Consider the following 137625-nt stretch of genomic DNA (forward strand, 5'->3'; position numbering starts at 1 on the left):
TGAGTTCTGCTGGCCCGGGTACAGGACTTGCACTTCCCCTATATATATGTCCATAAACGACACAAACCCACCGAGCCTGCAACATTTTTTTTTATGTGTGTTTGGGACTTGTAGTTTTCCACTTTTTAATTTTTTGATAATAACAGATCCCGCGTTTTGTGATAAAAAACAGACCCGTTTTTCAGAAATTGTACTCCGTACTCATTAAAATTTCCATGTCACCCGTATGAATCATTGCTTTTTCTCAAAATTCAATCTGGTTTTAACATTTTAAAAGTTGGTTTGCTCGCCCGGGAAAGGCTAAAACGGTTGTTGAATTTATATCCCCATGAACAGGTCTTTTTTTTTTTTTTTACCCCCCGAGTCTGAAACATTTTCGTTTAGCGTGTTGGGGCCCTGTGGTTTTCCATTTTTAATTTATAAAAGACGCCGTGTTTTTTGATAATAACAGCCCCTTTTTTCATGTATGTTTTACATTTTTAAAGGTTCCTGTGCACCGTCGATAAATACATTGTGATTTCTAGTACTTGTAAATGGAAATGTTGAGTTCTGCTCGACCGGGTCAGGGTTAAAATTTCCCACACCGTCCATAAACAGCTCAATCACACAGAGCCGCAACTTTTCAAAAAAAAATTTTCACTATGAAAAGCTATATGTTTCTATCCAGAGTTTTTAATTCGAATCCCACGTCTTTTCTCCCTGTTTCTCTGTGGATTAATGGAAGGGTTTATGGGCAGGGTTTAACGCCGTGCTTGTCCCAGAGTTAGCTTTTTTGTGATACTGTGTTGACCAATTTTTGTGTCTTTGCGGCCATTTTTGCGAAATGGGGATTCGTATTTAAGCCTTTCCCTAAATCTCGTTGTTGACAAAAGAGTTTCGAAAAGGTCCCGAATTCAAAAAACCCGGGGTTTTATGGAATTCCCCCTTAACATGAATATGAAAAAGGATAAAAATCTGAAAAAGAGGAATTCAGGTCATTCTGGTTTTTCTGTCATCGGGTTTTTTTTTTCAAAAAAATTTTTGGAAAGTTTTTTTTGTTTTTCCCAAAAATTAAAAAAAAGTAAAAAAATGTTTCAAAGTTTTCAATCTCTCTCTGATACATTGATAGGGGTTGTTATTACAAAAAAATTAATTTTTGTTTTTCAGGGGTTTTTTCCAGCAAAACAGAGAGAAAAAGTTTCCCGGGTTTTGGAGCGTATCTGATAACTTTTCATGGGAACAGCATGTCTTTGTCCACACTTAAAATGCAAAAATGATTTTCATTTTCAAAGTGGAGTCAAACCATGTGTCTCGGAAGCTTTCTAGAAGGGAAAAACCCATTTGGGAAATTTAAATTAAAAAAAATTTCTTCCCCCCCCCCCAATGCTCCAGAGATGGAATACCGTTTAAAACAATTTTTCTTCACCCTTTTGAACTGTTATCAGAAGGTAGACTCCGGTTTTTTCTGATTTTTTTTAAGCAGATGTTTTACATCTTGAATGGCGCTATGGGTTTTCATGAAAGAAAACACAGGAAAAATGTTGTTTTCTCTCGGAGAGGATGGATATTTAAAAAAAGCTCTTTTTGTGGATTGCACAAAAAGCATTCATGTAAACGCAAACCCCCAAATATCAAGTTTGTCGAAATTTCCAAAAAGGTTAAATAAATTATGGGCAGTTGCTGTGATGATCCAAAATATACCAGGCCCTGAAATGTAATAAGTTTAGACTTAAAAAGAAGTTCAATTTAAAGGGAGCCGAAATATTTCCATAAGTCATTGACCCCCCCCCCCCCCAAAAACAAAACTATGTACAAACGTTTATATAGGGAATCGAAGATATTTTGTGTTTTATATTTTAATTTATTTCGTTACAAAACGTTCGTATACAAATGTATTTTAGATATTTTTACTTTTCTTTAAAATACGCAGTTTTCTGTTTCTAATTTTTTAAAATTTTTAAATAAAACTGGTGATTACAAAAATTTTTTGGGGGGGGGGGGGGGGGGGGGGGGGGTACTGTATACAAAAAATATTCCTGCATCCCGGAAGGATTTTCGGTCCCCTAAAAAAAACACGTGCTATAATTATAAAGGGATGCAAAAATTTCATACGCTACCCCAAAAAAAAGCGATAAAAAAAAAAAAAACAAATATATTTTCAAAAATAAAAGAAAAAGGCAGAAAGAAATGAATAGTCACTAGCGCGGGAAAGATGGGAATTTCGGCACCGGGTAAAACGTTTAGGGGGAACTCGACAGGAATCGTTCCCCCTAAACCGTTCCCCTTTTGCGGTATTTCCCATCTTTACTAAAAACCAGTAAAAATTTTATAAGCTTGGCTTTTGTAGGAAAAACTTACAAACATTGGAGAATTTTATCCCCCTTGGCTCGCCTCGGTTGGATTTAAACAATTTTTAACAGTCTATTGAAAACAAAATGTTTTATATGCTTTTGACGGTCAAGTTCGTACAAGTTTTGGTTTTTAAGTAAAACGAAAAGAAAAAACTTAAAAAAAATGTTTGTAAGTCATGCAAAAACAACTATTGTTAATGGATTGCGGTTTTATCAAAATATTACCCCGAGTATAGGCCATTTAAAGGGTATACTTTATAATTTTTTGAACTAAGTACTGCTTTGCAGTTATGTAAAGTTATAATCGGTATACTTCTCTATTTCCAATTTTGTAGGGCCCTAAAATCGGTTTTTAGTCTTTAAAAAAAAAAAACAAAAATGCATTTCGGACGAAATTATAGGGCCTAACAGCTCGAATAAGTTTAAAGTGACAAATACTAATAAATGAGCGCGTAGGGAAAAACAACTGAGTGTTTGCGCCAGAGGGGTTCCCAGTTTTTCCTTTAAAAGCTAGCAATAAGAAACCTTTAGAACAGCGGGGACCCTGCCCAGACTGCGCGGATTGTCCATGCGGGTCGCGAATGCACTATTTTGGTTTCCCATGGCGCGGTATATAGTATTGGCCCACATGTAAAAAGAGTGTCATCTGGGGGATTTAATAGTTTGGGGAAAAACTTGAAAAAACTTTTGAAAAGGACCAAAGTTTGTAAAAGAGTTTCAGTTTTTTTGAAAATTTGCTAAATTTATGAGAGGAGGTATTTCGTGAACATTTTTTTCAGTGAAAAGGGTAGTAAATTTTTGTTGCCCCTTTTTTTTTCTTGTAACATTTTTGTTTTTTTTTTTGGTTAAACTAACTTTTTTTCTGTAATAAAATTTTGGGGAAATTTTAAATAACATTTAAGAATCCCGAGGGATGGTAGAGCACAAGTATCCAAGGGATTCAAATTTTAGGAGTGTAACGATACACTAGCCCCCCCCGATAAAACACTATCGCGTACAGTGCAAGATATGGTAATAGGGCGTACAAAAGGTACCGAAAAGTTGGTTTGTGTGAAAAAGCCAAAAAAGTGAATGAAATCTACATTTGGAAAAAGTACCAAAAATTTGTTTTTAAAAGTTAAAGGAAGTGTTATATTAAAATACATTTTTTTAGTTTCTTTTTTAACACTTTTTGTATGAAGCTTTCAATTTTTTTCCTTTTCCTGTATCATTTTGTTATGAGAGGGGGCCCCAAGATATGATTTCGCCAACTAATGTATGTGATAAGGAAATTTCGATTATGTTTACCCTTAGCGCGTTAAATCTGAACCTATTACCAAATCCGGGAAATCCGTGAAAGACATACGTAAGGTTGAGTTGAATTTTACTTTCTTTTTACCGCGGTAAAAACCCGTATTTTGTTTTTGTTGGCCCCATATAACCATCCCAACTATTTTCCCAAGTACCTGTTTAGAAAATGCCCAGGTCTTTTTTATGTCATTTGTCTATAAGAATCCACCAAAAAAACCAAACGTGATATTTTTTTTAAAAGGTTTGTTTTTTCATCAATTAAGATTATCAGATTGAACCAGGCTTTGTTTGGACAACTTTTTTAAATATGAAATGCCTTTCTTGACGGAAAATAAAGAAATTAGAATCTTGCAATGTTTTGTACGCCTCGGTTTGGGCGGGAGTAGTTTTCCGAGAAAAAAATCTTAAATTTTTGGGTCCCACCGTTTTTAATGGACACAAGTGATTTTTGACCATTTCTCAATTTTGACTCAAAAGTAATTTAAAATTGTCCAGCGCTGCCACTTTCACAATATCTTTAAAGATGTGTTCCATTCTGAGGGATTCGGCAAACCAATTTAATAAAATGATCGGGCTGATCAACTTTTTGCTGACGATTGTCTGATCGAAGGAGTCTTTTTTTTAAATTTAACTTTTAGATGTGTTTTCATTAAGGTTTCGATGGGGGTTTTTGAGAAACAAAAATCAAAAAACCCCAAATCGTAGAAAGAAAGAGTTTTTTGACATGAAAATTGAACAGCATGAAAAACATGATATATTTAAAAAACAAGTTCAGAAAATGAATAAACTTTAAATTTCCGGGAAAAGGGCCCCCAAAAGGGGGCTCCATTTTTTTTTCCAAACATTTAAACGCTTTAAAAAACTCCCCCTTTTAAAAGAACAGTTAAATGTTTTTTGATGCAATTGCAGTGCGTGAAGTGGGAAATTCGCATAAAAAAGGTGGAACACAGTTTTCAGCAATGTTTATCTTTTTTTTTTCTTTAAAAATGGCTTTCATTTACAAAGGGAGAAAACTTTTCCAGATTTTTTTAAATAAAATGGCATTCTTTTAAAAAGGGAAAAAAAATTTTTCGGATTATTTTAAGTAATTTTGAGAAAAATTTGTCTCCCTTTGAAAATGAATGCCATTGAAAAGAAAAAAATGATAAAAAATTCTTGAAAACTATTTTTCCACTTGTTACGTGAATTTCCCCATCGACGCTATTAAAAATGATCAAAACAAAAGGTAATGTTTTTTTGAAAAGGTGAGTTTTTAAAGCGTTAACTGTCCGGAAGTGGAGCCCCCTTTAGGCAGCCTTTTCCATATTAAATGTTTATATCGTTACTGACATTTTTGTTTCGTAAAGAATATATTTTTTCATGCTGTTCAATTTTTCATGTCAAAAAAATTTTTCCTTGTTTTTGGTGTTGTTTGTTTTTGTTTTCAAGGCCCCCATCGAACCTTAAGGTTGTTTTTGTGGTGGCTCGTAAATCCCCGGTTATTGTACTTATAAATGTTTAGTCTTTTGATTTCAGAACGTCTTCGAGCCGGTTGTAGAGATACAAGTCTTAAAAATTTTTCCGTTTTGCCGGAAGGGGAAAGGGGATTTTTTTGAAAGTTTTGGAAACGGCCTATCTCACGCACAAAATTGCGTTCTGAAAAATAAGAACATTTTCGTATTAAAAGTTTTAGGCAATTTTTCCATTGTTGCAGCCTTTACACAATCTGATGGTTTTAGTTGATATGTGCTTTTTGATACTTTTGTTTTACAGGAGCGAAAATGGTAAAATTTGTCCGCTATGTGGAAAAAAGTGTTGTGCCCGGAAGAATATGTTAATTAACCTGTTTTCCGTTTAAAATATACATTAGTGGACATTCAAACTAAAATTTGGAAGTCTGCCTAGACTCTGCGTGGTGGCATACTACTTCCTCCGAGTGATCGTGTGACGACAAGGTTTTTTGAAAATAAAATTTTTTTCCCTTTTTAAGACTATCATGGTTTCATTAAATATTTTTATCATTTGGCAATCAAACCTTTGTTGGCTGAGGTTTTAAAGACTTGCAATTCATGCAGTCATCAAAGGGGTTTGAAGACCCTACACACTGTTGAGTTTTTACTGAAAACCTGCACAAAAAAGAACACACATAAATATTTTTTTGTTCCAGTTTTAAAAATTAAAAGAGCACCCGAACATTATAATTATTACATCTCTTTTAAAAAAAAACTTGTTAGGTTTCAAAGGCGCAAAAAAAACGTCAAATTTTTTCCCATTTTGCTTTCAAATTTTTTTCTGGGGCGTCTTTTGGGTGTCGTCGTATTGTAGCCGTCTCATTTAAGTCTGTGACTAAAAAAAGGTTTGGTGCACCTGGGGTATATACAGACTCCGGTATATCCGGTTTAAAAAATTTGGAAAAAGAAACATTTAAGATCTTTTTTGAAAAATGGTGATACTAACCCAAACCCCTTAGTCAGAAATTTATGCTTTTGATACACTAATGCGTGCGGACATGCAAAAAAAAAATGAAAAATTTTTGCCGGCGCCCCAAGGGATAATAATTCCGCGCCTGCGCAAACGGCGCCCCCAACTTTGCAATGGAAACATTTCTTTTTAAAAGTTCTTAACGAGAAAAATTTTTCAACTTCACTCAAGTTTTGAATTATTTTAGCAAAGAAAAACCTTTTTTTGTAATGAAATTAATTAAAAATACTAGTGCCGCTATTGTCGGTTAATAACCCGGAACAAAATTACTTCCGGTAACATATCGTGCCGTAAACGGATACCGGGTTTTATAGCTTCGTAAAAAACTTTTAACCGTCACTTTTGTTAGAAAAAACGTGTAAAAACCCCTTAAATTCCCCCAAAGCAGATGTAGCCCAATCCCATCAGCAAATAGGGCGTTCTTCTAATGTAAAAGTATCCGAACCCTTAAGTTATTGTGCAATGGAATAACAGTGTAGGTTATGCTTATATTGATTTTTTTGCATTTTCAGACATATTTTTTAAAACCTTTCCGAATCAAAATTGTAGCTGTCACGCAAAAAGGGATGGCCATTTTTGCATTTGGGTATGCACGGGGTCCGTTGCCCCTTTGGGCGGGTCGGCGACGGGCCGTCAAGTTGGAAAAAGTGGCAAAAATGTTGTAATGAGAAAAATTTTCGCTTCCCCCAAACAGAGAATTTTTCTCAGGGTTTGTTTTGATGAAATTAGCATGCTATCACAGAGGACTTTTGAAATGGGGGAATTTGTATTCGTCAGTGAAAGGGAAATAATCTTGCTTGGGGGGTGGGGTTTTATTTCAAAATATTTATCACTCAATCAAAAAAGAGCTGTCTATGTTGTTGTTTATAAAACCCCGACATTTAGGTATTTCATTTTCGAGGCATTTTCTTCCCACATAAGTGACATTCCAAACATTTTTTATTAAGCGATAATTATGGGAAAGGCCGGTGTACAAGGTTTAAGGAAATGCGCAAAACTTGCCGCCTGCCCTTTTTTTGAATAAATAAAAAGCGAACAATTTTTCTTCGATTTTTCATTTTACAAATTTGACAGAAATGCGCATTTCGTTCAGTTTGCAGTCCGTTTGCGACCAGACTGGTCTGGTAATAGCTGGTCACAAAGCCACTATTTGGGTTTTTTCATGGTGGGTCATATTAAAAAAAAAAGTATAGCAAAAAATCAAACCAAAAAAAGACTGTATAAGGCCTATTAAAATTTAAAACGGGATATAGGGGAAAAATTAAATATGAAATTCTGTTAAAAATTTGATTATGGGGTAAATAAGCCTAACATAAAAAGACAATACCCCAACAGCGTTATAAAGCTTTTTTTGCGGCGTGTTTTAGTAAAGGGGAGTTGGAAAAAAATTGCTTTTTTAACTGTGATAAAAGAATATTACTTTTTTGATTTCCACATTTAGTTTTTTAAACTCGTTGAATCAGATGATGAATTTAGTATGAAAAGACACTCGTGTAATATCCTCTATTAGCAGTGCAAACAATGATAGTTATGAAACACGGTTTATATTTTTGTAAAAAAATTTAGGTCATTGGATGTGGGGACTTTAAGCAATTTTCCCCGTTCCCAAAAAATTTTGAATGAGGGGGGAGAAACAGTTTCGCAGTCCGTTTTGATGTTTCATTTTCCCCCCCATGTAAGCATGAAGGTACAATATAGAACGTTTTATCTGCTGCGTAACTTTGTGTAAAAGTAGGCTGTCAAAAAACACATACACAAAAAAAAAAAAAAAACAACAAAAAACATGTGTTTGCGGTAATGCGACCCACCATTAAAATTACCATACCCAAATTTTTTGGGGGGCCAGTCAAATGAAAGTACTTTTTTTCTCTTTTTTATAGGTTTTGCTTTATATCGGGAAGATGACGGTTCTCGCGAAAATTGCGCGACTTTAGGAAAATTCTTCCCCTGAAGAACGGGCATTTTCCGAGCAAAAAAAATAACCTTTTTATTTTATATGTTCTAGCGTTTTATTATAATGTAAAATCTAAATATGTTTAAAATCCTGAAAAAGATTGACAATACTGAACTAATAGAAAAAAATGTGCCCAAAAGCACACACGAATTACGTCACGCACCCGATATGAAATTCGGCGTCAGGTATGGAAAAAATATGACGTTTCCCCGGGACCAGTGAACTTAACGGGGAATAGAAAAGAGTATGTAATAAAATTTTATCTACCACTCACACACAAAAAAAAAAAATTTTGGTGCGTTTCAATATTTATTACGGGCCTTCATAATTACTTTTTATGAAACTTACACTTACTGAATTTTTACCTATTTTGCACGAGGTCTGAAGTGTTTTTCTTCCCTTTTCAAGATTTACCAAGTAGTGAAAAATAAAGCAGACATTGATGCTGGATTTGTTCAATCTTTAAGGGGTACTTGGGGGGACGGAAATCCGTTAAATTTAAAATTATAATTTTATATACAACAAAATCAAGCAATGTTTTAATTAAAAATTTTGTTTTATCGTTATAAGTATGTAGGGGGTGCTGTGAAATTAAAGTCTTGAGCTTTTCCACAGGTAATAAGCAGAAGAAAAAAGCTTGGGAGTAGCGTTCGGAATTATGTGACGGATCGCCATCACCGAAACAATAAGTTTCTGCGGGGGGTTTGAATGAAAGGTTGGAAGACCGGCGATAAAAAAAGGACTATTGGAACAAAATTTTAGGGTTTGTTTGTAAATGGCAGAGTTGACGCTTGGGGGGGAAAAAATTATGTCTTTGAGCAAATGAGAAGGGGATTTTTTATTTTTTGTCTTTTAGAAAATCAGTTTGAATTTATAACTTAAAGGAAATTTTCAGTTAAGGTAGTTTTATACGTTGTTTTTTGGAAAACAGCGTATTTTGTGGCGACAAGTGCGTGGGCCGTCCGTAGATTTCCCTGTCAGCGAATAAACAATAACTATTGAAGTTTGGCATATAGGGGTTTGGCAACGAGACAATGTGCGAAGCGCCGATTTTGGGCAAGTTTAAAGAATTAAAGTCAAATGGTCCTTAATTTTGTGTCTGCAGCACAACTTTAAAACTTTTAAAGTTTGGCTTAAAAAAAAATTGGGGAGGCCGAAAAAGATTTTAGGTGGGCATCGTCACATTTTTCCCCACCACTCACCGCGCTCCCCCCAGAACTGAATTTCACCTTTTTTAGTGCCTTAGTTTCCCCCATGCCGCAAAAGAAAACTGCGCAAACTTTTTTTACCGCCCCCTTTCAGCCGCGCAAAACAATCGAAAAATAGTTTTTAAATTTTTTTCCTTTCAATCAAGAAAATTTAGACGTACAATTTTGCTCGTTTTGGGCGCCTTTATAAATAGCTCGCTGAAGAAAAAATTTTTTGTAAAAAAGGGTTTTTAAAACAGTGTTTTAATCTTTTGAACTAAAAAACATCAAGTTTCACCCGAATAATGTGGTATTTAAGTTCAACACCCAGTTTAGACAAGAATTATATCCGATTTTTTGAGGGTATTTTGTTTTGTTTTTTTTTGTTGTAGCTGTTTTTTTGAGGTAAGCAAATTTGCAGCAACGAAAAAACGGCAGTGTTTTTCCTCAAACGACCCAAAATTGAATTTGAATGTGCCAAAAATGATCTGCATGCTGTGACTTTAGTTATTATGAAATTTTTACTTTTTCAGGAAAATAAAAATTTCCTTTGGCGCTGGCCCGTCCCCAAAAAAATTGTTATGAAAGAAGGTGCTCTGTCTCTTAGTTAAAAAAAATTGGTGGTCGGCTATTTTTTGGACAGCGAGGGGTTTTGCAAAACTTGAAGATGGTTCCCGCCTGTGATTAACTTCGATGGAGAATTCACGAAAAAAACCCGAAAAATTTGAAATTTTTTACGCAAAACCTAAAAAAAAGCATTTGCATCGGATCAGATACCGGGGGTTTAAATTTTTCGAGGGGCAGTTCACCGTGCACGGGAAAACTATAGAAAATGTTGAAATGGAAATTTTCTCAACATTTTTCGCACCAGGGCAAATGGGGTTTTGGCAGTTGAAGAGTGTTAGTAAAAAAAGGGTTTGGGGTTTAAATTTAAAATTAGTGCTGCCACTTTGAAACACCCCCGATTCTGGTATTCCTTTTATAAAAATGTTTAAAGCATTAACTGACGATTTTTCTTTTCTGTAAAAAAAAACTGATAGATGAAAGTGTTTCAACTGTGTGCCTGAATCAAGTGGAAAATCGCATTCACCTATGGACAGTGACAAGATATAGAGACAGCCCAGGAAATTTCCACTTCGAATTTCCCTTTTATATAAACGAATTTATGACTTTAAACCCAAACAAAAGGTTTTTTATTTTGAACCCGAATGATTTCATCTGAAAGTTTAAATATATTTTGGGGTATTTTTAAGTTTAAAGGGTACTTCTTTTCCCGGGTGGTCAAAAAACAAAAAAGAGCGGGGTCCAAAAGTATAAAACTTTTAAAAAGGGTTTTTAGTCGCAAACAAAAACTTAAAAGCTATCAAGGGGGGTTTTTAATGAAAAAAATATAACAAAAGGTCGAACAAGTGTTCCTCAAAACTTTCATTTGGTTATTTTTATGAAAAGTACAAAAAAAAAAGGAATCTGTTCTGTCAAAAAAAAACAGAGTCATTACCGTCAAAAAATAATACTGAACAAAATAGATGCGGCTAGCGCGAAAATCCGCAAAAAATCTGGGTTTGTGCCAAGATAAACCAGATTAAGGGCCTCTGTTTTTCGAAATCTCGAATACAAGTAAAAACTAGTAAATAACGCGCGTTAAGCTTTTGAAGGAAAAAATGCTGAAACAACTTCAAACAAAAGAAGACATGTTGACCGAACGATCCCTCAATGATAGAAATCGCATCGAAAAAAAAAAATCACATGGACTTACCATTTTGAATGATGAAGTATTCGTATTTTTCAAGTAGAAAAAATTTTTCAGTCTCTTTTTAAACGGAAAATATATTTACATCTAGAAGCCTTAAACTATGCAGAGCAGCCGTGGACGAACAATAATTTTTTTTCACAATGGTTGGCCTGTTTAATGCTGACGATGAAAACAGGTAGAGGTGAAAAATTTTTTGATTAGCGCTGAGCTCTTTAATCATTTTCTGAACATTTTGTTAGGTTTCAATTTTGGGTGCACTGCAACAGTTTAAAGACAAAATTTCCAAAAAGGGAAAAAAAAAGGCAACGAAAGAAAAAATTTAAGCTTTTGGGGAACGTCAGAGAAAAAAAAAAAAAAGGATACTGTTTTCGAAGGTGTTTTATTTTTTCTGTATGTGAACAGTTTTTGAGGGAAAAGCCGTTGATCAGAAAAAAGTCGGTTCGGCGTGATAAATGAACAAATGGTTTTTTTATGTGTGGTAGGTTTAAAGGAAATGAGGCTTTTTAAGAAAAAATGTAGACATGGTTTTGTTCCAAGTAGTAAGAAGGGTAAGGCAAGGAAAAAAAAAAAAAAATAAGTAATTCAGCGCGGATTTAGAGCACATATAACCTAATGAAAGGTGCAAATTTTTATATAAAAAAATCTTGCCTCTTAGTAACATCTTTTTATTGTGACAGTAGTATTTTCACAAAAAATATTCGCAAAAGGAAGCTATTTTTCTATGAAATCTTTTTAGCTCCGTGGAAAAACCTCCGTGAGTTTTGAAAAGTTACAGTGTTATTGTTAGTACATTCTTTTTCTAAAAAAATCTTAGCAAACCCTTTAACCCTCATATAAATAAGCCATTTTTTTCAGTATCTGCACAACGATGCGTTAGAATGTTTTTGAAAACAATTAAAAACATAAAAATATGAGTCAGTGTGTAGTTTTCTCTTTATAGGAACAAAGAGTCGTGTTTTACTTTCATAAATTTTTTTTCTTTTTTCTAAAACGTGACTGACAGGTAAAATGATGGTTGCACATCAGAAAGTTTGTGTAAATTTACTTCTTTAAATTATCGCGTTTCCCTTTGTATTTTATACCGTCTGTCTTGAAAGAAGAAACATGTTGCCTTCCATATGAAATTAAAAATCACGATGATTTTAAAAGCCTTAAGGGGCTTATGAAAAGGTAGGCCTTTCTGTGTATAGGGGGAGGGGGGGCCCCGAAATTTTTTTTCAGTCATCGTTTCCCAAAAAATTTTATTTTTTTTAGGTTTTTTTTCCCCCTTGCCCAAATAAGACCGGTTTTTTTTAAGTCCCGGGTGGCCCCCCCTGGAAAAAAAACCCGCAAATAATTAGAACATAACAAAATTTTTGAGTCCTTTTTTGATGTACTGTAATGAAAACTGTTCCCTTTTAAAAAAATGAGACAATGTGCTTTTTTGAAAATTTTTTTTCAGGGTGTAAAGTAGAAAAATGTATAAAAAATTTTATTTCACGACGCATTTTTCCCTTTTTTAGTAGTTACATTGCAATTTTTCCCCCTCTACGGACCCCCCCAAACATTGCCCGAAAATCTGAAAAAAAAACATTCGAAATGCACCAAGACCACCCTTTTTAAAATATATTTCAAAAAATTTCTAGGGTAAACTCCTGACTCCCTTACCGGGATGAGGATATACCCAAGTTCGGTGCTATGGTCTCGCGACGGGTCCTGAACTGGGCCCCTGTCAGTATTTCTAGATCCCGGGGTCTGATCAGTTAAAAAAAAACTAAAATTTAGGGGGAGGCAAACTTTTGTTGCCGAAAATGGGACATTTGGTACCTCACAAAATAGAAAAATCAGTTTAGAAAATTTTATTTGATGGAGGGCGCACGTGTGTTGCCGAAAATGGGGGATTGGCTCCTCACAAAAAGCCATGACGAAATTGGGCGTGGGAAAAAATAGCTCAAATTTTAAATGGCACCATGGTCCGGCAATTTTTAAAATTCGAGATGAACGGGGGGGACTTTGCGGCAGCAACGGGAGTCATTTTGGGGTTATATACTAAATTTCTAAACAAAAAAAACAAAACAATCATTTCCCTATTGCTGCATTAAACTGAAAAGACCTTTTCAACGATAACTGAAAGCTTGAATACAAATGGAATTCCAAAATTTCCCCCCCAAAGTTTAAAAGAAAACATGGGAGAGTAACGTCCCCTTGGGGTTTTCCAGTTTGATTTACCCGATTATTTTGTAAGCAAAAAAATTGAATTGCATTTTTTAAACGATAAAGCAGAAAAAAAGTCAAAACTAATGTTTGGAAATGTTTTTTTAAAACATAAAACAAAAATTTTAATTTACCCCGGCGAGTAATTTTTATTTTGTGACGTCAGCGAAGGCTTCGGGGACAGTGAAAAAGGTCAAAAAAATGCAGAAAAGTCTATTACTGCCGTTTGTGTGTTTAAACCAAAGACCCTCGAGGTGGTAGGTGTATTTTTTTGGGGTTTTTTCTTTTGACACTCGCATATTGCGGTCAACTGCGTTCCGTTCGTATTTTTGGGACCCCTGGTTTTTGCGTTTCATTCCTGGTGTTTTTTTAATAGGGGGGGGGGGGGTTTTTTTTTTTTATAAAAATAGACTTCTATGGTCTTATATAGAATTTCAGACTCCTGGAAAACCAACCACGGGTTAAAAATACATTACACCGTAAACCTAGTTTTCTAAAAAGAGTTTTTCAAAAACCCTTTCCGGAAACCAAAAAACACGGTATAATACTTCATACACAACTGACAGTGCACTTTTTACAAACTGATATATGCCTGACACGCCGAGGAATATTTAAAGGGCACGCCCAGAACAGAAACTTTCTCGGACACATTATTACTTACACGGACAAGTTTGCATTTAAATGGACAAACTGATGCTAGTATATACACAGGCACGGACACGCCCTGATTACTGACACAGACATACTGGCATTTGTATACCGCACAACTTACACATACCAACTGACATTTGTATACATTATTACTTACACGGACAAGCTTGCACTTTAACGGACCAACTGATGATAATATAAACACGGACACGGACACGCCCTGATTACTGACACGGACATGCTGGCATTTGTATACCGCACAACTTACACATACCAACAGACATTTGTATACATTATTACTTACACGGACAAGTTTGCACTTAAACAGACAAACTGATGCTAGTATAAACACGGACACTCCCTGATCACTGACACGGACAAGCTGGCATTTGTTTACCGCCCGACTTACACATACCAACAGATATTGTATACATTATTACTTACACGGACAAGTTTGCACACAAACAGACAAACTGATCATGTGGCTAATCAGACTGTAATGAAAGTGATTAATTGTAAAAATGTTGACATAACTTTTGGCCCAATCCATTTGTATAAATAATTAATTATCCTCCTTATGATTATCATGTTCATATTGTTGTTTGTATGCCTTGATAACAAATACAATAAATTATTATTAAACTAGATTCTATATTAATTACTAAAGGCATTTGGATATCGGAATATTAAGGGTACGAATCATCGCCTCACTGTCACGATTAAATTTTATCTAGATCTATTAGACCTATGAATTCATTAATCACTTCCTTTCCCAGAATACTTACAGTGCAGCAATTGAAATTTAAAGCATGACCTACAGCTCAATACAGCTTTATATATTCCACCCGCCATATTTGCGAGTTTGATGCTTTACAGTATTGGTCTATGTATAGGCATGTCATCTGAGGGCGATTTCATAGGTTCGATACCCGCTTGGCCGGTCAATAAAGCAGAATAGGCATCTGTTGCCACAGAAGGCAGACTATCACCACCACACCCTGACATTCTATTACTAAAACTATCTGTGAGTTTATTTAGCAAAGAATCACAATCTATAACGTTGCAATCAACATTACCTGTATGCACCGAATCTTGTGTAACCAACAATCTGACATGTTTAGCTAAAACTTCAGAATTTTCTGTCGGACTGGCCTCGTCCGTCTTCGATCGTTTGCTCTGAGAAGTACTAGGCACTTGTTTATCATTTGCCGTTCTTTTCTTAGCAAGTTTCTCCTTCATTTCAGCGATTAAATCGGATAAAGTTTTTTGTCAGAATTTTGCTAGTCAGGCATTGGCTTCCTCGTGAAAAGAGGGTGCTTATGACGTCATTATTGATAATGACGACAAATTCGGTAATCATCGGCAGTTTCCGCCGTATTCGCTAAAGCTGGAGTGCTATTCTTATAGTAAATTATATTTCATTTATTTATTTACTTATTCATTTATTTAACTTCTGTACGATTAATATCTAAATCAAAACGAATAACCGTCGCTAAAATAAACCTGGTTATTTTTTAGCAATAACCCTAATTATTTGTTTTTGTGTTCAAGATAATACAAGTATAAATCTTTGCAATGTGTACATGTGGTATGTATATAAACACACTGGCTGGGAAACTCTCTGTTTTCCTGTTTCGGATCACGTGATAAATTTTGTCGATATGGAGTATATGTATATCATTAAATTTCGTGTTTTATTTTTACTTTATTGTAAATTCAGTTTTCCGGCGATTTGATGCTCTGCATCAAAATTTTAGATCTACTTGTTCTAATTTTAAAGTCTTTAGTAGTTTATCATCGCAGGAGAAATAGAAAGTAAACTTTTTCCCCTGTTGTGTACCTCACTATCGGATGAATGTGTTGTGGCTGGATGTAAAACAATAACAACACCAATGGAGGCCAGTATCTTAAATTTCATAAAAATAATGACTATGCAAACAACAACAAAGTGCAAATCAAATTTAAAAATCACTATTTCATCATTAATATAAGTATTTACCTAGTATTACTTTACCAAAATAAAAAAGATTTCAACAGTTATTGAAGTTCTCCCAACCTGCAAATGTTCAACTGACTTCAACTTGATTTTTTACTGTAAGTTTTATTAAAATAGCTGAATTAAAATTGTGGGGTCAATAGTGATTCAAAAGCTTCTAGGGTTTTATTTTTATTTCAGGTATTCAACTGCTTTAGCCTTCTCTAGTCCAACTAACTGCATGCGGGTCGAGATCTTGTGCTAGTTGGTTATTTATGGGGGATTCTGAGCCAACCCAATGTCAGAATCAGCAGAGAACGTCAAATCATTTTGACCTTCTATCACTGAAAGGTTACGTATTGATCATTTGAGCCGTGCCATGAGAAAATCAACATAGTGGCTTTGCGACCAGCATGGATCCAGACCAGCCTGCGCATCCGCGCAGTCTGGTCAGGATCCATGCTGTTCGCTTTTAAAGCCTATTGGAATTGGAGAACCTGTTAGCGAACAGCATGGATCCATGCTGGTCGGATCCATGCTGGTCGCAAAGCCACTATGTTGATTTTCCCATGGCACGGCTCATTTAAATTTGCTGCTTAGAATGAAATATTTACAAATGAATCATATGTTCATATATGCATATCCAAACCTTTTCTGTCTGTACATCCACTTTAATTCTGATTTTTTCATGCGCCAAATATACCTCTACGCCGTTTGTCTTTTTAAATCATTTCTTGTTATCTTGTAATTTGAAGTTTGCGAAGCAATCGATATTCGACATTCGACATTAAGTTTTCGATGCGTTCAGCAATTCATTTTTCAGAACTACAATTTCCGAGAAAGTTCTGTTACCGAAATGCAGACGTTCTCTCTATCAAAAAAATTCTTGTGTTCGCCAATCACCTCATTGAAACAACGGTGCCAGTGTCAGTTGTCAAATATTTCCGCGTTTAGTGTGTGGTCCTCTGCATTTCATGGGACTAGCCATCTCCGCTTCAGTTTTCGCTTGTTTTATTTTTGTTGTTGTTGTTTTTAAATACCATCTCGTCTGTACGTCAAGGGACTTAACTCGTGATCACCTATCAAGTAACATAATTTGTTATTAATTTCCTTTTAAACTTTATACGTCAGTCAATGATCACAAAAGGGTGTTAAAAGATTCATCATTTTTATAATGAATATTTATTTCATTCATTATTTTCTATAATAATCAATATTCATTTTATGGTGAGTATTTGTCATTGTAATCAGTTTTGTAATTTTCCATCTGATTCCATTTCTCGTTGGATACTCGATTATCACCTAACTTAATATAATATACATGTAGCCAAAACCATCAGATTCATGAAAAGTGTTTGTCAAGTTTTGAAAAAAAAATTAAAAATGGCAAAATTAAACGTAACATTTTCCTATGAAAACATGTTTATTTGCGCTTCTCCGTGAAATACTGGAATGTATCAGTGAAATAGAATTGATAAGTTCACGTTTTCTAACAGTGAAAATATCGTCTTTATCTTTCACAGTTACAGAACAACACTGAAATGCGAATGAATTATAAATAATCGGAAATTCTTTGCAAAGTAACCTACAGTTAAAGGTCCATTACTAAGGGAAAGTGAGTTGGCATTTTTTTTTCATAGCCAGTGCATATACTTCTGCAAGACACTAAATAAAGAAGATTGGCAGGTCAAAATTTACAGAAGGTCTTTGGAACTCAAAGAAATGTATGTGTATTATGTTGAAATTTCAATGAATCGACAGAATGACCCCCCCACCCCCCAGGTCTTTTTAACTTTCTTCATACTTCATAGAAAAATAATTGTACATATACTGCGATTTATTTTGAATTTCTACATACCAACTTTCATTTTCCAATAAAATGAAATAGTTTCTGTGCTTTTTAAAAGAAATTAAAATGTTCACTTTCCTTAGTATTGGACCTTTAAGATATGAATGTATATAATTATCTGCACAAACATAAAGACGTACACTCCACAGAAGTGAAATGTAGATCAAAAAGACATCTACATCTCATAGAACTATTTGACAATATCGTGACGTCACAGTTTGTGGGAGGGGTGGTCTAGTGCTTAAGGTGTTCGCTGCTCAACCTGGTGTCGTGGGTTCGAGCCCCACTGTGGTCACGTCCTTGCCTTCCAATATAACACCAGCACTAGTTTTTTCAGGAAGCGGACTCGAGAGTGACTCGAATAAACTTGAAGCTTTCATCACAGTTGAGCTATAATAAATTAGTAGCACTCAGTAATAGCTAATAGAAATATTATGACTCAATCCTGATTCTCTGTAGCGTTGAACTGTAAATATAACGGCAATCAGCCGAGATAAAGCAGACAAACTTCTATAAGCAGCTCATGTAATATGCTTTTAAAAATACTCCTGGAAAATGTAAACAAAAGGCGCAGATATAATTTCTCTAAGCGGCACAGTCAGTCATTATCAATTAGGAACCAGTCTAACATGCTAACACAACTCAGTGTTTCTCAGAATTCATGTGACTTTGTAAGCACGAAAATGCGTGACAGCCAGTGGCCCAAGAATCAACAATTGTTTGAACATTGTTTTCTCGGAAAATGTTACCGTGATTTGTAAATTTGATATGAATCACGTCATTGTAAATTGTAATATCGTCAGCCCACAAAATTGAAACTGACGTGCCTGCCAACATTTTTATTAAGGAAATCGACAATTCAAGTTTTCCGTCTTATATACCACATGGAAAAACCAAACACGTTTCATAACGTGTTGTGTTCAGTTTGAAAAGTTACAGGTTGACCAAGAGAAAAACGTTTATTTAAAAGGCATATGATAAAATGTTTTAGGAAAACACAATATGTTGTATCCAGGACAAATTGCTTGGTCTCCGGGAGTATTTGGTACTGCTTCAGATTTAGTTCCGGTTTGTTTTTATCATTTGATGGTATTGTATGTCGTAAAGAAATCACGATTATACATGTATAGACACTACACTGTTGTGTTTTTGTGCTTAATATATTTCTCCGTTCATTGTTTTGTTTTTGTTTATGTAACATATCCATACGTTGTATCAATCAATTTCTCCTCAAAGCCTTCCATAAGCTTTGGCGCCAAAAAGGTTAAAATACACGACAAAAAGGGGAATCTTTGTCATATGGGTTATATTTCTTATAAATAGACAGGGTCCAAATTAAGTTTGGGCACTTTTATTAATGTTTCGATGTTTTATTCTAACTAGAAAAATTGGATTTAAATCTTTGATATCGTTTGGATTGTGTGATATTGCCGAAAATTAAAGTTCAGTTCTAAAAGTGTTAAGGAAATAGGTTACCTTGTTACCAGGGTAAATTCAAATTAGTTGTGTTCCTTACATAGACCAGTGTCAACGCTTTTGAATTTTACATTTAGATATATAGGTCCCGGGCTTCATTTCCATGATAACATCAATTTAATTCAAGATACCACACTTTTCTGCTGAAATTTGAACAATTTTAGAGCTCATATTTAGTATATAAGTAACAAATTATCAACGAAAACTGTGAAATAGTTATTACAAATCAAACTACCCAATTTTTATTTGAAAATTGCCGTAATAAATGACCTTTCACCCAACTATATTCCCAATAACATTGGTTTTCATCATCCATGTTCTTACATCTTTTATGCCTTTATATGCATTTTTTACTTAGTCAATGGCCATAACTCTGGTCCTGCTGAGTGATATCTATAACACAACCCCAGATGCATAACTTCACATGCTGAATAAAATTACTGTAATGTTTCATAATACTTGATTAAATGGTTTAAAATATTTGAACTCGCGGCTAAAATATCTAAACATGGTTTGAAAATCAACTATGCAAAATGTTCATTATCAAAGTACGTTCTGCCGTTACTGACAGAAAAAAGATTTACGCGGGATTTATCGAGAATCGACATTTTTATAGTCATAGTTTTAACGCTTATGATCTTCTCTTTTTTTAAACAGTTAAAAGTTTAATTATAGAGTTTTCATATTCTTATTATTTAGGGAACCACTTCTCATACCTTATCATATCTCGTCCTTTACAAAAATAGCAGAAAGATTGCGATTTCTTGATTTGCTTCATTAAAGTATCTAAAAGCTCGAACCTAAATCTACATTATTTGTGAACAGCTCTCCTTTGTATGTATCAGGACTATAAAAAGCCAGAATTTATATATTCTTAAGTGGGTCAAGGCTACTAAAACCAAAAAATAAATTTATGAAATTTTTCCTCAAATCTTAAAATAATTGTACAACAGTTTTTACTGACAAATTTGGCAGAATTAGCAATGAAAAGGAGGAATGAAATTTTCGACTGGTTAAACTTAAACTGCCGATTTGTTCTGTTATTGGCTTGAGATTTTTAAATGCTCATAAAGTGTTTCTGTTTCAAGTGCGGCTGCCACATTTTCCATTATGGATATAAAATATATTTATTTCTTGTAAAATCCTGTTTCCAATAATTGTTTTCTCTCATATTTGTCAAAGTTTTGAGTACTGATGGACATACCAGAATGTTTTTCTGAATGTTTTTCTGATTGTTTTTGATTACCTCCCTTTATGGTTCCAACTATTAAAGTTCATGTGAAGTATTACCATGTTAATGCGCATAACATGTATTTGGATAGGTTTCATCTGTTTTTAACGTTTAATTTCAAGCCATATGGACTCTTAATCGTCTTCGCATGGAAACATTAATAATACGCTGACCTTCACCTTTCTTATAAGGGCAAGAAGAAAAACAAGTTAATTTCGTTCCAGCAGATTCTTGGCTTCTTAAACTTGATCATTTAGCGGGAAATATATAGAAAAAGCTTGGCTAGCAATATTTTTATTCAAATCGGATACATTAACATGCAATAAAATATGCAAAAAATGAACGAGATAAGGTAATAATTCATGAAAAATAAATGAGCAAGAAAACTATGGTCGCCACAACTGTGATTCCGCCGGCGGCACAGTAAAGCGTCCCTCTGTCGGCAGCTTTCCGTCGGTAGTATGTCCGCGTGTCTTCCAATATCTGCAAGAAAAAAAAAGAGAAATATATCATCACACGGGACATTATAAACCTTTCTGACTTTTACTTTGGTACATTAATTGTATATTCTGGTGCTAGGGGCATGAAGGGTGTTGCACTTTTCATTACCTCTCATGAACATACTCGGGCAAAACAAGTCTGCTATTTTTTGGCTTGGTTGCGTTTACGCTTTCAAAGATTTTTCGAATAGATCTTTATAACTATCACAAAAGCAATCTCTAAGTGCCTTGTGGTTCCCGTAATTAACACCCCCACTAAGATTCAGAATTGTTATATTTTCTGGTCTTTTTGGGATTATGGAGCTCATTTTAAAATTTGTGTAACAAAGTTCCGTTTAAGCTTGTGATATGGGGCGTGACGGATATTGCAATTTTCCTTACCTCTCATGAACTAATTCAATGAAACTGAGTGTGTTATTATTTTGTTTAATTGCATTCTATGTTTCAGGAGGATTTCCAACAGATTTGGATGACACATATGGGATTTTGTTTTAAGTCATCCTAAGCTTATATCCGATGAAATATAAACATGATATCCTTCCAGACTAGGTATTAGTGATCACATGTGTAGGCACCAGTCAAATTCTTCACAGCAAGGTACTTGGGTATGATTTGATGTTTTACTTTATATTCATTGACATTACTTATGGTTCTAAACTCTGTATAATACATAAAGGTTTTATGAATAAATTCAAACAAATCTAAGGGGCGAATTTGCCATCGAATCTCTGTCCAACAAAATATTACTAGCATCACATATGCAATACAATCCATCAGGGCATCGAACCGAAAATGCTACAATCATCCCATAGGTCTTAGTATTGCTAATTTGACAATGGTATTACATACATAAACATATAACTTTTGATTATATCTTATCATGATTAACTTTATGAAGAAAGATATTTGGTACCCAGGGTTGTCTGACTGGACGATTTGTCACAAGTTTTCGTGATATATTATTTTACCATTAAACGTTTCTTAAAGTTTAAGTCCGATCAAACGACTTATTTTCAGTTTTTTTTTCAAACAAGTTAAATGACGCAAAACAATTCTTCATGATCACTCCACGTATATTGTGATACAAAGAACAAGTATCTCCAGGAAGGAATTCATTAACGCCTTCTGACTACATGTTCAATGCCTTGTCAATCTCGTAGCAAGAATTCATATATTTTACAATAGATAAAGAATAAGCTGTATACTATAAAATCTGTCTGTACAGACAACCATTCAGGCATATAATTTATGGTCTGTATCTACAGATGGTCTCTCAATACAGGTAAAATTACATTATTATACCTCTCTTTTGTCTACAATGATAAAATCCCATTACCCGAGAAAGAGATATTTTGACTATCAAAAACATTTTCAACCTTTTTGACACGTGACCAAGCGAAAGTGACTGTCAGGTCATGTGACCGCGCTGATATTTTGAATGTCATATAAGGGCAATTAACTGCTTCAATTTTTTAGCCAAATGATTGTCTCCCTTGTACACATATAGTAGTGACGTCACTATTCAATGTGTACACAGGCGATTACCGCGCTAAAGATGAAACTGTTAAATAAAATGAATTAAAAACATTTTTAAACATTTTATATACTAAATTTTGTTCGGTATAATAAAATAAATATCATATGACAGCGTGTTTACATTGATATTGTCAACCCTCGAAACAGAATGTCACCACTCGGCTTTCGCCTCGGGTGACATTCTGCCCTCGGGTTGACAATATCAATGTCAAACACGCTGCCATATGATATTTATATACTATTAAGGTAGAACGAGAGAGAAAACAGTGACCTTTTTAATCAAATGTGATAGGCCCTTACCACTTTTTTTCAGAAGTGATCTTTGGCACTGGTTTGACTGTACATAAGCATAAAAATCATATTTCAAGTAAAGGTTATAACATCTTGGGAATATTGCAGCGAATTTTGTTTAAAAGTGATATATCCCTTGAAATAATTTATACTAGCAACGGAAATTGACAAAAAATTTTCAGCAGCTCATTTATATTAGATAATTAGACAAACTAACTTCAGTATTCAGACAAATTAATGACTGAGCCGTGCCATAAGAAACCAACATAGTGGCTTTGTGACCACAGGAAAAACAGGCTGCGCATCGTGCAGTCTGGTCAGACAGCGTCACAATGTTGTCTATGCAATAGCTTTGAAAGCGAACAGCTGACGACAATGCGCGATGCGCAGGTGGTCTGGATCCGTGGTCGCAAAGCCACTATTGGTTTTCTTGGCGCGTCAATTGTTATTGCGTTCTTTAGTAATATCGGCGCAGAAGAAATGATATTAATCTAATGTTATCAAATTAGGGGAGCGTATAATTAGACACCCTTCCGTTTTCACGTCGTCATGGAAACCGTGTTGCGGGAGCTTTCAGCAGAACTGCTATTACAAATAATTTGACTAAACATTGGAGATTTTAGGCTAGAAATTTTGTTTTTTGAAGGTTGAACACATAGTAACAACGTCTGTCAGTTGCTTGAATTCCTTGTATCGAGACGTGGATGAATGCGTTCACTATTATTAATCTAACTGGTCCCAAAGCAACTGGAGAAACATGCTCTTCTGCTATAAAGATGTCAAATTAAATATAATTCAAATTAAAGTCCTTGTAACGCTTGAAAAGGTTTAACGATTATCTAAATTTCGAAGATACAGAAATAAGAAATAAGGAAACCTTAAAAAAATATTTTTATAATTTTTCACTCATGCTGACTATTTACATTTCAATATAACGTTTCCATTAATTAAGAATTTCCATGACATTTTCGTAAACATAAACTTAGAATGATGGTAAAATTAAGAAATAATAGATCTATATCTCATCGCTGAATAAATCACTGTTTGGAGTTCAGATGCGAAGGAATTATAAATCTACGCATCTGAACGACAAACAGTGATTTATTCAAGAGCAAATCACTAAATGAGATATATTATTTCGATTCTAACATGTTACCAAGGATTTTGAAGTACATCCTTGTCGGCATTCATTAAATATTTGCCCGTTTTCAGTCGGTTTCTTTTCCAGCGCGCTGCTACGCCGTTTGACGCTGTGACGTAATAACCGTGACGTCAGAACAGTGAACTGTTGTTTAATAATTCTGTTTCCAGCCTTCTTCGTTTAATAGGAAAATGAATCGGATCGTGTTAGAATTATATACTAATTTCTTTAGCCATAAGATAACCTTTAAAGGGACACTTGATAATGATTAGTAAAATGTAGTAACTAGCTTTAACTGCGAAAAATAAAGTTATTCTTTTATAGATTGTATTAGATCTACCAAAATACAAATGATAAGAAGAGAAAAATTCTTTGAGCAAACAATCTTCATACCGTTGGCACAAAACTTGTCAACCAAATACATCACACATTGTCCAAAATCGGATACTCCTGCTTCGGATAGGTATAAATAGTACTCAAGATATATCAACAGTGTACATTTAAAACTCTTAAAATATGTTGAGACCTAAGATTAGGGTTAACCTCCTAAAACTACAGTTTGACATTAACATTGAAAAGAAAGCATCCATCAATTCAAAATGATTTTTCTTCTTACCCTTTTCCACATATTTCACAGCTTACATGTATTTCCAACACACTTTTTGTAGAAACATCACAGTATGTTTACTGCATGCTCCATACGTTTAATTGTAATTTGTGATGAAATTGTCAATGTCAACTCTTCTTTTACCAAATCTCCATTTTATATCTTTCATATGTTAAAATGTACGAGTTGCTGAGTATATGAAACAACTCATCGGATGATCCTCAACATCCTTCCACTACATTTTTCATTTTGTGATGAACCTACTTTGCGATGTGTGTCTCAAGCTGTGTTTGCTTTGCTCATTGCTTCAAGGGAGACTACTCTTACATTTTATTTAAATTCTGGAGACTTTTATTTCCAAGAATGAAAATACATTTTATTATCGTTTTATCATTCTCAGGGTAAAATTCCAATTATTTATTTTTATATTTAATTGAATTTATATTAGTTTTAAAGAAATTGTTTGGACTTTTAGAATTATTTAAGAGACGTGCTTTTATTTGAAAACTGGTCAAAATGTCACAATCGTAAATATTTTAATTTTAGAACATTTCCAGGAAAGGAACTTAGCTTAGTGGTGGGCTGTTAAGGAAAAACCTTTTAATGGCAGCGGAGCTCCAAGTAACTTTCATTACTGATTGCGTAACTAGATCTTCATAATACAGGAAACATCTTGTACTTGAGTGTAGACTAATTTGGAAAGAACGTTTTCAGAAATGATGGCTTCATGAATTTTTTATCTCTAGGCCAAAGTTCCATCACTAAACGACCGAACCCGCGTTTGTGTAATTATTAGTAAGCATTCCCTCTGGACATATTTAATAAATTGTCTACTAAAAATGCCAACAATATTCGGTTACACATTGGTTCAGACAGAGGTTAGGCAACTTCTATCAGAATATTTGAATGACAATTAGGTCTAGTTTGTTCTGGAATGTCTCGAGAGCTGATGTATGAAAATTGAATCAACATCGCTTCATTTAAGATTGTAAGATAGTAGATTGTCTATGGTGTATTTATTGTTTGCATCAGGAGTTTTATAGATTATGTTGAAACGACCGAAGTATATATATGACGGCGCAACTGATGGCGTGCTATAACTTCGCCCTTCTGCGCATGTAAAAGCTAAAAGCTAAAAGCTAAAAGCTAGAACTAAGTAGTTTTGTCAACCTAAGATTTCCACAACATTCTCGCTGTCAGAGGTGATTAAAACGAGAAAAATATGTCTTACGTTAGTAGTTATTTTCATATCAATAATATTGTGTTATCTTATTATATTATTGCCGACTGGATGTATCAAATAGACTTTTGTGCATGCTTAATATTATTTTTTGCACATACATTTTACAATACATTCTTACTTTTAATTGGCTGGCCAGTACAATATTGTTTATAACCGTTTTTGCTTACCTCCGGAAAGCACTACACAAATTAGAAGAACACAAGAAATTAACTGTCAGAGACTACTAAATAATCGGGACGTTGAACTAGTATTTGCTACATTTGTAAATACGAAATAGGTATATGGTTAGTATACCTACATGCGAGTGTTCATATCCATTAAAGTGAAAAGAGGAATGGTGTTTATGTGACTGATGCCTCTAAGGGGCCGAGCTTATTCAATAAAACTTGAAAACTTGTTTCTTCATATACACGCTTTGAGAGAAAACGTGATTATGTGATGGCCCATGTGTCTGTCCGTCTGTCAGCAATATCTCGTGTCCAGACCATAACATTATAACCATTTAAAGATCAAACTTGGCAAATAGGTAGATTAAATCAGTCCATATTTCGCGTCAGTGGCTTAACTTAATAACCATTGTAGTATTGACTTTGAACTTTCCAAATAGGTACAAGGCAGTGACAAAATGTGCAGAGGTCATGAACCCGGTTTGGTAGGTCAAAGTTCAAGGTAAAAAACTAAGCTCAAATGTTACATTTGTCTGCCATATTTCCTACCCGGAGCATTACTTAACCTTTCAATGTATTGGCCTCTTGGCTTCTTCCTGTGTAGGTGACGATGGGAAAATATGCAGAACGCAAGAACCGAGGCGGTAGGTCAAAGGTTAAGGTCACACACAAAAACAAAACAAAAAAAATCTGATCTCAAACACCAAATCCTGTCAAGTATGTCATATCTTGTGTCTTGAGCACAACTAAGAAAATATCAATTGTGTTGATTTGATACTTGGTATAAATGGGTAGTGATGAGACAATGTGAATAGTTAAAAAACTCATTACCCCTTCCCCCGTCTTAATCCATGCCAAACTTTCCTTTTCACCTTCAATTTCTTGTGCCTTAGTATCCCATCACAGCCACCTCAAACCCCTTCGTCAACACAGAAGAACACACACACCATAAATATTGTCTTTAAATTTTACTTCCTCCTCCTTTAATAAAAAAAACCTCGCCTGCTTCGCGGAGTTTTTGATTTTTTTCTTGCCTACCTAGCGGGGAAAGTATACATTTGTCCGAGCACGTGCCGGGGATAGATAGTCCTGTTTTTCCCTAGGAAAATCTTGTCTAAAAGAGCGTGCACTAAGGTGACGTCACATAGTACTGGCACTATTGTGACTTCATAAACTATATAAACAATGCCAGGAAATACTCAGATCTATTTGTCCCCATGATCTATTTTGAACGAGATAGGCAAGAAAAATGACCTAATATGCCTGTCTGTGTAAGACAGCTGTTTTCCCAACCCAACGCTCGGTTTTCCATTCCACACTGTCCCTCGGGTAAGGAAAACCCCGTCTTACACAGACAGGCATGTAAGATCCTTATAATCTATAAACGTCATTTTTATGATACGCAAATGATAACACAAAGATAAAAGTTAAAGAATTCCAGAAGTTGGCAGTTTATGAAAGATAAATGAGAATGCTGATGCCATTGATATAAATTCAATGTCGGCATTAATAAGGAAATGACAATTTATCATGCGTCTCCAAATTAGCATCTGCATGATAACAAAGCTAATGAGTAACATCATTTAAATAAACACGGACTGTGTTGCTAATATGCGGCATTACTACTGAGCAATTTTAAATGAATAATAGTCTGCATATGAAAAAATCAAAATTATTCAGAATTTTCCTGAAAATAATCATGCTTATTACATCATATGATAAAACCAACCTAAAATAATATTGTCATTTTGTCTCTGGAAAACGTTAGAAACAAAGTCAGACTGTTTGGAACAATTGACAAATAGAATGATAATTTATAAAATACAGAATGTTATTGTAAAACAGTTAATCAAAGTCATAGAATGTTATGTTCTTGTTTGTCTTTCTTTTTTCAAGACGTAAATACGATTAACCTTTAGCCTGCTGGCGGCAAGTGATTCAGCCTTTGCAACCAGTGCAGACCAAGACCAGCCTGCACGTCTATGCTGGCTGATTATGGTCTGCACTGTCCGCTGTTCAGTCGAACACCTCTTCGAAAAACAAATAGTACTGCCCAAACTGAATGACAGACCAGTCCATTTTAGAAATTTAGCCGGGTAAAGGTTAGATAGCAAATTACAATGCCAAACAAAACAACGATCCTTATCTAGTTAAACGTTTGGATATATAAGGATCCTTGTTTTGTTTGGCATTGTAAACTTTTAAGAAGTGACATTCTCGTACTGTCGTGAAGTCGATATCTATTCAAGTGCTTTTACATGCATGCTTTTCATTAGAATAATCAAATAATTATATAGATAGATAATTTTATGATATCTGCTACTTTTTCAGGCACGGGTCCTATATTTAGTTAAGGTATTGACATCAAACCTAGCTGGATACAATGAAACACTGAGCAAAGCGCATTTATAATCGGGTTGATAGGTTAAAAGTCAACAAAGATCAAATCAGTCCGTTATATTTCGTGTCCGGAGGTTAACTTAATAATCGTTGAAGTATTGACTCTGAACTTGTCGAATAGGTACATGGCAATGAAAAGATGTGCAGAGGTCATGAACCCGGTTTGGTAGGTCAGAGATCAAGGTAAAAAAACTAAGCTAAATGTTAAATCTGTCTGCCATATTCATGTTCTGGACATTACTTAATAACCATTCAGTGTATTATCTTCTTCCTTAGTGTATATGTAGGTGACGGTGAGACAATGTACAGAACGCAAGAAACAGACCGGAAGGCAGAAGTTAAGGTCAAAATTAATATCAAAGTTCAATTCATATCAAGTATGTTATAGTTCGTGTCTGAAGCACAACTTGGAAACTATTAATGGTATTGAATAGATGCTTGGATTATAGATAGGTTGTGATAAGACAATGTGAAGAATTAAAAAAACCCACATTACCCCCTTCCCCCTCGCCCACCCAATCTTAACCTAGACCAAATTCCCTTTAATCTTCAATTTCTTGTGCCTAAGTATCCCTTCACCGTCATCGCAAATTCCTTCATCCACCACAAAAACACACACCATAAATATTGTCTTTAAATTTTACTTTCTCCTCCTTTGATCAAAAATTCGCATATAGTTCAGCTTTGCGGAGTATTTGCTCTATTTTTTTGTCTATAAACGTCTCTTTTTTGTACACAATTGATAACACAAAGGTCTTTTAGACTTCAGAGAAAAATTAAAGATTTCCTTGACAGTTTATGAAAGATAAATGAGAATGACAATGCCACTGATATAAACTCAATATCGGCATTAATAAGGAAATTACAATTTATCATGCGTTTCCAAATTAGCATCTGCATGATAACAAAGCTAATGAGTAACATAATTTAAATAAACACGGATTGTGTTGCTAATATGCGGCGCAACTACAGAGCAATTTCAAAATGATAATCAGTCTGCATATGAACATTATTCAGGATAGTCCTGAAAATAATCAGGCTGTTGACATCAAATGATAAAACCAACCTAAAATAATATTGTCATTTTGTCTCTGGAAAACATCAGAATCAAAGTCAGACTGTTTAGAACAATTGAAAATAGTATTATTTATAATTTAGAATTTGTAAAATATGAAATGGTTTTGTAAGTCATCTGACTGTGTTTGTCTTTCTTTTTCCAAGACCTAAATTATTACGAACGTAAACAACAATCCTTATCTAGTCCAAACTTTTGAATTTTAATGTCATATTGAGTAAAGTAAATCGGAATGGTGGGTGGTAATATTTTAGTATTTTCTTCTTCAGTTGCAACTGTATATTAAATTGTGGTTTAATAGTTAAAGATGTAAGAAATATCAATATTCAACTGTTATTTTCATTATTAAAAAGCGTTTCCATTTATACTACAGCCTATATAGTAATACAGTAAAAGAGTCAGAAGAAAGTATTTATATTCTCCTGCTATACTCTAATTATGCGCTTTTCAATTTGCTAGAGTATTGTCGTTTCTCTGCAGACTTTGTACACATATACAAATGTACATAAAATCAGGATGGGTAGACAGTGAAAACTGCATTATCGGCGATAGATACACGTACAGAAACACAAGATATTTACTCACCACTGAAATGTAATATAAATGCGTTGGCTAACTTAGTTTGGCGCAATAACTTTCACGTTATTTGACAATGGTAGCTACGAGTGTGCGTGTGTTTAATCATTTATCTAGACTAGTTTGACACAGCCCAGAGCCTAGACAGAAAAAACGTGCTTGTACCCGGTCTTGCACAAAGCAGTAAATTATATAGACTGATTGCTGTGGTTGACGCCTAAACAGCAACCATTCCTGTTTGTTAGACAATCGAAGTAGACCCTTATTAACGGATAAGTAAACTTTTAAGACATTCTCTTCCTAAAAATGGTCTAACAAAACCATTTAAACTTGAGCGATTCGACAGAAGAAGTCTTTTATAGACTTGTCTATTTTAAGCTCAGGTGACCCCTATAAGTGACCAAGCAGAACCATTTGAACAACATTTAGAGAGGTCGATGCAAGGATAAAATGGGACCAAGTTTGATGACTCATCAGAAGAATATGTTAATAAATTTCTTATCAAGGTTTTGTTCTGGTAGTTCCTAAAAAGGGGTCAAATGAAACCATTAGAACAATATGTGAAACTGGTGAAGATCCGTCAAACGTTGATACAGGAAAAAGTGGTATTGATGTTTTTCTTCTATTTGTTTCCCCGGCAGTTTCTAAAAGGGGACAAGCGAAACTATTTCACCAAATTTGAAAAAGGTCTAGACAACTATGCCCCAGAGTGAAGTCTAGTGAAGATCTATCTGCTGATCCATAAGAAGAAGTCGTTTAAAGATGAATAAAATTGACAGAGGTATACAAAAAACATATTACAGACAAAGTTTGGTGGAGATTTATCAACTGATTCAGGAGAAAAGTTGTTTAAACGCTGTTTTTTTTCTCAAACTGATTCCTAGTCATGGAAAATTACTCTATATTGAACACAAGTAGGACAAAAATTATTCAACTTTATCATTTTACACCAATCTTGTTGGTTATACTTGAAATTTATGTATAACTGCATAACTCTTTTATTCATTTCTCAACAGATTAATCTTTGTTTTATTGAATGGTTTATTTTCATGTTTTATTTCATTAACTTGTTACAAAATTTAAAATGGATTAGAGTCACTTCAATTTATTCGTTTTATACATGTTAACAGTTCAGAGTTTTGATATAAATGTTTTTAATGAAAATAGATGATTTTTTTATCTTCAGTCACATGTATGCCATTTTATTGTCACATCGATTTGCATCTTTTCAAACTGTGTTTCCGTAAATTTGTTTATGTACCCTTACTGTGCGACATGAAAACGTTTTTAGAGAATTAATTTTGTCGCTGTTCAGGTGTTTTTTTTTACCTGTGAATTTTCCTAGATGATTTATTTCAAATTTCGAGTAATACGATTTAGGTCGATTCACATAAAATATCTATCAAGTATTTGAATACTGACAGACTGCCTCTTGTGTATTGTGACATACAGACACTAAATAGGAAAATGGCGCGAAAACAAAAATGGCGGATTCAAATACTCCTGAGTTTTGTTTGCTCTAGAGAGCTATTTTCCTTATTTTCTTTGCATTTTTTTTGCTGAAATCGCATGAAAGATCTATGCTTGACATGTAGGTAGAGCTAGCATTTTCGTAATGAAATAACAACATGATAGAATCATACACCACCACTACAATTTTGGGTCTCATGTTTTATCTGATTTTGCAGTTTGTGAGTTTGACTGAAAATATTTTTCTGGTATCAAACATGACCCCAACTTTTCTTTTGATTTTTATTCAGCACTGCCAATATTTGTCAAGAAAATGTAAGTTACAGACATTTAAAATGGGATCTGATGCGTGCTACAGCCATATGTCAATTTTACATAGAAAAAAGAAGAACAGCTATTTAGTGTCAGAAAGAAATATGGTTATCATTTTCCTAGGTAAGTGTCAATTTGAAGTGCAAGAAATGTTGGTATATAAGCGTTAAACCTAACATTCTGGACACATGCAAAAGCTATAGGCTCATAAATACGTTGAAAACGAATCTAATTATGTACTCTAAACCCCAACCTAATTTTGTGTGTGAATAATTGAAACTTAAATCCGCACTACATTTTATCATGTGTTTATTTTCTGTAAAGACTTGGAGACTATCCAAAGGTTTGTGTCTATTCCAGTTCTGTGTTTTATTGACAGAGACACGTTCCAGCATTGTATTTACACTTAATCAATTAAATTTTCCCTCTCTTACAGACTTTGTCATGCTACAGACATGAAGTATGGCTGCCACATTTATTCACTTCTCTGTACATTCAATTTTAGCATCTACTTTCTGTTTTCTATTTCCTGAAAAAGAACTTAATTGAATAAAACAGCATAGATCAATTTCATGAAAATTCCATTCATGTTTATTAAATATGCAGATACCAAGATTGTAAAAGATTTATATTCTGGCTTTATTGGCACTTTCTTGAAAATATGGTTTTAGTTTATACTTGCATAAAAAATCCCGATTGTCATGGCTTATAGAAGTTCTATTCACACTTTATATGTTTATTTTCCATACAGACTTCCGTCAATCAAGAACAACCTTTCTTCTCCACTACTGATTTTATCGACCGAGACACGTTCAAGTAGTGTAGTACAGATAAATGTGTACATTTAATCAATTTAATTTTCTCTCCCTAACAAACTTTGTCATGCCACAGACGTGAAGTGAAACACGATTGCGACTTTTATTTTTTACATGAAGAGAATTGAGGTTCAATATTCACTTTACCTATTTATGAATTTTTAAGATTTGTCATGTCACTGACATGAAGTAAAACGTGGTTCCGTATTAATTTTGCCTATTTATGGTTTTAATATTTGTCTTCCACAGACAAGAAGTGAAATGTGGTTCCGTATTAATTTTGTCATGTCACAGACATCAAGTAAATATGGTTCCATATTAATTTTGCCTACTTATGGTCTTCCACTGACAAAAAGAGAAATGTGGTTCCGTATTAATTTTGCTTATTTATGTTTTTTTTTTTTTAAAAATATTTGTCTTCCGCAGACAAGAAGTGAAATGTGGTTCCATATCAATCTTGTCATGTCACAGACATGAAGTGAAATGTGGTTCCATATTAATTTTGTCATGTCACAGACATGAAGTGGATATGCCGTTCAAAATACATTATATCTGATAGTTGTCATGCTTCAGACATAAAGTGATAAGGGATTCCACATTAATCACATGAAGTGGAAATGTCGTTCAAAATGCTTGTCATGCTTCAGACATAAAGTGATAAGGGGTTCCATATTAATCACATGAAGTGGAAATGTCGTTCAAAATGCTTGTCATGCTTCAGACATAAAGTGATAAGTGGGTTCCATATTAATGACATGAAGTGGAAATGACTTTCAAAATACTTGTCATGCTTCAGACATAAAGTGATAAGTGGGTTCCATATTAATAACATGAAGTAGAAATGTCGTTCAAAATGCTGGTCATGCTTCAGACATAAAGTGATAAGTGGGTTCCATATAAATGTCATGAAGTGGAAATGTCGTTCAAAATACTTGTCATGCTTCAGACATAAAGTGATAAGTGGGTTCCGTATTAATGACATGAAGTGGAAATGTCGTTCAAAATACTTGTCGTGCTTCAGACATATAATGATAAGTGGGTTCCGTATTAATGACATGAAGTGGAAGTGGTGCAGCTCTAGTTTGATTAGCAGTAGCCGCTTGATCTGTAGGAAATAGACTGTAACTTCACTACATTTCACAACATATCAAATATGATAACAAACTTTTACATAATGTATTAAAGAAAGTACATTATATAATGATAATTCCATCTCATATAATGACAAATCTACATATTATGAAAGTAAATCTGCATCATATAATAATGAATCGCAGCATATAAAGATAAGTCGACGTAGTGCAATGAAGTAATGTACGTCATATAATGTACGTCACATAATGTACATCACATAATGTACATCATATAATGTACGTCACATGATGTACATCACAAAATGTACGTCATATAATGTACGTCACATACTAAAAAGAAGCACAGAAGACAGTACAGTTCCGGCTTTCCATATTCGTTCCATACTAATATATGTATACATTTCAACCTAAACGTCATATGTTTCTGTCTTTTGCTGCTTATTGGAGGTCGCACCAAATTGAAACTCTACAGAAGCAATAGAGCTCCGTACATTGTTTGCGGAAACAATATTTGCATCCTAATAAATTTTATCCTTCTTAACCGAAATATCAAATTAACGTAAAACATTCGGTTTTGTTTTAATATATGGGCCCCTAATACAATATAATGACAATTTCGCTGGCGTAACAAAATTAGAAGAAGGCTATTCATCAAACAATTTCCTAAAGAAATTATTTTGTGAGAGTAAGTTCCTAAATATCAGCTTGTCTCTGTGATATACTTTATGTGATTTTTGAACAGATAAATTGTTTAAATGTGTTCCATCGTTGATGGCTGTGGCGTGCTAGGGATGTTATATATGTCTTTATTGTTTTGCTGTCAGGCTTTGTTACATGATGGATCGTATTACAAAGCTTAATTATAACTTAGTATAGATCTTCTGCTTTCAAGAGAAGTTAATCTATTACCTTACATATTCCATAAAACGCTCGAGCAAGGAATCGCAATTTAAAACGAAATTTGTTTTGATACGAATTTGTGGGATACTTAAGTTGTTGTTTACTAAAAAATTCTCCATTCATTTAATGCAGTCACTTCTCGTAAATATATATTCGAAAACTGAAAGTCAACGCTTTACCGTCATCTTTTGTACAGTAAATAACTAATAAAATCTATGAGAAAATCCTTTGGAAGCGTACAATGCAATAAAATAGCAGACTTGTTCTAATAGAGTCCATTCATTGGTAGAAATGAAATGTGCAACAGTATGCGTGTCATAGTCTTATTTTGCTCAAAACCTGGCTTACTAGTAAAGTCACTACAGGTCTTGTTTTTCGCATATACTATGTTGAATCCATACATTCAACCTATTTACGAAGCGTATGGGACAGTGTTGCATAAAAGTGAGTATATTGGCATAGATACCTCAGGTCCTGTCGTCATACCCTGTTGTACACAAGCGTCAATGATACACATATACCTTGTGCATGTGTGTACTGCTAGAATTTTTTAAACTATGTTCTATTTTTGTTTTCTAAAACAGAGAGTTAGTATCAGAGAAAGCGAAATATCTACTACAATGTTTTGTTTGGAGTATGTGTTGCCTTAAATATAAATGGATGGCTTTGAGCCCGATGTTAAACAGCTTTGTCAAAGTAAACAAATATTCAAACCTAGCAACTTCATGTTGTTAAATGGAACTTGTTTTCATAAGTTACGTGCATATTTTTCTTTTATTGCTTTCTAGAAATGTGCATTAACTACATTGTATAACTGATATTTTTTTTATCTTTTATCGTTTTTGTGTTAAATGCGACCCTTGAGATGATTGTAGGAAGAATAATAAAGTGGTTTGAACTTGAGAATGCAATTTAGAGAGACGTTTTTTTTGTACGTGATTACTTTATGTAGACAATTCTTCTGATTACCAGCCGTTTATTTAATACATAATCAGTTATTCGCCTCAAAGGTTTACGTTGAAAATAGTAAAATGAATATTTACCAGTTGCGAAGGTAACGTTTCAGAGCTAGCTGTTTGTTTTGCATTTGGCGTAACTAATGGTTCTGCATCGGCTAACTCTACCGGATGCAAGTCTACTCTGCTGCTTGTGTTTTCATCATTGACCCCAGCAACCAATGGCTTTTTGAAAGAGACACTTGTGTCTCTGGTCAAAGGGTGTCGAGATCGCTGCACATCGGTTAGGCTTGAGGAACTTTGGCCGATTTTACAAATACCATCACCGCTTGCTAATGAATGTCTTTTTCCAACAGTCTGCATATTGTCGGCCGAACTGTAAAATGAATCTGAGGGACTTAATTCATAAACAGTATGGTCCGTTCCATTGGTGGTTCGTTTTAATGTTCTTTGATATTTGTCTAATGCATTATTTAGCGTGTCTCCTGTACACTTAATTGACATATCGGAGGAAGAATACTCAGGTTCAGAATAAATCACAGTATCTAAAACATGTTCCACAGAATGATCTGTCACGTGTTCTTTGAACTCGGCTCGATTAGAGTCTGAGTATCCGCTATCTGCATAATCATGGTCATTTTCACATTTCTTTTGTGATTTCAGCTCCGTGGAATCCTTTTTGGTTTCACTGTGAGCACATTGAGCACTTGGTTCTTGCAACAAGGGTGTTTGTTCACCGGACTGAACACATTTCTCGTCATTTTCTAATGCTTGGGTCAAATTTTCAAGGTCGCGATCAACTTGATCAATTTCAGGTGAATTTTCACGATCTTTATGTTCAGGTGAATGCGCCGGTGAGTCTCCAGGAGAATGTCTTACTTCATGGTTCCAGTTTTCACAACTAGAATCGTTTAATAAAGAATCAACAATCATTTTATCCGTAGGAATAATACCATTAATTGGCACTAGCACTGCTTTTCCATTGGTTTGAATCTCATGACACCTATTTAATACCCCTACCCCCTCACATCCATGAACTCCACTAACTCCACACATACTAGGACCTTGTTCGCTACCAGACTCAACCACCTCTAACTGCGCATATGTTTTTACTCCCATAGACCGCTTTGACGACGCCAGCGTTTCTGGTATAGCCTCTAGCACTATATGAGACTGACCCAGTGCACCTTTCTTAAACTTGTAGATATATTTCAACTTCCGGTATGAGTCAGCACTTACGTTGCTATAGAGATTACCCGGCTGATACAGATACACAATTTCACCCGGAAGTGTTTTGTATATATCATTGTTGCCGACATTTCTACCTAATTCAGGAAGTGTTTCATATAAATTTTCCCCTTGATTGTTTTCATTCAGAATTATGTCACTGTTTTCAAAATTCGCAGACGACTTGATATCGGCTGGATATTTTAAAGCTTCGGAGTACCTTGGAGGTGGCGGACGAATCACTGCAATAGAAAAAAACAAACTTAATACTGAATACAACAGGATTAACCCTTAGCCTGCTAAATTTCTAAAATGGACTAGCCCATCATTTAATTTGGGCTATACCATTTATTATTCAAAGGAGTTTTCACTGAAAAATTACAGACTGAATAGCGAACAGTGCAGACCATGATCAGCCTGCACAGATCTTGGTCTGCACTGGTCGCAAAGGCTAAATCACTTTAAGATCATTTTTCTTTCTGAAAATTTCAGATGATCAATATGCAATAAGTAGTGTACAATGTAGTCCACGCCCTTTAGCCCCGGGTTGTGCAGAACTCAACATTTACACACATTACAGTTACAAAAAGAATTTAGACATCCGAAGATGTGTTCATACGGCGTTGCACATGGAACCTTCAACGAATCACTAGTGTGTAAGTCCATGAAAAGCGCCGTATGGTCCCCAATTAAGTAGGTCTACACATTCAAAGAATGCAGCCATTCGTGCGACGAAGGCTGATATATGTTACACAGGGATCAGTTTTTGAGACTATGTTTTCACATAACTTTTTGTAATTGAAATGTTTAACACTATTTATCATAAATATTATTACTGTTTCATCGCCATTTCCAGACCAGCACTTAAAGAAACCGGCCAGAAATGTCAAAGATATATTTTTCTTTGCCAATTAAACGCTAAACTGTCATTTGAAGCATGAGTATCTACATCATTTACACATCTTAAATATACTGAAATCTTTATTCCATTTCAGATAAAGTTTATATCCCGGATGTAGGAAATCATGTTATTCCGTCGTTGAAAAAAAGATTTTCTTGAATTTGTAAATTCGTAGTGTTTATACGTCAGTGCTGACGTCATATGTTAGTGTTTTGCTCCAAGGAGAAAGACCTAGTAGTTACCTAATGACTTTATAATATGCCAAAGTTTACAACATGATTTATGTCATAATTCAAACATTTTGTGTGTGAAATAAATAACTGTGTCAATACCGCTACTTAATTATGTATTGATGACTTTTCTTAGGAAATATCCTAGAAGTTTCGTCTGTGTGTTATTTTTTTGTAGATCTATTTGTTTTGCAAATTTTTGAAGGTAGATTGTCTGTTGGGTTGTTAAAATGTAATGGTGTATATTTACATACATTCTTCAAACCATGATAAATATGCTTTTTTTCACTGCTTGTCAGACAAAGATAAATAAATACTAGTATTGCTAACTACATTTTATTGTGTTCTGAAACAATGTTATTTCATGTGAAAATTACATGCGGTATTAAATTCCCACAGTAAAGTTCATATTGCTACGTACTTCAACACTTTGAAACATGAGTATTTACGACAAAGAAATTCAAACATATCTATAAGCTAAAACCACTTTATTGTTGCGCAGTTTTGAGAAAGATTTCTTATTACCCAAAACCTATAAACAACTCACTTTAAAGAAAACCAACGACTTTACCTTTTTTCATGAAAATATGACAAAACATATTTTTTCCAAAGCAATACACACGTTATTTATACTTTGAATATAGATTATACAGAATCAGATACACGAGACAAATATGTAAATGCATATATATATGTACACATTATATTATAGCACACAACACATCAAAACTGCATACCGTAACTGCAAGAAGAAAATATGCTGAAATTTTCACTTCTACCGTAAACCGTTGTAAAATGTTCAACAATACACCAGATATTACACGAAATAGTTAAATAATTTCCTATACATTATGCATTATACCTTTTGTTAACAGACTAGAATTGTACAAGAAGTGCATGTTAGATAAGACAGTGGCTTCACATGTTTGCGACATGCTCGCGACACCATGGTAACTGGGAGATTTCTAATCTTAGTTTCTGTAAAGACGATATCATTAAACGACGTTTGCAAATAAAACCTGCCAAAGGAAATCAATTTGCAGAACGTGAAATATGAGAAATATTATCAGAGAAGATTCTGTCTTCAAGGTCATTTGTCTCTGTACCTAGGTATGCACTGCAAAGACATTTAATAAACAACCTCTGTAAATTTTACATGGACGTCTAGCCGCTTGGGGAAAGGCTATGGCCAGACGGAACACTTCCTCTATTTCCTAACTACAAGATGTAGATGGAAGAGGTATATTGTCACTTAAAGCTTTTACTCGTTTCATTGTTATGCATTATTCTTACACTATTAAATGACACGAAAATGAACAGATTCGAAATTTAGCTAAAAATTGGTCTATCAAATTTGGACATCAATGAAATTATACATGGAACATTTTCTTCGTTTAGAAACTAAAACCTGAGCTCTCCTGGTTTTCTTCTTGACAAAAAGACCATGAAAGTTTTTTGAACCACCGTTTAGATGATTGAATATTAAATCATCCATAGAAACCTTTATTTCTTTGGCAATAAGTTAAAAAAATACACATTTACCATGACCTTTGTTCATCCTACTCTTTCAGGTTATTATACATCAAGCTTTAGGTAGGCTGAGCAGTATCTCATAGCAATAGCATAACCTTTAATGTAGCCGTTTTGCAAAGTAACATTAGTATCATTTAACAAAAGTATACATTGACCCAGTTATTCGAAACTTTAACAGGCGATTAAGCTAACTTTACGAAATATAATCAACATTTTATAAGACTAAGAAAAGCAAATTTATGAGTTAAGGATTATGAGGGCTTAAATGTTCTTATAGTAAAATCAAAACATCATACTAGTGTTTCCCACAAAGACAAATATTTCAAATCAAATTTTTTCCAATGGTTATTTTAACAGTCTGTTAAAGTTTCGAACATCTGGGCCCTGAAATCATACAATCATATCATGCTGAAAAAGCTGACTGCAAATTTAAAATTAGCTGAAAACCTGTTACAACATTTTCTCCTCTAAACAAAATGAAAAGTATTGATGAGCAAACTAAACAGAGTTGCCTGTCTTGACGTTTCTTAACACCCTATAAACAAATTAAAGAAACATACATCATGTGGAGGCGTTCTCCCAGTAAAACAGTTTCTGTAATCGATGTGTCTTCCTTCATAATTGAATTCTGTATTCGTGGAAAGCATTTGCTGGCTCGTTTTGTCTCAACAGTGACTTAATAGGGTTTTCTATAACCTTTTTGACGTCTAAAAATTATGCCGACGGTGACATAGTCCCAACATTCATGCTAAGTCATCGTCTAGTGTAGAATTTCTACTAATGATATTTCGTAGGAATATGAAATCAAAGATTTCAAATTTTGAATATAAAATGAATAGGACATTTAATTGTATCGTTGAATTTAATTTCTTGGATCTAAGAAGTAACCACAATTCCACAAAAATTCTCCCGCAAATACGAATAATTCCGTAGTAATGCTTAAGGAGAAGCATTTTTTAGACAAAAGAAAGCAATAAGTCACAAAAAGTTTGTTGTATTAAACACCTATTCTCCAACCGCTGTAAATACAACACACAGAAATATGGCTTTACAACAAGCATGTCTAGGATAGAAGTAAACAATTTAAATTGTTTTTTCTTCCATGTTTAAGCCATTTCTATCTGTCAGAGACAAAGTAAGTTATTCAAGTTGTTTGTTATCAATGTCGTTTTTGCTTGAGGATTATTGAGTGATGCCAGTGCATTTAAGACAGTGCTGTACGTACCGATATTTCTTTTCAGCTATTTTAAACAAAACATAGAATAACAAACTCACGAAAACTTAACAAGAAGTTATTCTATTTCATTTTCGATTTTTTTTATCAGATTTACAAGGCAGTCTCTCTTTACCACATGTACAAATTAACCTTTCTCTAACTCTTGCGTATTGCAAATGAGTATTGCAATACGCTCTCAGCACTGAATGTTTAAATATAAGAATATAGATTTATTCTGTTTCAAATTTCAAAGCTGCATAGAATCATATCCTTACTTGTAGAAATCAATCGAAATGTGATTATTCAAAATGCGTGTATACTAAGTTGTCTCCTTCATACGAAATATTTATAATTAATCGTCATTTTATGATACTGAAATCGGCGACTGATTATGTTTCGGAACTGTGTGTTGCCACAGAGCGACACTGTCGTGTTTTCATGTGGAGGAAAGAAGTTAGATCTGCCAAAACTACCATAAACTGGACCAAAGAACAGTTTTTATCCAAGGGAATGACTAATATGTTTATATCGCAGACTTCTAGACCGCCATTGTGTATACATTCATTTATGTAGGCGGAATTCGATAGATAAGACGTTATTTGACATTCTGCCTAGAAATCTGTCATCGGAGATCTAAATGAGACTCTCCAAACGTTAATTGATCAGGCTTTTGATAGAATGATAATAGCTGGTGCAATATCAGAAATTGCATTCTCAAAGGTCTCGTAATATAGATATATTTTGCAGTTAAATATTGAATAAAAGGCGTTATTAATATTGCAGCACATTATCTAGTCTGGCTTACAGATATCGTTGTTTTTAGTATGTACACATATTCTATATTTCTTCAGGTTAATTAATTATACACAGTCATACAAAGTAAGCTTTAATTTCCGACTGGTCCAACAGAGAGCTTGTGTTTCAAACAGACAATAAAGTTTTGTATAACAGTTTATAAGAAAGTGATATCTATGATACAAAAAAAAATGTTAAAAAAGTGTCTGTGTAATCTACATATATCTGGTTCTATAGGAAGCGGTCAATTTCTAAAACGTAATATTTCACTACAGTATTTGTGCCAGGAAACGTGTGCACTATTGTGTTTCCACTGCGTTGATACGCGGGCAACATTACCCCATTTGGTACATTTAGTATACATGTACAAGCATGTTATCCTATATTTCTACAGGTAATGAAGCTTTCTCTAACAGCAGTTTATTTGCCTGCCTGACGTGACACATGTCATGCATAACTGTTACAAATATTCATTGTTTACACAGAAACAATTGGCCAAGTCATGTCTTAGACCTTGAACTAATTCAGAAAACAAGAGATGAATTATTCAACTAAATTTGTCTGGGTATTTGGTCTAAGAAAGATCATTTCCTCTGATAATACTGGCAATAAATACATACCACTTTTTTATAAGTATCTAGTAAAGCAAATTTAACATGTATTGTAGTTCTGAACTTGTGAATTCGGTTATTGTTAGAGAGATGCGTTTTCATTTTCCAGTGTATTAGTGTGTTCGAAACTACGAAGTTTAATGAAATTGACGCTGTTTATGCTATGATAAGCTAAGAGAGAATAGAATGCTATTTTTTTAAGTTTTAGTACTGGACGATAGACATTAAATAAATCAGAAGGCCTTCAGTTTAGTAGTTTCGGACCCTGGACAAGGCATATATTCTCCGTAACGATTGATAAAAGACATTGTGTCTGAGGAAATTTGTCTCTAACTCTGATTATTGTTGGGAAGTTGACAGTTACTTGTGAAAAATACAAAATCCAGGAAAACTGGCCAGGTTAACTGCTCACCATTACACAACTGAAATACTGTTGAAAAACAGTCCTTAACCCAAAATCTTTGCAAGCATAGAATACAGCCAAAAATTGTTTTTAAAAAATACAGCTATATGTTCATGAGGTGTAAAGAAGCTGAACTATAAAATGAGGTCTAACTTCACATTCGGCAATGGAAAAAGAGTGTGCTCTTGAGGAAGAATTTTCAGGCGAACATATATTAAATAGGTTCTAATGACTAAATGAAATAAAATAAACAAGAGAGACATTGTGGCGCTATATCGCTCACCCGAACATTGAAAATGTATTTGAGACTCTTTATCATGAATCGTAGCAATTGTGTTTGGTATCAAAACATACATATGTCAAGTGTCCCCATTTGAACATCTTACTATAATGATACTGATCAATACCTCGCTCTTACACTGAAACAAACAAACATTGTGTGTATATTAGATTGATAAATTAAGGGTATTTAAGATGCGCCACAAAATAACTGTATTCTTCTGTGTTCCATGATGGTAATTATACATGGTTTGCATGAAAAAAAAAGAAATAACAAGTACCTAGTTACAATTTGAAAGGAAAGTGACACATATAGGGCCAAGATAATATTTTTAATTTCTAAATATGTTATTCAATTAATGTAGTAGTGTACAGTACTTGATGCGAGTTTAGACCACACTTTATTTCTACAGTGTAAGATAGTGATTATTCGATGTTTTTAAAACTATACTGAAAAGAGAATGGCCGAATAAGTTTACAGACGAATATGTGAAACACATAAATTCTGGGAGGGCCTGAATTATCCTATGTCATCTTGTAGAATACCTGTATTATACCAGTATTATAGAATGATTTGCACAAAGTTCATGTGGGAGTAAAAGTGGGTCACTAGGTTATGGTGGGTCTTTAAAGAGTTCGTTCAAACCGTAGATGGTTTGTTTAGTGGAGCTTTAAGTGAAATGGACACAATGTTAAGGTAATTAGGCGACCTTCCAGCTTTTTATGGTGGACAAGGTCTGGAAACTTAAGGTACCACTTTGGACATTAGTGAAGAAACTGGTTGTCACCTTGGAACTCTGCAATCATCCACCGAACAAGCTGGATGGCTTCCGCACAAGAAAGCGGTGAAGGACAAGTGATTAGAAGTCGTCAATGACCTTATATTCAGTCAGTATCTTTATGGTAAGCACCCCTTTTAACAGTTAATGGTACTGTCCAAACTGAAAGATGGGCAAGTTCATAATAGAAATTCAGCAGGGTAAGGATTAACCACTCGGCAACGAAGACCCCTTAGTCTGTAAGTGAATACTCTGATCTATTCCTAACAACCATCTGTTGTAACAGATATCAACATTTAAACTGATCATCAGAAGTAACACGCTCTCTCTCATAAACTGCTTGATTATAATTTGTATGAAACAGCAGATGTTCTATCAGTGTAACACCTGCGCTCATGTAGACTTCCATTTCTTTCACCACAGTTCAGACAGTCTGGCGGTTATTGACAGTTACAGTTTAATAATGTGATTAACAAATACAGTTCTTGCTTTTTGTGTGAATTATGCCCAGCATATTGTCCAATGTCTGGTTACATTTGCCATTATGTACGTTTAACTGCTTCGTCAGTTCTTTAACCTATAAGAAGATCCGTGAACCGCAAACAAGTTTCATGACCGGCGAGCATTCAGACATTAGTGAAAATGTGAAAACTTTAAAATCAAGCCATCATTAGCTTGTTGACGGTGCCCCTAAAGCGATATGTGAAACTTTTTTTTTAATTTCGATTTTACGAAATAAGATATCGTAAAAAAACGAAATTTTATTTCGTAAAAATGAAATATTATTTCGTAAAAACGAAATGTTATTTCGTAGAAACGAAATGTTATTTTGAAATGTTATGAAATCTTATTTATTTCGTTTTTATGAAATAACATTTCGTCTTTTTTCGTTTTAAAGAAACATTAATTCGTTTTTACGAAATAACATTTCGTGTTTACGACATAACATTTCGTTTTTAAGAAATAAGATTTCATTCTTATGAAATAAGATTTCGTTTTTACGAAACAATAATTCGTTTTTACGTGTAGCTTGGTTATTATATTTCTGTGAACGAGGATATATTCCAGATACAGATAAATATAGATAACACATTTCATCAAGAATTAACTTAACAACCTAAGGAGTTAGAGTAAGTTTAAACGTCTCCTTTGAGATAGGTACATATTTTACTAAGTGTTACTCTTCCTACGTATTTTGTCGGCATGATGAATCTTTGAACCATGCTTAATATATGGAAATTAATTATAAACAATTAAATATGTGGAAGGTCTAGATGTTGCCATAACCTTCTAAATACACCAACAGTGTAACATTTAAGTTATTTAGGTTATTTTACAAATATTTCGGTATAAAGTTTTTTATTTGATTCTGAAAACTGAATTTCAAATGCAGATGATTTTAAAAAGTCGTACATTTCTGGTTTATGAAAGAGAATACATGTTTTCCTCTGGGATCCAATGCCGCCTTCTACTCCCGAAAGACTTCTTTACTTGTTTATATGTTTTTTGAAAATTCACCGACTTCAGAATAGATCGGAAACGTTTTGTGTGTTTTACAAATATTACGTCTTTATCTGGCATCTCATACAATACGATTATGTTAGTAAAGTATCAGTGCTCAATGCAAAATAACACGCATGGTTGTTATGTTAGCTGAGTACTGTTCTTACAAAAACATTGAACCAAACGCAACCAATCATATGTTGATACTTGAGGAGAAAGAAATACGACGTAAGTATATAAGAGCATCGTACAAATAAGAAGGTAAGCAAAATAACACACTTAAGCAACATAACACACTTAGCTCAGTAGGTAGAGCGTCGGTCTACGGATCGCGGGGCCGCGAGTTCGATCCTCGGGCGGGGCGTATGTTCTCTGTGACTATTTGATAAACGACATTGTGTCTGAAATCATTAGTCCTCCAACTCTGATTCATGTGGGGAAGTTGGCAGTTACTTGCAGCGAACAGGTTTGTACTGGTACAGAATCCAGGAACACTGTTTAGGTTAACTGCCTGCCGTTACATGATTGAAATACTGTTGAAAAACGGCGTTAATCCCAAAACAAACAAACAATTAAAACATAACACACACCCAGAAAATCAACATGCTGAAATGATGGTTCATGACAACCTTCCACGATGTTCATCCTTAAGTAAGCTTGTTGGCTGTTCTTTATGTCACTCATACGGCAAGCACGAACAAAATAAAAAACGATTAGTATTTCCATGTGTCTTTAAAAGTTTGCAACACTTTACCACGTAAAATGTTTGTCTTCTTGAACTTGAAATATTTATAAGTAATATATAACAGTTCGACCGTCCTGTCGGGATCTATGTTTACATGTATATTTTTTATATTAGTTGCATTGTCAAAGTCAAAGAATATGCATGTAATGTTATGTATTTAGAAATACAAGATGGAGACAATTTTCACATAAATGATCTTTCACAAAGAATACTAGTAAACATATGTTTCAGGAAGCAAAGTTACGTATAAAATCATACGCTAACTGTTACCAAAAGATTTAAAAAATGGAAAAAATATAGTTTGAACGACTCTTGTGCTGTAAAAAAGAAATAATGAAGCAATTGCATATCAATTCCTACATCAGTTTCATTTTATCTCAGACAATCCGAAACACTAGCATAATCAATAACATAGTTAGTTGTCAAGTTAAAATAGGAAACGCAACTAAAGAAAGGCGAACAGGATTTATTGAGTGAGATATATTGTTGGGTTTACTGTCACAACGACATATGAGCCGTACCATGGGAAAACCAACATAATGGCTTTGCGACCAGCATGGATCCAGACCAGCCTGCGCATCCGCGCAGTCTGGTCAGGATCCATGCTGTTCGCTAACGGTTTCTCTAATTGCAGTAGGCTTTAAAAGCGAACAGCATGGATCCTGACCAGACTGCGCGGATGCGCAGGCTGGTCAGGATCCATGCTGGTCGCAAACCACTATGTTGGTTTTCTCATGGCACGGCTCATATAATTTATTAGGTGACATCCAGCTTTTTGTGGTGACTCCAGAAGCCCCCTCCCCCACCCCCGGGCATTACTGCAGTGGGTGGGCATCTTGGTAGAACAATTAACCTTCCGTTAACCATCATGTGAAATACTTTTACATCCCAGTGATATTTCGATCTTACAGCGGTGAGGTATATAATATCCTAAAAGCAATCATTAATGAGCTAATCTAATTGTTCTTCTCTCAGAAGCAAAGCACGCAATCAAGCAAAAATTATAGTAGACTCGGTTTGATTGAGTCTGTTCTAAAAGGTAATGAAATGTGCAGCATCCATCACGCCCCTTTCTATCGGCTTAAGCAAAAATCCATGACCACTGAATCGATTCCATGACCCAAAATGACCAGAAAATATATATGCAAGTACCATATGCTTATGCATTCGTGCTTTCAAAAGTAAACAATCACACATTTTACTCTAAGACCATGATAGATTTAAGAATGTATTATGACGCGGTTAATAAAATACTACCAGCCTCCAGATCCGTAATCTGAGGAGAAAATAAATACGATGTATATGTTATACACTTGCACTTTTATAAATGTTTCGCTTTGCAAAGTATCTATAGATGCGAAATATTAACAAAAATAAAAACTATATCATAACAAGAAAAATGAGAAAATAGTTTATATTTGAATAGTATGTACCAACTCGCAATTAACAGTAGTGTTATAATATCATGTGCATTTTCTCGACCTACTTACAAAAAATGGACACCCCCACCAGAGGTTCTGTAATAATTGCCAGAATTTAATAATAATAGTTAAAATTCATACACAGTCGTGAATTCCTTCTCCTAAGTGTGTTGGAAAGGAAACGTCTTTTATTTTTTTTATTTAAGGCGCATAGACTTCATCTTTCTACTCCAGGCTAAACGAGATTCTAGCTTCCCCATAACTCAATGAATTTGGAAACAAGCTTTATACCCAACATCTTTTTCTTAACTAATTCATCGCACTATAATCTGCTTTATTCCGTAAAATTAAACTTATTTTCCATGTGCAAAACACCATACCAGAAAAAAATAAAAGGCCGGCTTATCATATGTCATTATTATTGAATAAATAACGTGTAAATGTATGTTTAAATTTGTAAAATATATATTAAGACGTATATGATTGTATGAAGAATAAAACAGGTTCAAATGTAGCTTGTTCGAAAGGAATTGAACAATGGACAATTTTTTTTTGTTTCGTATGGTTGTAAGTTACACTGATAAAATTTTCGGCCAAAACAGCGGCTTTCAAGCCTTTGGGAATGAAGGGAGATCCATGTGCCCGTACGAGAATTATTTCAGCGTCACATTTCATACGGAACGATTCCATAGTTCTATCGAAATTTCGAATCCACTAATTAGATGTCAGAGAGAACCCAATAAAAGACAATAAACTTATGTTTGCATAAAAGTAAGTTCACGTTCACGTTCAATGAAAATACCAGTTATATTGATTGAGTATTATTGTAAATGTCTATCCGTTCACTTTTGCTGTATTATCCATGAAAATCAATTACAATGCACAGGGCGTTACCTGAACTGAAATGCAGATTATATTCAGCTGGACATATCATCAATGATATCCTTAAAATGCATACAATTTAAAAATTGATTCATTAATTCTTAGAAATGTGACCGACTTTTAATTGTATGTTTGTTTTGAGTAAACAGAATAATAGCGCCTTTAGAGAAAATAAAATTTCTTTAGCAAGCGCCATACATTTAGGTAATATTGTAAAAGTAATCATGTAATTTTGTAAATGGTGTATGTATTATGCTTCTGTCATAGAAACATAAGAATTCTTTTGACAAGTAACTCCCTAAGGCTTATGAGTAAACAGCTTTTAATTCGATATAGTTAGACGGCATCTTTGATGAAAGAACATGAGAGTCTTACAATTATGCGTAATATCTCTACTTCGTGTTTAGATAAATATCCGAATATTACTTAATATTCTACGATACGTGTCGATATCTAAACATGACCTTAATATAAATATGGCAAAATGTGGACATCTTAACATGATCCAGAATATATAAATAGTGTATGGTAAATGTCAATATATCTCAAATGACCCAAATATAAATAGTGATTAGTAAATGTCTATATATCAGAGCACGATCCAAGTGTGCGTGTTACTTAGATCATTTCTGATGTTATGGGCGCGGTGTCTATGGTAATTCAACAGAGATGCTTTTAACAAAAAAAGAAAAAAAAAACAAAAAAAAAACAAACAAAAATACGCTGGGTTTATAACATAATATATATATATATGTTTAATAGAAAGGATTTTCTTTTTTTTTTTGTTCCTGAAATGTCTTCTATCATTTTTATGACAATTACTGTCGTTATGAGCAGTAACGATGAACAAACAAAGTTTTAAGACGTAATAAAGGGTTCCTAATAATCATTAAAATATTGAATACAAATAATATTAGGTAACAACCTTTTTCAGCTGTTTTGTAGAAGTTTGTTTCATTATAGATCCTTTTGACAAAAAAGTGTTTTCTGGTAAGCAGTGTAAAAAAGAATTTGTTTAAGATTTCTAAAATGTTTTTATGTGTCATTAAATAATACATTCTTAAGGGTTTAACTACAAAAGTATCAGTCAGCAGTCGTTAGTTTGGCTGCCGTAAAAAGAAATAGTTTAAACAATTTGTACTTTTAATAAAGCAGCATTTGTAATTCATACAGTGTAGTTAGAACATTCTATAGTTATTAAAAATGTAGTCTGATATTTTGTTAGAGAATCAAATTGCCACGAGAAGTATATCTTATCAATCTATAATAAAAAGCACGATATGCCTTTCGAAAAACAATACTGTGAAATCATTAACATTCGTGGGGGACTAATTTTCATGGATTTCGTGGTTGAGTCAATGCACGAAATTTAATCCCAACGAAAAAGTAAAATTCCCATTCATTTAATGTTCCAAAGTTGAAATCCACAAATTCACATCCCCATGAAATTGTCGTTTTGACCAAAACCACGAAATTTCATGCCCAAGAAATTAAATGATTTCACAGTATATAGGTTATTGATAATGTAGTCTGATATTTTGTTAGAAAATCAAAATCATTGACACGAGAAGTATATCTTATCAATTTATGACAAAAAGCAAGATATGCCTTTCGAAAAACAATAGCTGTTCAGCTTGACTATCTGACTATCTGATAGTTAGAGTTGTTGCATTCGTATTTTGCCGATGTTTGCAACCTGATTGGGTCATGCAAACTAATATCTCCGTTACTATTGGAGAATATATTGAAACGTCACACCTTTCTTCGCTGTGATTACTAACATGCAATTCACAGATTATATAGTCCTTACATTTTTGTAAGGTATGCTTCTTTTTCGACCTAGAAAATGTGGTTAGTTTTTGTATGTTAGCTGGTATCTCAGCAACAACATATCAGAATAAATTGAAACTTCACACACATGTCCAGTTTGCTGATCGGATCAGACATGCAATACGGATGTTTCGTCATTATCCATATTGTGCCCTTTGTTTTACTTAGCATTTTTTTGTTTAGTTTAGTGTTTTATATTTATGATGGTATCTTAATAACATTGTGATGACGTGATTTGCGAAATAAGGCACCCCAGGGTTGATTTGTTTATAAGGCAATTGCCCCTTTTTAACTTTTAATCCCATTTAGCATAATATGAAATGAAAGTTTAGTGACTCGAAAGATATCTCTTTGTTCCCTTTATTTTGATTCATTTAATGGGAATGGCTTTGTACTGTCGAGCGGCACTATCCTCCAACACCTCTTGTTAATTATTATTTAAGTTACATATTTAGTACTCGATTATCAAAAGGTCATTTTGTATGAACGAAGTGGTTTGTTCTTGAAAGAACAAGTTCTAACAACGGAACAAATATTGGTCAGTTTAATCTACATTAATTTTGTCCAGTGATGCGATGTTAATAATTTTCAAACAAATAGAACTGTTAAACAAATGTTGGCCTCTTTCCAGTGGGAAAAGCAGCGTACAAAGACAAGTGATGTTGATATAAGCTGAAATGTAAATAAAATATATCAATCTAAAACTGAACATGAACGCGAAGTAACAGTTTTATTGTCAATACTACAAATTGTAAATTCTTTGAAAGAAGTGCGTTTTACATTTTATTCCAATAGCAGAGTTCTTGAACTACATCAATTTAGTCAAAATTACGACAGAGTCGTCTTGTTTGTACCGCAGTTTACTGATTCTCTATGTTCTATGTGTGCTTTTTAGTTCTTGTTATCTCAGTTTTGTTGTACATTTTCCCTATCAGATTTACAGGTAGCAATCAAATTTCAACTGTATGGTAAAAATCAGTCACACCTTGTTTTCAAGTTAAATCGTACAAAAAATAAATGGACAAAAACTGAAAACGTTATCTCTTAAGTCAGTAACCGTTTTTTTTACAATTTGAATGATTTACGAACGTTTACAATAATCCAGATCAGGCAAAAATTTTCTTGATCCCGATCAGGTAAGTTTCCAATTAATCTCGATCAGGCAAGTTTCACAAAGAATCGGCATGGAGACATCTTATTAATGCTACTGATTCATTTCTTTTAGATGGAAGTCAATAGGTGTCATAACTCAAAAACGCTTGATTACAGAGCATTTATAGCATCATCATATATCTTTCGGGAAAAAGTATCAACGTCACTAATTGTACCATTTTTATTTATTGCGAGAATCATTCCACATGAACAGGGTCTTTATAAAACCACCACGAGGAAAGCAATAAAGATAGGAACCATTACTATTATCCTGAAAACGGACGTAGAAAACTCAGATTATGAATCCCTAAGCTGTAATCTAAATGAGCCGTGCCATGCGAAAACCAACATATTGCATTTGCAATCAGCATGGATCCAGACCAGTCTGGTCAGGATCCATGCTGTTCGCTAACGGTTTCTCTAATTGCAATAGGCTTTGATAGCGAAAAGCATGGATACTGACCAGACTGGTCTGGACCCATGCTGATTGCAAATGCACTATGTTGGTTTTCTCATGGCGCGGCTCAAAAGTGAAGAAACTTCAGAACAAACAAGCTGGTTCCCCAAATCAGCAAATCAATATCATTTAATGCGGCCAGTGAGACACGTCGAGACAGTAGAATTCGCCGTAATAGCCGATATGATATACATGTACTGCGAAATAGCTGTTACAGCATATGGAATTGCGTGTTGAAACTCATATATATTTTTGTTAAGCGTACAATCTTGAGACAGTGTTAACCCTTGCCCTATGAACTTGTCAATCTTTGTACAGTACCATTAAATGTTAAAAAGGGGTGCTTACCAAACAGATTCTGTCTGAATGTCGAACAGCTATACTGGTCGCAAAGGCAGAATCATTCGTGTCCAGCATGAAAAGGGTTAATACATAACTTATATAAGACAGATTGAAAACTTTTACAGAAAGAGAAAAAGGAAACTTCTTGAGTGTAGATCATTTCCTATCGCGTGATCAGCTCAATACCCTATGTCTTCGCATAACGTACAACACAAGTAGCGTCTTAAAAAGTTTAATTCCATGTCTCTTTGTATTGATTTAGCCCACTACCTGTTGTGTGTGTGAAATATGGATAGAAAATATATCAATCGTCCATATTGTATAGGACAATTTGTTGAAATAATGCAAACGACTGATATTTTATAAATAATCATAGCATTGCGGAAGTGTACCATATTATCAGAAGCAATTTCATGTTGTCGGGACGTATGTATATTAGACTGTGACATTGCTTGCCTGAAATCATTCAACAATTTAACACAATTCAAAAATGTCTGTTCTTTCACATGTTGCTGCAATATTTTTAGGTGAGGTTTTAGCGTAACAAAATCATGTACATCTTCAATGATATAGAACAAACACTGTTCGTTTGAATCAAATCTATTTCGTAACAACATAGGTATGGTGCATAAAGTGTTATACTTTTAAGTGAAATTCTTAGTGAAAAAGGGGCGTCATTTATGAAATATTTGCATCAGCGTTATTACCCTTCTGTCATATGATGAGGACGATGATGCGGAAGAACTATTTTAAGTCTAAATAAACTCCATTAAGTAGTATCAATGATATAGTATAAATGCATTAAAATTAACCTAAAAGTCTGAGTTAAAAAGTGTGCAAGATTCAAGAAATACTGGTGCAAAAATTGTGGCACCAGTGTTCCAATAGTCAACCGTTGATTTTGTAACTACCGGATTACATGGTTAATTTTGTCTTATACATTATAAGCTGTTATTAGTAAACCCTGCCCCATTGTCCCTTCTACATTCCCTTTATCCACGTTTCTCTCTTTTGTATGGCGCTAGAGATATGGTGTGGCGCTGGTTGTATGTTACGGCGCTGTTTGTATGGTATGGCATTTGTTGTATCGTACGGCGCTGGTTGCGTTTGCTGTATTAAATACTTCTAGAGACTCTACTGTTATATTTCCTAATTTGGTACTATTGAAGTGTGTTTGGAACACATTATGCTGTTTTAAGAGGTTAAATCCGGACAATCAAACAGACAGAAAAACAGAGAGAGAAAAAGTCAATATATTTCCCAACATATTAGGAAACAAACTATCCAATTTGACAAATCGTTTTATAAGCAGTAATAAAGGGTTTCCTGTTTTTGATTAAAGTCCTTTGTTGAAATAAATGATTTTGAACTCCGTTATTGCTGATTAATTAGTACACTACACATGTGAATCATTGCTGAGTACTGATTATGTTTTATTCGACGACACACGCCCACACGTAGCACAGGGTATATTGCATATGATGCCCAATCAGTTTCAATCCCATATACACATACCGTACCCTGCCTAGGTGAAATGAGTAAACTCACTTTTGCAATTAATACGTAATTTCCAATTCATTGTATATGAGCCGTGCCATGAGAAAACCAACATAGTGGCTTTGCGACCAGCATGGATCCAGACCAGCCTGCGCATCCGCGCAGTCTGGTCAGGATCCATGCTGTTTGTTAACAGTTTTTCTAATTGCTATAGGCCTTGAAAACGAACAGCATGAATCCTGACCAGACTGCGCGGATGCGCAGGCTTGTCTGGATCCATGCTGGTCGCAAAGCCACTATGTTGGTTTTCTCATGGCACGGCTCATATATTGAAAAACTAGTTGAGCAGGCAGCGCAGGCTGCACATAATAATAGTATTAACAGCTATGGAAACACGAAAACAATCACCACGTGCTTTTAGATATAAAATTAACACCAAGGAAAAATTGAAGTACAATATAATGTTACATGCTTCAGTGGGACAGAAGTAAACCAACTTTAATGTGAATATAATCTTATCTAAATAAAACAGTTGGCGCAAACATGAACTTGACTCATGGAATTTACATTTCAATCATGTTGTAAGAGTTTCAGATCGAGCATTTGTTAGAAACGAAGCATAATTAGTTTTGACACTGGGACGTACTAGGACGGAGTTTAGACCCCACTGATTGATTTTGCCAGCATATTCAGTGAATAGGTGACAGAACATACAACCGAAAGATTACACTGAGCACACAGCGTAATCACATACCACTGTGAACAAGGAAATTCATTGATGCAAGCATCAAAGACGCCGCCAAGTGTTGTGTCTGAAGTACATTTATTGCAATATGAGAAATCACTTAATCACTACTTTAGTAGACTGACTGGTTACAAATGATGCACATTAGCACATAATGTAATATATGTTATAACTGTTAAAAAACATGAAGAATAGACATGATAGAAAAGTATAACCATGCAATACAAATCCTCTACCTGCAATGACATTGACATTGCGAGTAGGTGGTCTCTTTACATACAAAATTAAAGTAATTATTTCACCAACTAAGGTCAACACCAGTGAAAAGTTCTTATATGCAGGAGCATGTGTATGAAGTTTCACAGAAATGCAGTTTGTTGGGAAATGTTGGGAGATAATTATTTCAAAGTTGTGGTTCACAGAAACCATTATTTTTATTATCATAATGTAATGACTGTTTTCTATTCACTGATGAAGTTTCATGGACCTCAGTCACCTACATTATAGATTTCAGAATGCAGATTATACACAGCATTTTACAGTTTCCGTTGCCAAAACAACAAAAACTTTTGTCCAAGAAAAGAATGATATAACATGCATAATCTCTATATTGCCCATATTCACAAAGCAAATGTCATGAATCTGTCTTATATACTTTTGGAATATCACAGAATTCATTTTTTTGGGACGAACGGTAAAACTTTTAATGAAAATCCTTTTTATAGTAGACAGGAACTGAGGACAGACACAAAAACAAACTATCTATTAAAGTAAAAAAGAAAGAAGAATCAAGTAACAAGATAAAATACAACCAGAGCAACTGACTAGTCATATAAATTAATGAAAATATAAATTCAACAAGGAATCATTGCACACCTTAGTTGAATATCTGTAAACAATGAGTACATGTATATGACACATCAGAAAAAAAAATAATAAAAATAGAAGTGAAAGTCAAAGGCTAGACTGATCAAGATGAGTTTATAAAATATTTAGAAATATTCTGACCAGTTGAACATGTATTTGCAAATGGGAAACTCTATGCTTCAAAGTTATGGTAAACATAACAATTATATAAATATACAACTGTTCAAGGAATCTGCAAAAAACGTGCGCATCTGAAATTACATCACTGTACTTATCAACAAAGAAAAGAAGACAAAAGGTTAAAAATAAGTTAACAGTGGCATATCCTACGTTCATTTCAATATATATATATGCTTATTGATTCCTTTATTTAATTTGTTAATCCGTTAAACTTTCTTTTTCAAGGAATTTTATGCAGGCAAAGTGTAATTTTCCGTACTTTTATTTTTTAATATTCTCTTCGAAGTTTACTGAAAGGTTATAGTAAAATACTTGAACGCTCCCTTGTCCGCAATTCACGCGTTGCAGTATGGTTGCAGTATGGTATATCTGCGGTGTGTTCTATTTATAGAATACGAGAGAGCGCTATACCACAGGTAAGTAGGTCATACTAAAGTCAGAAATAGAAAACTTGACTTACAGAGTAACCTCTCTTATCAATAAATCGGATCAACATTTTGACGAAATTGTAAATAAAAAAAATATTATCTGCTCGACAAATTAGGAGAGGAAAGACTGATAACATTGTTTTATATCACATAATAAGTTGCAATTCATGCATTTTTTATATTTTCTTTTTGCCATTTTTTGTTTATTCACTAAAATCTGTTGTGTAATATCGTGGATCCTTTTACAAACTATTCACTGTGTTCAGTTTATCGTTCCGAATCTATTCATAACCATCTTTACAGGGTCCAAAATAAAAGTGTATCCAATATACTCGACACCGCCTCCTGGCGGCTTCGAATAAGAATCAGACGCAGCCAATTTAACAATGAGGCTCATTACACTCGAGTTTTTTTATATACATTAACCACGAAGAAAGCAATAAAGATCGGAACAATTACCAATCTACTTAAAGCGGCCGGAGGAAACTCAGATTATGAATCCCATAGCTGTAATATAAACGTGAAGAACATTCGAAGCAAACAAGCTGGTTCCAAATCAGCCAATCGATATCATTTAATATGACCCACAAGACACGTCGGGACAGTGGAAAATGTAATAATAGTCGATATTATATACAGTTGTGCAAAACAGCGGTTAATGAAGATGGGACTGAATGTGCATACTTATGTCTGTAATGGTTCAGCGAATCATTTAAACAAAAATAGTGATTATAAATGAAATAGTGACAAAATATAATGTACAAATAAGCGCTACCAAGTGATTTTGTAGCACATACATTTTGCGTTATCTACAGTAGGTATTATGTGCGTAGGAAAAGCACATAAAATGGCGTGTACATATAGAAAACTAGTTGGGTTTAACGTATGGTTTGCTTTTTCATAAGTTCTTTTATTTATTGTCAAATAAAAATGTACCGAGAACTGACAGAATATTTTCTAACACAGTGTTCATTTCGTTTAAAGAATAACATGTACGTCAGTTGAACTGAGATTAATATAAATGAATAAAAGTATGAAATATAAGCGGTACGTGAATAAATGTGTATGCATGACAAAGATGAAAAATATGTTTCACATACAGCATTTCTATGAATATTTTTATAATTTTCGATGACTGCATAAGAGACAAACTATTCCTTTAAGTTTTATACATGAAAATCTTTAGTTATTACAGACTTCCTTTCTCTTAATGTGGGCGTTTAGCAATTTTTTTTTAACTGACAAAGCAGAAATATTTAGCCCGCCTAGCGTTTCATCATAAACTATGTGTGTTTCATCGTATTCGAATTTATCAAGACGACTTTTTTTGAAAATTCCTGGACAACCTGCCGTTTGATTTATATTACGTCTTTAAATGAAAGATCAGGAGCTCAAAGTCTAACAGAAGTAAAATTATTTCATACTCCAGTTCAGGATAGCAATGTATTTAAGTTGTTATAATGTTTCAAATGTCCTTTTAATGTAAAAGCTTAAGAATAAAAATTCAGCTAACAAATTCATGAAACATGTTAATAGCAAATGCATTAAACAGTAAATATTGTCATGTCCCTATTGCTAAGCCTTTTGATTATCTTTATTTTCAGTAGAGCTAACATATATCTATGAATCTTTTTAACTGTCTCAAGAAGTTCCTTTGTTTGTTTGTGTGTTATGGGTTAAGCACTGTTTTTCAACAGTGTTTCAGTTATGAAACGGCACCCAGTTAACTTAACCATTGTTCATTGATTCCGTACCAGTATATACATGTTTATGCAAGTAAGTGACAACTTTTCCACATGTATCATACTGGAGGATGAAATGACCTCTAACCAAATCATCACGGAGAAAACGTGCCTCGCCCGGGGATCGTTCTGACCCTACGGTTCGTATATCTGCGCTCTTCCTGTTGAGCTAAGTGAACGGGCTCTGGTGAAGTTCAATAAGAATATCAAAAGGAAATGCATAAAAGAACATCACCACATATAGGTGAATAGTCTATCTGCAGAGATATACACTAACAGTCGTGTTCTTTTGACCGGGCGAAACAGAAACACTGTATGAGCAAACCGCTAGATTTAGCAAATACTTCTGGAAAAGATAATTGAAAACTTGTCACAAAAGTTTTCAGCTCTCAGACGCTTGAATCAGGAAACTGTCAGTCATTCATACTGGTCGAATTCATTCTCCACACAGAAGGATATTGCCTCTTTACTTGAACGCTACACGGTGTTCTCTTTGATACCATACACGCATGTTTAAAGTAACAACAACCACTCAACACAAGATATAAGATGCTTGCTTACAGAATAAACAAGTATATTTCGCTGTATCACGTAACATGCACAACTAATATAAACTATTGTATAAAAGTGCTTGATTTGGTTACGGTTTTATATGTATATTTCAGACAACAATACTAGCACTAGAATACTATTAAAATGCAACTTAGTGAGAGTGAGAATGGGTGGGCACTATAAACCGGTTGAAGTGGTGCTTTTGCCACTGACCGTTTCAAGGCGTTGCCCCACTGTATTCCTTTATTTTTTTGTTTGTCTTCGTTTGTTTGCTTTGTACATGTATGTGAATGTGTGTGTGTGTGTGTGTGTGTGTATGTGTGTGTGTGTGTGTGTGTGTGTGTGTGTGTGTTAATGTGTTTGTTAGAAGTGTGCAATTCTACGGTGCCCCTAAAGTGACATGTAACGCACTTTTTTCCACTTAGGTAAGTGAGACTTTTTATTTCGTTTAAACGAAATCATTTGTTAACAAATAATAATTCGTTTAAACGAAATTATTCGTTTTTACGAAATGTTTTTCGTTAAACGAAATAATTCGTTTAAACGATTAGTTATTTCGTAAAACGAATGATTTCGTTTAAACGAAATTCGTTTAAACGAAATAACTATTTCGTTTAAACGAAATAAAAAAAGTCTCACATTACATAAGTGTGTAACATGTCACTTTAGGGGCACCGTACAATTCTGCGTGCTGTGGGTTTTATTTTTGGGGAGGCTGCATGATTAGAACGTGGCATTCCCTGTTTGCTATTTATCCTTGATTTTTACGTCGTAGTTTTTAACATTGGTGCTTTCACTAACTCAGGTTGATACGCATTTACATTTGAAATTTTTAAGATTAGTCTTGTTTAAAGTCGGCAAGAAGGCAACATGACAACATAAGCTCCGAAGAGCTTTTGAACCGACTGTAACAACATGATGAAAACATTAAGAACATTAAGTTACTTTTTCAAAAATGCTTTGAACATTAATTGCTGTGTACTCGAATTATTTACATCGTCTCTGTTAATTTGATCCATCGGTACTATAAGGTTTAACTTTAAGTTAAAAAGATGGACTAAATCAATTTAATTAATCATGAAACAGGAATTAGTAATCAATGGGTAGTAAAACTATTGTTTCTGTCGCTGTTTTGAAAGCTTGTATGATTGCATTCAATTAACAGTTGAGTGGAAGTCATTTATAAGCTGTTTGCTTAAGGGAGTGACCGGGTAACACCTTAAAAGATGCAACCATATCAAAGTTAAAAGGTACCATGACCCAGCGTCAATACCGATTATTCAAATAAAGTTTTTTGTTTTGAAAGGTAACATTTTATCGGGATCACATAAAATCAAAATGATTTCAAAAGCTGATAAGGTGCCTAAGAGGCATAAAGTTCCTTTTACATGCTAATTACACCTATCATAGTGCTACTCTTTTATGATGTCACTGAATTTTAGCTTTAGATTGCATATTGACAAAATCAATCTATACAAGTATTTGAACATATGCACACACTGATAAAGCGAAATTATACATAAACAAGAACATTAAAACATATATTTGTAAACTTACTGATGATGGTACATAAGACAGTTGAATCCCTTTGACAGTTCTCGGTGTCTTTTTTTACTTAAAAATTATTAGTTATGACAGACTGTCTTGTTCTAAATGTGGGCGTTTAGCAATCTTTTATACTGACAATTGAACATGTAGTTTGCATAGTTTTCCATAATAAACTATGCGAGTTTCATCGAATCCCAATATTAAGATATTCTGAGATTAATTTAAGACAACCTGCTATGTGATTGATGTCACAGTTGTTTGAAACGAGAAATCAAAAGCGCAGAGACTAATTAAACTAACGGTATTCCATTGTTTTTTGTTCAGGGTCTGTAATAGAATTGATTAAGCTACTTATATCTGTATGTAGACAAGATTGACTTTTACGTTTTATTCAAGAAACAAAATAAAAAGATTTGTTTAATCATCATGCAAGATGAAAATCAAAAACTAATACACTATGAAATTATGCGAACAAGACAGGTTAGTTTTAATGGCTTTGCGTATTGGCAAAAAATAGTTTTAATGGCTTTGCGTATTTGCAAAAGGTTAGTTTTAATGGCTTTGCGTATTTGCAAAAGGTTAGTTTTAATGGCTTTGCCTATTTGCAAAAGTCTTTGCCGTCGTTACCGTGTTTAAGATTAAACAGTGGCAGTTAACAAAGATGCCAGAAATATGTCAATTACAAATTGGATTTAAAAGTAAAAAGTATAATGTTCGAATTGTTAAGCGTTTTAAATGATATTTTCATAAAGGTAAACAAAACCCTTAATGAAGTATTTAATGTTTAGGCAAGTTCCTTCCGGGAAAATTAGTTTTCTGATTCAAGCGTCTGCGAGGTGAGAATTTAAATGACACGTTTTCAATTATCTTTTTCCTGAATATTTGCCTGAACTACTGGTACTCCCATTATTGAGTTTCTGTTTTGTCCGGTCGAGGAGAAAGTTAATATCTGAATATTTGCTAATTTGAAAGCTAGTTGTACTTTCGTTATAGTTTTTCTTTTGCGTTCGAGGAGCAAGTAGTTTAATTCTGTCTCTTTTGTTAACATTTTGTAATTGCTATTGAAAAAGCTAAATGAAATGAGCCTTCAAATGAAACTTACCTATTTTGTCCGGTGGAGGAGAAAGTTAAAATATGAATACTTGTGATAGCTAGTGATATTTTCATTATAGAGTTTCTGTTTTTTTTCGCTGGAGGAGTAAGTTAAATCCCGACTATTAGCTAAAGCTAGTGGTACTTTTACCATGCAGTTTCCTTATGTTTGGGTGAAAAGCAAGTTAATCTGAATATTTTCTGGGGCTAGGATATTTTCATTGTGGACTTGTTAGCTCAACTGATTTTTTTGAAAAAAAAATGATGAGTTATTGTCATCACTTGATCGGTGTCGGCGTCGGCGTCTGCGTCGGCGTTGCCTGGTTAAGTTTTATGTTTAGGTCAGCTTTTTTTTCTAAACTATCAAAGCTATTGCTTTGAAACTTGGAACACTTGTTCATCATCATACACTGACCCTGTACAGCAAGAAACATAACTCCATCCTGCTTTTTGCAAGATTTATGTCCCCTTTCGTACTTAGAAAATCAGTTTTCTTGGTTAAGTTTTATGTTTAGGTCAGCTTTTCTCCTAAACTATCAAAGCTATTGCTTTAAAACTTGCAACACCTGTTCACCATCATAAGCTGACCCTGTACAGCAAGAAACATAACCCCATCCTGCTTTTGGACTTAGAAAATATCAGATGTTTTGATTAAGTTTTATGTTTAGGTCAACGTTTTCTCTTAAACTATCAAAGGTATTGCTTTGAAACTTGCAACACTTGGTCACTATCATAAGCTGACCCTGTACAGCAAGAAACATAACTCCATCCTGCTTTTTGCAATAATTATTGCCCCTTTTGGACTTAGAAAATCAGTTTTCTTGGTTGAGTATTATGTTTAAGTCAATTTTTCTCATAAACTATCAAAGCTATTGCTTTAAAACTTGCAACAGTTTTTCGTCATCATAAGCGGACGCTGTACATCAAGAAACATAACTCTATCCTGCTTTTTGCAAGAATGATGGCCCTTTTTAGACTTAGAAAATCATGGCTAGGACAATATTTCTATTATACAAAATAAATCAGATGAGCGTCAGCACCCGCAAGGCGGTGCTCTTGGTTTTTTTTAGGTTCAGTACCAAGAAAATATCTTAATGTTTGCTAAAGGTAGTGATTCTTTCAATGTGTAATTTTTATTTTATTCGGTGGAGGAGCAAGTTAATAACTGAACATGTGCTAAAGTTAGTGATCCTTTTCATTGCGGAATTTCTAGATAGTCCGGTCTGGGAGCATGTTAACCCTTACCATGCTTGACATGATTGACCAGTGTAGTTCATGATCAGTCTGATTATGACCTGCACTGTTCGCCATTCAGCCAGTATCATTTTGGTAAGCACCCCTTTAACACTTACTGGTACTGCCCAAAATTGGAAGATGGACAAGTTCATTCTAGAAATTTAGCAGGGTAAGGGTTATGATCTGAAAAATCTGCCTATTTGGTCAGTGCTCTGTAAATGGTACTTCTGACCCCTTTTAAATATAATTAAACTGGTCTTTTAACGACGTAATGCCGTGACATGAAACAATAAAAAAAGCAAAAAAAAAAAAACAAAAAAAAAAAAAAAAAAAACAAACATCAACAACAAAAACAACAAAGGAAACAACAACAATAACAAAAAAAAAAAAAGAAAAAAATAAAATCACACACACAAAACCCAACATCACCAACTTGGAAATACAATGTAATATCTTTGTAAATAGATAAAATCACATAAAACATCAAATTTGCATTGATTTTCATGACGAAAAACACAACTATCACAGAAAAGCAATTTGTTACAAAATTACGGACATCTGAAGGTGGTAAAAACGATTAGCACGGTATTTTAATGAAAAAGATTGATTTTCTGCACTTCCGCATAAAATATTGCATATCCTGTCTGCACATTATGCATAGGGTAATGACCGTACCGTCTTGGTTGCACAAATGATTGATTTTATCAGAGTGTATTTCAAAATTAATCGTGTCTGGTTTGGTGTATACAGTAACCTTTGAAGTAGGTTGTTTAAAAGCTTGTGACAAATTATTATTAGAGTGCACAAAGAATTAATCTGAAAAGGAACACTTATAAAGCGTATAAAGAATATCAAAGTCATTTTAAAAAAAATCTGACAAAGTATGAAAATTATGTTGAAATGATAACAGGTAAATTGGGTTTGTTCGTAGGTTGTTGATATCAACAGGTAAAATACGTTTTAAACATGTAACTGGAATGGCAGAATCTATAACTTTATTATATACCTTTATAAATTCTGTAAAACAATAGGGTTGTATTTCACAATTAAATATGAACAGGCAAAACAAAAATCCGTATTGTACCTTTTAAATTCCGTATTGTACCTTCCGTATTGTATGCTGTCGGACTACTTTCATTAATATGCATGACCTGACACAGTTCTATAAATAGCGCGCATAAAAAATTTCATTTAGTTCCATTTTAATATCGATAAACATTGAAAATTCCGTTTAATAACAAAACAACAAACAAAAAGGTAGAGGTATATAATAAAAGGGTCATTATAACAGTAGCCAGAACTGGGATTTTGTATTCGGCTCTCGTGGATTTTGCAAGGTCGGATCACACTCGGCGTTTGCGCGCCTCTTGAGATCAGATCTGGCAAAATCCACTCGAGACGCATACAGTATCCCAGATCGACTTACTGTCATAATAACCCTATTTTATATAGTGATGCATTTAATCTTTGAGGAAAAAGAGTTAAGGCAGTTGAACCGTAATGACACTCGTGAATTCCGTGCAATTTCTCTATATGCGATTTCAGCATCCTTTGGCCATAAGAAAACATTATATGCTTGCTTCCAGAGACTGAATTTCTAATTCTGTTATATAAGCGTAGAACCTTATATTTTTCCAATTTTAAACAACATAAAACGTTTTTAAATAGTCTTAATGATATATGCAGAACAAAATAAAATGATAAAAATAAATCAGAGTATTTATTATATATATATTACTATAGAAAGGCCACTTTAGGTCTTTCCACGAACAAAATCTCTTATTTGCCTTTAAACATCTTAAAACATCTGATATTAGTAGTAAATAATTTATTCCTACACATCAATTATTTTAAGATAATAAACTGTTCTCTGTGCATTATGTATTGGTCGTAAGTGATGTGTTCTCTATGAATAATTTATATGCATCACGATTTTCAAGAACGTACGATCTAGAAAATAAATATATTAGTTTGCTTATGTGAGTCCACTTGCATTAATCGACATTCTTGCTAAACACTTTAGTAAAGATCGACAATTACTGCAAATTCTACTGTCTCGCCACGTCCCATGGGTAGATTCCAAAGTTTATATAATGGCATAGGGATGCATAATCTGATTTTCATTCGTCCAGTTCTAGTAGAATAAAATGCGCTCTAACTTTATTGTTCTTCTCATGGTTTATGTATAAGAGTCCATCTGCGTATAGTTATTCCAGCAGTAAAGAAAAATGGTACAATTAGTGACGTTGATATTTTTCCCAAAAGAGTGTTATTATGCTATAAATACTGTGTAATTTAGTGGATGTGAGTTATGACACCTATTGACTTCCATCTAAAAGAAATGAAATGGGGTCATTAAGATGTCTTCAGACCACTCCCTGTGTCAAAATAACGTATGTCCCATTTCTTATCATAGACTAAGAAGTATTTATCAGAGCTCTGATAGCAGTCAAAATTATAGAGCAGAAATAAAGTATGTATCCATCATGAAACATCAAACAGCCAGCTTAACCCTTACCCTGCTAAATTTCTATAATGAACTTGTCCAACATTCAATTTGGACAGTACCATGAACTGTCAAAAGAGGTGCTTACCAAAACAAAACTGACTGAATGGCGAAAAGTGCAGATCATGATCAGATTGCACAAATGTACAGACTGACAATGATCTATACTGGTGGCAAAGGCAGAATCAATCCTGTCCAGCATGATAAGAGTTAAACACAGCCAAATGGTCATTTGCGATTTTAAATATTCTTCTAAACAAAGTTCAGTGACATCATACAGTTTCTTCGCAGAAAGTCTTTACTTAGTTTTTACGCATTTGTCCGATAATCCATTTGTCCTGAAAATGATTGTCAGTGCAACCGTGTCATTGTCTTCAAATGAAAAATCAAAGACACGAACTTTAAAGCTAATCAAAATAAATGCATTTCAAACTTATTTAAGGGGTTGCCACTAAATTTTATTGTCTGATTTTTATCTTTAGCCATGATTTTTACGCTAATGGAACTACATTACTTCGAATTATAATGTTTTTGTTCCTGTGTAGGTTGGAGTTAGTGTGTTACAGCATTGTAAAGAACTTCCACTACCGTCCTTGAACAGGCTCAATCAACCGAGCCTGCAACATGTTCGTTTTTGTCGTGTTGATCGACCTGTGAGTTTCTACATTTTCTATTTTAATCATGCTGTGTATATCACTGCAGTTTAATGGTAAGCCCCATATTTTGAGAAAACGATAAAACAAAACACATCATAGAAAAATTGAACAACATATAAAACATGTTTACAACTCTAAAATTCAATTGCCAATTTACCTATATACACACTGAATTCCAGAAAAGGACTGCAGAAAGGGACCATACTTTCAACAACTTTAAAAACACAGCAATTTCAAAGAACTATTGTTACCTATCTTCGTTTTGAAGCATTTACAAAAATGCCTAATGCTCAAAAAATCCACAAACGAAGTGGGACGTAGTTTTTAGGAATTGTTCAGTCTTATTTCTTTAGACATGATAATCCTTTTAAATTAAGGGTCGACAATTTTTTTTTAGAATATTTTAGGTATCGAGACATATGGGACTGTACGGTAGAACATGTAATAGACAGGTAGATTGTTGGTAAAGATACTGTTTGTTTACCAAATAGTTTTGTCTTTTGGTAAATTAATCCTAAAACTTAACTAAAAGGTAGACAAGCTGTCTAACAACAGGCTCGAAGGGCGATGCACTTTCATCTCCTCTGATTAACAGTTTCAATCAAACACAGTCTTCTGGTAGTATTATTTGGCGTGCTAAAGTCTTATGTTTTCAAAGGATTATCTTCAGATTTAATTAAATACGAAACAAATTTCCTTCAAATCTTCTAGTGTATGTCCACATAATGCTATATATACTTAATGTTATTTTAGCTACAAACTTTAGTAATATCTTGTTACAATTTCTACCGTGCCTCACGAGTCGGACTAAATGATATCGATTGCCTGGATTTGGGCTGGATTATTTTTGCAGAAGTTTCGTCATGTTTTTATTACACAATAGGGATTCATAATCTGTTTTTATTTCGTCCACTCCCAGTCGAAAAAAAATCGCTCATAACTTTATTGCTACCCTCATGGTTTTTATACTAGGGAGCATCTCAAGTGGAATCATTATTACAGTAAAGAAAACAGGTCCACTTCTAGTAGAATAAAAGTCGCCCCTAACCTTATTGCTAATCTCGTGGTTTATATACTAGGGAGCATCTCAAGTGGAATGATTATCACAGTAAAGAAAACTGGTCCACTTCCAGTAGAATAAAAATCGCTCCTAACTATTGCTAATCTCGTGGTTTATATACTATGGAGCATCTCGCCTGGAATGATTATCGCAGTACAAAAAACTGGTCCAATTCCAGTAGAATACAAATCGCTCCTAACCTTATTGCTACACTCATGGTTTATATTATAGGGAGAATCTCGCGTAGAATGACTATCGCAGTAAAGAAAATTGGTCCACTTCCAGTAGAATACAAATCGCTCCTAACCTTATTGCTAATCCCATGGTTTATGTTATAGGGAGAATCTCGCGTAGAATGACTATCGCAGTAAAGAAAACTGGTCCACTTGGAGTAGAATACAAATCGCTCCTAACCTTATTGCTAATCTCATGGTTTATATTATAGGGAGAATCTCGCGTAGAATGACTATCGCAGTATGAAAACTGGTCCACTTCCAGTAGAATAAAAATCGCTCCTAACCTTATTGCTAATCTCGTGGTTTATATACAAGGGAGCATCTCAAGTGGAATGATTATCACAGTAAAGAAAACTGGTCCACTTTCAGTAGAATAAAAATCACTCCTAACTTTAATGCTACTCTCATGGTTTATATACTACGGAGCATCTTGCACAGTAAAGAAAACTGGTACGATTGGTGACCTTCCTTCTTCTGTCTGAAGATACTGATTATGTTTTAACGGTATAATCAGTGAATGCCAATTATGACGTCTGTGGACTTTCATTTAACTTACCAAAATCACTTTGGTATTTAAGGTGTGTTGAGTCATTCCCATGTCAAAATAAACTATGTTCTTATTTAAATCCAACAATAGCTTATTCATAATTTCCCAAGATTTCTGAATAGCAGTCAGAATTTCTAACAATGACTGAATTGAGCACTGTTGAAACTTTGTAACTCACGTTCATGTTTTTACCTTTTAGCATATTCAGTAATAAAGAGTTTTGAGCTATTTTAAGTTTTGGGAATTTAAATTTTACCGGTACGTGAATGATAAGTAGGGTTAGGGTTAGACATTTAAAACTATTGCAATTCTACAGATTTTAACCGTACAAAAATGACCTATTAATATCAAATTGGACTGTGACTCAATGCAGACTTGGAGCGCCGGTATAAATTACAGACTCCGGTACATACCGGATTAACTAAATTTGAACGAAAATCATCTTATATGTATATATTTTGTAACCACGGTGATACTAACCCTAACCTTTAGTCAGTATTTTATGCATATTATACACTAAATGCGTGCGGACATGCAAAAATATGCATATTTTTGCCGTGCGCTACAACTGATAATCGCTTTCGAGCATGCGCAGAAGACCGCTCCAACACTGCAATGAGTTACATCGATCAAATTGTAAACCGGTGCAGGCATAAATATTTTCAAAATTGAATAAGGCAAAGGAAACAAGGAGCGGTACCTTAACAACCAAACAACCCAGATACTGCCATTCCTAACTTAATCATGGAAATGTTTCTTTTCATAAGGTTAACTCTACTCCCACGCCAATGTCGAACAATTGGTATGCGGTATTAATTCCCAAGACATATGACTCTTTAAAGCCATCTGCCGTTGTAATGTATTCATTTATGATAATATACAATAATTGGTCCCAGTTGACATCGTTGCTGCTTCAGCGACTATTGTAATATACATGTATAAACAAAATGTTAGTGTCAGTTTAAAAGAAATGCCATAACTTGTTTTTAATAAAACCGTCAAAACGAGGACGTTAATCCCGCATGTAATAAATTCGCGGATTTATCGCACGTAGTCATGATCAGTTTTTCGCCCGAAGGTAAGTACAACGTGGTATTAATCACTCTTGTATAGAATCACATATGGAGTCATGGATATGAAGACCAACCAAGAATATCTATGAAAACCATATGCTTAAAAAATCAAAAGGTCATAACTCAAAAATCAATCAAATAAAAAACCCGTGGAAGGTACACCCAAGCTTGGTACTGACCATTCTTATAAAGTTTCGTTTCATTTCCGCTGGTAGTACAGAATCCTGAATAATGTTACTTAGAGAATATTATATGATACAATTATTATATTACACCAGATTTATATAGCTGTCCTTTCGTGGTAAATACGTTCAAAGGCGCTTTACACACAAAGGCAGCCACTCAGGTCGCCAATTTCATCATCTGCTAGTACAGACACAGAGAAGATATTTAAGGGAACATAGGTCCGAAACAAATAACCGGGTTTGGAAGTGCTAAAGATACGCATAACGACATGACATATTAATATCCGGCTATATTTTGTGACTCATCCCAGACGGACGGACAGATATAAAAACAGTATGTAGTCTATAATCAGGACAGACATAATAATCTACCTTGAAAGGCCGTCTGCGATCTTGACGGACATGCTTGACTCTATTTATGTTTTTGTATTCGTTCGAATTAGAAACTGAAAATTGATAACATGCCACATAAGTTACCAGCTCTTAGATTCTGGAACAAGATAATATCAGTCTTGACAGAAATGTTCCAAAATCATTCACTGAGTAATGTGATTTCCTTAAGAGAAAGAATTTTTTAAAGCATACTCCTAGTGTTTGCTACAGGAAGCATTCAGCGATGTTGATGGATGGCTGTTGGCAGAATATTCATCACAAAATCTATTTCGGCTTTACCGAGATAATAGTCAATTAAAGAACTGTATTAAAGATGGTTTAATCGATAGTTATGGAAAAGTACTTTCGTCGCTTTCAATTCTTTGATTCATGGGAACAATCTTGAGTTTATTATTTCGTTTAGTTACATGTTTCAGACTAATTCACATAAATAAAGGCTTAAAGTTCTTGCATGCCGTACAGGGCTTTTCCAGGTTTTTGCCAGTGCTTGAAAAAGTCGTATTACACCACTGGGTGTAAGATTGCTCAAGTGCTATATTTTATAAATAAATAAGTAAATTTATACGCTAGTAAATAAAATAAGGCTAATAAAAGGAAGACATTCATTTTATTTTATTTCTTCAACTAAATAAAGAATACGGCAAGCAAGCAAAGCAATCTCTCACTAACTGAAGGTGCACATGGAAATATCTGGCTCTCGGGTAAATGTTTTACGGTAACTCGTCAGAGCCACGTTACCGCCTACGCAGTTACCCTCGAGCCTGATATTTCCATCCACACCAACCAGTGAAAGATTCTTATATACTTGCTTTTCTTTTATCAACAAAATTATGAAAAATAATTATATGCCTTAAACTTAAGCTTGGGACCATACTTCACGAATACAGATAGTATGCCTACACATCACCTGAGCTGTGTATGTGTAACTAAAAATTCATCAAAACAATTCTAGGGTTAATCCTTAACGAATCAATTTATATCAAAGATGATTGTAAAACTAACTGCTAGTATTACGAAGTAAGACATGGGTTATGGAAATTGAAAGAAAACTGAAAAATAATCTGCAACTGACGGGTTATTGGGTAATGAAATCTATGTTTTGCTTTTTTGACATTAATCATTTTAGAAAAATCCAAAATATTTGCCGATTACTGAATATGCAAATAAGATATTTGGTAGAGACTTTTTTATAATCAGGGAAACTGTTCGATCCTTTGACAAGAGAAACTACATCCCCAGCCAAAAAGAGATATATTATATGTACATAGTCTTTTGGTTTATTATTTGTCTGAACGAACTGTAATCAATTAGTCTGAGTAACCAGTATTATAATTGACCAGTCGTCACATGATCTGCGACTTGCTGACCTACACCGTTTAACAAGTCTATAGAAAAGACGATGAAAGTTTGAAGCACACATTTCAACGTAACATTGAACAAGTACAACCACATTTTTTTTCTCCGGTCCACTGGCGAACGTGTCACTACCCTTCTCAAAGACCAGTGCTTTCACTCCTGAATACAACATTCGCGATATAGTCTGAAATAGAGATCTGCTGTATCAAACAGGTAATGAAACCCCTGTTCCACCCATCTTAATGAACTAGTCTGAGACCAAAAGTAACCTTGTTTCGAACGTCATCTATATTGCAAAGACAATCTTATAAAGACCGCAATACAATAACTTGTTTACACATTTTAGTTGCTCTTTACGGTACTTCTTATATGTATCCTTATGCATTACCGGGGGTACATTAGATATACTTTCTTATCGACATAACTTTTAACAATGACCAGCAAGCCCTTAAACGTGCCTTTACAGAACGTTTACTACAAAACGGCAACAAAATTTGACTGGTTAAATGTTTTTTTTTAAACTGTACTGTTAGCAATTATCGTTTGAAAGATATTGCAGATGGAAAGTGAAAGAACGTTTAAGTCCCTTTTCGTTTACAAAAGTTTGCTTCTCGTAACAGACCGTGAATTTAGATGAAAAGTAAGTCTGAGGTGGCATTATATCCGCAAAAACTACTATTTTATGTAAATGTGCAGTTATTGATCTTTATTGTTAACCGTTGTGGTTGCTTTGGTACAATCAGAACTAAAAGGCAATTTCCATTATGGATGACATGACATCCCAAAATTACCAAGCATTCCAATCAGTTAAATACAAAAAACCAGATCTTGTGAAGTCTGCTTGGTTCAGGAATGGGAAGATATTCTACAAGAACCACTTTGACATTGTACAACAAGTACAGTACAAAAATTTTGGATGGTGGTTAAGTGCACCCTGGCCAGAACGCCGAGCGAATGCCTCTGGCTCTGGAAGATACTAACTGTGTAAATCAGAACATGAACTGATCATGACATGAACTGTGTATTTTGTATAAACCTATTAAACTATTTAATATACCTACATGTGAAAATAGTTCTAAGTGCTATACCGACTATATGAAAAGAGAAATTTATGTGGAAACAAACAAAAAGTGAAAAGTATTTTATTAAATTGTGCATATATGAACTATCACATAAACATATACTATTAAATGTTCCATGACACGAGTTATGTGTCAACAAGCATATAACAATGATATATTTTTATGAGACTAAAACATATTGATACTGCTCATATTCATGAAACTATTGTATTAATATGTAGACATTATATTTTGAAAAAGATACAAATATGATACTTTTTATAATATTATAACATTATATATTTGAAAAGGGTACAGATATGATACTTTTTATAACGTAATAACATTTATTTAAGACTGAAATTCTGTCCTGCATATTTATAGGTTTGGATTTTATAAAAAGACAAGTCTGTAAAAAGTTTCAATGCATAGCACCATTTAAAAATGAAACAGTCCTGTAAACAAGTCTTTTCTTTCGCTTTTCGCATTTTTAACTAAAAAAGACTAGTTTCACATACAGGAATTATAAATTTATTCTTCGACCAATTCCTACGTTTGTTTTTTTCTTTGCTTGGTAACTGAATTAAAGGGCAAAACGTGGATCTTTGGTAATCTGACATCCCTTGATTTTGAGGTATGTCAACTGTCAAAATATTGAGGGCAGTAATGTTTACAGAATAACACAATCACTCTAAAGGTATATGACCTACGTTTATGCACCACTGATAAATTATTCTTCCAACACACCACTACTTTTTAACATTGAATTAAATAGAAAACAGGGATGTTCATTCATTTTATACCTAGTTTCTTTTTGTTTCTGTTTGTGTCTTTTTTTTTTCTTTTTTTTTGTACTGCGTAATATTGAATTACACGTAGTATTTTTGTTTTGAGAAATTAGTTTAATAAAAGGTAGCGCAGTGTCCAGTATTCTATGGTTTTTTTTCCAATGCTACTACTAGCCCTATGACGCATCTCAGCTAAAAAAATACATGTGGTATTTACGGTTAAATCTGTTTTTTTATTGACAAACTAAACTCGCTTTAAATATTTAAGATCATGTTCATATGATAAATTGTAAATGATCATAAGTATTCTGTATGCGACAAAATACAAAAAAAAACATGGGTATATACCTTTAACAGGTGAAATGAGAATCACCAGTGCATTACTGATCATGTTCAAAACAGACTATTTTTAGCACAAGGTCAGTTATAAATGAATAGTTGGTAGCTAATTATAGATCTGGAAAACCTACAAAAGTAAGATAATTTAATTTTAAGTATGTAATAAGTATTGGTAGTTGAACTGTCTCTACATGCTTTTTGTGTTAGAAAATATATTTATTCATGAAGTGTTTTTACTCATTCAAATGATATTGAACTAGATCTATCTGTATATACATGTAGATAGAGACAGCAGTCTCGAATCGGCACTATGTAACACAGTATCCAGAAGATATTAGCTAGGTATTTGAGGGTGTGGTTCCATAAACGGTCAGAACGGCATGGCAGTGTGGCCACCTGTTTATTAGTACGCTTCCGTGTTGGTCAGTAACTACTTTTGTCTTTCAACTGCCCTGATCTTGAGTACTGAATAAGAATCTATATAATGTTTGAAGGTTTTGAACAATTACACTTATATATATTAAACTATGCATAACTTCCATGTTTGGTCAGTAACAATTGTTGTCTTTCAACTGCCCTGATTATAAAATACTGAATATGAATCTATGTAATGTTTGAAGGTTTTGAACAATTACTCTCATATATATCAAACTATGCACAACTTGTTCCTTTTTGCATATACATCATGTGTTTTACCTCCTTCGGCAATAAGCTTCATAAATTTCATGTCAGTGTATTAAAAATTTTTGTTAAAAACAATGATACAAATAAGAATGCTTTCAAAAAATGATAACAAAACGTAGAATATTTTATCGGTATTTTTTTTCTTTCTTAAGCTGAAATAGAATTCTAAGATCACATGTTGCTGGTCATATATGAATGTTGAAAAATGGCATTGAGGCCTCTGTTAAAAAGTATGTTTTGTATTTTTTGTGTTTTTGTGCGTATTGTGTGTTTTGTTTTTATTTTTCTAAATGTAATTTGCATTTTATCTTACGTAGAAATAACTTTCAGCTATAGAAAAAAATGTTGATAGTTCTCGCTATATATGTATTTTTGTGGTTTTTTTTGTGCGTATTGTGTGTTTTTGTTTTTATTTTTCTAAATGTAATTTGCATTTATCTTACGTAGAAATAACTTTCAGCTATAGAAAAAATGTTGATAGTTCTCGCTATAAATAAGCTCACCACTTAAAAATTGGTACCCTTGACATCTTTTCAAAATATGTTTTCCACTAAAAACAAATTCAGTGTTAGGAAAATGATCGTTTCCATGTTAAGTAAGGTTTTAGTAGCACTACTAAATAGTTCATGGCATCCGTAATTAGCTCAATGAATGTTAGGGGTTTAGGAAATTCAAATAAAAAAAGCAGGTATTCCAATGGTTAAAATCTCAAAAATCTCAATATGTCTTCTTCAGGAAACACATTTACCAGATAACAAAGTACATTCTGGCAATCTGACTGGAATGGTGAATCTTACTTCAGCGGAAATAGTTCCAATAGCGAAGGAGTCGCTATTTTGCTCAATATAGAAGAATCACATAATATAATTAGTTTCAAAGAAATAGTTAAAGGACGACTTATTGCCTTAGAATTAAATTATAAGGACCAAGATATAACAATAATTAATATATATGGCCCAAATAAAGATGACGTCAACTTTTTTAAATCTCTTGAAGAATTTTTAATTGAAAATAATGACAAAAACGTTATCATTGGGGGAGATTTTAATAGAGTATTAGATATAACAAAAGACAAACGAAATGGGAGAGTCGACACTCAACTAAAATCAAGAAATAAACTTAAAGCAATTATACAAGAATGTAGCTTAACTGACATATGGCGACATATGAACAATTCATCCACCCAATTTACATGGAAATCAAACTCAACACCACGTATATACTGTAGACTCGATTATTTTTAATTTCCGAATACTTATGTAACTTATCAAATAATTGTTATATAATGCCAGGCTTTTAAAACCGATCACTCGTGTGTTAATCTGCAAATAAATTTTGACAAATGTAAACGAGGTCCAGGTTATTTTAAGCTAAACAACAGTATTCTTTTAGATGATGATTTTAAATCATTGATAAAAGACAATATTAAGGAATTAGTTAGACAAAACTCTGAAGCTGAACCTGATATTTTATGGGAAAATTATCAAAGGTACTATTAGAAATACAGCAATTAAATATTCTACATACAAAAAGAAAATTGAAACAGATCAGGAAAGTAAACTGATAAAAGAAATTGAAAGTTTAAATAAACAGGTACTTGTTGAAAATGAAGACATAAATAATATTAAAGATACAATAACAGAAAAACAGAATGAGCTTGACTGTTTATATGAGAAAAAAGTCAATGGTATATTGATTAGATCAAAAGCTATACATATTGAAGGTAATGAAAATAATTCTAAATATTTCTCAAATATAGAGAAAAGACGTGCAGAAAAAAAGAACATTACAAAACTAATAATTAATGGTCAAGAAATAACAAAAATGATCAGATTTTAAAAGAAGAAGTAAACTATTATAGAACTTTATACGAAAAACATGAACAAAACCAAACAAATATAAATTTTTTGGATCAGAACATAAACAAATTATCAAATGATGAAATGGAAACATGCGAAGGTTTATTGACAGAAAACGAGTGTAAACAAGCACTACTTGATATGAAAAACAACAAAAGTCCCGGTTCTGACGGGCTAACAACAGAATTTTATAAGCTCTTTTGGAACGAAATAAAACTCTACCTCATAAACTCCTTAAATTTCTCGTATAGAAAAGGTGAACTAACAGATTTACAAAAGCAAAGTATATTAACACTATTACCAAAGACTGAAAAAGACCAATCATTACTTTCAAACTGGCGACCTATCAGTCTTTTAAATATAGATTACAAAATTGCAACCAAAACTATTGCCAATAGAATTAAAAAAGTTTTAGATAAAATTATTACTCATGAACAAACTGGTTTTATGAAAGGCCGCTATATTGGTGAAAATGTTCGCTTAATTTATGAAATCATTGAATACCTTGAAGCTAATAATCAACCTGGTCTACTCTTTTTTTCTGATTATCAAAAAGCATTTGACAGCTTAAATCACAGCTTTATGATGCAATGTCTCCATCATTTCAACTTCGGACCATCTTTAATTACATGGGTAAAACTATTTTACACCAAAATAAACAGTGTAATAATAAATAATGGTTATATGTCAGAAAGCTTTCCAATAAAGAAGGGTGTTAGACAAGGATGTCCTCTCTCCTCTTCTTTGTTCATAATATGCATTCAATTACTGACAAATTTTATAGCAAAAGATAATACAATAAAAGGTTTAACAATAGACAACACAGAAATTAAACAAACCTTGTTCGCAGATGATGCCACTTATGTAAATAATGGACAGAAAGAATCTTTTGAACGACTTATAAAGGTTATAAATGAATTTGGCAAAATATCTGGACTCACACTTAATACAACAAAATCTATAGTTCTAAAGGCTGGTTCACTTAAACAGAGGAACTTAAAATATGCTGAAAACATGAATTTCGTTTGGACTTCTAAACAAGCTAGACACTTGGAATGACATTTTATACAGATTTAGAATCAAATAATAAGCTCAACCTCGAACCTAAATTGCAAGAATTCAAAAATTGTCTGAAACAGTGGCAACATCGAAAACTAACCCTACTGGGTAAAGTACTGTGATTAAAACATATGCTCTACCGAAACTTATTTATCCATTTACAGTGCTTGAAAACCCACCAGAAGATACTATCAAAGATATCACGTCAACTATTTTTAAATTTTTATGGGACGGAAAAAATGAAAAAATAAAGCGCAAAACATTAGTAAATAACTATGATCTGGGAGGACTTAAACTCACAGACATTAAAGCTTTTCTGTACTCGATCAAAGCATGTTGGGTTAAAAGAATAATTTCAAATGAAAATAACGGTTTTTGGAAAATACTGTATAAGAAATTCCTTAAAAACTTTGGGGGCAGTTTAATTTTCGAATGTAATTTACACACACAAGATATTGCTAGAATTTGCAAAAATCACAAATTTTTGAAAGATATTTTAACTTCGTGGTTTAAAATCATGAATTCTTCAAACACAAATAATGAAGTGAAAAAACATATAAATATGGAACAACTCCGACATTAAATTACAACAAAATACAATATATTGGGACAATTGGAACAGAAAGGGAATAAAATATATTGATCAATTATTTGATTTCCGAACAAACAGGTTTTATAAGTTTGAAGAAGCAGAACGAATACTTAACTTGGAAAAAAGTGATTATCTCAAATACTACCAGTTGGTTACAAAGATACCGAAAATATTAATAGAAAGCATCTCTGAAAATTTTCTGTACGGAAATAAAACAAACATTCATATAGAAAAACTAAAAGTTTGTAAAACACCCAACCAGTATCTTTATAATTTACAAGCAACCAATGTACCATATGAAAAACCAACTGCTGCTGTGAAATGGGAATCTTTTTTTGAAAATGAAAACCTAAATTGGAAGAATATTTTTAGCGTACCATTCCTTTCTACCATTGATACAAATCTACGCAGTTTTCAATACAAATTTTTAATGCGTCTGTTGCCCACAAATAAATATCTATTTATCTGTAAGCTGGCCCCCAGTAACCTATGTGATTTCTGCTGCATGAATACAGAAACAATTGAACACATAATATGGGAATGCCCCAAAGTACAAGCCTTTTGGAACAATATTCAAAATCTATTGACTACTAAAGGAATTGACGTGAAACTGAATATCAAAAACATATGTTTCGGTGTAATACAAAACAATAAGAAAAATGATGTTCTAAACTTTATAATAATATTATGCAAATATTTTATATTTAAATCTAAGTACAGCAAAAACATTCCAATGTTTGAGTGCTTTGTACAATACTTGAAAGCTAGGATAAAAATTGAAAAAGAAATCGCATTAATGCAAAACAAGTTAGATAGACATGAAGAAAAATGGTCAAAGTTCGATGAAATATAATAGCTGACTACACTAAACTTTACAACCCCTAAAACTCTTGTACATATACTAGTATTGAGTACTTGCTACTGAAACCAGGAAACGATCACCCTTTATTCCTCATTTTTTAATCTACTTTTTCATTAATCAAAGTTAGAACTCCCAAGTGACATAGCTCTTTTTTTTTCTTCTCTACTTCCTTCTCCTTCCTTCCTGTTTTCTTACCTTCCAAAACTCTTTGCATAATATTCGTATTGAATCTGACGTGATTTTGATTAGAAACATGTTAAGATCATGTTTTGTTTTTTGACTATATATGTCATTGACATTGTATATAAAAATTGTATGTCATATACATGTATGTTATGCAAAGAAAAATAAACGGGGTTACCCAGCTGGGGCCTCAAAAAAAAAAAAAAAAAAAAGAACTAAAATTCTTATCCCTATTACCTGAAACGTCGCATGTCATTAAACAATAAACAAGAGGTCTAAATAGACCTAAGCCGCTCACCTGAAGAAAACCTTAACCATCTGACTTTGCTTCTAACTATGTTTGGCGAAAATGTTAAGCTGTTCATTAAAACAAAAGTTATTTAAAACTTTTTTTCTCTATTTTACTGTCACACACCTTAAACGCATAACCATCAGATGTAATCATAATTATAAAGGTTTTTCTATTTCAACTTAAGTGGCCACTAAAAGTGCCAAGCGTCACAATTTGAACACATTTGACATGTCAATAGCGGCTTATGAAAAAAAGTGCTTTAAAGGTATTTCTAATTTAAGCTCTAGTGGCCCGTAAAAGAAGCCAAGTGCCCCCAACTGAACAAACATGGTAGAGGACCTTATAATAATGCTGTAGACAAGGTTTCATGAAGACCCATCCAGGATTTAATGAGATGAGGTTAAAGGTACTCCTATTTTAAACTCTAGCAGCCCCTAAAAGGGGTCAAGTGTCTCCAGTTGAACAAATATAATAATGGACATTACAATGATGCTCCAAATCATGTTCCATCAGAAGAAGTGGTTTAAATGTATTTCTATTTGTAGCTCTAGTGACACCTAAAAGGGGTCAAGTGCCCCCATTTAAAAAGAATTTGGGAAATAACCTTATACTGCTACAGACCAAGTTTGATGGAGATCCATCTAGCGGTTCATGAGAAAAAGTCGTTTACATATATTTCTTATTTTAGCTCTAGCGGCCCTTAAAAGAAACCAAGTGCCCCCATTTGTATAAATTTGGGAAAGGACCTTATAATGATGCTATAGTCCAAGTTTGATGAAGATTGATCAAGCGGTTCATGAGAAGTTCTTCAAATGTTTTTTTTCTTTCTATTTTTAGCTCTGGAGATCCCTAAAAGTGGCTAAATAGAACCATTTGAACACATTTGATAAAGGTCCACGCCAGGATGCTACTGACCATGGTTGGTGTAATTCTGACAAGAAGATGTTTAAGTAAAACTGTTAACGCAGGAAAACGAAAGATGGACGATGGACGACGCCGGACCATCCAGCTATACTAACAGCTCGCCCTGAGAGCTAAAAAAAAAGTACGACAAAAATCCTGGAATATCAACAAATAAGAAAAACTATTCATCCGCAGATAGTTGCTTTTTTTTCTTAAACGGGAATCCAAATAATGAAGAAACCACTGGATTTAGCAAATATTCACGAAAAAGATAATTGAAAAATTGTCAAGTTTTCAACTCCCAGACGACTTAATCATCAATTCGTGTAGTGATATGGATAGCTATTCGTAGAATATGCATCAAAGAAAACTATTATTTCTTTCCGAAACGTTAATAGCTATATTAAGTGTTTCAGAAAATGTTTAGTCGTTACAGAATTTAATCACATTTTGATACAGCTTTCTGCTTATCCAGAATCTTGAATTCTAATATGCTTGCCTCTGTTTAAACACTCTTACGCTATAATGACGTCACGTTAACGTGCGGTGACGTCAAAGATTTTGTTGCGACAAAGAGCGCTTCTATATTCTATCTACTGTTTTAGATTAAGGGCATATTAGAATCGAAATAATTTATAGCAAAATCGTGTTTTAACACTATTTATACACTCAGGCGGTGATACGTCGTACAAATAATTTCACTAGGGCTGCGCCCTCGTGATATTATTACGCCCGACGTATAACCGCCCATCGTGCATAAATAGTGATTAAACACTCTTTTGCTATAAATTATTTCTTACGTGGCACAAGGCATATTTTATATATACAATATATTCAATATGGTTACTTCACTGAAAAGTAAGCAGACTAGACGATATATGCGAATATATACTTTTATCTTAACGGATAACACATTGAAAAGAATATTCGTGGCAGTACAAACTTGCAATAACTATGGCGTGAATATTTTCATAATTTGTTCTCGCTTTAAATCAGTGCACGAAAGTGCTCCGTATGGTTTTAAAATTTCATGAGCAGATTTGAGTCCAAACATATATTTTCTTCTCATTTGGCATAATGTGTTTATAAGAAAAAAGATAAAAGAATCATGAATGGAAAATACCAAATATGAAACAATTTATGTAAAGATTTTTAAGTAGTGGCCATTAATTTTTTTGAATTATATATTTACAACTATGTTCCTTAGAATCTATGATGAATCTATACTTTATAAAGGTATCAAAGCGTATTTCGAAATTGAGCTTAGTCTTGATTAGACGGGATGGATATATATTTTGACGCAGTGGAAGCAGCTTTATACCGTTATTGATTTATTATTCCTATAAAAGTCAATGGCTGATGTTACAGCATCATCAAATCGTTTACTAATTGTACCATTTTCCTACGTTTAAACATAAACCATAAACCGATAGAAGAGAGCACAAAATGTAGCAACCAGTATTATTCTTTTTTTTTTTGATTTAACGTTGCACCAACACATGATAGGTCATATGGCGACTTTCCAGCTTTTAATGATAGAGGAAGACCCCAGGTGCCCCTCCGTGCATTATTTCATCACGAGTGGGCACCTGGGTAGAACCACCGACCAGTATTATTCGGCTGGAAGTGGACAAAGACGTACACTGAAAAATCCACGATGTTGCTGTGATATAAACATGAAGACACACATCAGACAATCCAGTTCCAAGCTGATCGATATTGTAAATTGCTGCACTGATAGAGTACGGTTTGCTTCAGCAGCCTATCATATCTAATGTGAAGCAAAATACAAAATTACGTATGCGCAAATTCCCAAAGGTACGGGGAAATCTTGACAAATGGGTGCTTATAAATAAATTATGTATGTATGGATTACAGACAATTTACTTTTAATCAATTATGTATAGAAATAAATGGAATAGAATGAACATAAAATGTTTATGATATGTTCCGTTTTTATTCCTTTTTTATTTGTTGTATATCGTAAAAATGGTATAATAATTCGTTTTTATTTGACGATTATAACACAGAAATGTTCAAGAAAAATAATAATTCAGGGTTGCATGATTTCGTTCAAATATTCAGTTGCTCTTTTATAGTAGGTGACTTCTAAAACATCTTGAACTATTATTTGAGCCGTGCCATGGGAAAACCAACATAGTGGGTTTGCGACCAGCATGGATCCATACCAGACTGCGCGGATGCTCCATGCTGTTCGCTTTCAAAGCCTATTGGAATTAGAGAAACTGTTAGCGAACAGCATGGATCCTGACCAGACTGCGCGGATGCGCAGGCTGGTCTGGATCCATGCTGGTCGCAAAGCCACTGTGTTGGTTTTCGCATGGCGCGGCTCATTTAACAAATGTCATTTCTATGTTTAAAATAGGCCATTGCCGTGTAAAAGTCATAACAGACTAATCAGCCTTGAAAGTATATCGATTTATCTACAAACTGATCAAGTTTTCTTTTATTAGACCACATATTAACACAGACTGCGTTTTTCGTTTCCTGTAGGGGACTTCAAAGACTGGAGTGTATTTACTTTTTTAACAAGTGAAAATAACAAATTAGAATTAAAAAACATGCTAAATATGTTCTAAGCCCATAGATTCTTGAGTAACAAGAAAACATATATTATATTCATTCAATCATTCTTCAAGGAAGGTTGTTGTCTAGCGGAGAAAATACTTTAAAACATATTGCTATTTGAAGCAACAGCAAACATTCTGCTGTATAACGGATGGCTGTCAGGGGACTGTTCATGATAAAAGCCGATTTAATTAAAGAATTAAGATATTGCATAAAAGATGGGTAAATCCCGTGTTTTGGTGACTTGAATTACAAATGTAATAGCCTTCAAAATTTGATTTTGTTTCATTAAGGCCACTTGATTAATTTACTTACCATCATTTTGAATTGAGGCATACAGCAGACTGGAATATACAACAACATAAGGAATAAAAGTGCGTTTGTTTTCATTCTTGTTGAAATGATTGAATCTAAGACAACACTTGTCCATTCAACATGTGAAATAACTATACGTTTTCTCCTGCGTCAGTATCGCAGTTAAGATCGTGTGGGGTCATCAGCTACCTACAGATTTACAATCGAATCTTATGTAACCTCGACACAAAATTAAATATAAACCATTAACAAAAATATGAATCAACCACCGATGATTTTAAAACGGCTGAATACCAAGTAAGTAACGAATTTGAAATTAAAAGATTAAAAAATGACGGGACATCTAATTATCGCTTCGAATTGCCCACGACCTTCGTCGTTGAAGGTGCAAAAAGTGCATAGTATATGGTAAGCATTTTATCAACAGAAAACTGTAAGATTCGTTGACAAGACAAACCACATCTACATCTACATCTGTGGCTTCTTGACAGAAATTTATTTTTGTACACAAACGGCGATGGTCGCTGGAAACACGTTAGTGTCAACGTGACGAATACGGTAAATCTTGTATTTCAGGCCACTTGTAACAGTTTTATTTCAGATTTAAACATTTGCAGCGTATTTCAATCTGAGAATAAATGGAAAAAATAAACTTATTTTAACTTTATATATCGTATTTTACAAAAGTTATTCACTTTAGAACCAAAATCTACGATTAAATGAATACGGGCAATTCAAAAATAGCATATTTTATCATTTGTTTTTACAGGAACTGTTTATTTAACATAAAATTCATAGTGCATCTAAATCGTAAATGTTGGATGGAGGGAGTCGACATTTTGTCTTGGAACTGATCTATTGTGTTCTGTAAAAAGTTTACCTCTTGTTAATTAAGATATCATTAAATAAGTGAATTATCAGTGGAATGATGAAATACCGCATTGTACATTATGTACATGCTAGTTATGCACTTTTAGTACTGGTGTTTTGCACATTTGATCTCTTTTTCATTTGATCCACTGCACGATAATAAGCAATGCTTGGAACAATAATGTGACTAGATGTTATGTACGGGGAGACGACATCTTTACAATTTCGTCAATGTTATAGTAAACAAATATATTATTTAGTTTTTCCTACATTGTATGCATGGATTTGTTTTTAGACAAAATAAAATACTTTTACGTATTCTTTAACTGGCAATCTTAATAAAAAAAGAACCTCTAGCGGAAGCAAGATTTCATGATAAAGATAACTGAAAACATGTCTTTAAGTCCCAAGCTCCCAGACGACTGAATCAGTTAATTGACAATGGTGATAGATTTCCGCAGAACTCGTTACGTAGAGAAATTTTTTTTGAGATTTTGCCTCTTTGAAAACGCAATAAAATCATTCCACTATTTTTAGACAAAAAGCAATCATTCGGGCAGTGACATGGATTCTTGTTTCACAGAAAACTATTACTGCTTTTTCAAAGTAACTGCGATATAAACTATGTTTTTAAAAGGTATACTTGATCAGTGCATAAAGTATAATTTATTCATCTAACTGATTTACTTATAAATATATTTTTTATCTTATTTGCATACGTTAGAAAAACACTTTTTAAGTGCAGAGTTAAAATAAGACAATGTGATAGCATAATGAATTCATACACTGCTCGTTATTAGGCATGTGCATGTCTTATTGCATGTTTTATGGCATGTTTTAATGCAAATGTTGTTCTGAATACGTGCACTAACTTAATTTAAATCAAATATTCTATGAGAAGCATTTAATTATACAAGAGTACAACTTTCTTATCCCGTGACCCCCATTATGAAATATATTACAAGGAAAGCGTGAAGTGGAAGGAACATCACCATGTTAAACATTACATAAAAATTTTCAAGTTAAAGAACACAAAATTCGAATATGTGTTGAAGTAATCGATGATAAGGATTTCAACACTTTCATTTTATTTGAACTTCTATGCTAGTATTTATTTTGTACTGTAGACAGTCACACATAGATATGGGCAGAAAGAACTTATGGAGAGATGAAAAATGCCGCTTTCTTATGATGGACGAGTCATATATTTTCAATCAAATTCCTAAGAATCAATGACGAAACTGTTCCTTTGAATGCAATGAAAAACGTTCAAGAGTTTGTCACTGAGATAACGTGAATGGACAGAAATTTTGAGATACATACGTCATTGGTTCATCTTTTTCTTCAGACAAAAGTCAATAGATTTTGTAGTTCACATTACATACTTTTAAGGGAGATGTATATCAACTTCACAAATTTTGTTTGCATGAATGTAGTTTATTCTATATATTAATTATTAATTCTCACACTGTGCATATGCTAAAAAGACAACATTAAACAATTCAGAGGAGCAGTTACTGCTTAATGACAACTGAATTTTTCATATTGAAATATAAACATACATATCTATTGAACAAAAACCATTTTCAGCGCCAGTATTACCTAAAACATCAATTAGACAGACTCTTTTCTGGACAAGTCACCTTTGTATTTACTGCGCGCCAAAATCTAGTGACCTACTTCCCTCTATGCAGTTCGTGGTAAACACATTCTCATAATACAGTTATAATAATACAGTTAAAGGCTCTTTAGTTATTGTAAGTTTAACTTTATCTTGCTTATTCTCTTAAGCTCTGGTATGCAGTCAATCTTGTTTTAGTATATTTGAAAGTTTGAACATCACAGCTGAATAATTGCTTACACAAAATACCTCAGTTACTATGCATAAAAGTTGCAAAATTAATTCAAGAAATCGTTTTCAAAGTAAACGCCCAACTCTTGACCTCAAAAATGCCACTGTCAACTTACAGCTACAATATCAAAGTATATACTGTATTTCTCGATGAAAAGCATGTAACATAACCATCATGGTAAGTTATTTTGTGGCGGGTCTTTAAAACTGCAACTAAATTTATCTGCGTAGACATCTAGCGATTTTACGTTCGATAGACTACCTTTTTACGAAGGTCAGTTACATCGTTTTTGTAGGGTTCTTCGTGGACAGGCGTGACTGTATTTACTTCTAGATTGTCGACAACAATGGATATTGAAAATGATAAAAAAACACGCCACATAAGTTCTCAGCTTTTAGAGATTAGCTGTCAGTGCTGACGGATATTAACCCAATCATTCTTCAAGGAATATTATTGCCTTATAGAGGAATAACCTTGAAAACATAATAAGATGATAGCAAACATATAGCGGTATAATAGATAGCTGTTGACAGAATGTTAATCATAAACAGTGCTTTTGGTTTACCGCGATAAAATTTATTGCTTGATGTGTGTGTGTGTGTTCGGGTTTAACGTCTTTTTCAACAATTTTTCAGTCATATAAACGACGGTGTCTACTTGTAGCAGTGAGCACAATGCCCAACTTTATAGTGCTGCCTCACTTGAATATCACGCCGTAGACACGTGGCATGATACCTCACCCAGTCACATTATACTGACACCGGACTGACCAGTCCTAGCACTATCCTCTTAATGCTGAGCGCCAAGCGGGGAAGCTACTAGTACCACTTTTTACGTCTTTGGTATGACGCGGTCGGGGATCGAACCCACGAACTCCCGCACTCGAAGCGGAAGCTTTAATTAGGTTCAGTGATGAAATCATATAATTTTGTACATCAGACTTAATAAAAAACAAAATGAAGGCTGAAACGTTTTCTAAATTAATTGTGAACTAAAGTATTGTATAAACTAATGTTAGTCAGTGAGTCCAAGGCAAAATGTTATCAGTAGTATATCTAAAAGTGTTCTTAGCACAAGGGGAAACACCTGGGTTCTTCCTCTGCTGAAAGGATTAATCTCATCCTTTTGACTGTTTCTTGAACCACAACGCAATTTAATCTGAGCTGTTGTATTCGAATCGCTTCAGATCGTTTATGTTGTTCTAGTCGTACTTAAGGTTTTAGTTTTTCAGCTTGGCTATTATGGCTTTGGTCAGTGGCTGGTCCCAGTACTTCCGCCTTCGTAGTTTGTGGGTATTGTTTAATAACCCGTTGGATATGACGACTGTTTTTTTCTTTTACAGTTTCTGTGCTATTCAGGCATCATTGCTCCTGCCTACTGTTTTCTCGTTGAGGCTCGTACATTATTGTAACCGGGGACCGTACGCCGCTTTTAATGGAATTGCACTCTAGTATTGTACTTATGTGTATATGTTGAGTTCTGCTCAACCTGGGGGCTAGAGGTCAAGGACGGTAGCTTGCATTTCAAGTACAGTTCCCAAACAGAGCATTCGACAATTTTTATTTTTGTCTTGTTGGGCGACTTCCTCTATTTCAAAGATTTCACATGATGAATACAGCGCCTTCTAAAACTTTAAAGACAAGTTCGATAAAATATTTTTACATTTCTAAGTTAATTAGAGATCCATTTATTTGAATTGACGTTAAATTTAATAACTGGAGATCATTTTCGTTGTTTTGACTTTATTGAAATAAGAAAGCTAACAATCACTGGGTCGGTCTTATCTCTAACAAAGATCTGTAGTCTCATATAACCTGAAAAATTGATCAGTATGACTTTAACCAACAGAAACCATGGACTCAGTAAAAGTAGATACATGTAAGGCGGACACTGATAGAATTCAACAATTGGAGTGCGTTTTTCGTTTCTCACGGCGAGTCCATGCTTATTAATAATTACGAGTGCCCTGTCTTTCCCTACTAATCTGAAAGTCCAAAATGACCAAAACTGTATAGTTAAGCGTTAATTAATCCTTCAAAGATCAAGTAAACTATAGAACAAAATTGACAGAGCACAATTGTAGATTGTTTCATTTCATACTGTTACAGCCCTGTTTTGTATTATAAGTGTTCCACTTATTCCTTCATTCTTTAGTTTGTTTACGGCGTAACCTGTTTCTTTTCATGATTATTGCTAGTTACGACAAGCACATAATTTCATATTCATATGCTGTTTACCGCCCTTGTTGTTTGTTTCAGTGTTATGACAACTATAATTTCATATTCATATGTTGTTTACCGCCCTTGTTGTTTGTTTCAGTGTTATGACAACTATAATTTCATATTCATATGTTGTTTGCCGCCCTTGTTGTTTGTTTCAGTGTTATGACAGCTATAATTTCATATTCATATGTTGTTTACTGTTACGTTTGCTGCTTCTTTCAATGTTATGACAATTACCATTTCATAATTTTATGTTGTTTATCACCCTTTTCGTTTGTTTCAGTGTTATGACAATTACAATTTCATGTGATATTTGTTATTTACTGTTGCTGTTTGGTTTAGTGTAATGACAATTACTATATCACATTTATGTTGTATATTGTTGCTATTTCTGTTATGACGAATACAACTGTCATGACAAGAATGGAAAAACTAAAATAGAAGTAAAGTAGAACATAAACAAAATATATAGAGGCTATTCATCAGTACATATGTGCTCGTTCCTTAACCGGACAACTTAGAGTGAAGGAACGGCAAGCTTAAGCAAATATTCATGAAAAGTATAATTGAAAACATGTCTCATAAGTTCTCAGCTCTCAGACGATTGAATCAGAAAATTGTCAGTGGTGATAGATTTCAGTCGAACTCATTCCTCAGAAAAGAATATTGCCTGTTTGAAAGCTATGTAATCAAACGACTATTTTTAAACAAATCAACTGTTCGGGCAGTGATATGGATTGCTGACGGCAGAGTAATAACCATAGTGAACCGTTATTGCTTTTCCTAAGTAATTGTCACCTAAATTGTATTATGAAAATTGTTCATTCGATCATTACGTAATGTACTTTTACAGCATTCACATAAAGATCTGTGACTTACTTGAATCGGTCTTGAAATATTAAGAAATATTTATTGTAAAGGATGCATTTTATAAACATGCTGAAATTGTAACAAAGTTTGGTCTGAGATCTTCACCTATGCTCAATGCGTTTTTTTGAAACGCTAAATGTAATTGTTTAACTTATGACAGGGACTGAAGAGGTAGGTGGGGATGGTACTGACCAAAGGTGTCTGTGAAGAAACATACATAAAGTGTGGATATTAGAGCATACTTATTAATCATATAGCTGTAGCTTTTGACATGACTACTTGAGTTATTACTTATTATTTACAATGTACACGTTGAAAGTTAAAAATGAGGTTCGGTTGACGTTAACCTATTTATTTTAAAAATGCCGTATTTATAATAAATAACTTATCAACTACTTTCCATATTCTATTATAAATGTAACAGATATGTAAAAATTCACGCGGGCTTACTTCTACGTCATCAATAAATCAATGAATAATTGTATTTGTACAGCTTTATTTAAATTCATATTGTATTCATATCATATGTAGTCCTAATACCGAGCCTATTTTAAAACTGCCGGCCATATTGTTTGAAAAGAACTAAAGATTTGTCAAATTATTGTTTTCCTGATTTAAAACCAAGAATATGTGTTAACTATTAAAGCAGCGAATGTGTATTCCTTTAATACTTTGACTTTTCTTAACTTGATAAATATCGTGTACTTTTCAATAAAATCTGGAAAGTAGATCCCTGGGAAGCACCGAGAACAAGGCAAACAGTGAAAATTGCAGACTCGGTTTGTAATGGAAAATGCACCGGCTTTTAGCACCGGCTAAAGCAGTATTCAATCTTCAATTCTAAATGAGTTGAAATCAATGATCACGAAGGACCAGAAAATATAACAACACTGAGATGAAGCTGGGGCGACTTTTTACGGCCGCCACACAGCACTTAACACCCGCTGTTGTGAAGTAAATAAAATCTGGAAAGTAGATCCCTCGGAAGCACCGAGAACAAGGCAAACAGTGAACATTGCAAGTCAAGTCAAATTAAATATTTGGATAGCTTTTCCATAAGTGTATGTGCAATGTGTGTCTAACCGCTAATGGCCATTTCAAATGAGGTGAAAAATTAAAACACCGCTTCACTTTTGAAATGTGTCAGGTCCGGTGTATAATTCCTGACAGTGTCATGCTGGTATCGCCATTTTCACGGTTTGTTTTATTTCCGCCCCAAAGCGGCAAACCATTGCTTTAATCATTTCTTTTATTGCAGATCAATATGCTTGTTTAATACATATTAATTCGTTTTGTTATCATATTTCATAGCACCTAGTGCAGTTTTACACTCATGAAGCCTGTTTTAACCAATAAGGACCTCGCACTCAATAGATTCTTGCAGTGAGAGAAACGAAAGCTCATTTTACATTTCGTTAGAATTGGACAACGCCCTACTCAGAAATTGTATTACTTATAACAGGAATGTTTTGTAAAACACATATGAAGAGGTGACAGATCTGCCGCGAAAAGAAGATAACAAAACACAAAATTATAGGATTTCCAGACATAAAAGTCTTTACTGAGCAAGTAGTAACGTTCCGAATAATTTAACTAATTTTGTACAAGATAACTGAACATCCTGATAAGAAGAAATTTATTAGAAGACTGAAAAGACTTATTCTGTTTAAAATATTTCTATCTATTTCAAGAAGTGATCATTTTATGTTTAAGAGAGATATATTCTCAATTTATTCCTTAGAATATGTGATGAATGTATATATTTGTACGCTTATAGAACGATATGAGAGGCTGAGCTAGGAAAAACATGAATGCCATTAATTGTGGCATTTTGCTTTACGTGAGTTACACAACTATTAAAATCACGAAGAGAGCAACTAAGATTGAAACCATTACCATGCTACGTTGGGAGTAAAAAGTCCGATTCCAAGCTAGCCTGTAGATCGATATTGTATACTGCAACACCTATGATGCCACGGGAGAGTACAGTATGCTAGGGTAGTGTATCGTACAAATGATTAGCCAAACATGAAATTACAAGTGTGCTAACTCTTTATTCATTTTTGGTTGATCTTATGATCATGCAAATTGCTATATTTATTTCGGTGTTTTTTTGTAGAGGAGCATTACAATCAGCAAAGTTTTAAGTCAAAATTCATGAGTAACAATGCGGCTTTCATTATAAGAATTTATTCCGTACCAAATCTAAACATAAAAACGCATCTTTTCCATAACGCCTTGTTTGATCGTTACTATATTTAATCTGTAACATTCTACATACTATTTATAGTCTGCAGAAAGGTCCTTTCAAAAATAAATCGCACGAATTGTTTTAATATTTTCAGACATGTCGAAACTATTTTGTCACAGAGATTTCTAAAGAAACAGGAACATTGTTTGCACGAAGGTTTCAAAATAGCAGTCAGAAAGTTCTTCCTATAGGCTACAGAGAAAACTTTAAAAGCAGACCCCTAGTTTAGGCAATAACAAGTACTTGGCAGTATAATTGATAGTTGTTGGCAGAATATTAACCATTAAATGTAGCTCTGCTTAACTGAGATTAAAATCAATTTAAATATTGTACAACGCTGGTTTGATCAATAGTTACATCTATGCTACGGAAAAGTCCTTTAATTCCACTTAAAAGTTGGGCTAGCTTTTTAGGTCCGTTTATAATTCGAAATATGATTTGCATTAACCTTAATTAACAACAACAACAACAACAACAACAGAAGAAGAATCATTGGTAGTAAATAACCGTGTTGACAAGCTACCCCAGAATCTCCTTGGGTTTATGTATTGCAACTGCTATTTCTAAGCTTGCCAATGCATTTGCTATTGCTCTCACAGAAAGGGAGGTAAAAAAGTATCCATGGGATCCGATGGCTTCGGTCATTTTCAATGTTTTTTAAACAAAAACCATATCGTTATACCGGCCCGTCAAAACGGGTTGAAAAAAAGATTAGGTGAGTCCTAAGACTCACGTAGCTATTGTAAGGCGTCAGTGGCATAAAAAGTGACGTCTGGGATCTTCTTATACCAAATGTATTCATCGAAACAAAGTCTGTGTGACTGAAAATGCAGCAACTGTTAGACTGACCGCCCCAAGGCGGTGTCCGACTGTGTTCCTTTATTTGTTCATTTTGTCCTCGTGTGTTTGCTTTGTATGCGAGTGTGTGTGTTGGTAGTGTGCACATCTGCGTGCTGTGAGTTTCGTTTTTGGGAGGCTGCGTTTTTGGAATATGGCATTTCCTGTTTGATATTTATCCTTGTTTTTTTACAACATAATCGGTACGTATCTTTAGAAGCTACATTTTAAAATAGCTGGTACAAAATGGGGCATAAACTACGCCTAGAAATTAAAAAAAAAATCAAGCGTAACAGAAAATTGCATTTTTGACATTTTTGGATTTAGAAATGCACAGGATCTTTGTCGAGTCATCACATGTTTTAATAAGGTGTATGGACACAGGTTGTTTACAATCGGAAAACCGTAGGATTGGTTGAGAAGAAAAGCTACATTCTAAGTCCAAACAAGATAGATTATATGTAAATAGTCTGTTGGTTTATCATTTCTCTGAATGAACACTAATCAATAAGTCTGAATTAACGACACTAAAATTCCTCAAGCAATGATAAAATGGATGGTAAAATGTCGAGCGATTTTGTATTGTTTGCTGTTCCAATTGATGTTACTATAAGTTTTACTCCAAGAAGACAATTGTAAATTATATTTCATTATGTTATCATAGGAGGCATTAACGTTTACTCAAAATAATCTGCAATTATCATAATGCTTTCCTATTTGATGGCGTCTTCGTGATACTTTTTCTCTAACTCCTGCATATAACGGGTATGTCTTGCAACTTGCCAAGTCTTAGCCTTGAATGCCAAGCTCGTATTTTGCGGACTTCGGTAAAGTTGTTTATCAAATTACTGTACCTTAGATATACTCTGTTAATACTATTTATTTAATACAGTCGGGCATTTGGTAACTAATGCTAAATACTAAGTCCATTTCTTTAACAAACCGTAGTAAGTACCTTTAATTTTACTTGTAAACTGATATTTTGATACTGTTCTATTTGAGATATAGTAGTGATCACTTACAGAAGAGGAACCATACAACAAGAGTCTATTCATCTTTCATTTTATCCCCTATTCCAATACCTTCTACATGAAAATACTATAGGAAAAATAACTTATGAATCAAATACTGGCAGAATATTTGCAACATTTCATTATTTACATGTAATAAATAAAAGTCAAAGACGATGCCGCAATGTTAACATTTCAGAATCCTTATATCATTCAAAGAGGATTAGGTCAACACAAACTTATTGGCAATATCGAAAAAAAAATGTTCTCATGTACCAAGAGCTGACTTGAATAAATACAGGGAACGCTGTGTGTGTGGTATTGATCGCGTGCGAAAGTCAATAATATAACAGTGTTTCGCGTTATAAAAAATGGTAGTTTTTTTTTCTTAGATTAAAGAGTTTCGTCTACAGCTCGATATGAAAGACATTGGAAGAATACACAGTCCGTTCGCTCTCTACAGTTACTTTATTACACAAGCTAAGTGAGTATAAACTATTTGCAGGTTGGTTTCGGTTAATAAATAACATTTGCGCTTGTATTACTAGCAACAATATATCTTGGCAATTCCTCTGGTACCCCAACAATGTATCTTTTAAATTCATGTGGCAATTTTTGTGATACCAAAATAATAACTGTGTATAAGTACATGTACTTTCAAAGCATTATTTCAATTCAATATTCAGGAAAATCTATATTAAGAAATGTTGCAAATCACTTAAGGTAAAATCAAGGTAACAATCTGCTAAACTTTCCGCAAATACCAGGGGTTGGAAAAGCAAAAATTAAATTTCAGTTTTAATAAAAAAGCTTAAGATTTATGAAACTATGGGCTTCTGTCTTATTTCACAGTCAATACCTTGCTCTTCTAATTTACGAAGCTGGTTTGGATACATGCTAACATACCTTTCCATCAGGTAGCTATTAACGTAAAAGATTAAAACAACAAAATCATTTTACTTCAGCGTTTAAAATGCACTCAAGACAACAGAAAACGCAAGATTAGACCATTTCTAAGTTTGGCAATGAATAGATCTTTCTGAAAGCGTATGATTTTCTGTCCCATCTGTACTAAAATGGTGCAATATGCCCCGGGAACGTAGTCTTGCTTAGTTAATGACATTATCTGGTACAAGATCGATCATATGTCACCAGGCAGTTCCGGTTTCAAGACAAATTGACTTAAAATCATTGCACAACAATTGCATTAGATTGCGTTCCTCTACTGTTCTGGAGGAAATCCATCACCGAGAATGAACGAAATATATACAACAGCAGCTCTCCAGGTTTTGATTGTTCTTTTTTTATTTTTGCATAAATTCTAGATAGCATATGGTATATTTTGAAAACTTTATAAGCGACTGTTTTTGCTATGAGGATAAGGAAATAATGCAGTTATCGTAACATCAGGTTTTGTGTAGGCTGATGGGAAATGTGCTTCAAGACTGACTGCGTATGTCTGACACATTCTTAAGGACGGATGTGTCTATAGATATAAAACTGTAAGCTATTCATTGTGTGAAATTAAATACAGAACTCTACGAAGGGCATTGCCTATGATCAGCTATTAAAATGCTGCTTTACTGAATTCAGTGTTTGCAAAATATATGTCACAAAATAATTTCATTTCAGCACAAAATATACAACATGCAGGATGAAATTCATAAATCAAGTCTATTCTAAATATCCAATAAAGAAGAAAATACAACGTTTTCAAATTGAGGTAGAACACGCACACTTTCGTGATGCGTATCTGTACCTGTACAACATTTTGTCAATGTGCGATAGAGGGTCTTTGTTGTTTCATTTAGTCTATTAAATGGCAGCTGACATATTACAATTTAAACTGAATATCAAGCCGTTGAAAAAATTCTAAGAACATTTCTCAAATCGTGTTTACGTTAGCATTAATGTTAGTAAGTTAGTAAATAAGTAAGTAAGTACGAAAGTAACGACCTTATTTCTAGAGGCTACACATTGGGTTTCCCCATCTACCATGTGGGCCTCAAAACGCTAAATGAGCCGTGCCATGAGAAAACCAACATAGTGGCTTTGCGACCAGCATGGATCCAGACCAGCCTGCGCATCCGCGCAGTCTGGTCAGGCTCCATGCTGTTCGCTAACAGTTTCTCCAACTCCAATAGGCTTTAAAAGCGAACAGCATGGATCCTGACCAGACTGCGCGGATGCGCAGGCTGGTCTGGATCCATGCTGGTCGCAAACCCACTATGTTGGTTTTCTCATGGCACGGCTCAAATTGTGATATGAACTGAACTTGAGCTAATACGGCAACGGAACCTAGCAACAACATAACAGAACTTCTACCGAGTAGCCTTATCTCAACAACCCTGATATCATTATAGAAAACTATTGTTTAGATGTTTACGCATTATATACATGATATATTTCATTTGCCTATAAATTTCATTTTTCTTTTTTTTTTCTTTTAAAAACTAAGATTAATTCATCCGATCACAAGGAAATATCAAACCCAAGAGCAACTTCTACGTTCTTAAAACATGCAGTACATCTCCAATTTAAAGACATTATCAGTTGTACCAATTAACGCCAACCGCCGTTATTAGGTCAGAATTATATTCTACAATTTGTATCACTTAATAGTTTTAGGACATTTTAATATTTGTACTTCCGCTATTTGCGTTAGACGTAAATTTCGTCGAGTAAGATATCACGTTGATGTCGCATTCGACGGAATGCCGTGACGACGATTAATCATATTCAACAAAATGTCGTATCTAGGAAACGGTTCTCGACAAAATGTCGTGCACCAAATTGCTGCTCAGTATTTAATCTCAAGACGAAATAAGGTCCTGAATATAATCTAGTGCAAATATATCTAAACGATGCATAATCATTGTATCAAGGTAAACTGACCCTTTTTAAAAATGTAATATAACTCAAGTGTGTCGCTCACCAAAACTAAATAAGCAGACGACGACAAATTACTCCGTGGTCGATCTGCAGTAGATAACAAAAATATTTCTGACTCCGTTTTCCCAAAAGAACATTTGTGTTTTAGATCTATACGTATTAAAATTTCGTCAATATGTACAGATATTTTATTTCGTGTGAAGCTGATATTTATTGATAAAAAATGACTTAAACATGCAAATAATAATTAAGAATTTATTTTATCATAATATCTTTTATCGAGCGAAACAGATGGTTTGTTTTTTACAAAAGTGGTGCAGCCTGAAGTGAAACTGTGAAATATGGTGTCCGTTAATGAATTATAATTATCTTGACTGTTTGTAAAAAATATGCCATTTTCATTACATTATTTCAATTTTATAAATTTTAGTGGGGAGCGTTAGTCTAGTGCGAAGGTGTCGGCCTCTCAACCCCTTGATCATTAGATCAAATTCCACACCTCATATGTAACCAGAGATGCCGACTGGAGATTGGTTCAATAGGTTTGAAGTTCTCATTGCAATTTAGCTAAAACACAGTTATTAGTATGAATTAATCTATCGTTATCAATTTTACGCACAACGTCTTCCCTGAAATCATGTTGGCATAATGTTTATGCTGGTAAAGTTTGAATAGTTTTCTGACATTTTATATTTTGATATGATTGATGTTTATCTGTATATAATGCATCTAAGTTTTTCATTCGCATACATTTTTTGGTTATTTATAATTTTTACTTTTCTGTCCCTTACCAACATATTAAAATAAAATGAAATTAAGAATACAACTAATCTTTTGTGTTCCAATAAACCAGAAAAAAACATGATTTGTAAGCGTGTCGGTACGTCATGCATGACATATAAATATACCTTTTTACATTAGTAAAGGAATTACTTTGAGAAAAAACAAAGCGTCTTTATACATATAACAACTGAAACTATATGTACTGTATCCCTATTGTCATATCATATGCTAGCATTGCATTTATCAATCACGTAATATGACCATATAAAGAAAACATTTCACTGACATAGAGACGCGCTGATTAATTTACATTGCGCGAGCTGCGTTCGATAGAAGGTAATTGTCTTTTCTTTAGAAAGACCGTCTTGATATGCACTAAGCCAGTCATTGATTTCAAATAACAACAGTAGTAAGTGAAACGTACGCACATAATCAGACTTTATATAATGTGCACATCAATAAATAATGTAAACATTAGAGAAGTATTCATGAAGTCGCAATAAAACAAATTAAGTTACAGAAATATTTGTTAAATGTAAGATTATCCAAATATGCTTTAAAATGAATCCATTTTTCTAAAACAATAACGCGTCGCATTTGATTTAAGCCTAGATCAGATACTCTCAGTTTTTAACAGAATCAAAACTGCTGTTGAAAACTCCACACCATGTCCATGTCATACAGTAGCTGTTTCAAAATGGTTAAGAAGAACACTGTAGCGACGCTTTGTAGCATTTAAATGTGTTTTGGCTCTGTCGTAAATGACCTTATTTAATCAGTACATGTGTTAAAAAGTACCAAATATTTCTGTCATGCTGAAAAATAAACAATTTTTATGACAATAAAAGTGTATTTCCATGTCAGGGACAGACTGACATATTACTGACAACATTATACATATATGTGCTGAAATTGTCTACAACGAAATATCAGGGGATAATAGTGAGACGATATACATTACATTTTCATGAAATAAAAAACAAACACAACAAACTTGTTTATAAGCAGTACAATACATGGCTTCATATAGTCGTGTTTTTTATGGAATATGTATTTCGTAGAACCTGAATAATGAAGTCTGTTTCACCTGTTCACGGTATAGAGGGAGAGTGTCCATCTGCAATATCACTAATGCATTTAAAGAAGGTATTGGACCCCTAATAGTAATGTTTAACAAATGGCATTTGCTTGGTATATTCTTAAAGTTGACCGTGTTTCGCACTGCAATTTTCAAATAACTTTTACCATGCCGTTTTTCATAAATTTTGTATAATTAACGGTATTTCCTTAAGCTCAAGTAGAGACAAATTTCAAAGTGATGACCACTGTCCGTCCAAAACGTTTGCAGAGAATTTATTATACCATTAATTTTGACAAAAGAAACATCAAACTATTGGTAAACAATTATAAAACACAAAATAAAACTGTCAATATAATTTTTTTCTAGGGTGCCTCAAGTAAACGAATTTAATGAGACAGAATTCTAACTCCAACATTGAAAAATTAAGGTCGAGTCCGGCGGGTCTGTTTTGAATTTTGCTCACTTCATTAAAAAATAACCTTGGGGCAAGAGTAAAACATACCTACATTTCTTCCACAATATGTAATCTAAAGAATGAAGGAAAAATAGAGAACTTTTACCGCATGTAACTCAGTACTTTTAAAGATGTCTAACTCTCCCCCCTTCTGTTTCAGAGGTAAATTCACTTTGAACAGAAAGAAATCGCTTAGCAAATGAAAAACTCCACTTTTATACAATAAATCAATAAGAAGTCTTGAAAAAAGTAATAACTTACTAGAAAAAGGAAAATAAAGGGAAAAAATGGTCCCAGTGGGGCTTGAACCTACGCCGCCCCCCCTCCCACTGAAAATTTCAGTCAAATAAGGTTTGTGGTAGGGATTGAATACTCTTCAAAAGGAGGTTTTAGTAAAGTCAATGTCAAAAAGAGGCGGTAGCTGTGTGCATCTTTAGACTTTTTTATTCATCTTATAAAAGCACAAAAACTGCTTCTAACACGCTCCACAGATTAACATCATTTACAATAGCCATTTCAATACTTTGTTTTACAAGCCTTATATGTGATGAAAACGAAGAAAATGTTGACTAAAAATTCTGGTCAGACATGAAATCTCTAGTGTCTACGAAATTTACACATAACCAATAACAAGCAATATCCTGACCCGGTTTCTTTTAGCTCAATGTCTTACTAAAAAGCCGCAACCAAATATAACCTGCACGCGTATAATATCGTCAATATCTGTATTTATTTAACAAACTGTTACAGTGTAAATAATGACTGACTAAAATATGATATTGCAATCAATTGTCATGTAGGACTTTATCTAGATGGGCGTCTTCTGTTTAATACATACTATTTAGTTCCAAGATCCTATATGAATACTGCGTATTGTAAAATCTATAAATAACCTATATCAGACACAGTGTTTATGGACCTACCTGCTGACTTGGAGTCTGTCGTCATTTCCAAAACAGTCTATATAATGTTTCGGAAGTCTCCCTTCCAAATAAGAAAATACATCGCGTTGCATCCCGCCAGATTTCACAATAAAACAACAAAAGTATCCAGATATCGCTAAGTAAAAACTAAGCGTTGATATACAAACGAAATCGCAAAATCCATTCTATGAATCCTTAATAAAGAACAATAGGAAAATGTAAACATTAGTTATGATCGTCTATGTATTCTCTACACTGTGACGTATATATTGGAAAATGGCGGTTCAGTAGATATAGAAAGCCGGTGCCAGCAGACAGCAGTTTTATGTTCTATGATTTTATCGATATTCAAAGGGCGAGCATGCTGAAGTATTGGAAAAGTCGCGACGAGTTACATTTTCTTAAAGACCTGTGTCATGAAATATCATATCATATCATATGATCATATCATATCATATATCATATAATATCATATCATACCATAACAACATCAAAACGCAAGTTTGCTCAATACCGTGAATACTGGTTATATTAAGAGACGAAACTTTCACATGGTAATACATGTACAAAATTATACCCCGGTATATTATTTTAAAAGTATGTGTTATAGTATTCGAAAATCAAGATATTGTTGTCAAAAATTGAAGAAATACAAGTCAAATTTTATCTATTACGGCATATTCCCTGTTTGTATAACTTTAGAGAATTTGCGTTAATGTGCTAAACCAGTCAATGGGTACATGTTTGATCATATAAGAAGTGTGTATGTACCTGTGTACCAGGTGTGTATGTACCTGATAACGCACGTACGATACGGAAAATTTACATAATTATAGCCAAAAATAAATGCATTACATACATATATGACTGAATGACGTGAACGCGCATACATGATATATAATAAGCATAACTGACATTTTGTTTCATTTCAGATAATAAGGGAATAAAAATGATACATATTTTATTGTAACCAGTGAATGTCAGCTGTTAAAAATATGCACATAATGGCTAATGTCATAAAATATGTTTAGTTCCTGCAATCTGTATAAAAAATGATGCATATTTCATTGTAGCAAGTCAATGTCAGCTGTTAAAATGTGCATATTATGGTTAATGTCATAAAATATGTTTAGTTCCCGTGATTCGAATAAAAATGGTACATATTTTATTGTAACAAGTCAATGTCAGCTTTTAAAAATGTGCATATTATGGTTAATGTCATAAAATATGTTTAGTTCCTGTGATCCGTATAAAAATGATACATATTTTATTGTAACAAGTCAATGTCAGCAGTTAAAAAAGTGCATATTATGGTTAATGTCATAAAATATGTTTAGTTCCCGTGATCCGAATGCAATGCACTAAAGTCAGCAGAGCATAAGAAGAAATGTTAACATTTTCTTGAGTTTCATTTTTGTTTTGTTTTAAGGTGAATTATAGATCAAACAGATCCTAGCTGTCCCGTATGGTATTACTTCAAGCATGAGTGAGTTTCCGCACACAAAAGAGGAGTACATCCCATGAAGGATTTCAACCTAAAATAGGGGATAAGTAAGCGATTCGAAGTCAGCGACCTTAACAACTCTGCCATGGACCCCCCCTCCCCCTCCCCTCTTTCATTTTCTTTTCACACAACAGAAATATGCGATGTCAGTATATCTAAATGAATAAATACTGTTATGAGGAAGTTGTGTCAATCCAGAAGCAATTTTTTGAACATATATATTATGTATCGTTAACAACTATTAACAAAATACTGTGCAGGGACATTACCTTGCAGAATCACAGGAGGAAGGCGTATATATTTTGGCAAACATGTACAGAGATCAGTTACGCAAACAATGAAACTATTCTCACACATACAATTATATATAGCATGATATAAACCCTGATCAAAATAATTATTACATACTCGTTCTTATTCTCCGTCAAGTTACAATGGAACCGGAAACGTCAATTTTTTTCATATTTACCTTGAAACGTCAATAGTTTCCATATTTACCTTGAAACGTCAATATTTTCCATATTGACCTCAGAATTTCATATCGGATGCATGACGTCATTTTAATGTGTGTCAAAGCGTTACTTTATTTACTTTACGCCAGTGATGCCAATTTTATTCAGCTGAGAAATGAATGATATCTCTTCAATATCAGTATGTGTAGATATTATGTAATAAACAGATTGTTAGCTTTACACCGAGAAATATGCACTCGTTCTTAAAGAGAATTCCTATAGTTTTTTATGCGCATCTTTCTGCGCAGCCGGCATTGTCTATGGAAAATTGAAGTGAAGTCAACATTTGTTGAAACATGTGACAGACAATCTTAAATATGAGGAATCTTGAATCAAATAACATTTTTCAATAAGTTTTATCAGTTGTCAAATGTTGATACTGGTTTATGCTGTACAGAGATGTATCATGCCTGACATGTATCTTGCAACTTGCCATTTGTGGCTGTGTTTTAACAGCGCATTTTAGTACAAAGGCGGTATCGACATATAATCTTAGCCAATTAACTTTGTATTGACAAGAAAATATCTCCTTTCAGATCATTTAGAAAGGATTAAGATTTTCAAAACCTTTTTGTAACTTCTAGCAGATATAATAAATGTGTCTAACAACTTGGCTTGTTTGCCTTTTTCAGATCAGAAATTGAATCTTCAAGACACTTTCTTTCCTCTTTTCAGAATCACCTTTTTCGGCTTCTCTCTGCTTGATTATGTACTGTTCTGATTTATTCCTGGATTCCTCTTTTGTTACAGGTTGTTACAGGGACATTCAACACACTCCTACAGATTTTACATAGTCACATATTAAACGCTAAGCTACAATGGATAGTTCTTTAAGGTTTTTAACTTCGACTTCTTTACAAACTGAAAAGCCACGCTCAATTGTTGCTTGTCCATGGGATAGCAAAAGGCATATCTTCACAAATTCCAAGAGTTTTTTTTCTACTTTTCCTGAGACATTTGTGTGAAGAGAAATGTATCCTCTCTGTCACTATAGGGATTGAATCCTGAAAATTTATCAGTTCCTACTGATGGTACAATACAATCTAAAATGTCATTATACTGTCTAATGATTTCATTACAGTCTCTTTCAACTACCCTGTTACAACTTACCAAAATAAGTCAATGTCCCTTTTAAATTTGATTTACAAGATTCAACATTGGATGCCATTTCTCTAGGGTCAAGCATGATCAGAGTTTTGACTAGGGAATAAGTTACAGGAGATTTCTCAAGCAACTTCTTAAGCAATTTCACAATAAACTCCTTGCATTCCAACCTGAACTCCATTGCCCGTCTGTCACTAAACTTGCTGTCTTTCATGGCTTCTTTAAATGCTTTTTCTGTAGAAAAGCCAATTTCTATTTTTGAATATGGGACAAATATGTCTTTATCATTCAAGTCAACTGAAAACAACTTGGTACCTTTAGCTTCTGTCAGTATTCTCAGATTTTGCTGGACAAATCAACCACCAAAAAGGGTGTCATAGGTCTATCAGTCTGATAATTTCCAAGAAAAGGCTGTAAAAACAGCAATATACCTGAAGACCTCAAGCTCAGCAACTATTAGTTTGTCCTTAACTTTCAAATGACATACAAGCTGGCTTTTTAAGTTCCTTTGCTTGGACTTTCTTCACATAGGTGTCAACATGTCGGATTTACGGGAGTGCTCTCTCACAAACAGGTACATTTTCCATCCGCCGTCAAAACAGCAGATCTGGTTATTTTGTTGAAATCTTCCTTTCTAACTGGACTGTTTTTGAACAGATAGTAAACACTGGGTAAAAAGGATGAAATCTCCCACTTTGTAGCAAGTGTTCCCGTTTTAATGCGTTATGTAAGATGTGTAATCCACATGAACTAATGTTAATCAAATTTTTGTTATGGTCCCTTTCAACCTGTTTTGTATCATGCCATGAAATTTCCATATAATAATTTTTATGACTGGCTGTACATCCTGAACCCCTTCGTTTGAATGCTCTAACAAGTCTGTTACTTTGACATGTCCCAACGCTGATCCCAAGTAATGTCTGACAACATTGTCTTCTTTTCAATACCTAACATGGAAATACATTGGTTTGGTTTGTGATTTTTTATTCAAACTTTCATCAAACATGACAACAAGGTAACTTAAATGTCTTTCACTATCATTGACCTGAGGTATTCTGCTATACCAAACAAAGTTAAGTAGGCGTTCACCACACTGAAATTTTTCTGCAATCTTGCTATCTGAAAAGATTTCTGATCGACACATTTGACTTGTATGAGTTATGACTGACAATAGTTTTAAGTGTTCATAGAACTTCCGCTTTCAAAACATCATTTTTTTGTAGCAAAATCTGTTACACTGACACTGGATGAAGAACTCGATTATGGCTTGTTATTCCTTGCAGGTGGTGGGGGCGGGATTGCAAATCTTTCGATCGGGAATTGCACAGAATCTGATCGCTGATGCAGTTAATATTTTTCGCTTTTTCATGCGATTTTTAAAGCGCCTTGCCCCTTTTTTCCCAAAATCGGTCAACTTTTTGCAAAATTTACATACAGTACGCCTTGTATTTATCTTCTGCATTCATCACCCTGCTGTAAGACGATGGCCAACAGAGAATTGTAAACGAAGAATATTTTGTTTGATGCTTATAATTTATACGGAATGTTGTAGCATTCAGAACAAGAAGTTTACCTTTCTAATTCTACACAGAAATGGTTTATTTGTGTTATGTTGTGAATAGAATTTCCACAGCTTGTCTGTGAAAGATTTAAAATTCTTTGTCTTATGACTGAATTATTGTAAAATAGGTTACGTGTATTCAAATTGAAAATTAAGTCACGTCCAAATTTTGAATTTCTTCGATTGTATTGTACATGTAGATTATCAAGATAGATGTTTAAACTGTTATAACTTACGTATTTGGCAGTTGAATAAAATCATAACATATTCCAACACAAGAGGCCAGATTCATACAATTACTCAAATGAAGGCTTAAAGCTAATAATAGATACACGTATACGTCAAATTTTTCAGATGCACGTAGTTTCTTATTAGAATGATACTGTATGAATAAGATAGAATCGTAAACGGAAGAATTGCTTTTATCAATATATTTTAACGTTACCCAAAACACATTGTATTTTAATTGAATGGACAGCACTTCTTTTGCATTCATCATATTGTTAAATACTATTAATTATTCAATTATTTGATATTAAGAGAGTGAAGCTATTAGAGAAGATCTATTTTTGCAACATTAATAATTTACGTTGCTCTTTCTTTACTTTTGTTACATCTAAACCAACTTCTAATAGGCTTTTCTCTGTTAAACATTCTTACGCTAGAATGACGTCACGTTAACGTGCGGTGACGTCAGTGTTTTTGTTGCAAAGAAAGAACGCTTCTATATTTTATCTACTGCTTTAGATTAAGGTCATATAAGAATCGAAGACTTAGTAATTTATACCAGAACCGTATTTTAACACTATTTATACCCTCGGGTGGTAATACGTCATATAAATCATTTCACTCGGGCTGTGCCCTCGTGAAATTATTACGCCTGACGTATAACCACCCTCTTTTGCTATGAATTAATTCTTACATAAATTCATACATGGGATATTCTGCATGATTCTGCTTGTTAATGTACCAAGCGATAATTACTTGTAACAACCTGTGACAGGATCAGAGGTAATGGTCAGGGATCTAGAGACAGAAGGTGCATGATAAACACCTCAGCACAGCGTAACGAGTCCTAGCGATAAGTTAAGACATATTTATTCCCAAGAGTACATAACATAGATTTGTACAATTACAACACAAATTTAACATGATATTAAGGAACAATTCCTTATGATAAAAGGTACCAGTCCTAGATTAACCTTTAAAAAATAAGAACATCTCTACGTTTAACTAATAATATGTTTTTCATTTGATACTGGGAAATTATAGGTCATATGGCGACTTGTCATGTGTTTTTGTTTTCAGCTTTAGTGATCACACTTAAAAAGTGTGGTATTACATACAATATTTGTAATCAAAATCTGCGGAAAATTCCAATCGTACGCATGTGACTCTGCTAATTCCAGAAAACTGGAAATCATATCTCTGTTAAAATCTTAATAATCAGTAGTTTTCTTTTGTCTTCCTGTTCCTAGTAATTTAAAAGACACCTGACATTTAAATAGCTGACTGTCGTTTTTGAAACACTGAAAAATGATTGATGCGCCCACTTAACTGTCGAAAGCTTAACTTGCAGAACAGTTTATAATACTTAGCAAAATGCATGTCACTTTTGTTCCTTTTGTTCTGTAAACCATTCCACCACACAACGTCTGAAGGAGGCAGAAATGCTGTTTTCTTTTCCAGACGAAATTTTCTTGTTCTTCCTATTTAAAAGAAATTCAACTTAACTCAGGGTCATTTTCCTTCATCTTCTTTTCGTAATATATTATAAATAATGTCGACCGTTTCATTTTTTATAGCCACTGACAAGCGATATACGAAAGTCATAGTTCAAAATATCACTGAAGCTGTTGTTTTTTCTTCTCAGAAGAAACGCTGAAAAGAGAGTTCCTTGTATTTTGAGAGAATTTATCTGGTAAATCTGATGACTGTTCAAGGAAAAGAATGGACTAGAATGTGACGCAATCCATTTCTCGTTGAGCTAAGTTCACAACGTGTCCATTTTACAGCGATTCGTGCGTTCTTTTTGTTGAGTTTCGATAACATTTTTGAGCACATTTTGATCAGAAGAAAATGTTCAAGTTCGACGGTAAACTTTATGTTACATGTGTTTTTGCGATATATTCGAAAGACCCTACAATTTTATCGTGGATATAATAGTAATTGGCAACAAGCTTTGAATTTTCCGTTGATTTCATTGTTTTGAGTTTTCACAATTGTAATTTTGACTTTTTAGCATCGTTGTTCGGACGACTCTTCATCGTTGTTTTACCATTTAATTTGCTGCGATGGCCCCAACTGGACATCATAAAAATTGTTGTACATAGCGTGTTTAACATATGAAAGTTCATGTTATTTTTGAATGACTGTACGACCGACTTAGTTACATATAGTGGTCCTGCAGGTTTACTGCACATATCGAAAAGATATATTTGATGAAATTTAGATGCGCATACGTATTTGTTTTCAAATTTGAATTGCTCATGAATGAATGCAAAATGTACATGATATAAACGGAAGAATGAATGAAGAGCTTGATGTTATACCTGGAATACTGAAATAAAATAAAATGAACTTTTCCCATTTAGTATAAACAAAACAGTTTTGCCTTTAGTTACTACCAATCTCAAATAGTATCATTCTGAACAATAACACATAATTATGGTAAACGTTCTACTAAATAATTGCAGAGAAGTTTTTCAATTTAAATTTTGTCCCTCTGAAGGCCCAAAACGCTCTAATGCTTGTCTCTCTAACTCTTTCCAATGCGTTTTGCCACTTCTTGTTTCAGGAAATTTCTCAAAGAACATGTAAAATGTCGGAAGAACAGTGAAGAGCCCTGGTTTATCTGCATGATATTCACGGCAATAAGTATGGACATCTGTTTCGGTTATTGCACACCCTGGTTTCCTTATCACACATGCGCACAAAAACCTGATAGTATACATCGTCTTGGACTGGTACAATGACTACTAAATCGATACCAGGAAATGTTTTCATGACGTTTTCAAGGATTTCAGGAGCCACATTTAAGCCACCGGAAATAATCATGTTTGATTTCCGGCCCTCTGCAAAGAACTGACCGTGTTCCGTCATTCTGCCGATATCGTCTGTTTTAAACCATCCGTCAGGGGTTTTAACCGCTTTTGTTTTTTCTGGATCATTAAAGTACTCTTTAAACATCATTTTAGATCGAATATATATTTCTCCTTTTTGGTTAACAGGAACAATTTCACCATTCTAGTCAACGATTTTCACTTCCAATCCAGGATAATTTATCAGTCTTCCACATCCAAATTCAACAAAATCAGATGGATCCGAAATGTGTGCCTTCAATACGCGAAAACATTCTGTCTGACCATAAACGCACAGTAGATATTTGCAAACCTTACCGACACAAGCAGCGAGTTGACTCGTAAGTGGTTGTCCTCCGGTCAAAATAGCTTCCACAGGCCAGTCATTTGGCAAGTTGTCCTGCAAAAGTAATCGAAATAAAACTGAGAATGTTTGCACTTTGTTTGTTTGAAGTGACTTGTGTACATCAATCTTTGATAACTAGATTAAAAGGGTTTGCTTTAACTTACTAGATCCTCCTTACTAAATACCACTACCCACCTAAAGTATTAGCTTTATATGGTGAAGAATCACCGTAATCAGCTTTAAATTCTTGCAGAATCTACTTCGCTGGTACATTCAGAGAACAACGCATATTTATTTTGCACTCCGTTTACTTCCTTCCTCGAGTCTCCATGCTTACGATAAAATAACAGCAGTATACAAGTGTGGTGTGTTACAACTCTAACCAAAAACGAAGTGTATAAGAATTTTCTACGAACATGGCTATTTAAACCCCATTGAATCGTCTTTTTACCAACAATAGTAACTAGTGAAGCACGTAAGGTTAAAATATTCTAAATCAATCAAACTGGTATGCTTTAACATTTTACATACACATCACATTTCTAAAATTAATGACTGGATCGACTAAACCATGCGTTTGATTTTCCCTGAAAAAGTCTTTAATATTTTGAATATGAAACTGCAGTACTGACTTAAGATCATTGACCCTAATTCAGTGAAATGACATCAGCAACATTGTATCTCCTTAATTTGTTACTATACCTGTCTTTTTATAAAGGGGTAGAGCAAATATCATGGAACATCTTTCCCTTTCTATAACTTCAATCATATATGAAATCTTATCTTTCGGCGGGTCACAAAAGTCGGAAATCGTCACCCTTGTTTGACCGGTCAGAACAGATAATGGATATCCCCCGAGCCAGTTAAATGATCGGTCGTTGAACAGGATGTCATACATCAAGTCGTACGCATGTGATTCTGTTAATTTCATTGCGCCAAGATGCATGTGCGCTACAAGCTTTGGTACCCCTGTACTTCCTGACGTTTGAAATAGCATGGCAAATTCGTTAGGGTCTATGTAGGGTAGTTCTATGTCAGGATGGTCTTCGAATAGAAGATCTCTGAAGTCCTTAACACTGGAAGCATCTGGCTCTCTGTCGAACGCAACACATAAAATGTCTGAAGTAAGGCATTTTCTTACTTCGAACTTTACTGTCCACTTTATATTCGTCAAGAAGCGTACGAAGAATGTTCCAGTTAATGCTTTCTAATCCAGGATCTAGAACTAACAGTGAGCATTTCTTTAGCTTTTCCATCATTGCGATGAGGTCGCTTCCATCTGTGTACGTAAACGTTATACTGACAGGGATTGCTCCAGCCATCATTGCTCCGTATGTAGCAAACAACCATTCTGGACAGCAACGCAATTTTACAGCGACAATTTCCTGTTTCCGAATTCCCAAGTTAATGAGAGATTTCGCTACTTTGCAAGACTTTTGGTAAAGCTCCGACCATGTGACAACATCGCGACTTCTGTCCGTTGACACAAAAATAATAGCTTCGCCGTCTCCCTTTGTCTCTGAGTAGTGCTCCAATACCTCCGGAATCGTTCTGTGCTTTAATTCAAACGGAGGACGGTCAGTTTTAATATAACTCTTCGTAAACATTTCCATTTTACTTTTCACGTGAAGTCACTCTTTGAAACTATTTATTTGTTCTCAAATGGAGGTATAAATTGCACACACATTTCATCGACCGACATGCATACTCGAGATAACAGCAAAATCCACATATTCCGTGACGTGTTCTAATTTAGAACTCCCGTTCTCTTTCTATTTCGGTTATTATTATTTTGCATATATTATGGTCTAAAGATAAAATAATTCACGAGAAGCGTGATCAGGAGCTATATGAAAATGATATCTGTAATGTTTAGTACAGATCGAAACCACCTTAGTCGAATTGACTTTGACTTTAATCGGTAAAGAAAGAAGGAATCCTATAATTCTGAGTTAATTGCTACCATGTGATTAAAGAATATTACATTAGTGTCGTTCAACATTGACTTTATTAAACTCGTTTATTAAAAATGATAATATGCTTGACAAAGCCTCGCATCAACTCGTTTAATAAATTCAGTATGAACAGACATTCATGTTATATATTCTACCTGCATTGTAGGGCCAGATTTTCTTGTGTCACCCTAATCTAACCAGGCTCAAAAAGGAAGCAAACCAAATTAACTTAGTTTTTCACATTTTTTATACATACCAAAATTGATGACAAGAAGGATGACTTTAATTTTAGTATTGTAAATTTCCCCGTTTTGGATGGCAACATCTTATAGGATATATATTTCTAAATTAACTCGGTTTGCCAGAGCGTGTAGTCATGTTGAGGATTTTAATGAATGTAGTCAATATATTACAAATAAGCTTCTTCAACACGGCTACCTTATTATAAACTAAGGAAATACTTTGCTAAATTTTACTTTCGTAATTCAAGTTCGGTTTTAAAATATAATAGTAAAATCAAACTAATTTCTTCCGCCATGCCAACGACGTAAACAGGGGGTCATCTCATTCATACGAAAATTACTTAAATAAAGTATCACTATTCATTTTTCGTGCGATATTTTGATGGAACAAAGATAGTTCTTGAAAAACATGTGATTAGATATACGCGTTTCGATTTATGGAAGGCCGTACATGCGATAATGTTAAAATGGAAGTCTATGGGAAAACAATTGGTGATCTCTTACCTATAGGCCATATACCACCAATTAATGGGTCAGAGGTCACCAATTAATGAGAAGAGGTCATTAAACGTGTTTATATTTTAGCTAAATTGGTCCCTATCCCCATTTGTAACAAAACAGCAGGAGACCTTACGATATTGTTACACATCGAGTTTGATAAAAATCCATTACATTTTAGTGGTTAATGCGAAGAAAGGCATATCTACTTTTAGCTATAGTGGTCCCTAATAGGGCCCAAGTTCCTATATAAATAAATTTGGAAGAGGACCTTATAATGATGCTCCAGACCAAGTATGACAAAGATCCACCAAGCTGTTCATGAGACGCTGTATAAAGGCATTTCTAGTTTTAACTCTAGCAGCCCCTAAAAGGGGTCAAATGTCCTAGCTGAACAAAGTTGGCTACGGGCCTAATAAAGATGCTACAAATCAAGTTTGATTAGAATACATGAGAAAAAATCAATTAAAGGATTTTTTTATTTATTATTTTATTTATTTCTAAAACAGGCCAACTGATCCCGCTTTAACAAATAGCATAGTCGCTATTCATAAATCTTTGGACAATGACGTCACACCTATAAAAAAAGTGAAGGTCAAGCAAAACACACAATTGTAATTATTTCAATATTTCTGTTTCTTAAGCAAAGTTTGACCGTAGTCATATCACATAGATAAACTGTATGCAGCGTACCTTCATTTCAGTGTAATGAGATTCAGTCATTATATAGCATATATATAATAAAACAGATTTCAACTGAGTTCAATAGTTGCATACCATACTAAAGAAAAATATTCATATATAATAAATCAGTTAAATGATTTATAACAAATATATCAAAGCAAACAAGTACTCATTTTAATATGCAATCTGAATAAGTCACAAAAGCAAGAAACCTTTTCATATACAGACGACAATTGTAACAAGGAAAATCTTTTAAAAAGCACTTCTCTACATAAAAGACTCTTATCACACCCTTATTCATGTGACACGCAGACCGTATTCAGCTCTTTCTTTAATTTGATATATATTGGTATTTGAACAGGTTTTTATCATATTTATCAAACTTACTTATCATTTTGAGATATATCAATATTCTTGCTAAATATACTGAGCCAAAGTTAGCTTTAAAACTGTGAACAGCGTCGTTTAGGATAAACGCTTTGTCTACATTTTACTCAGCGTAGAACAATCAACAGAGTGAAAGAAATTGACACTCTCGTCCAATCAGGCAGAGTGTTGCAAAAATCTTCCATTTTGATAAATTATCTATAATGCGTTATCAAGTAGTTTGATTTGCAAACTGAAGTCACGTGGCATAGGTAACGAAAGCGAATTTAGACGGCGTCGCCGAAAAATGCAGTTGCAAGTTAAAAAAATGATGTTGTTATTTATATTTTAATCTTTATGTTGAGTTTATAAAAGCAATCCCAAAATGAAAAAATAAATAAGTTGCATAGTTCTTACTATAAAAAGGTAAAAGACTTTTTACCCATGCAGCCTTAACTGCTGAGATTACAACGATTGGTGAGTATCAGCGCCGAAGAAAGTTGAGAAAACATTCGTGTTCCCTGACAATATGTCTTGATAAGAATATCAAGTAAATAACTATCACCGAGATTTTTTACCACATGTCGGATATAATTTTGTCTATCTGTTTTCTTCGCACAGACATTTTGGCATTTTATCGTGTGCCAAAGAACTTCGGTGAAAAAATGTTTGACAAGCTGCGAACATTATGTCTGCTGCAGCTGTACTTTATCAATGTTTTACTGTGAAAGTTTTTGTCTGTGTACATGTACGTCATGGCGCAAACTTAATCTCTTTCTTTATGTGTGCACAATCTTCCACTAAGTTGTAAAATGCGCAACCTCTGATACAAGAAATCAAAATACTTTAGTAACAGACCAGACAGATTGAACTGTTTGTTACAGCTTCTTTGTCTGGATTCCGAAAGTCTAACGCACTGAAAATTTACGTCTTTTTGATATATCTATCTTAAAAATACAACTTTTCTTGTATAGATTTCAGTACTTAGTATTTATCTTTTGTCGTGCCCACTTAGTAGTTCATGTAAACAAAATTTTCGGAAGCATTTACATACACTGGAGGAGAAAGTTCAGAAAAAATGTTGGCAGTCAGAAAAAAAAAAGCAACAGAATATTATACGGTCTAGACATGCTGCGAATAGCAAGTGTTTTTCATTAATGCTTATACTTTGTCTAGTACTGTAATTCTAGACAAAGTATTAATGTATTATCTGTGAAATTCACTTTTTAAGAAATGAAACAATAGTCGGCTGTTTGCAAATTCAATAAAGAATTCCGTGAAACTTTGTAAAGTGACTGGAGTTATGCGGAATAAAATATGTTTGAATGAGTATGCTGTAATTGTTTTACATTTTTATTGATTCTGTATAAAGTTTAAGTCGGCTGGAATAAATCTAGTCAAATTTTATTTAGCATTCTTTCATATTTGTTTTTCTATTCAAATTGACTATTTATTGTTAATCGACTTAGTTTTGAGAGCATGGCTACAAGATAGAATCATGTCTTTTTTCACTCAAAAGACAATTTCACTTGACTGACGTTATATATAACCTTGAAAACTGAATCATCTGAGGAAAAAACACTCTATTCGCAAGCAAGTTAACATTTTATAAGATCTTTGAACGGGCTAAATGAAATAGAAGAGAGAAAACTTCTGTAGCTTAAATGTTTCTATCAGTAATAAGTTAAGGTTCTTGTATATGCCACTTACTGAGGCTTTATAGGCAAACATTCTCTGTATTTAATACCTTCTTAAAATAGTTTTAACAAACCATATGAAAATTACGATGATTTAAAGCGACAAAATTACACATCGCGGTGCGAGATCTTAAAATATCAAACTTTTCCTATATTTATCCTTATGTCGCCTATTTGATGTTATAACAATGTATTCTTCATCAAAATTTAATACTGTTGAAAATCGTTGTTTTTCTAATAAATCTAAAATAAATGCATTCGTCTACGCTTTCTGATAAGGGTTTCCCAGTTTATAATAAAACGGGATTCCGTTCAGCGAGCACCTTGCAAACATTCCGTGTCAGGGAGGAAAATACAGTTATATAATGTAGCAAAATGATGCGTAATGTTGCAAAATGGGGCGTAATGTATAAAAAAATTTAATACTAGAGCTAAAATATCTGCACAATGACATGTTTGCTGCTTATAGCACATTTTATCTCATAAATCATGATAACTATTATATTATATATTGTAAAACACATTATTTAGGTAGCATTCAAAGCTAAGTAAGGCGTAATGATGCCCTGTACTGCGTATTGCATGTATGAAATTTAAACAGAGCTATAATACTTGAAGAGGGACATTTTCTCCCATAAATTTATTTTCTATGTCAGATTCAACAGTTATCTGATTTAATTTCTCATTAAATCCTATGATTCTAACAAATATTTTGTTACAATTTAATGCAAGAACCTTATTAAAGATTAGTTATTTAGCAGACTGAAACATTTGTTAAAACTATTTTTTACGTAATGGGAGTCAGAAATCGAAAAGTTTTCATGTATTTTCATGATTTCACGTATATATCGCTTTGCTTTTTTGTTGGGAAAGTCACCAAGTGTATATTATCTACATAAAGTGATAACTGCCTTACATAGTGTATGATTTGAAACTTATTTTGTAAGTTGTGTAAGGATCCAAATATTGAATATTTTAAAACATTGATTAGCTCACACGCAAGGCATTCAGCGTGGCATTCTTTTCTGCATGTTCCACATGGAAATTGCACTTTGTTTTTCCTCAACCCATAATTACAGATCACAATATTCTATATTGTTCAAACATGAATAGTTTATATAGTCCAATAAAACAAATAATCACAATGCACGATTTTCAGCAAAATTTTAATGCAAAGGTAGGTATATTCATTTAGAATAAAGAATATATACATGTATTTACATTCACCCTATTTTTTTGTATTGAAAATATGATGTTTATGTTATACGAACAGCAAAAGGAAATGCACCAAAGTGACGACAACGTTGCTTAGTGATAACGGGCCGCTGATTTGACGACGTCCGCATATAGTCAAGGAGAAAGTTCCTTAGATGACGTCGCAGCTGTTCCGTCTGATGAACAGAATGGCCGGGAAGCTGATTTAAATGTTAAATGCAAGAAAATGTATGGAATTTATAAAAAAAATCTTGTGTACCGTTGGAAAGGAAATATAATGTAAATATAAGAAATGAATTAACTTTTTCCAGTTCAAACGAAATGAAAGACAGCCTGAATAGTATCGGGAAATTAAACATGAATCGCTAGCGCGATTCATGGATTTGCCGATCCTACTCTGTCGTTCATATTGCATGAACTCCGAAATAAATTGTTTCATTTCTTAATTAACTAAATAAATCGTAAAACAGGCATTTATATATAGATAATATTTACTGAGAAGCAACCGATTAAACACCTTTTTAAAATCTGAGTATATTCTGTTACCAGTGACATTGTTAGTTTATACATAATTTATTTTAGGTCGATTGTGAAGGAAGTTCTACAACTTACATTAATCACTCTCGACACCTCATTCCTGATGGAATCCATCGTCACGCGGGTATGAGAGAAGAGGTCAGTTTCCCTTTTAATGCTGAGCGCCAAGCAAGGGAGCTACTGGTACCATTTTTCACGTCTTTGGTATGACGCGGCCGGGGATCGAACCCACAACCTCCCGCACTCGAAGCGGACGCTCTACCACTAGGCTAACGAGGCGGTTGCATTAAAGATACATTTCATGTTGATCAAGGTCATGCGATTTTAATTCAAATTGAAATTGGACTTTAATAATTTCAGTGTTGTTTTAAGCAGACGCAAATTTTATGATTTAAAGACTATACATGCCACATTACACGGTATTTGACTAAAGAAGAAACGTGTGATATACACGGTAGTAGCAGGCTTCTGTCCCCTCTCTCGATTTATAAACAATCATGGGTGTCGATATAATTTTGATTTCATCAAATGTAATAACGATTTTGCTAATAAAAGTTCGAACCGCGGTATCATTTGAAAATATAAAGTAATTATATTAAAAGGCATTCGATTCAATATTTAAAATAAGATATAGATTTCTTTTATTGATCTTGAATGTCTTTGTATTCTTTGAAAATATAATTATTACTGAAAAAATAAAGGGAAATAATTTATATAAATATAAGAAAAACAAATATGTAAATATAAGAAAAACACTGACGTTCTCTTTATCGAATTGATGCGAATTAATTGATGCATGAAAGTTAGAACTTTACCTAAGAATGGTAATTAAGGGCCTATATAGAGGGCAATCAGAAATAGTTTTGAATATATCTATGCCTGATTTTTATGCTATAAATGTATCATTTAGTGCTATATAATCACTTTCCTTCCATTCTCAATATCAATATTTAAGGTATATATACATTATGCCCAATACCCCATACATTATACAGCATTACGCCTCATTACGCCACATTTTGCCATGCGCAGTTTTGGTTCGCTGCCCATGTGATGATAGTGTCTAAAAAAACTGTCGCTTCTCGTTCTATATTTATCAATGTTTACGTTAATAAAGCGTTGCAACGGTTTATAAAAGTGCAGGAAAAAACTCAAAACTCAAATGTTCCCGTAATTCTGGAAACAAGAAACTTATCAAACATTAAGTTCCATGTAAATATATAAAACCGTGTCGGAATTTTGCTTTTCTGTGATATCTATTTTAAAAAATCACTAATCACAATGTGCGGGTTAGAATCTAATCGCTTTAATTATGTAGCTTTGTAATTTTTGCTTCTTTTTTGACATCGTTTTAACTGATCAAATATCTTTTGATGTTATTGATCTCTGAACCGACAAAACAGTCAACACTGTGTCTTACCTGCATGGCAGGGAAGTTCTCACCTTATATTTTCAATGGAGAAATGTCAAACTACATATACTCATACTGACGTCATAATTTGACGTCGTATTATGGCACCATTGTGTATGAGCGTGTTTTGATTTGCGATATCTATGATAGTGCTATAATAGATAGTAGTAACTATAGGTAAAAAGAAATTATCCATGATGTCTGCTTGAGTAGGCAATCTTAAATGGGGTTAATTTCCAGTAAAAAGCGAATGTGATGTTACAGCAGTTTTAAAGGGGTCAATGCAAGTGCAGAAACAATGAAAATATGTTTAATTTAAACACACGTATTACATACGAGAACGTTACATAGTACAAAAAGATAAATTACTAGATAATGTGAGGCACCGCCATGTGGATAACTATAAATTTCGGGAAGCATTTCTATAAACGAAAAAACAAATATTGAACTAAAATTTAGAGACTTTTATACACAAAAACCCACTAGGCATTAACACCATTATGAAACAAGAGCTCGTAGAACACGAAATGTCCCACTTAATGCATTCAGTAACTGCAAAAGGAACAGAAATTATTTGGACATTTGACGTACTGACCTCAAATCAATAATTATGGGTAATTTACCAGTCATAAGTGACTTCTGTATCAAATGTAATATTAAACCAAAACATTCTCTAGTTATTTGACAAAATAAGTACTTCTGTTCTTCGTCAATGTGACCTTGACCTTTGACCTACTGACTTCAAAATCGACAGAGATCATCTGCTGGTCATGATACACCTCCCTTTCAACTTTCGTGATTATAGGCCCAAGCGTTCTTAAGTTATCGTCCGGAAACGGTTTAAATATTCGGGTCACTATGACCTTGACCTTTTACCCGATGACATCAAAATCTTTTTGAGTCATCAACTTTCAGGATCCTTGGCCCAAAGGTTGTTGAGTTATCATCCGGAAACCAATTGGTCTACATATCGACCTACACACCGGCCGACAGACACCTGCAAAACAATATACATCGCCTTCTTCGAAGTGGGCCAAATAATGTGCAAATCCGATAATTTTTCTGCGCAAGCTTTAAATGAAACCATATATCAAAAATAAAGAAAAAAAGGGGTGGGTTCCATAAAACTGTTATTTAAAAATGAAAGGGGCCCATATATACTTGCTTTTGGCGACTTGGGGGAAAAAAATTTTTTTAAAACAACAATAGTTTTAAATTTTGTACCACTAAAAAAAATGTTTGACGTGGATTCGGGAAAACCGGGTCTCTCAGTGGGATTAATACAGAATTCATTTTCAAAAAATTTAAGTCGAATTTGTAATTTTTTAAAATTTTAATTCTTTTGGGCCTTTTTTTAAAAAGAAACAAATAAAACATTAAAATCCACCCCTTTAATTTCACATTATAAAAAATTAATAATTTAAAATGCTTTCCCAGCAATGTTCTTTAATAAATATACGTTATTATATCATGAAAAGCTAAACATTTTGTAAAGTAAGTTCTTCAAGCAAAATGCTAGTACCCTTTTTTTTAAATTTTGAGACTTTTTCATAAAAATTTGGGAAAAAACCCACACCCGACGCTTTTAAGCACTGGACAAAACTCACTTTAAATTAACATTGAATGGTTTTCCCCCCCTTTGTTTTTAAATTAAAGTAATATAATCCTTTAGCACTTTTTTGGAATAGAAAACGTTCTCATGCGCGTCACAACATACAGGTTCCTATGTTAACCTCTGGTAATTTTAATGTAAGAATGTCATATAAACACGTGAGTTCATTTCACGTGATTAAAATAAAAAAGGGAAACCCAACCTTAGCGTTTAATCATTTTAAATTTATGTTACAACCAGGGATAATTAAAAACTTTTTCAAGTAGACACTGGACGGGGTATTTTTTGACAAATTTTTAAAAGGGGAAAAACTGTTAATTTAAATCAATTAACATTTAAAAATTTCCCATACATATTTTATCTTTAAAATTTTCAAAAAAAACCCAAAATATCTGATAAAAAATTAAAGACTTTTGCCCAATTTGAATTTGTTACAGCCTCAGTGTTGAATTTTTTTAAATTTTTTTATATTTTCTGATTCCTTTTTAATTTTATTTTTTTTGCATTTTTTTTCGTGCATGCTATTTTGGGCAATTTCTGGCTAGGTTTTGCTTGGTAGTCATTTTTTTTCAGCAGTTTGGGGAAATTTTCGCAGAAAACTTGTTCGGGGGATGATCGCAGCAACTAGTTCCTGGATTTTTGGGCTGCAACTTGTTCGCGGAAAGCTCACAGCTACTTTTTCGGGGGAAGTTTGCGGAAACCCTTGTTTCGCGACAAATCTTTTTGCATGTTAAAAGTAAAACCCAAAAAAACATCTCGCAACATTGTAAAAAATTGCATCAAAATTTTCGGGGCATGTTCGCCCCTTATTTTCGCGGCATAATGGGCAAGAGGTGTTTTTCGGCAAACTATAATTTTTTCCGTAAGGGTGTATTGGGGAAAAATTAAAATTTTGTTATTAGAAAAAAACAGTTTTCCTTTATGTACATAAATTAGTTTGCCCGGGTACGTTTTTTTAGTTTGGGGGGCTTTTAGTAGTTTGTTCTGTACAATTTAAATATTTTCGTCATGTGCTTTTTCCAGCAAAAAAAATGTAAAAAAAAATTTTTCTTATGAAAACCCAAAACAGTTTTTTTTATTTCTTTTATTTATTTTGTCCAGTACATTTCTTAGTTTTTTTGTTTTTAGTTTTTTCCCGGGTCCAATTTTTTAGTTCCCCATGTACTTTTAACAAAAAATTTTTCGGGGGAAAATTTTATTTTTTTGTCATGTCCACATATCAATTTGTCATGCGGAAAATTAACTTTTTTTTTTTTTTTTTTTTTTTTTTTTTTTTTTTTTTTTTTTTTTTTTTTTTTTTTTTTTTTTTTTTTTTTTGGGGGGTCTTGTAGGGAAAAAAAATTCGTTTTTGCGGTTTATTTGTACAGGTAAGATTAGACACTGCACCGGCAAAAATAGAGGGATTGATGATTTACAGTCATCTCGTTCTCCAGTAGACTCATCCCCATTCGCTCCAAATCTTAGACCCCTCTTTTTTAATCCCTTTTTTGGGACAAAATTTTTGGCAGATGAAAAATTAATTTAATTATGATTTTCAATAAAAACCCTTTTCTGCAAAAAAATATAAAAAAATAATTTATTTTAAAAAAAACAAACATTTTGTTTTTTTTTAAATTAATCCCCAACTGAAATGTAAAATTTTTAAAGTGCACCCCCTTTTTCGTATTTAAAATGTGTAAAATTGCGGGAATTTGTTTGTTTTTTCAAAATCGTGATCGGTTTGAAAAAAAGGGGGTTTTAAACCTAAATTTAAAAACAAAATCTTGCTTAAAATATGTCCGATTTTATTTGAAATGACAAAACGCGTACCCTTACTGTTACAATTACTATTACAAGTGGATTCTCATACATTATATACTACTTGTGATAATTGATAATAAAGTTCTTTTCAGAAATAATCTATTTTCATAAACCTGTGAAAAGACACTCAATGCATTCTTTTTATTAAAACATAACAAAGGTTTATTTACAAGACAATTTATGTTTTTTTTCCCAAACAAATTGGGGAAAGCACATAAAGGGAAACAAATTAAATTTGGGAAAAGCCCCAAATTATGAATGTACAACACAAATAAGAAATGTTTTGGGGACAAGCTAGTAAATGTACTTTGTGACTTTAAAATAGCCGACATCGTTCTTGAAACACCGATAAATGATTGATGCCCCACAAAATGTGGGCCTAACTGCAGAACATTCTTTTGGTATTTGGCAAAATCATGCCCGTTTTTTTTCCCTTTTTCTGGAAACCTTTTCCACCACACAACTCAAAAAGAAGGCAGAAATGCTGATCCCCAGAGGAAATTTATGTGTTCTTCCTATTTTAAAAAAAAATTCAATTTAACACGGGGTCTTTTTCCCTTTCCACTTTTTTTTAAAATATATTATAATAATGTCAAACCTTTTTCTTTTTTTTTTAGCCAGTGTCAAGCGATATAGGGAAAGCCAAATTCAAGATATCATTAAAAGAAATTTTTTGTTCTAAAGAAGAAAAAAACTGAATAAATCCCCTTGTATTTTGAGAGGATTTATCGGGTGAACATGATGCCCCGTTTGGGTTCGAGGAACGGGAAATGGCCCTTAAAATGTGACACCCCCCTTTTTTTTTCGTTGACCCCTTTAAGTTCACATTGGGGTCCTTTTTTACGGGGACGTGCATTCCTTTTTTTTAAATTTTTCGAAAAAACATTTTTGAGAAAAATTTTTTTTGATGACACCCTTTCCCGAGATCTAAAAAATGTTCAAGTTCGACGGAAAAACTTTTTTTTACGGGGTTTTTTTGGTATAAATTCAAAGACCTTAAAATTTTCATCGTGAATAAATTGGCAGAAAGTTTTTTTTAATTAATTTTTTAAAATCAATCCGTTGTTTTTCATTTTTTTAAAATTTTTCACATGTGTAGTTTTGATTTTCCCACCATCGTTGTTTGGACGATTCTCCATCTTTTGTTTCCCCATTCAATATCCGCGATCCCCCCAAACTGGACATCCTAAAACTTTTTTGGGGGGGACATAGGGGTTTTAACAAAATGAAATTTTCCTTTTTAATTTGCTGTCTGACGGGTGCGCCCGGTTTTTACGCACTTTATCGAAAAATCTTTGATGAATTTAAAATGCTCAAACGAAATTTGCTTTAAAATTTTGTTTTGCTCATGAATAAGTTCAAATTGTACCATGATAAAAAAGAGGCATAAAAGAAAAAATTAAAATTAAATATCGGGAATACTTAAACAAAATTACAAAATGCTTTTTGCATTGTGTAAAAACAAAACAGTTTCTTTTTAAAGTTACAAACCCACCCAAAATGTTTTTTCTGAACACTAACCCCATCATGTTAATCTTTTTCTATTAAATAACTCATATAGGTTTTTCATTTTGGATTTTTCCCCGTGTAAAAGACCCCCCAACCTCTAATGCTAGCCCTCTCTAACTCTTTCCGATCCTTTTCCACTTTTTTTTCGGGAAACCTTCTCAAAAACAGGGAAAATTTTTCGGAAAACCGTGAAAAAAGGCCCGGGTTTTATTTGCATGATAGCCACGGCAAAAATTTTGGGACACTGTTTGGGTTACTGCACATCCGGGTTTTTCCTTATCCGCATGCGCCCCAAAACCTGATAGAAAACATCGCTGGAACGGTACTAATAAACAACTAAATCAAAAACCGGGGAAATTTTTTCATGCCCTTTTTTAAAGGGAAATTTTCAGGGGGCCACTTTAAAACCACGGAAAAAAATCAGGTTTAAATTTTCCGGGCCCCCTCGATGAAGTGACCGTTTTTCCCCGTCATTCGCCTATTCGTCTCTTTTTTTCCCATCCATCGGGGGTTTTAACCGCTTTTTTTTTTTCTTGGATCATTAAAGTATTTTTTAAAAAACAAAAATTTGGATCGAACATATATTTCTCCTCTTTTGGTTGACGGAAAAATTTTTCACCTTTCCCCTCCCAAGATTTTCATTTCCCAAATTTCCGGGAAAATTTACCCCCCTTTTTCGACTTTCCAAATTCCCCAAAATCATAGGGGTCCGAAATTTTTTTGGCCTTCGTCAGGGGCCAAAACATTCTGTCTGCCCAAAAAGAAGCACAGTAGATATTTGAAAACCCTTTAAACCGGGGGAAAACAAGCAGCGGGGTTGACTCGTAAGGGGTTGTTCCCCCCGTCAAAATAGCTTCCACAGGCCAGTCTTTTTGGAAAAGTTTCCTGCAAAAGTAATCAAAAATAAAACTGAAAATGTTTGAAACTTTGTTTTTTTACATAAAACGGGTATTCTTTAACTTACAAAGATTTTTCACGAAATACCATTCCCCCCCCGCCCCCCCCCCCAAAAATATTAGTTTTAGATGGGGGAAAACCCGCCGAAAAAACCCAGTTTTAAAATTTCCTTGCAGAATCACTTCGCGGTATATTCAAGAAAAACGATTTTTAATTTGTACCATTTTTACTTCCTACCTTGATCTCCATGTTTTAAAAATTAAAAACCCCCAGAAAAAACAGTGTGGTGTTTTTCAACTTTAAACAAAACCCCCCTGAAAATAAGAATTTCCAACAAAACTTTGGCTTTTGGGAAAAAAAACGTAAAAAGTAAAAGGGAAGCAAAGAAGGGAAAACAAGAAAAAAAATACAGACTGGGTTTGATGGGTCGTTCAAAAAGGGGTTAAAAAATTTTTTAAACCCCAACTCTCACCCCCACCCTATCCACCGGCTTAACCCGGAAAACTCTAAAACAATGTTTTTGTTTTTCCCTGAAACAAAATCTACACAGGGGGGCCTTTTTACTATAAAAAACCATAAATCACCCCTTTCATTTTTTTGAAATAAAAAACGGGCGGAAATAAAACTTACGATATTTATTTTAAAAATTTTAGGGGGGTGCGAGAAACTTTTGACCCAATTTAAATTTTTAAAACCCCCCTTTAAACCTAAACCAAACCAACCCGGACCAATTTCAAAAAATTTTAAAAAACAAATTTTAAAACAAATTATTGTTAAAACCATATTAAAAATTGATTAAAGAAAATTTTAAAACCATTTTCCAAACCAAAAACATTGTGCCAAAATCCGGGGGGGGCCAAAAAGGGGGTGGGAAAAGGCAATTTTGGGGCGGGTCCTGCCAATTTGCAAACTTTTGGAGAACGTTGAAAAAAACCACAAATTCAACCAATCAAAAGTCTCCCTTTTTTCTTTCCAAGTGGCAGCAATGGGGACAATTTTCCTGCCAACTTGAAAAACCCTTTTTGGAAAAATTTTGGCAATTATTTTTTGATAAAATGAAATTTTATTTGATCTTTTTTTTTCAATTAGTAAGAAAATTTTAAATTGGGGTACACATGAAATTAAATGAATTTTAAAAAAAATTTTTAATTAAGTTTTTAATTTCCCAAAAGTTTGTTTATATTGGCACGTCCATCCGGATAGATTCACCCCGATATGTAGAATCAAATGTAACTATTTTCAAAAGGGTAAAATGTTATTTCTGTAGATGTTAAATTTCGTCAAAAGGGAGGGAAATGCAAACATTGCCTTTGTTCAAAATTTTAAATTTTTTTTTTTTTTTTTTTTCTTATACATAGATTTTAAACTGATCAGTGCCCAAAGTCCCCCCAGCTGCCTCAGCTGCAAATTTTTAAATTATATTATTTGGCTAATTTACCAAAAAATAGACATCAATACCATCCCAAAAACCTACCATTCCACCCCCCCTAAATTAAAATGTATATTGGGCTTTTTTTGGGTTTTTAATCTGGTCCACCATGGGCCGGCCCCCTTAAAAAAATCTTAAAAATTTATTATATTTTTTTCCGGGTTTTTCCGGCTAAAAAAAAACCCTTCAAAGTCACTTCTAGTACATCTATTTTATATTCTTGGTTTGTGTTTATAAAATCTTTATAATCTACGAAATTCCGGGTCTTAATTAAATAAAATTTAAATAGCCCAGACCGCCCAGATCTTCATATGTTAATTTTACCCCGCCCCAGGGAGGGTTTAAAAAAAATACTTTTTCATTTTACAAAAATCATAAAAATTTTTTTTATAGTTTTCAAAGAAAAAACACTTCATGTTTTACTTTTTCTATTTTTTTCCCTTCTATTTTCCGTTTTTTTTTTTTAAGTTTAAAATTTTTTTCAGCTAAATAAACAACTCGTTTTTTGTAGCAATTTCCCAGAAGCAGAAAATTGTCAACAACACCTTTTGTTCTAGCTAATTGTTTTCTTTTTTTAAAAGAAAACTTTTTTTAACTTTTTTAATTTTTCCCCACATTAGTGGTAATTTCTTCAACATTAGCGTTATTTTTTAAGTATTAGCAAAAATTATTTTGGGTATTAGCATGATTGTTTTCTCCTTGTTTATTTTATTTTTTAACTACGGGTTCCAAAATTCATTTTTTAATTTTTTTATTTGATCATAATTATCTTAATTGCTTCTTCTTGTTTAGCGATATTTCAACAACAGAGTCCAAATCTTTGGGGTTATTTTTTTTAAATTTGGGGATCATTAAATTTTTAATATCTTTTTGAATTTTTTTTTGTAATATTACTTAATTCTGCTTTTTTTTAAAATTTGTAAAGGGTTGTCAAAAATTTACAAAACCAAAATTTCGAATTTGTTTTTTAAAGTCTTCTTTTTAGAATTAATTTTCTTTTTAAGGTATCTAATGCGGTAAAAAGGATCTTTCCCTTTTTGTGAAGCGCCTTTTCCAATTCAGATTTATTTTCTGAAAATTTTAATTTGAAAATGTATCGAGTAAATCTTAAATTCCCTTTTCCCAAATTTCGGGATTTATTTATTTTTTTTCTGTTTTTTTTTCCCTAACTGATAAAATATTTTGTAATTTTTTCCCTCAGCTTAAATAATCTTTTTTTTTAGTTTTTTTCCCATTTTTTAATCATACAATTTTTTTAATTCGGGGAACTTGGGGGGAATAAAATGTTTAAATTAACTCAAAATACTTTTTTTTATGTTGTCATCTTCAAATAAATTTTTCTCTTAAAGTTTTTTTAATAGAATCAGTCATAGTTTTCATTTCTTTTTAAATTTTCCCTTTGAAATTTAAATTAATTAATAATAATTTTTTTTTAAAAAATTTTTTGTTAATTCTTCAATATTCTTTACTTCTACTCTAGTGTTTGTTTTATATTTTTTTGATGTCTTCAATTTTATACCCATCTTTTACATTTTGAATTTTTTTATACACAAACCGTTTTGGGAACTGAAATCGTTGGTTTTCTGGATTTCCTGGGTTGATTTTTTTTCCATTCCTCCCAAAACAAATACTCTATTCATTGTTTTTAACAATTTCCCTTATTTCTTGAAATACATTCCTTTTCCTTTTTTTAATTTTTTGAATTGCTTTTTAGTAGCATAATCACTTAAATCAATATAAAATTTTTAAACTTTACTTATACTGTCGGGTTTCCTTACTTGTTTTACACTTAAAAACTCCCAAATAAATTTTTATATATTACCAGAAATTTTTTTTTTTAAAAAAATTTTCCCTTGGTTTTGTCAATATATAAGAAATCATTTTTTTGATTTATTGCATTAGCAAAAGTATCACAAATCTAATTTTGTTCACCCAAAAAATCCATTATTTTCCTTTTTACCGGGGGACTTTAAAATAAAATAAAATTTGAACATTTTTAATTCAAAATATTTTTGGTGTTTTTTTAAAAAGACTGATTTAAAAATAAATAACACAACAGTTTTTGGCTCCTTGAATAAAGTATTTTGTTTTTCATTTTAAATTTTTTTTATCTTCACATAAAAAAACAACAAAATTATACTTTTTTTTTTTCTGATTCAAGATTCTCACGGGTTTTCAATTTGGTGGGGATCAGCTGAATATTCAAGTTTTTTCTTTTTGGATCTATTTTAAATTTTTTTTTTTGCAATTTCTTTTTAAGTGTTTTTAATTAAATCCTGATATTTAATTGTTCTAAGTTTTTAAAGGCAAAAAGTAAAAATTTTATCAAAAATTAAAAGGTTTTTCGAAGTATAGCATTAATGTATTTTTTTTTCCAGATCCTGCCAAAACCCCACATATTAACATTCAAAAACCCATGAATCTGGCAAAAAAGGATAAAATTTTTTAAAAGTTTTTTAAATTTTAATCATTTTTTGTATCATTTTTTGGAAATTTTCCTTTTAAATTAATATTACTTTAAATTTTACAAAAACCAAACTTATCTTACATTTTTTTAAACTTATTTTTACTTATCTTACATTATTATATAAATGCAACCCAAAACTTAATGAAATGATAAAAAGGAAAAAAATTATTTGGGGAAAAAGGGATGAGAGCTCTTAGAAAAAGAAATAATGGAGAAAAAATAAGAAAACTAAAATTGGGGTTGTATACGAAATTTTTAAACAATTACTGAAAAAATTAAAAATCAAAAAAAACAAATTTTTCAAGTCAATTAAAAGCAATTACCTGGAATTAAGGGGGCAATTAGGGGGTTACTTCCAAAAAGTTTTTGTTGGGGTAAAATAAAAGAAGCAGAACACAAAAAAAATTGGGAGAAAAAACGGAAGAACAACCCCCTCCGGACTACAAAAAACCATTACAACCGTTACCCCGGGAAAATACTATGGGTTTGGAAGAGCCCATTCCGAAAATTTAATGCGATTAATACCGGGCCCAAAGATCAATGGGGTTTTTTTGTTTAAAAATGATGGTTTGAATACATTAAAGAACCTCCCAAGAACTAAAAGAAGAATTTTAAAACAAATTTAGATATAAATAACGATAAAAATATAATATCAGAAAATGAAAAATTTCCTACATTAAAAAGTTAGAAAAAAAAAAATAAAGGGATTTTGGGGGAAAAACAAGAAAAGAGGTTACCGAAAAATTAAAAAACCTTTACTCGTAAAAATAAATGAAAACAGTAAAAAAAACCCAAAAAAAAAATTGAATTTACAGGGTCAGAAACCCATGACTGCAGTGAGAAAAGTTTTCGATTAGAAAAACATAGAGAAAAATTTTTTAAAAAATACCAAAGAACGCTTATTAAAAATTTTTTAAAGACCCAAAGGTATTTGGGAAGGGGAATAAAACATCATAAACCCATATTTAAAATTTCACCAAAAAGGACAATAAAGGGAATTTAATTATTTAAATTAAATAAACTTTATGGTCAAAACAAATTTTTTTCAAGGGGTAGAATAAAAATGGGAAAAGGGAAATAATTAACACTAAAAATAGATAAAGATTTGATTGATTTTATTTAAAAAAATATTAAAAAAAGAAAAAGCAAATTTAAATCATTCAATAAAAAATTTAAAGAATTAACCAAAAAAAGTCCCGGGTTACCTAACAATAAAAATCTATAAATTTAAAAAAGTAATTAGAGGACAAAGGGTTTGACGTTGTCCCCTGTTAAACCCCCGAAGAATTTGGTTTTAAAGATTGGGGTTAATTTGTGGTTTTAATTTAATTTCGGGAAAAAATAATGAAGAACTAAAAAATGAAGGGATTAGAAAAAATTGATGAACTATTAAAAATGAATTCTTTTAAACCCAAAAAACATGAAAAATTTTTATAAAAATTTTTTTTCTTTAATTTGAATTTTTAATTTAAAAATTTTTAAATTTTATATAAATGGGAAAAAAAAAATAGTATTAAGTTCTGAAATTTTTAAAGATAAAAAAAAAAAATCCGAGTGATTTTTTCAATCAGATTTTGTCGTTCTTTAAAATTTTTGATAAAAAAAAAAACTTATGTGTTGGGTTTGGGGTAAATATTAACACTATGACCCCACTCTTGGCATAATATTAGTGATGAAAATACCCAAAAAAAGAATTCGTTAACATAAAAGGTAAGGTTGGAAAAATTAAAATTTACAAAAGGTTTTTACAGTTAAAAAGATATTTAAAAATTATATTAGGGGAAAAATTAATAAATAAGATGGGAAATTTTAATTTTTATAAACAGAAATTTTTCTCCAATAAGTTTGGAAAATTTTATTTTAAATATTTTTAAGATTTTGTTTCCAAATTTCAATTTAAATTTTTTGTTGGGTTTGGAAAAACAAATTTTCATACATTGGGTTGGATTTGGAAAAAAAAAAATTGACAAAACGAAAGGGGAACTAAAACCCCAAATTTTAACTAAATCTTTTTGGGTCAATTTACAAATTTATTGTGGGTCTTATTGATAATTCCCCTTGTTGATGGTAATTTCAGTGATATTACTAGCTTTAAACGCAGATTAACAAGAAACTTATCCCTTTACAAAAGAAACCCCAAAGAGTTGGATATTCGAAATTTAATAAATTTTTATAAATTCAATTTGAAAATATAAAACAGATGTATTTGGTAGAAAAATTTTAAATTTAAAAGAGGTTTAAACAAGGTTTTTTAAAACTAATTTTAAAAGAAAAATTAAATTTAAAAAAATTTTAGTTTTTAAAAATTTTATTTAAAAATTTTGTTTTTTTATAATTACAAGAAAGTTTTAAAGACAAAAATAAAGGGAAATTTTTTTATGTTTATGGGCCCCACAGAGAAGAAATCCCTACACGGAACAGGGTTCTTTGACATTTAACGAAATTTTAAATTTAATCCCCCAATTAGCACAGCGGAAAAAAAGCTTTTGGGAAAAAGCAGGAAAAGCACAAATTGAAAAATGGAACAAAAAGGGGTTTGGGACAGAATTGGAAATTTAAACTGCACTTAAAAATTTTTTGAAAAAAATTTAAAAAAAAAAACCTGCTCCGGGAAATTGGGGAATTTTAAATTCCAAGGAATTACAAGAAAAAAATAACAGTAAAAATAATTTAAAAAAAAATAATTTTTAATGAGAGGATATCATATGAAATAAATAGAATATTGAGGTCTGGGACCCTTTTGCTCAACAAAAACGTATTTAAAAGATTAATTTATAAAAAATAAAATAAAAAAATAAAATAAAAAATAAAGTTTTTAAATTTTAAAAAAAAATAAAATTTAAAAATATAATATATACATTTTAAACAAAAGAATATTGTGAAAAAAATATAATTAACTCCTATTCAATTAATACACATTTAAAATCTGTCCCGGAAATAATGTTAAAAAAACAAAAAAACGGGTATCCCCTTTACAATTAAAATTTTAAAAGAAGGTTCTTAAATTTTTATTGGTTTAATGGGGTTTTTTTGAAGTAAGTTTTAAAAATTTAAAAAAACTTGCTAATGGTAAAATTATCTGATGGAGATCAAATTTTCTCTAAAATTTAAAAAGCACTTCATTAAATTTTAACATTTGTGGTTTTAAAAAAAATGGAAAAATTGTTTATGACTGTAATAATTTTTTACAAATAATAAATGTAAAGAATTTGGTTTTAAATATCTGAAGATTATGCAAAATCAACTGGAACAAAAAGAATATTTTTTATTTAAAATAATACTGCTACTGCGGGCCCCTGAGGGTAATTCGGGTTTTTTCTTCTAGGGAATTATTAATCCAAGGTGGGAAAAAAGGGAAATGCTAAAATTCCATTTAAAAATTTTTCCCTTTTTTTTAGGGTTTTGGGAAAAAATATTTTTACCCCCCAAGTCAAATTCAAAAAACACTGCAAACTGACAGATATGATGAATTAATTTTTTTGACAAATTTCGCGATGCTGGTAGAGTAAAAGGGAACAAATTAATTTTATGGGTTTTCCCCGGTTTTAAATTTTTTAAAGAAAATTTTGGGTTTTATCGAATTACACTAAAGATTTACAAAAGCAAGATGGTCATACCTTAGGGAAAATGGGGACACAATCAACTGATACACAACAAACAATATAACCTTTAGAAAAACGGCTGGTGTAAAAAAACCAAACATTAAATTTGGTTTTTTTTTACAACACCTGATAAAAGTAATTCCCCAAGAACATAATCCCCCATTTATTAAAATACATTTAAAAAAATTAAAGCAGCAAAAGGGAAAAATTTCATTTTTTAGGTTTTTTTGTCGGGCTTTAAGTTTTTTAAAAGGTGTTTTTTATCCAGAAACAAATACACAAGTAAATCAAGAAAATAAAGAGAAAGTAATTTTAAATTTTAATTAAAACAAAATAATAAGACCAAAGGAAGTCTCTAAATAGATCAACTTTAATAGTTTTTTTTTGGATTTAATTTATTTTAAAATTGGGAATTTTAAAAAGGAAGTAACAAAAATGACCCTAAAACATATTACATTAACCGCTAAATTAATATTTTCCCCCACAGCAAAAATTTTTGTGTTTTTGCAATTGTACTGTAATGAAAAACAGTTTTAAATAAATACTATTGGGAAAAGAACTTGTTATTTTTTTAAATAAAAAAAAATATAAATTTTTAAAAAAATATAAAGTATATAATTTTCATCAAAATTTTATTGAATTAAAAAATTTAAACCCTTTCAGATGGGCAAAAGAAAAATTTAGCACAAGCTTTTAATAATAAAATTCCCAAAAATACTTTTAGATTAAAAAAATGAACAATTTTAAAAGGAAAATTCCCCCTTAAAATTTTTAAAAAAAACAAAATTAAAAAAAATTAAAAAAAAGGGGGTTGCAAATAAAAAGGGGGTTAGAAAAACAATTTTTTGAAAAAAAAATTCCAGTCAAGTCAAAATGGTGGATTTTTAAGGGGCTTTTGGGTGGTTTGTTAGGAAAAACCAAATTTTTCCAAAGGGGACAAAAAAAAGCTCCCAAAAAATTAGCCCCCTAGGCATTGGCGCTTTTTCTGGGCTGGCCCGTACTGGTGTTTTGAAAATACTTGGAAAAGGTATATTTTATACTAATGATAAAAAAAATAGGTACACCATATCTTTCACCTAATTTTAAAGAAAAACAACTAGTAGGGTCTGGGGTGATAAAAATTAATTAAAAAAAACAAAAACCCAAAACGGGGGCTTTTTAGGAATTGGGTGCTAGCTAGGAAAACCCTTTTATTAAAATCTTTGTTAAGTGGAATAGGGTACAGAAAGAAAAATCAAAAGGAAAACCTTACAACAAAATTTCCCATAGTAAAAAAAAAAAAAAATTTATAAACAAACCCCAATTTTTCTAAAATTTGAAAATTTAAAAAATGGGTAAAACAATTAAAAATTAAAAAAAATTTAGGGGTGTATTTTTGTAGAAATAATTTTTCCCAAAAAAAAAAGAAAAGGTTTTAAAGTGGAATTTTAAATTTGGGGCGACTCTGTTGGTCCTGGAACAGATTGGGTTTGTTACTTAAATAATATGTATTTTGAAAAAACCCAAAGGGTTTTTTGAAAGTGCTTTTTTTAATTTGAAACCATTTTGGGCTTTCCCCACCAAAAGAATAAATTTAAATATATACCAAATGTAAAATAAAAACTTTTCCCAAAATCAAGACAAAACAAGTACCTTTTTTGGAATTTTTTGTTTATTTTTTCATTTAAAATTAAAGAAAAGTACCGGGTTTAATTTATTTGGGATAAAATACTAAAAATTAATAATCAAAGAAAAAATGAACAAACTATTTAAAAAATTTTAATAAAAAAAGGGCATTTATTTAACTGAAATTTAAATGGAATAATTAATATTATGGGAATAAATTTAATAATATAAATAAAAAATAAATAAAATAGAAAAACAAATAGAAAGACAATTAATAAGAAAACCTCCATTGTTTTTTTTAAAATGTTTTAACTCAAGAACTGATGGGGATTAAATTTTAATGGCAACGAAATGCATCCGGGTTTTTTCAGGGGGGTAATAATTTAAAAATTAATTTTAATTGCATCCTTTTAAATTTTTCTTGTTGATGGGAATTAAATTAGATAAAGGAGAAGCAAAAATTAAAAATTAAAAAAATAAAAAAAAAATGTAATTCCTTTAAATTACGATGAAAAAAATAAAAAAAAAAATTTTAACTATTTCTAATTTAAATTTTGCTAAAAAATTTTTAAAAAAAATGAAAGTTATTTCTATTAATTCTTTAAATGTTAAGAATATTCCGTTTAAAAATTTTTTTGGTTTTTATAATTTAATAAAAACTTTTAAAAAAAACTTTAATAAAAATTTAATTAATTTTTAAAAATAAGCTAAGTATCAATAACCCTTATCCCCGAAAAATAAAAATTTTTTTCGTCCCTAACATGATAAAGAATGTTTTTTTTTATAACATTTAAAAGGAAAGATTGTGTTTTTTCAAACGAATAAAATTTAAAAGGGGTGATTACTTTGGGTTAATTTAAAAAAAGTTCTTTGGAAAATTTTTAAAGAACATTGTTTTCTTAACAACAATTTTTTTTAAAATTTCCTTTTCTTTTTTTAACATTAACCTTTTTTTCTAATAAATAAGAAAAACCCTTTTTCTTCTTAACCAACAAATTCAACAATTACACACCCGCAGCTTCCCTCTTTTAAATTTTCCCAAATTTCTTTTTTAAATTTTTCCCCAAATAAAATTTTTTTTTTGTTATCGTAATCAATATTACAAATAAATCTTTGCCTTATAAAAGTCTTTATAAAACCCTCTTTTGGGTTTTTAATTTTTATAACAAATGAACAGTTTCAGTAAACAATAATTTTTCAATTACTCTCGTACTTTTCCTTAATGTAATTAAAGGGAAAAACCAAAAATTAAAAATTTTGATAAATCTAGAATGCACATTCCCCAAAATTTAAAAAGGGGCCGTTTAATAACAAACTTTCTTTTATTCTATAATACCAAAAAGGTTAAAAAGTTAAACCCCTCGTTGAACTAACAAAAAAAGGTTTGGCTAGGGATTTTAATAAAATTTTTCATCATGAAATTTTAATTTTTAAAATTAAAACCCCCTTTTTTTCGGGGGGAAAATTTTCCAGCGTCTTTTTCCGAATTTTCAGAAAATTTTTCATTAACTTAAAAAGGTCCTTTTTAAATGGAAATTTTTTGCTTTAGATTCTTTTTTTTAGTATTAAAATCCCAAAAACTTTTTTTAACCAAGGACTTTCGGGCAAAATTAATAATTTTTTGTTTTTTTTTTTACTTTTTAAACCCCAAATTTTGTATATAGTTCCAAAATTTTTTTAATAACTACATAATTTTTTTTTTTTTCATTAAAGTTTTGGGAAATAATTTTTTTTCTTTTCTTTTTCCTATTTCAAATTCCCGTTTTAATATTTTTAAATATAAACAAAAGCCATTGATCTGGGATTTTTAATTTTTTCCAGGAGCTAAAGGGTAAACAATTTTGGGTTTTTTTGTAAATTTTTTTGGGTATTCAAGATCAAAATTCAACATAAAATAACTTTTAAACCTTTTTTTTGGGCCCCAAATTTAATTTTTTAAATTTTTTTTTTTTCGGATATAAATTTAAAGTTTTTCCAAAGGGGAAAGGGTTTACCATAGCCCCCAAACCCTAAAGGTTATTGGGGTCGATTTAAAAAATGTATTTCTTTCTCTTTTGAATTTTAAATCCCTTTATATATTTATTGTTTTCTTTACTGGGATCTGTTTAAATATAACTTATTCCTCCTCCCCAGTCCCTTTTTTTAATAAAAAAATAAAATAAACAATATCAAATTTTTAAATCTAACTTAATTCCAGTCCCCTTTTTAACATTGCATCCCAAGCTAAACCAGGGCTACTAAAATAATGACAAGGATCTAATTTGTAAATAAATCTAAACATAGTTTTCAAAATTTTCAAAACAAACAGCTTTAAAAATAAATTTCGTCATTTTTTTAAAAAAGATCATGCTATTCTCCCATTGTTTTTTTAAAATTTTTTAATTTTTTTCCCGAAATTTTTTGCATGTTCAATCATTTCAGATATGTTTTTCATTTTTAAAAATTTAAAAAAAATCCCTTTTTAGAAGGGAATTTTGTTTCTTTGAATTTTTTTTTAAAAGAATCCCCCGTAATCATATGGAAAAAACAAACCCTTTTGTCTTTTAAAAAATTAATGTTTTTTACAACAAAATTTCCCGGGGGATAAAAAATTTAAATTTTGGGGAAAAATTTTTTACTAAGTTATCCCCAAAGATTGAACATAAATTTGGGTGAATCAATTTAAAACCAAGTCTAAAAAATCATAATTCCATATATTTTCCATATTTTAGGAAAAAAATTAAATTTTTTTTTTGAAATTTTCCCCATTTGTTGCATAAAAAAAGACCGTCATAACCTCTTTAAATTTTGAAAAAAAAACAGAATTTTATGGTTAGTTTAAAATTAAAAATTACATTCTGAGTGAGCACTTCCTCTGAAATTTTTTTGGTTTTTATAAAAGTGATCTCTTTCGGGACTTCAAACCCTTTTTATATTCTTTTTTCACAAATATGACAAAAATTTTTTTTTTAAATTCCTTGAATCCCTTTTTTGACCCTTCTTAGTTTTTTTGTTAAAATTAAACTCTAAATAATTTTTTTACAATAAATTCCCCTTCCCAAGCATTTTTTTTTTAAAAAATTTACAAACTGGGAAATTTGGACCCCTATAAATCCCTTGGGGGGTTGGGGGTTTAATAAAATTTATCGTCATAACAACAAAAAAACCCCTTTTAGCCGTAAACCCAACTATATGATTTTGATATGGTTCAGTAAATGAAGATTCCCGTTTTGGGTGGTAAAGCAGTTAAAAAATTTTTTAAATTATTGGGGTTTAAAATTTACATAAATTACAAAAGGTACTGCTAAACCTTTAAAGAAAAATTTTTTAAATTGTACTTTACTTCCCCCTTTTGGGGTTTTTCGCCTTTGGGAAACCCTTTAAAACTAAAAAATTTGGTATGTGTTTATTTAATAAACCCTTTTTTGTGAAAAAATTTTTAAAACATGATTTACAAAAAATTTTTTTTTTCTTTATTTTGGTTTTTTGGGAAAAATTAACTATTAAAATCCCTTTTTTCCAAACATAAAGTTGGACTACAGTTCTTTTAGGGTTTTTTCAATCATCAAACAGTTATTTTAAACATTTAAATTTTTTCATTTGTAATTAGCAACATGCACAGTGGGCCCTTTGTATTGAAAATTTTTAAAAATGTCAATTTGGGTAAATTCCCGTTTGGGTTTTTCATAAACCCAAAAAATTAAAAGATATTTTTATTTAAAACTTCCCATTTTAGGGAAATTTTATTTTTAAAGTAACCGGGAAAAAATTTTAATTTCCCGTATAATCAAGATCGTTTTAATGTTTTTTTTTAATTTGAAACTCTAGGGGGGTTTTTTTTTAACCCGGGAAAAAAATAAGCTAAAAACACCATCCAAAACATTCATTATCACATTCTTTAAATTTAAATTTAAACCTTTCATTTTAATTTTTTTAATGGTTTTTGGGGGGAATTCTAAATAACTTTTAAGCAGCCAAAGGACTATACTTAAAATCTATTTATAAATGAGGGAAACAAACTGATTCTATTCTCCAGCCACTTCCTTCTGAAATCAATTACCAATTCTATTTATTATTTCATCAAAAGCTTGATGTAAAGTTTTTTTTATTTCATTTGTGTTAATAATTTCTAAAGCCTTTGATTGAAAATAAGCTGATTTATATATTGTATCAGTTTTATCCATTTTTGCAAAAGTTATTTTTAAAACAACATTTATTTTTATACCTTTTAAAGTTTTAAGTTCAGATTTAAGTATTTCATAAGAGTCGTTTATAGTTAAATATAATTGATTTTTTGGATCTTGTCTATATGTAATTTTAATTTCAAATTTCTTATAATATTGTTTTGTAGATCTCTCGATTTCCATCTATATATTATATTTAGAAAAAAAAATCACTAAGGAAAAAATAATTAAAAAAATAATAAAATAAATAAAGTTTAAATTATCTTTAAGATGAATTAAAATATTTAAATTTATATCTTTTTCCGCTGGTTTTTGATATTCCACTTTTAACTTGGTTTTTTCCTTTGCAGCACATTGTTATTAACCCTGAATTAATATTAAGGTCTTTGGATGCTGCATAAGTGCTTTTATATGTTTTTTCTTCATTAGTGTCACAATCGGTTGCAATAACTTTTTTAGGATTGTTTCGAATATTATTTGGTCTGGGACAATCACATAATCTTTCAGCATTTTCTTCTTCAGTTAATAGACAACCACAGTCCCATTCAAATAAAGTTCTTTTACGAAGATAAGGATCTATAACATTTTGTAATTTATCAATAACATGATTTTTATATTCATCGCTAACTATTTGATTTAACCGATATTTAATAACATTTCTTCTTTTAAGAACTTTTTTATATGAATTTTCATCTGGATTCATTATTTCTCCTAAAGTGCTAGATAATTTTGGCATAATCATTCTATCTACCTTTCTATTAACCATCTATATATAATATACTTATAGAAAAAAATCTTTAAAAAACACACGTAAAATTTAATACAGCTCTTCTTCTTTTTTACTTTTATATCCGTTAAGTTTAAATTCCTTCATATGCATTTCAAGAGGTGTTGAATATTTTTTTTCTTTCTGCATTTCTAATAGTATTGTAAAAATATCCTGAATAACTTTATTTGGATCTTCTTTATTTACTTTTCCAATCCGTGCTTTTGTTATAAGTTGTTTTATTTTATGATGATATGATTTTAAAATAAATTTCTTGTCGTCAAGTTTTAGTCTGTTAGTAAATATGGTAATTACTGATGGAACAGCGCCAGCAACTGCTACAAATATAGGAATAGCTGGAACAAGTACTAATGCAGCTGAACAACCAAAAATACCTGCTGTAATATATAATCCAGTATTTACTCTCCCACATAATTTATAACTTTTTCTGTAAGCAGCAGCTAGTTTAGTTAAGTGAATAATTAATTGATCTATTGTTTCTATTCCATTATTATTAGAAATTAGATTTTTATTGCTCATTTATATAATTAAACTTTTTATTTCTAAATTAAATTTGTTCAAGATCGCTAAATGGTACCCAACTATTAAATTTTTCACTATAACCTTTCCATTTTACTAAAGCTTGTTTTTTCTTATAGTCTCGTCTAATAACTTTTTCTATTCTAAAAACTTCTTGTGTAGTAGGTAAAAGTTCTTGTTCATAAAATGAACCTTGAACTATTTCATTATTTAAATCTTAATAGTGTATGTTCTGGGATTTGTATTATAATTTTATAAATTATAAATATTTCCTCTGTCCAATTTGGTGTATATCCTTTTTCAAAATGTCTTTTAAGTTTGCTTAAACGAACTCGATCACCAATTTTAAATTTTGCTTTGCTCTTTGATATCTTTAAATCACCATATAAATTAAAGTAAACAGTACCTTTATTTAAGTTTTTACTGGCTTCGGTTGGTGTCATTTTATACTAGAATGTTTTGTTTTGTTATATTTATCGACCATATCCTGAAAATTATCAAAAATATGTATAAGTATTATTTGCTGTAAAATATTTCCACATTATTCTTTTTAAACTTCTATTAAATCTTTCTATTACTACAGCCTTTCCTTCATTAAATGTATGATACATATTAATTTTATTTTTATTCAAAAATGATTCAAACTTTTTATTATAAAATTCTTTTCCTTCATCTACCCATAAATTTTGTGGAATCCTTGCAGTCTTCGGGGACTTTTGTCCCTGAATTCTATCTTCAGAAATTATTTTTTCAAATGCTTCAGTAACAGATTCTCCAGTTTTATTCTTTAATGGAATAACCCAAGCATATTTACTAAATATATCAATAACGGTTAACAAGTACTTTACTCCTTTATTATATTTTGAAAAAGCTTGCATGTCAACTAAATCAGCTGACCAAGTATCATCAATATCATTAACTATCACTCTCCGTTTCCTAAATTTTCTTTTAATTGGTTTGTGTAATTCTTCTGCTAATTCATCGCTCCAATTTATTTTGGGGGTATACTCTACCCCCTTTTCCCGTTTTTTGATTTTTGTTTTTGTCCAAGACCAAGTGTGTATTTTGTTTTAATTATAGGTTTTACAACTAAATGTTTTGCAATCTTTTCTCCAAATGTTTTTGATTTAGTTTTATTTAAATTGGAAAGCATTTTTTTGTCACATTCACTTTTACTTAGTCTTGAGTCATAGCAAAAATCATGGTCCATACATACTGCATCCAGTTCATTGACAGGGGGTCCATTATCTAGGGGATTTCCTGGCCCACAATAATTATATCCTGGAAGTGTTAAACCTTTCTTAGGTAATAAAGGTAACATTGCTTTGTGAATATCTAAATTGCCCCCTGTACTTTTAACAAACTTTGATTTCATTTTTCCACAAGATGAACAAGTAGCCCTTATCATTTTTCTCCCGTTTTTTGTTGTAACATAATGAGGATTTATATTATCAGTAAATTTTCTTTCTTTCAAACAATATATTTTATTCTGTAAACTCATCTATATCAAATGTATTTAAAATTATTTAAAGACTAATAATGTAGTTATTATTCAAAATAAGAACAAACACATTACATTTTATCAATAAAAATAATCTGCCAAAAGTTTGCCAAAAGTTTGCCAAGTTGGCAGACATTGTCACATTTGTTGCCACTTGGCAGAAAAATGGCAGGCTTTTGATTGGTTGAATTTGTGTTTGCCAACGTTCTGCCAAAAGTTTGTCAAGTTGGCAGCGTCTGCCACATTGCTGCCACTTGGCAGGATTTTGGCAAATATTTGGTGGAAGTGTTTAAAATTATCTTTAATCATATTTTACTATAGGTTTTAACAATAATTTGTTAAAATTTGTTTTAAATTTGTTGAAATTGGTCAGCATTGGTCGGTTTAGGTCAAGGGTTAAAATTAAGTTGGGTCAAAAGTGTTCTCGCACCCCCATATATATAACTACTTACGATCATTGACCCTAATTCAGTGAAATGAAATCAGCAACATTGTATCTCCTTAATTTGTTATTATACCTGTCTTTTTATAAGCTCGCGCATCAAAGGGGTTAGAGCAAATATCATGGAACATCTTTCTCTTTCTGTAACTTCAATCATGTATGAAATCCTATCTTTCGGCGGTTCACAAAAGTCGGAAATCGTCACCCTTGTTTGACCGGTCTAAAGAGATAATGTATATCCTCCGCCCCAGGTAAATGGTCGGTCGTTGAACAGGATGTACTTGTCATATATCAAGTCGAATGTATGTGATTCTGCTAAATTCATTGCAACAAGATGCACGTGCGCTACGAGCTTTGGTACCCCTGTACTTCCTGACGTCTGAAATAGCATGGCAAATTCGTTAGAGTCTATGTAGGGTAGTTCTATGTCGGGATGGTCTTCGAATAGAAGGTCTCTGAAGTCCTTTACACTGGAATCATCTGACTCTCTGTCGAACGCAACACCTAATAAATGTCTTAAGTAAGGCATTTTCTTACTTCGAACTTTACTGTCCGCTTTATATTCGTCAAGAAGCGTACGGAGAATGTTCCAGTTAATGCTTTCTAATCCAGGATCTAGAACTAGCAGTGAGCATTTCTTTAGCTTTTCCATCATTGCGATGAGGTCGCTTCCATCTGTGTACGTAAATGTTATACTGACAGGGATTGCTCCAGCAATCATTGCTCCGTATGTAGCAAACAACCATGCTGGACAGCAACGCAAATTTATAGCAACAATTTCCTGTTTCCGAATCCCCAAATTAATGAGAGATTTTGCTACTTTGCAAGACTTGTGGTAAAGGTCCGACCAAGTGACAACATCACGACTTCCGTCCGTTGACACAAAAATAATAGCTTCGACGTCTCCCTTTGTCTCTGAGTAGTGTTCTAATACCTCCGGAATTGTTTTGTGCTTTAATTCAAACGGAGAACTGTCAATTTAAACATAACTCTAGTGTAATGGAAAAATATTTCAAACGGGTTGCTTCAAACATCCAACAAGTACATATTAAATTAAGCTAAATATTGATAATGGAGAAAGAAATGGTAAGGGGCAAAATGGGGTCGGTAAGCCTCTCTTAGTCTGGTCAACAACTCAGTAAGTGCTACTACATGGTCTGGCCTTGAGATTGTATACACCAGGATAGCATCAATGAAATTATCTGAGTACCCAAGGCCCTTCAAAACCTTCCGGATCAGTCTGCAAAACGTTGCAGTTGCGTTAACACACCCGGTAACCGGTTCGAGCAAAACAGTTCGTGGCGGACAAGTTCAGTTCACCGATGCTTTTGCCGGTATCTGCATTGGGTATGTATTCTCCGTCCAAGAATT

At 32.8% G+C, this 137625-nt stretch overlaps 2 protein-coding genes across 2 annotated transcripts; both read right to left on the reverse strand.

Moving 5' to 3' along the window:
* Positions 1 to 20628: 20628 nt before the first annotated feature.
* LOC123537115 (uncharacterized) lies at positions 20629 to 97518 on the reverse strand. The gene is made up of 3 exons (XM_045320682.2): positions 97210 to 97518; positions 35520 to 36901; positions 20629 to 20832 (listed from the first exon to the last, which is right to left on the reverse strand). The coding sequence occupies exons 1-3, from the start codon at positions 97232 to 97234 to the stop codon at positions 20710 to 20712; spliced, it is 1530 nt and encodes a 509-aa protein (XP_045176617.2). The 5' UTR covers positions 97235 to 97518; the 3' UTR covers positions 20629 to 20709.
* An 8681-nt stretch (positions 97519 to 106199) lies between these two features.
* On the reverse strand, positions 106200 to 107260 carry LOC123536769 (acetyl-coenzyme A synthetase-like). The gene has a single exon (XM_045320178.2). The coding sequence runs from the start codon at positions 106927 to 106929 to the stop codon at positions 106387 to 106389; it is 543 nt and encodes a 180-aa protein (XP_045176113.1). The 5' UTR covers positions 106930 to 107260; the 3' UTR covers positions 106200 to 106386.
* Between the last annotated feature and the right edge of the window lie 30365 nt (positions 107261 to 137625).

Source organism: Mercenaria mercenaria, chromosome 17 (genome assembly GCF_021730395.1).
Source record: "Mercenaria mercenaria strain notata chromosome 17, MADL_Memer_1, whole genome shotgun sequence".
Classification (NCBI taxonomy): Eukaryota; Metazoa; Mollusca; class Bivalvia; order Venerida; family Veneridae; genus Mercenaria; species Mercenaria mercenaria.

What these genes read in the sequence shown, in the direction of transcription:
- LOC123537115 (XM_045320682.2), bottom strand. Translation starts at nt 97,234, where the DNA reads ATGACGACAGACTCCAAGTCAGCAG. An exon ending in GACAGACTCCAAGTCAGCAG is followed by an intron (nt 36,902 to 97,209) that starts GTAGGTCCATAA and finishes TTTCTATTGCAG; the next exon opens with TGATTCGTCCGCCACCTCCA. An exon ending in AAACGTTACCTTCGCAACTG is followed by an intron (nt 20,833 to 35,519) that starts GTAAATATTCAT and finishes TTTTTCTTGCAG; the next exon opens with ATATTGGAAGACACGCGGAC.
- LOC123536769 (XM_045320178.2), bottom strand. Translation starts at nt 106,929, where the DNA reads ATGGAAATGTTTACGAAGAGTTATATTAAAACTGACCGTCCTCCGTTT.